Below are 122,620 nucleotides of genomic sequence, written 5' to 3'. Positions count from 1 at the left end.
AGATGAAATAAAGCGCAAAAAAGTCCAATCACCCCGAGTGAACAAAACTAGTCAGTGCAGAAAACTTCCAGCAATGACCTTTCTGTCTTCAAATACCCATATCTCAAACTAAAGAATAGATAAATACGTGAGACCTCATGGAATAGAAAGTAGACTCAGAGAGCTTTCTATCCATATAAAGTGAGCCACCTATCTCCAACTGAGAAGAAATCTATAGCTGATCAAAGTTGTCAGCTTGTAATGAAGTCTTCTGCTGACCCTCAGTCACCAATACTGCAATTTCTGAAGCTCCAGAGGTGCAAAGAGGGTGAGACCAATGAGATATGAAACTAGACTCATAAGGCTACCTGAAGGTAAAATTTCACTGAAATATAAATTTTGAGTCAAAAATCGTCGGCCTCCAAACTCACTATTCTGTTCTGCAATTTTTGCTACGCCCTGTTTCTGACCTCTGTCACTTGGAACACAATATCTGAAGCTAGGAAGGTTCAAATTAAAAACTGTTATGTCACTATATAGAATACATGTGAAGATACATCTCTGAAAATTTTTATCTCAAAATAGTTTGATATGTAGAGGCTATAGGTTCTCAAAGTCACTCTATAGTAGCTGCCTCTGTTCTGACCTTCTTGCATTAACTACTAAATAACTTGAGTTCCAGTGATTCAACAGGGCTGTAATTTTGGCAGCACATAGTAGACACACAGAGATATATCTCCAAAAAATTCAGCTGAAATTAGCATGTGGATTGGAAGCTATAGTCAACCAAATTCAACTGAACTTTCTGGACAGAAAATGCTCACTGCCGAATTCATTCTTTCTCCACATTTCAATCTCCAGACACCTCCCATCCTCCCAAAAAAAATGGCTAAATAGCCTTATTGATGCAAAATAAACAAGAAAATTTCAAAACTACCTAGGGTTGCCTCCCTAGAAGCGCTTGTTTTTAAAGACCCCAAGCTGGTCTATAGAACATGGTCTCTTCAAGGTGGCTCTTTCTTTCCACCACCACCCACACAAGCTTTAGTAGAACTAGAATCTCCACAAGATGGTGCAAGAAATTTGATGTTCACCGGAGTGTTCCACTCAAGATACCCTTTCTTCTTCTTTTTCAACCCACAAATCTCCTCTATTGTCTTAATTTGATTCTTTTGCTCCTCATTTAATGGGGGATCCGCATTCACATTTAGCTCATCAAGAGGAGAAATTGCAACCACTTGGCAAAAAGAGGAAGAATTAGAAACCAATGGCTCTTGGTTGTAGTGTGGGACTTGGTTCAATGGGCCAAATATTCTATCTCTCTTTGCTTCATTGCCCTTGACCAAGTTAATAGAAAGTACACTTTTTACCACCTCCGGAGGGTAAATGGGTTCAAGCCTCTTGAGTAATACATTTTCGCCCAATACCTTCATTTTGATAGTACCCTTTTGAACATTAATTTTTATCCCTGCGGTCGCCATTAAAGGTCTACCAAGAATGATAGGTATGTTCTTGTCACAATGAGGTACATCATCCATATCCAATACCACCAAATCCACCGGTAAGTAGAACTTGTCAACCTTGATTAACACATCTTCAATGACGCCCATAGCTCTAATAATGCTCCGGTCCGCAAGTTGCAAGTATATAGGAGTAGCTTTAATAGGCCCTAGATCAAGTTTCCGAAAAGTCTCAAAAGAAATAATGTTAACACTTGAACCAAAGTCCATCAAAGCTCTATCAAAGACTTTCTCACCAATAGTGCAAGAGATAATAAAGCTCCCCGGGTCCTTGAGTTTTGGAGGGATCCGTCCTTGCAAGATAGCACTAACCTCCTCACAAATTTCAAACCGCTCATCATTCTTTATCTTCCTCTTATGGGTGCACAAGTCCTTCAGAAATTTTGCATAAACCGGCGTTTGTTGAATGAGCTCAATCAAAGGGATGTTGACATTGACCTTCTTCAAAATATCGTGCACTTCAGACATCAAGCCAAATTTCTTCTTTTTCCCACCCTTCTTCACATTTTCCTTTCTTAGCACATTAGGGTAGGGAAGTTGAGGTTCCGGTGTGCTCAAAGCAAGAAGTTGATCAAATGCGAGACTTCCGGTGGTGCCCCTAAGGGTAGTCACGGTCCCACTAGGGTTCTTAACCTTCAAGGCCTCGCCTAGTGATGAATAGATCGGACCACTTCTATCACTAGAGCTACCATGAGCATGTAGGTCTTCCTCCTTATTCCTCCCCCTTTTTCTCTTGTAGTAGATGGCTCAAACTCATTAGGAGTGGGTCTAATGTCATTAAGAATCTTTCTAGAGGTGTCATCGGTCTTAGATGGGTCCCTAGCCTTCATGGCCTCACCATCTAATCTAGGATCCGAGACATCCTCATCCCTAGAAGTGTTCTTTCCCAATAAAGCTCTTTCTTTGCCACTATCAATCAAACAATATTTTCTCTCACCATTCTCAAAGGACAAGAAATGACTTGGATACACATTTACGCAAGCGTACGTATCATTGTCAAGATAGGGAAATATTATGCCCAAAGTTTATCGTACCATGGGGATTAGTGGCTAACCCACAATCCTTGGGTAATTGGAACTAAAGACACTTAGCAAACAAAGAAAAGAAAAAAGAAAATAAATAAAAATGTTAATCTAAGGCACCAAGCCTTAGCAATGCTCGGCTTTGATTTTCACCAAAGCCTAATCAAAACTAAGAACCTAGTGGTGGATATGCACAAATGAGTGGATGAGTTCAATATTTGGGAGTTGATTTCAACTTAACAAAAAGATAATGAATGTAAAGCAATAAAAATAAAAAAAAGAAATGTAAACAATAAAAATGAGAATGTTGGGTGTTAGGGAGGTTCCTTCACCCAAATCTCATGTGTCGGAAGCTAATCTAATATAGATGCATATTTCCTATTTTGGCGGTAGTCGTATCCAAGGCGGTTCAAGGCTCAAGGACCGAAATTCCCTTTCATGGTATTCCTACTCCGGTTCAAGGGCCGTAGGGACTCACTTGGCATGAATTAGAGCCGATTCAAGGGTCACTAATTCACATCAAGAGGCGTAGAGATCGAGGAATTAGACTACTAAGCGACCCGTCCGCGCAATCACGCAACGGGTGTAAATCACCATGCTTATAACCCCTCGAATACGAAATTGAAGGTTTCTAGCTTAGGAATTAGAGGGGGTCAAGCCTCTAACTCCATCCTAGACATGCTCAAAATACACACCCTAGAGTTGACTAGGCTCCTAGACATGCATTTTAACCCAACAAAAATAGATATAAACATCCATCATATGAAAATTGCATCATTACATTAAATTAAACATCTTTTACACAAAATTTGGGTTAGGGACACAACCCTAAAACCCAACAAAGAAATTACTCACAACCCATAACTATGAACATCAAAGATACAAAATTCAAAGAGAAAAGATTATAGAAGTGTAGGAGAACACAAAGGTAGCCACAATTAGCTAGGGAGCTAAAATGACTTCCCTTGAATTACAACTCCCACAAATACCTAAAGCTTGAATCTTGTAGCTTTTGATGAATCTTTGAAACTTGTGTGAGAAATTCTATGAATACCCCAAAGAAAACTAAAACTACTATGAAAAATAGAGGAGGAGAGAGAGAGAGAGCAGCCCAAAAGGGCTGCTTCTGTTTTTGGTGTGGCTGCGACTCCTGTTGTTGTGTGAGTGTCCCCCCCCCAGGGAATTAGGTCGTGGGTCAATATATATTGTGAAGAGAAAAGGATGTGTGGCTGTGCGGAAGAGGAGAAAGAATGGGTTGGTAGTCTGCCATGTGTTAGCCATTAATTGGCTCAATCTAATCAAACAAAATGTGCTGCACGTACGTGATAATAACAAAAGGAGGAGGATTGGTCACTAAGGATTAATTAAGCAAAGGTTTGCTTAATTAAATGGTCAACACGTGCAGCATCCATTTTCTTCTTTCATTTTCATTTTCTTTTATTATTTCATTTTTCTTCTCTTCCACCAAATACCAATACATGAACTTCACACCCTGATGACGTTGACCTTAGTCAACCCATTGATCGACCGTTAACTTTTCTCATCTTTTTGTCGGAAATTCTAAGTTGGTTCAATTTTGCACTATTTCTCTCGGTTTCCGCAACTCCGCTTGTTACCTACAAATAAATAAAAAATAGATTAATTACATAATAATTGACATGGGGATTAACTTAATTCTAGTGTTTTAGATATAATTACACGCATAAAAATGCTTGTAATCAAGAAACCATAACCACTATCAAGAATAGCTCTTCCGGAAGGTACATTTTCTTCCCTTCCGGCTACCTTATCCACCCCCTTATTTCTTCCTTTTGCATTCAAAGTCACATCACCCACTCCATATTTACCGGAAGGTACATTTTCTTCCCTTCCGGTCCCATCCTCCTTATAATAAAAAGAATCATGATATGTATGCAATTGATCATCAACAACACGGCGAAGATGTACATATTCTTCCCTCTTGACCCCATATAAATGAAAATCGTCATCATGCACAAATAAAGGATTTGTATGGAAACTAGAAGATGTGGGCATGTATACATGATTATCATATAGCTTTCCCGAACGTAAAGTGGTGACGGCATTGCATTCATGGACTTTTCCTCTTGGATTTGGCTCCGGTTGTGAAGGTAGGGCTCCTTGTGGACGTGCTCCAAGCTCTTTTTCCATTTGACCCAATTGAACCTCCAACTTTCCCACACATTGTGCAAGTGAACTTTGACCTTGAGCAAGAATACTAAGAGTTTGATCGGTCTTTGCTTGGCTTTGTGTAAGAGAAGTATGACTTTGAGCTAGGGTGGTCAATATATCATCCATATGAGACTTCTTTGGTTCCAGTAGTTGTGGTGCTTGTCTATTTTGAAATCCGGGAGGAGCATTTTGTGTAGAATTGGCAACTCCAAATGAATGGGAACTTTGACCAAACCCTTGAGTATCATGTGGGGCTCCTCCATAAGTATGTGTGGCACCAAAAGATGGCCCTTGGCCTTGAGAATTGTAACTAGATGCTTGCTGCCCATAATGTTTTTGTCCACCAAATTGCATGATCCCATGACCGTGGGGACTAAAAGATGAAGAATTAGGGCCTTAATTCCCTCCATATGAATGAGAACCAACTTGGTGTGCATTAGAGGACCCTCCACCATCTCTCCATGAGAAATTTGGGTGGTTTCGCCAACCTGGATTATATGTAGTAGAGTAAGGATCATTTCTTGGTGGCCTTTGATAAGAACTAACCGCTTTAACTTGCTCCTCAACAAATTCCAGAAATTGTGAAGCCAAGTGACAATCATGAGTAGAATGATGAGGGGACTCACAAATCAAGCAAAGATATGAAGAACTAACACTCTTGACATGTGAAGAAGAAGTAATATTACCCTTTTGTGCTTGAAGAAGCATCTCAAATTTCTTGTCAATCTTTGCTTCAAGCCTTTCAAGCGTAGAACTCATAACTCTATCATCTCTAGAAACATGAGAAACATCACATACACCTCTACCATGAGGCTCCATATCAACTCGGCCTCTAGATGTGGTGTGGTCATCTCTACCTCCTCTTCTCCTTTGATGATTATCCCATTGACCGGATTGTGTAGCCACTTCCTCACAGATATCCCAAGCGGCATTAGGACCTTTTTTTAGAAAATTTCCACCCGATGCATTATCCAATCTCCTTCTATCATCAATAATCAACCCATTGTAGAAAGATTCACAAAGAAGCCACTTGGTGAGTCCATGATGATGGCAACCTAACTCAATATCCTTGAAGCGTTCCCATGCATCATAAAAAGTCTCATTATCCTCTTGAAAGAACTTGGTCAAGCTATCCCGCATATAAGTAGTCCGATGATGTGGATAATATGCATTCAAGAAGACACTTTGCATATCAGCCCAAGAGAGAATGGATCTTGGCTTAAACTTATGAAACCTTGTGCGTGCTTGATCTTTCAAAGAAAATGGGAATAATCGAAGCTTCAAACCTTCCAAAGTTAATCCTCCCAAGTGCATAGTGGAACATATGGCATCAAACTCAATTATATGATCATATGGCCTCTCACTAGCCATGCCATGGAAAGTAGGTAGAATAGACAACATGTTAGGCTTGATCTCAAAGTTGGCATTTGTCGGAGGAAGCACAATGCAAGATGGAGCATTCACAATACTAGGACATGAATAATGGCTCAAGGGAAGCTCCTCCTCATCTTGTGGTTCTTGACGCTCGTTAGCCATATCTACTACAAAATTGACAATAAACTAGAGGGGTGAGAAGAGAATGAAAAATAAAAAGTATTATTAAAATGAGTAAATTAACAAGCAAGAAGTGAAAAAAAAAAAAAAATTAATAATAATAATAATAAAAAAAAGGTAAACAAATAAATAAAGAAACAAGAAATAAAAATAAAAGTATGCTATAAGTGACCCTAAATGCCAATTACCAAGGGATTAAGATCCAAAGACCCTAATCCCCGGCAACGGCGCCATTGACTTGATGCATATGCTCTCGCAAGCGTACGAATCGTTGTCAAGTAAGGGAAGTATTAAAACCTTGATTATCGTACCTCGGGGATTAGGTGTTGAACCTAACCGAGGTAATTAGCGCTAGAATCACTCAAATGCATACAATGAAAAATAAAAATAAAATAAAGAAAAATAAAAATAAAATAAAGTAAAATAATATTCACAAGGCACCAAGCCTCGGCAATGCTCGCCTTAGCTCACATTAAGCCTAATCAAAGCCACTAACTTGTAGCCCATTGAGTTATGCACAATGGAAGGTAGAATTTTGTTTGGGATTTTTGAATTGAGAATTAACTAAATTAAATGCAAACTAAAATAAAGGCAAACAACTAATTATCAAGCAAGAAATTAAATTCGGATTTCAAATTAATGGAAACATGGGAGTGTCGGGTGATTCACACTAACTCTCTTGCAAATATCGATGCCAATTTCACAAATGCATGCATTTCCTATATGTGTTGAGTCTCGTATCTAGTACCGGTTAAGGCTACTAAACCAATTTTCCTTTCGGTGTATTGATTATGCCGGTTAAGGCCACAATCAACTCTCTAATTTGGGCATTACGCCGGTCAAGGCCGCAATATCCAAAATTAGAGGCCTAGAGAGCAAGATAATAGAGACTCAAGCAAGCTTAGCTACAATTAAGCTAGCTAATGGTCACCACACTCAAATCCTAGATACCACAAGACTAATAAGTTGTCAATTTATCAATCTATTCATCACAATTGCCCACAACATAATTTCAAAGGGTGACAAAACCTAGAAACATGCTTCTAAGGACCAATAAATTCGGATTTAAAGCATACACAATGGAAATTGCATTTATTTCATTTAAAGCATCAATATTTACACAAGATGAGTTAGGGCTTCACAACCTATCTCCCAAAATTGAACTACTCACTACCCATACTCAAATACATCATCCAATATATAAGAAATTTAGAGAAATGATAGAGGAGAGAGGGAACACAAATTAAGCTCACAATTTGCTATAGGCAAATATGAACCAAACTTGATATTAAGTCCCCACTCTTTACCAAAGCCAAAATCCCTTGTGGTGATGAAACCTTGATGATGTGAAGTGAAAGCTCCTTGATTTTCCCTTGAAAAATGGTAGAGAATGATAAATTGGAAAGAGAAAGAATGAGAGAGTAGATGGAAAATGGAGGAGAGGTCTCTAAATTCGGCCAAAAAGCCTAGAGTGTAGAAAAATGGGTCTTAAGCTTGTGCAATGTGTGTGCAAAGGTGTTTAAATACCCCCTTGGGTTCTAGGGTCAAGATTGGACTTATACTCTAGATCCAAAGACTCAAAACAAGTAGAAAATAGGTAAAATGAAAAGACTAAAATAACCTAATAAAAATGTAGAGAATTAGAAGTGTAGAAAACATTTTGGAAAATATCAAGAAAATAGGAGGGCAAAAGTGTAAGTGAGTGTGTGCCTAGTGTGAACACAAATAAATTTCTTCATCCACATGTGTGATGTGTGCGTGTAAGGTGTGTGGTCCACTAATTATTATTATTATTACATCAATTTTGAATTTGAAATTTGAATACAATGATGTAACACTAATGAGCTTGGGTCTTCACTTGTGTGCTTCTTTGGTCTTGGGTCTCGGACTTCTTGCTATTGGGCAAAGTTGACTTGGTTGACCCGATGGTTAATCAGTTGACTTTTCGTCTTTTTGTCGAAAACCCCATTCTGCTCCAATTTTGCACAACTTCTTCCGAAATCCATAACTCCACTTATTTACTACAACATAAATAAAAATGGATTAATTACATAATAATTAGTTTGAGGATTAGCTTAATTCTAGTATTTTAGATATAATTACATGCATATAAATGCATGTAATCACATCACCTCTAATGACTACGGACATAAACGAGTATCAGGGAAACTTATTTGTCGCTCTATTGGGTTGTATGCAACCACTATTTGAGTCATTGAATCCAACCATGTCATGGGAGATGATTTATGGGATTCTGACACATATAGACTTTGGCATGACCGTTTGGGATACCCAAGTCATGACATGATGATCCATGTATTCTTCACACGGACATCCATTTTTCAGAACGAAAAGAAGTAAGAACCAAGAATTGGTTCTAGGAGCTAGACATGCGCCTCATGGCGCCATGATTGTGCAAGACTAGCCACACATGGTCGGTACCGCCTACCCCTGCGGCCAATACATGGCATTGACGCCATGTATGGAGACCTGGCTCCTCTATCTACTTCTCAAAGTAAATTGTGACATTCTGGCTCAACCAAAACCTTCATTGGTTGATTATAAGGCCAATCTTTCATTCTATAAAGCCTGTTTTTTTTAGGATCAAGATCATTCTATGCAAAGGACACTAAAAAAATAATTCCATTCTTACATAGAATCCAAGGGGATTCTGTGGATCGACTCAACCAACTTGCGGACTGCTTAGATGTTTTATGCTGTTGGTTGATATGCGGACACGCTAGTCATGTGTCGCACTATCGTCCACTCGTAATGCTGCTTAAAATGAACTCCTAACCTAAATCATATGGCTACGGGCTCACTACCCGGATTATCCCGTTCAGTCAATTCGACTTGAAAATGCTAGAGAGTTTACATCGAAAATTTTCGATGACTATTGCATATCATTGGGTATTGATATCAAGTATCATATTCCCATGCACACACCTAATTGGTCTTGCGGAAAAGCCACCATTAAACGACTACGATGGTAGCCTGGATATTGGTAATGCGCACCAATATTTCCGCTTGGGTTATGCAATATCGCATCCAACTATGTTAATTCGTCTACGACTCATAGCAGCCACTCAAGTTTTATTTGCGTTACAGCTAGTGAATGGGTTCGAGTCTAATATCTCGTACTTATGCATATTTGAGTGTGCGGTTCATGTGCTAATTGCGTCGCCACAGCGCATCAACATGAGTCATTGCAACGAATGCATATATATATATATATATATATATATTTGTGTTGGACATGAGTCTCCAACTAAAAGTCCGCTATGTAGAACCCTTGACAGACGATCTCTTTTTTCGCTAGATTTGCGGATTGTCACTTTGATGAGACAGTCTTCCTGTCATTAGGGGGAGATTAGAACGTCAACGTTCAACAGGAACAATAGGAATTGTCGTGGTATGTCCCTACTATGTCTCATCTTGATCCCCTAAAAGTGACGAGATCACATATACTTGCTGCAAACATGTCCCCACAGGAGGACATGGTGCCACCCAGAGGAGATGGATACGGCACCACTACTATGGATGGTGGTATGGTGACACCACAAGGTGGCATAATGGCTTCATAGGCCATGGGTTCCGCTAGAGAGCGTAGGAGACCCATAGGTCCAATGGATTCTCGCCCTAGGAAGAAAACGAGTTTGGCACAACTTGATCCATTGATCATTGATACTTAAAATCCATCTCATGAGAATATTCTGGATTGTGGTTATGTCTAAGAGACATTATTGGGGGACGCCTCAATGTTAGAGCCAATTCTCGAGAATATAGAGATCTCTACGAACTACACTAGTGTACATGAGGACGTAGAATTATTGAGACCAATGACATCGAACCTTACTCCATTGAAGAATGCTAACGTAGAGAAAATTGGCCTAAATGGAAAGATGTGATCCAGGTTGAATTAGATTCACTAACGAAGAAGAAGGATTTCGGGCCTGAGATGCCAACACCTCTTAACATAAAACCTATTGACATTAATAGGTCTTCGTTAGATAGCGTGATGAGAAAAAGAGATGATAATCTCGCCTTATGGCGCAAGGCTTCTCACAAAACGCCCAGGAATCGACTACGAGAAGATATATTCTCTCATAATGGATGTCATTGCACTCCACTACTTTGTCAATTTGGTAGTTTCCAAATAACTGAACATGCAGCTTACGAATGTGGTCACTACATATCTCTATGGGATCTAGATACGGAATATAATGAAGGTTCTTGTGGACTTCATTTACCCAAATCAAGTGGCTCTTGACCACGGAGCGCATTTGCAATGAGGGTGAAACGCTCACTAAAGTGACTACTTGATTGGGAAGGGATATATATGATGAACTATGCCCCTGCGTTTTCATGACAAGTTCTGGATTTGCAATTGTCACGGTTTATGTTGATAAACATAATTGGAACCCTTGAGAGTTAAGGGAAACCGTTGAACACTTGAAATCCGAGTTTGAGATGAAGGATCTTGGGAGAACACGGTTTTGTGTAGATTTAGAACTTCTATACCGTGTCAATAAATGCTTTGCATTTTGATAAAGTCAAAGATGCACTCCCATGGTCGTCCGTAGTCTTGACCCTAAGAGAGATACGTTTTGTCCTAGGGATGATGACGAAGACGTGTTAATTGGCAGAAGTGTCTTACCTAAGTGCAATAGGCGCATTATTGTACTTAACACAATACAAGACCGGACACCTCATTTGTTATGAACTTGTTGGCTAGATGTAGCCTTGTGCCAACGCAATGCCATTAGACTGATATAATGACAATCTTTCGTTACTTAAAATGTACGATAGATATGAGCTTGTTCTATTCCTGTAGAGAGAAAAGAATGACGGAAGAATGAGAACGGATCTCAGTAGCCCAAGTGGCACCGTCCAAGATGCCGTGATCAGCAAAGCCGCCGGCCACCCATCCTCCTCCCTTACATCAAAACGATAATGATGTTTTGATGGATTTTGCTGATGTAGGGTATCTCTCTGACCCTCACAAAGGTTGCTCCCAAACAGGTTATGTCTTTACCATGGGAAGCACTGCGATATCTTGGAGGTCTACAAAGCAGACCCTTGTTGCTACTTCTTCAAATCATGCAGAGATTATTGCTCTACATAAAACCGTGCGAGAATGCATATGGCTAAGGTCTGTAATTAGACATATTCGAGGAACTTGTGGTTTGAAGTCTACCACAGATGAAGCTACTTGAGCAAATGAAATTAGGTTTCATCAAGGGCGACAACACCAAGCATATATCGCCTAAGTTGTTTTACAATCAGCAACAACAAGCACTTCTAAATATTGAAGTGAATCAAATCCGACCTGAGGATAATGTAGCGGACTTATTTACTAAGTCGTTACCTAAATCCACCTTCGAGAAACATGTGAAGAACATCAGATTGAGAAAGTTATCCGAACTCCCATGATTGTAGCAATCATGGGGAGATATTGACATCAGGGGGAGGTATGATGTCTACATGTTCGATCTCGAAGAGTGAAGGACGTGTTGTGCTCTTTTTGTCCTTCGACCAGGGTTATTTTTGTCCCACAGAGTTTTTGTTAACTGGCAAGGTTTTTAGTGAGGCAACGATCAAAGCGTCATCACCAAGTTTGAGCGGCACAAGGGGGAGTGTTGAAGGAAGTCGACATCATGTGTGCTTTTTCAAACTAGGGTTTTAGTCGTAGAGTTGTAATAGGAGGAGGTTCTAGATTTCCTAGTTATGTTCGGATTCTATTACATTTCATGTATTCTATAACTCCCTATATAAAGGGCTCCTATTATCAATAATACGAGATAATTCTCCCTGCAATTCCTTTTTACTACAACAGAAAATGGTTTTTTTCTTGATTGATTACTAGTCTCTGTCTTACATTATAATAGAAGATGACCCAGCACAACTTATATGACTATTGCTGAGGATGCGTATATGACTAGTTTCAGTTTTGTACAATCATTTAAAAAAAAAAAAACAAAAACAAAGTACATGATGTCGTACAAGACTGGGCTCTCAACTGGAGCCCAAAGCCCTTAAGTTCTCTTCTAAAATTGAGAATACTCGCTTACCGTATTTGTTTTGTAAAACCTCTTCCCTTGTTTATTCATGAAAATGGAGAAAGCTTTCGGTCTGGTTCAGACAGTTGCAGTGGCAACAGTCTTCTCTGCCGTTTCCCGCTGGTACTTACTTTCTCTCTCTCACTTCCCGGAATTCCATTCCTTTCAAGTTTTAACAAATAATTTTGTGAATCAGGTACGGCTTCATGTTTGGAAGAGAATCTGCTCGCAGAGACCTCGGAAGCTTAATCGATTCCGATCCTCATTCCTGACTTCATTGGGTACTTCCATTCTCTCCCTCACTCACTCGCTACCCACATAGTTATTTGTTTACTAAAGAATTCTAATTGGGTTTGGTCGGTTGGGTTTAGTATTGTTTAGTGGCGGAGGGAGAAATGAAAATGTATGGGGGCCAAAAAAATAACCAAACACCACATGATCACAACATTACGGTTTCTAAATATTAACAATATTTTCAATTCATTTCATCCCCTGCATTTGCAATCAATGCATATACTACATAAAATTGATTCCCATTATACAAAAAAAGACTAGCTATTTCCTAGCACATAACGCAATCAATATTTCCCAACAAAATAGAGACAATATGCTGCCCAAATAATGAATTCAATAATCAATACACAACTTTCTCAATTGGATATATACGAGAACAGAGGAGAAGAAAAACAGTAAAAAAAAAAAAACAAATTAATCAACCTGAATCACAAATTCACAATAAGACTATAAGAGGACAATAGATCACCTGAACTCCTGAAGATCGAGCTCATCACACTATCGGTTGGGTACTTGTGTTTGTGTTTGACTGTGATTTGTGGAATTATGCGCGTGCTGTAGTGCTGATATGTTTAATCCAGCCACCACTTAAAAGGTTTGTGGGTTGTGGAATGTGGGAACACATATAATATGTTTACGGTTTGTGGGATGTGGGAACACATAAATATATTGTAAACATATTTTTCTAGTGGGGGCATATATTCAAAATCTCCCTCCAATTGACAAATGTCATGATCTCAATGGGGGCAATGGCCTCCACTCGTCCTTAACTGGCTCCGCCACTATACTATTGTTTACGAGTGAATGTAAAATTAATCCAAAACTAACACGGTTTCACTGTTAATGCCAAAAGCAGAGGACTTGGGTAAAATTACAAGACTTGAGTAAAATCCCAATGTTGTAACTCTAAGATGTAATTCTAATTCAGTTGAATTTTACTCATCAAGATGGTGTTCTGCTGTAAACGTAAGGACATGCTTCTTCTTTTTCCCTCATTATTGAAGTTTTGAGCTCACATTACAGGCTCAACATGAAATTGAAATCATAGTATTCTTACAGTTGATAATGATTAGTTTTAACTCTTTTTTTAATTATTTTTTCTTTTAACTTTTATTCTCTGAATCATTCTTTGGTGGAATGATGTGGTGTTTGAACTTGGACAGTAGATGCTCTACTATCCCTCCATTTGGGGGTGTGTTAATTAGTCTTTTACTGCTTTTATGTATTTGGCACTCTTCTCCACGTACTTTAAATTTTTATTTTATTTTTATCAAAAGAAGAACTTCATTAAATAATGAAACGATTACAATGGGTTATGGGACCATGAGTATCCCACACTAGACTTCACACTATAAGTCCATGCTGACACACTGATGGAGCCAATGAGGCCCCGACTCTAAACAAAGAAAAGGTTGACTAACTTTCAAAGCCTCCTTTGCTAACTGGTGAGCAATATTGTTGCCTTCCCGCTTTACAAAGTGACCACTACGAACATGAAATAATTGAGCTAAAGACTTAAATTCCTCAATAATATTACCCTCAACACTCAAATCATTAGAACTATCCTCCAGCGCATTAACCACGGAAAGGGCATCACCTTCAACTTCTAGACTCGTAAATCCCACATGCAAGGCGAAGCGTAAACCATGTAGAAGAGCTAGAGCTTCCACCGATCTTGGGGGGAGGTTTCCAACCTGTGGCACTGCCATAGCCCCTTTTAGCAAACCCACGTTATCTCTAAAGACCATACCCAGGCCACAGACATTATTTTTAGCATCGCAAGCCCCATCAAAATTCATTTTTAAACAACCCACAGAAGGAGGCCTCCAATTAACTTGCCTTTGTATCGAAGAAGTGCCATGAACCTGCCTTTCTCCCCCTTCTTCTCCCATTCCACCTGCCATTCACTAGCCATTCAAATGACAACAGCTGGCTCTAAAGCCTGTTCTCTATGTTTGTGCAATTGAAATAGTTGCATGAAATGTCAATTCAGAATGTGAATTCTTGTTCAAGTTTGAATTTTGATTCATGTATTAAGTAGGGTTCCCTTTCTAGATTGTGACTTATTCAGGTGTATGGGTGCAGGTTGATGGCATCAGGTGGGCAGTGTGGAAGTCCCTTCATTTGTTAAAGCTTGAGAAAACATTGTCTTAAGGCTTTCCTGGAAAACTCCTTTGGCCATCTTTGGCTGTTTTCAGGTCATCTTACCTATCCTTGACAGTAGAATATGTGTTCCTGAGGAGTTTAGATATTAACTTTAAAACCTTTATATGCTGACTTGCATTGGAGATACAGCTTTCTGTTGTGACGTAGTTGTTATTCAAGATGAATGAATTAGATACTGTATTTGGTGTTGATCATACTCTTTGGTGTTTCAAATTAACGGAGTGCATTCTGTGAATTAATGTGTCAATATTACTTGTTGTGGATCATAGAGGCTTTGCCCTGCCTGTCATGATGATGAAATAAAAAGTATATCTCGGATTTTCCATGCAATGTTCTCTTTATTTTTCTGAAAGGCTAGTGTTATGTTTCTGCTCTGGCCTCTAACCAACTCTCTTGTACAGAAATATGTAAACCTAGTGGCTAAGTGCATGATGATTTGTATCTGCCTATGGCCGGTTGTCATTTACTTTGGTTGTTTTATCAGTAGTCGGGAACTAATATGTTAAAACACTGAGAAAGGTATAAGTTAGTTTAATTAAGCTACATATGTATATGCATGAAGCCCTTTTTCTTCATGGTAAAAATAGAAATAATGGAGGTATATTGAACATTACTACAAGTTAGTTTCTTGTTCATCAGCAAAATCTAGAAGTATTCTAATGTCTAGAAATTAGGGAGGTTTGAGCTTAGCGTAAAGAACGGGATGAACTGGTGGCTGTTAAAACTCAATTCAAGAAAGAGATGAGTGAAGTCAAAGAAACCAGTTTGATATAGATCTTTAGTGAGTTTTTGTGTGTTTCTATGAGCTGCAAGATATTTATACATCTCCAAACTCCATCTGCCTGCACCCATTTTCATAGTCAATGATATGCTTGTGAGCTTGAAACAAAAGCCATCTTCTATTTTTGGTTCTAGCCATTGATATCCATATGCTGAAGAGTGTATTTAAGGATGGTAGAGACTGGCTTACCTCACATGGTAACTCTTTATTTCTTTGAAGACAATAATTTGTTATATACTTTGTTGAACCTTTTTTCTTGCATTGTTTGAATATGTGATATATTGAGATTTGAAATCCTCTAACGTGCTCTTGAATGAGAACTTTAAGCCGAAGCTCTCAGACTTTGGGCTTGCTAGAGAAGGGCCAAAGGGGTAGGCATAAGTTCTTTAAGGACTCCGTGTCAACTTCATTTGGAGGTTGGCATAATCTTTTTTGAAATGTAATATTGAGAGGACAAATTGGATTAGTTATTTATTAGCCTTTTTGGTTCTTTCCTTCTATTTTACTAATTCCCTGGAATAATGGTTCATATTGTATTTGCTTTTGTTATCAGGTGGTAGAGAGTAGGGACTCATGGATATGCTTCCCCAAAGTATGTTGAAACACACCACCTTTTAATCCATAGTGACTTATGAGATCCTCACTGGGAGACGTGTCATAGAAAGACACCGACCAACTGCGGAGCAGAATCTTCTTTATTGGATTAGACAGTACTTGAGACCAGTATTCAAGAGACTAGTATTCTGTCCAAAATGGGTGTACGTTAATTATTTGAAGAAGTTATTTTAGCTCGTTTTCTGCCACAAATAAATAGTTTTTGAAGGTAATCCACACCATATAGTTGAAGCAAAAAGATTTTGGAGATTAGAGGTATAAATGTGAAAATCACAATTGACTTGCTTTTAGTTCCAAGTCAAGTCTTTAGAAATTGGCCGACTTGATTGATTTTGTAAAGGTAGTCATGGCTGATCTCGTTCGGATATCTAATGATGAAGGTAGTCAGTGTTACAAGATGACCCGAATGGATTTGTGGGCTATATTGTTGGGATACTTATCAAGTAGTTTGATAGGTTGCTATTGTTTTGTGCTTTTTTTGACAGTGTGTGATACTTTTTCTTGAGGAGTGAATTCCACACTCCCTAATTTGTTCTTCACTCTCTTTTTCCTTCTTTAGACAAAATTTAAGTTACCAGAAAAGAAAACATGGACTATTTGATGCGGCTGAAATAGCCTCACAATTTAACCTTGCAAAATGTAGTTGTCAGTATAGGATAAGCAGGGATCGTTCAGTCCGTGGATTGTAGGGTACACCTACACAAAAAGGTCAATTAACAAATAAAAGAATAAAATGGGGGTTTTCAAATTTGGTTCCTAATCTACTTAAAATAAAAACAAAACAAATAAAACAATATACAATGATCGACTTCCCTAACCTAGACCAATACCACTCGAAAATTACTAAGTGTAAAAACAGAAAATTCATTTCAACATGCTACAAAAATGTGCCCATCTTAAATGCCTAGATAAGAGCCCAAATGAAAAGCCTCAGCGGATCAATCCATTTATCTGATTTGTTCTAATGTAGGCTTGGATCGGAAAAGTCCTTACCAAGCCTAATACTACTAATTTTCGAAAACACTCAGCGTAATTCTCTTAACTAGTAGTATTATCTAACCCTCGAATCAACTCACACGTGCAAATTAACCATTACACATAGAATTTAACACGTAATTTCCAGAATTGTTTAATCATTAAAGCATGATTTTTACCACTCGTTAGAACTAATTACTACTTGTTTAACTTAGCGTCTTAACAAATAACAATTACTCTTGGCAAATTAAGAAAACACACAAGAACTCTCACCGTTATTCTAGCATGCAAACTTATTAATCTAACTCTGAAAATTACCTAAACACGTAGAAGGGCACAAGATTGTAACATGCATTATAAAAGAATTCTCGAAATTAACTCAATAATAAACTGAAAATCTCAAAAATATTAATAAAAATATTCTGAAAATTTCATGTCTCCAATTACACAACTCGTAAATCCAAACACACAAAACCGAAATAAAAATTGTAAATAGAGTCATAGTTACACTTTGAAGCTTTCCTCAGCGGCTTAGCAACACGGTGATGAACTTGTCTCTGCTATGGTGGTGGAGCATCCTTGACTCAGCGCCTAAGAGCTTCGTAGATTGATGGATGGATGGTGGTCACGGTCTTGTAGGTGATGGAAGTTTAAGGAGTGAATTGGGCAGTCTTGGAATGGTTTTTGGCCAGGAAGTGATAGGCCAAGAAGTGATCGGCCAGGAAGTGATCTTGGCTGGGAAGTGATGCAAATTCTGTTCTGGACGTTGCCTATTTATAGGGGAGCATTAGTTGGCTTTTGTCGATCATACCCTTCATCATTGGACGGATGGGATTGCATCATAATTCCTTTAATTTCCCAACTGAAACATCTCCTTTATGGCCTTAACTCCTCTCATAATGGGGCAATTCCTTTAATTTCCAAGCTGAAACGTCTTTCTCTTATTTATTTTCCAGTTGAAACATCTTTCTCCTTTATTCCCCAACTGAAAACGTCTTTCTCCTTTATTCCCCAACTGAAAACGTCTTTCTCCTTTATTTCCCTTCTTCATTGCTTGGTCAAATATCTTAAATGCTTTATTTTATGACTCCATCATTGCTGTTTCCAAGAGTTCCACCAGGCAAGGTTTCCTACAACAAGCAGGAGAATATCAGAAATTTCTAGAGAAAATAAAGGGAATTAAAATGTAAAGACCGCAGAAACAGTCGACAGTGAGGAATCCTGATCCAACTAGGATTTTTCATGAATTTTACTTTTTCTGCCTATTTCAACAAGACTCTCAAAATGACTTAATGACTCAAAACACTAAACTAAGGGAGAAACAAGGCTAAAATGTGGCACATATTCAATAATATCGTCACACTTTTTGCTCCTATCAGTATCGATTATAAAATGGGGTGTAGATTTCACTCTTATTTTTCTTTGATTTGGTGTTTTGCCTGGCTTTGAGTTTTACCCCTATCCGGTTTTAGTAAGGCCGCTCTGACTCTTGTATGTTTCTCCTATTTTATGAACAAATTGTTAAAACTGTTCTGTCCACCTGCCAATCCACGATGCTCCACCATCGAAGACTTGGCATAAACAGCAGTAACAACACTACCAACCGAATCGAAAACAGTTTGAAATGAAACCAGTTGATCTGTGATTGAAAGAATTTAAGTGGAAGGATATCAGGCCTAGGCACCCCTCTGCCATTTGACAGATTAGAACCAAGTTCAAAGAACGCCAAAAAGAAACCGGAATAGAAGCCAAATCCACGAAAAGCTTATTGTTTTCCAATGATTTTAATTTGGTTCTAACTAATTAGATGAATTCAGTCTTTTCCATGAACGTCAAAGCTGAAAGAAAATACACCAAAAGCTTGATGGCTTTGATGCACATCAATTCCACTTGGTTGACCTTGACTATAACCAAAATGAGTTGGACGTTTGTGGAAATTTTGTACAAGTTAAAAGCAAACATATATAGATATTGCAAAGCCAAACTTGTAGAAAGGAACACAGCTGCCTTCAAGATCAAGATCGAGTATTAATTAGAAAGATTTTAGTCCACTAAAATTTGCGTATTCAATCAACTCAAATTAAGAACCGGTGAACTAGGGATTCAATCCATCAAAATAATTAAAACAGAGGCTCAAATAATGTAGATGTTACAATTCAAGTAGTCAAGGGCCGGTCACACCATGATGATACGACCTGTTTGGTATGTACTTAAAAAAGTTATTTCAACCTTGACAGAATGCATGGACATTCCATTTATGATATTAGACGTGATGATTTGCTTTTGAGTAAAGAGCAAGGTAAACATTCCATTTATGTTTTTATCTTGATCGACTTCCCATTTGTACAATCATACTGTTGAATTGGGATATGAAGAAAAGTGCATCGGCATGTCATTTGTAGAAGAACCAACTTGAATTTACTGACTATTTTCAGCTAAATTCTATAGCCAACAGAAGGGGTTATAAATAAAAATAAGTAAACTGAAGTGGATGAGGTACGAAAGTATGACACCAAAAACTCTCTTCGGCATTTCATCAAACGTCTTGTGGGCGTCCTTCAACAAATTATACTCTGCTAGTATAATTAACTTGAAAGACTCTAAAATATAGTTGAATAAACATAACAGAATTAGAAAAGAACTAGAACAGTATTAGCTTTACCAATCATCCATGGGGTTTGCTGTTCCTTTTTGCCATGTACACCGTCATTGTGATATAAATTCTATCTTTGTACCATCCGATAATTTTAGGTTGCCATACTAACATAATAAAATTCTAGGTTTCTGATACCATTAGTTTTCTCACTTTCTTTGTCACTGGAGAATTGGAGATACCAGGATCTTGAGACTTGAGTAGTCCCATCTTTGGGGGATTTCAGTGTTAGCAGTGGTCCGGAAAGTTCAAATTTCTATTTATGCAGAGGAACTAAAACTATGAAGTTAGAATTCTTCCTGACAATTATTTTATGATTAGTCCAACGCTTCTGCCTGTCATGATGATGAAATAATAAATTTATCTCAGATTTTCCATGCAATGTTATCTTTATTTTTCTGAAAGGCTAGTGTTATGTTTCTGCTCTGACCTACTCTATTGTACAGAAATATGCAAACCTAGTGGCTAATAAGTGGTTGATGATTTGGCCTTTTGACATTTACTTTGGTTGCTTTATCAGAAGTTGTCAACTAATTTGCTAAAACACTCAAAACGGTATTAGTTTGTTAAATTAAGCTACGTTAATATTTGCATGAAGCCCTTTTTCTTCTTCATGGAAAAGATGGTAATTTTGAAGGGACATTGAACTTTCCTACAAGAACTACTTTCTTGTTCATCAGCAAAAACAAGAAGCATTCTAAAGTCTTGAAATTAGGGAGGTTTGAGCTCAACAGGGATGAACTGGTGGCTGTTAAAACTCAATTCAAGAAAGAGATAAGTGAAGTAAAGAAACCAGTTTGATATAGATCTTTAGTTTTTGTGCATTTCTATGAGCTGCAAAATATTTATACGTCTCTAAACTCCACCTGCCTGCACCCTCTTTTTTTTTTTTTTCTTTCACATATGTAGACATGATATTGTTTGTTTCCAACATTAAGTATATCAGAAAGGGTTAGTATGAGTTTTCCATTTCCCGCAGGGTGGCTATATTAAAACAATAAGCAAAGAAAATAGAAATTAGAGCTGATATATTGGAAGTTGCAGATGCTTTCACTAAGAAGCATGAACGCATATTACTTGACACACTGGACTAGGTTGACAACTATTCTCAAGAGTCGTCTGAACATCCCCTAAACTAGAAGACAACTTGGTTTGAATGAACATCAACTGACCATTCAGGTAATGAAGAAATATACAGGGAATAGTTTAACCATCTTAAGCCTCAGCATCTGATGCCAAGTATGGCTTGCTTATAATTAATTACTCCTTTTATCCCTCACTCTTTCCCTTTGCTTTTTTCCCACTATATAATAGTAATTAACTATATACTCGGATACTCAGTTTGTACATAAAGATGCACTTAAAACAAATTTTCTACACAAGAACAGTTTCCTTTTGTTCCTGGACATTCTTCTCTTTGATAAAACGGACAAAAAGGCCGTTCCAGTGGAGTTGCACTCTGACAGTCTTTCATAGTTTCATTCCATTGAGGAACTTTAACTGTTTGGTTAATTTTTCCATTTTTTCTGTCTGTTTTATTCCACTTGGTTTTTCTCCATTACTGCTTGGCTGATTGGTTTTCTTAGTCTTGGATGTTGAATGATTGTGATGGTAGCATTGAATGGTCTTATAATCTGATCCGAAAGAGTTGTTATTATTAGATAGTGAATTATATTACCTTGTTTTTGGGGTTGAATTATTCCTAAAGAATAGTTATATATATATATATATATATATATATATATCTATATATATATATATATATATATCTTCATGTTTTGACTATACTTCTAGTAGTGGCCCTGTTCTGCATTTGCTAATAAACATATGGTTTTTAAATGATTAGTACATGTGTTCTGTTTAGTAGATTTATTGGGTCTGGGATTTTATATACATGTGGAGAGAATATCATCATTTGTAGTGTTAGCAAGAACCAAAAGGAAAGTGAATAGAATTAGGCAAATGGATTTCATGTAGTGTTTCAAAAGCATTCCTAAAGTTAATGGTAAATAGACTTGTTTCTCTCAGCTGGAAAACATATCATGCAGCGTTCTTTTGTCTGATAATGCTCTTACCTGTTACTAAAGAAAGAGATTTTTTCTCTCAAGAACTTGAATTGGAACAGATCGTCAAATTTTGTGGATGGATAAAAGTATTGATTAAGCCCTTGAGATGATATTGGGCTGTGTAAAGGATACATCTCATTACTCTTTTAAACAGTTGAGAATGACTCGCACATTCAACTGAACTCTAAGTTCAAAGTTATCCTTTTTTAAACGCCCATTTTGGAGACATTGTGACATTTTGTGCCTCTCTGTCATTTTATCTATTTAGTTGTCAAGCTTATGGTTCGTTGCTGTTTTCAACTTTTCATTTAGGGTCATAAAGAATGGCTTGCAGAGGTTCAATTTCTTGGTGTGGTAAGTCACCCAAATCTAGCAAAGCTTCTAGGATATTGCTCTATAGATGGAGAAAGAGGGATCCAACGGCTATTGGTATGTGAATATATGCCTAATAGGAGCTTAGAAGATCATCTTTTCAACAGGGTTTTGAACCCTCTTCCTTGGATCACGAGGTTACAAATAATGCTTGGTGCTGCTCAAGCTCGGATTGGCTTATCTACACGAGGGACTGGAAGTCCAGGTGAATATAGTTTTCATTTATTTGACCTATGTGTGACCTTGCATTTCCTTTGAGTTTGTTTGGAATGTAGAACTACCATATCATGTGAACATGTGACTCATCCATGTGAATTTGACCAATGGAATACCAAATCAATATAATGACCTGCTTAAGCTAGTGAAGTATTAGAAGTAGGACTAGGAATGTAGCAACTACTTATTACGTCATACATCTTTTACTTGTTTGCTGCATTTATAGTGGCATCTCTGGTTTTGGAACTTAAATTGTATCTGCTAATAATATTATTGCCTTCAGTTACATACATTGTTGGACACTGTCACTTCAGTAACTGTCCATTATCTTGATGTATTCTGTTCTCTAAAAGCTTTAGCTGTTGGGACCCTGTGGTTGTGTCACATAGTATAAGAGTTCTTGAGTTCAAAACCTTCAAATGACAATGCACTCTTCTTTGCTGTCTAGTACAAATCGAAATTGGACATAAAACTTGGGAGTAATATAAAAGAAGCATGAACTAAATTGTCATTATGTAATTTCTGCGCGTTAATTGGTACCCACTGTTTACTTCAACACACTAGTCCCCTGATCTTGTTCTTCCATTGCTGTAGCTGAAAGTCAATTAAGGGGAAAAATTTAAATTCTCGCTACTTAAAAATGCTCTCTGTGCTTTAATGTTAATGTTATAATACTACATCATAGATTTGGTTCAGCTCTGCTTGTGAGCCTGAAACAAAAGCTGTCTTCTATTTTTGCTTCTGCCCATCAATATCCAAATGCTAAAGCGTGTATTTAAGGATGGTAGATAATGGCTTACCTCGCATGGTAGCTCTTTATTTGTTTGAAGACAAGAATTTTTATGTACTTTGTTGAACCTTTTTTGTTGCATTGTTTGAATAGGTGATATATCGAGATTTCAAATCCTCCAACGTGCTCTTGGATGAGGACTTTAAGCCGAAGCACTCAGACTTTGGGCTTGCTAGATAAGGGCCAAAGGGTGACCGTACTCATGTATCGACAGCAGTAAATAGATAATAGATGACTTATTTTATTACTACCCCAAGTTCTTTTAGAAATCAATGTCAACTTCATTTGGAGGTTGGCAGAATCTTGTTTAAATTGCAATATTGAGAGGACAATTGGTATTAGTTATTATTCGCCTTTCTGATTCTTTGCTTCTATTTAACATTTTCCCTGGTTCATATTGTATTTGCTTTTGTTATCGGGTGGTAGGGACTCATGGATATGCTGCCCCAGAGTATGTTGAAACAGGCCATCTTTCCATCCATAGTGACTTATGGAGTTTTGGTGTGGTGCTATATGAGATCCTCACTGGGAGGCGTGTCTTAGAAAGACACCGGCCAACAGCGGAGCAGAAGCTTCTTTATTGGGTTAGACAGTACCCTGCAGACAGTAAGAAGTTCAGCATGATAATAGATCTGCTCCTGAGAGACCAGTATTCTATTAATGCAGCTCGGAAAATCGCCAAGCTGGCAGATAGCTGCCTGAACAAGAATGCAAAAGACCGGCCAACAATGAATCGGGTAGTAGAGATATTGAAGCAAGCTATACAAGATTCACAAAAGGGTACCAACTCTGTAAATAACAATTATTGATCTGCATAAATGAGTTCTTGATTTTATTATAAATATAACAAAAGTTTTGAAAAAGGAGAATGGTTGTTCATCCTCTGATGTGTTTGATCAAATGCAAAACATACAAAGAAGATAAGTTCATAAACAGGTTTCATATAGGGTCAAGTGCAATTGGCTCTTGCTGTATTGTATTACTTCAAAGTCTGTGATAGCACCTGCCAGATTCTTGGCTCTTTTATGCGTGAGTGATATATGGACTTCTGTATGATATGCTTCTATACTTGCTTGTTTGATTGTTTAATTAAAATTATTAAATATGTTTGGAGATTTAATTGTTTCCAATTATTGATTGAATACGTATTGTATACGGAAGATTTAAGTAAGAAACTAGGAATCTAGGATGGGACAAACTTGGCCGAAGATGTATATTCTTTTGAGTCCTTGACATGAAGATGTATATTCTCGTGTTTCTTAATCAATCCCAAAGCTCAATTAGGGGTGAAACGCAGTAAAGATGCACAAATTGTTTTCATTGAAAAAGTTTCTGTTTGAATTTTGTGTTCGTTTTCTGTGGCAGAACTTTTATTCTGATGGCAGAAACAGATTTGAAGTTCAATAGTAAAAATGCACACCAACTATTTGAGATTTTGCTTGTGCAAGCAAGCCTTGTTTAGTCTCTGCTTAGTTTTCTACAGTTACCCGTCCGAGCTTGCAGGGTCAATGATGAATCTATTTTATTGATTTTGTACATTTGCTTTAGTATTTGTAACTTTTCAGCATTCAAGTCCACAAAGCAGACAATGTAGCTATTTATAGCCAGATTATAGAGATCTTTCTTTCGCTTTATTCATTACTAAACGCACAGGCTATATTTACATTATGAGTGGTAAATGTTGGTTGGGCTTCTGTGCTTGATCGTTACCACTGCAATTGGTTGTTCAAGAGTTGGGAGCTCCAGCATAAGATCGGATTCATATCAAAACGGCCGAGTACAAGGCAAGAGCACTATAGGGGATATGTCAGTACAATCTTGTTCACCTACTCAGTTATTTTCATGATCAGTTGTACTCAACTGCCGTTAGATCTAAATCCAATGGTGGAGGATACTGATGGAAAGTAAATAAATTTCAATCACCTTATTGTTATCCAGTGATTTAGATTTTTTTTTTTTTTCTACTAGTCCCATTTTGCAATATCCAGACATGTTTTCTTTTGATTTGTACATACTTCCATACAAACGTCCAACTTATTTTGGTTAGAGTCAAGGTCAAGCAAGTCGATCGGAATTAATCCACATCAAAGTCTTGATCAAACTTTCGTGTTATTTTCATTCAGCTTTGGGATCCATTGAAAAACTGAATCCATCTAATTAGAAAAAAAAATAAAAATAAAAACATTAGAAACACTAAGAATACTTAATCAAAAGTGGTCTCATTAAACCATATGTATAAGGGTATAATCCGAGAGAGACGATACTCCTTATGAAAGAAAAAGAGTACTACACACTCTTAAAAACACAAAAAAAATTACAATATACTGTGTAGACACTAAAAATTTAATGAAAATAAATTTATTAGATAATTTGGTCAACACTCAAAATTATGACCGAACAAATTTAGTTGGCATGTGGGTCCCACAAAATGTTCACGTGGCATGTGAGTCAGCAAAATCACGCAGACTCAGAGAATGACACTTGGCGACACATGAAAGGCCCGACGGCAATAAATGAATTTGTTCCGGCTAAATCAATTGATATTAAAGCGGATCAATCAAATTAAATCAATTGATTCCAAGTCAAATCAAGTATTAAATCTCGTCTGCTGATTAGATATCAGTTTATTTAAATTGATGATCAAGACGACAATCAGTCATCCAATTAATTCGCTAAATTTCTTAATAGTCATAATTAAATCGGTTAATCAAAACTGATTGATTTAATTGTGATATTAACGAAATACAATTAAAATCAGCCATCAAATTAATTGGTTAATTCCTTAATAGTCGTGATTAAATCAGTTAATTAAGACTGATTGATTTGATTACGTAATTAAGGAAAATACAATTAATTACGTGTCATCAAGGCATTCCAAATTGAGAGACGCCAACACTATAAATACCCCCTCTCAAATCAAGAGAAAGGACTTCAGCCAGAAAAGAGAAGGAAATACTCTCAAAATTCCTGAAGCCTCCCAAGCTCGTGTGAAGAACCATCAAGCTGCCAAATAGCCGGTTCATCACCAACCTCAAGCCAAAGCACTCGTCACGTGTCGACTCTCGTGACTATCTTCCAACTCAAGATCAAGCGTCGAGCCCTTGAGTGAAATTCATCGTCGGAGATCGAATCAGAGGATTACCAAAGATTGTAACCCGCACTTGAATTAATAAATATATTATTTTTGTACACGTGTCTGTATCTTGTTTGCTTTCAGATTTTCGTGTTTACAAATTGGCACGCCCAGTGGGACCTCTTTGCCTCTCATCTCCTTCTCCGTAAGACGATTCCAAACAAATCCGTTCGAGCAATGGCTTCCAAGAACATTCAAGTCATCTCGAAGAACAAATCCAAGACAACGACCTCGAAATCGAGCAGCAGCTCATCTGGTCACGTCACTCGAAGCATGGCAAAGATTCAGCCTACAACATTTGTGGCTTTGCCATCTAAGCCTCGCCAACCAATCATCACCCTAGAAAGTCTAGGGGCAGGGAAGCATGTCCCTCGAAGTGAAGAGAGACAAGCTCCAAACACAAAACCAAGGGAACGATCATTCTCACCTGCCTCAGATGATCACTCAAGCACCGGATCATACCATGGAAGTCCTAATGCTGAAGAAAAGAACACTTCTGAGATGCAGTCAGACGGTGCGTCTCACCCCTCAGCAATGCAAGTCATGATGACTGGGGCAACCACGCTCGAAGAGCAGGTAGCTAATCTGATGGAGGCGGTTCAAAAGCTCACCAACACCGTCGAAGAAAAAGATATGCAGATTGCTCAACTTTGGAGCAGGCTTGAGAAGCAAAATGATGAGGATTCTGCTTGGATTCCGTACAAGGATGACAAAGACAAACAAGAAGAAACGTCAAAGGCAAATGACAAGGACAGTGATGGCCAACTTGGTTCTTTGTCCATTCAGCAGCTGCAAGACATGATCAACAACTCCATTAGAGCTCAATATGGAGGTACCTCTCGTGATTCCCTCACATATTCCAAGCCATACACAAAAAGGGTGGATAGCCTGAGGATGCCCTATGGGTACCAGCCGCCCAAGTTTCAGCAATTCGAGGGGAAGGGCAATCCAAAACAACATATTGCTCATTTCATCGAGACTTGCAACAATGCAGGAACGGAGGGAGATCATCTTGTTAAGCAGTTTGTACGTTCATTAAAAGGTAACGCCTTCGAATGGTACACTGATCTGGAACCTGAATCAATCGACAGTTGGGATCAGATGGAGCGTGAGTTCCTGAATCGTTTCTATAGCACGAGACGTACAGTGAGCATGATGGAACTTACTAGCGCCAAGCAATGGAAGGATGAACGCGCAATTGATTACATCAACAGGTGGCGTTCGTTGAGTCTCGATTGCAAAGATCGACTGTCAGAAATATCTGCGGTGGAAATGTGCATCCAAGGTATGCACTTTGATTTGCTATATATTTTACAGGGAATCAAGCCCCGTACGTTTGAAGAGCTGGCTACGCGAGCACACGACATGGAGTTGAGTATAGCTAGCCATAAAGGGAAGAAGGAGTCAATTGTTGACCAAAGAAAAGACAAGGTCTTCGGAAGCAAGTTTGATAAGGCACCGAAGAAACCTACAAAAGAATCAATGGCTGTCAACATTGCCCCAGTCAAAATCTCTACACGAGATAAGGAGGTTATGAAAGCAGAGCCAACTCGCACCTACGACAGAACAAAGCGTTCGTTGAAGGAATGGCAACAAAAGACATATCCTTTCCCAGATTCTGACGTGGCAGGCATGTTGGAGGATCTACTTGAGAAGAAGGTGATAGAGCTCCCAGAATGCAAGCGGCCCGAGGAAATGCATCGTGTTAAGGATCCGAAATACTGCAAGTACCATCGGCTCGTTAGTCACCCAGTGGAGAAATGCTTTGTTCTGAAAGATTTAATAATGAATCTTGCCAAGCAAGGAAGGATCGAGTTGGATGTCGACGATGTTGTTGAGGTAAACTGCACTACCATCGTCTTTGGTTCATTCGAGCCAGCCCCGTTGCCTCCTCTTCCAATGAAAGCACCATATCAGCTTTCGAGAAAGCCATGCATGAAGTCAAAGTTGGAGGAAGCCAAGCCAACCCAGCAAGCGAGCCTCGCGCCTGTTGCAACCCCTAAAATTGACTCAGTCGTTGATGACGAGGGATGGACCATATGTACCTATCACTCGAGCAAAATATAAGCAGTCACAAGAAAATCGTCAATGTCTCGAGAAAGGTAAGACAAGATTTGTCAAGGAAAGGGGCAATCCTTTTGTTCAAAGACCCCACGGTGTGGCTTCGTCAACAAGAGCCTTTCCCAAGAAAGGCAACAAACAAGAAAAGGTGAGAACTGCCCACATGACCACAAGCTACGAATCTGGTTCGAAGGATTCTGCCAAGGCTGAGTCAAGCACAGTCAATACTAACCAAACGTCAAAGGAGAATGAGGTGTTGAAGCAGCTAGAAGACCTACCACTTCACTTTAGCATCCCTGATCTACTACAACTACCAAAATCGACAAGATGTGCTTTGGTACAGGTGTTGATTGACATGGGCAAGAACTCCACAGGCATTAACAAGGTGAAACAGAAGGAATGCGTCACGTGTGTTGCAGATTGTGATGCCATTCACTTTACGGATGAAGACCTTCAGTTAGGCTCTAAGCCGCATAATAGACCTCTCTTCGTGTCAGGGTATGTGCGAGATCAAAAGATAAACCGCATGCTTGTAGACGGAGGGTCTGCTGTAAACATTATGCCTAGGTCGACCATGAAGCAGCTTGGCATCAATGTGGAGGAGTTGTCCCGAAGCCGTCTCATGATTCAAGGCTTCAACCAAGGGGGGCAAAGAGCCATAGGCATGATCAGAGTAGACATGACAATTGGAGAAATGAAGTCGAACACTTTGTTCCATGTGATCGAAGCAAAGACCTCCTACAATTTATTGTTAGGACGACCGTGGGTTCACGAAAATGGTGTCGTCCCCTCTACTCTTCATCAATGCTTCAAGTTCTACGATGGCGGAGTAAAAACAGTAGCAGGTGATACTAAACCATTCACTGAAGCAGAATCTTACTTTGCGGATTCCAAGTTCTATGTGGAGGATGAAACAATAAAAGAAGTTCTCCCAGTTGGAGTACCTTCTACAAGGAAGACTATAGAAGTGCGTAATAAAGAAGTGGAACCCAGCATGGCAAGAAATTGCAATGAGGAACCACATAAAGTTTCGTCAGAAACTAAAGTAACAGCTTCAAAGAACAAAATCAGCTCCTCTACTCCAGTTCTTCGTTACGTGCCAAGGTCTAGGAGAAAAGAAGGGGAATCCCCTTTTGTAGAGGCAAATGAGCAAGAATGTCCGCGAAAGCTAGATGAGAAGGACATAGAATTGCTAAAAGAAACATCAACCATACCGTTGACGAAGTTGAGCAACGATACACCTACCAAGCAGCCGCTAAAGGGATTTGTCAAATCGATTCAAGGCAAGACAGAACATGGTACCCTTCCTGGCAAAAGGACAAAGGAAGGATTTGACCCTAACGCTTACAAGCTGCTAGCAAAGGCTGGATATGACTTCGGTTCGTTAAGCAAGGAAGGTGGCCAAGTCATCCCTGGTAAAAAGGTGCATGAGCTTAATGAATCTCAAAGGAGGTTAAGAGAGCAAGGACGCATAGCTGACCCTGCTAAAGCAGGTCTTGGTTTTGTACCAAGCAAACCAATTAAAATTTCAGGAAGAAGAAAAGTTGCAAAGGCAAGCACGCAACACATTAGTGTTGAGGTAGTAGAAGAAGAGACTCAAGGATCTGAAACTGCCCCTCGCGTTTCTGCACTTGATCGCATTCGTCCAAATTCTCAAGTTGCGATGCCTGAACAAGTTGATGAGCTGGCACATCGAGTCTCTGTATTTGATCGTGTCGATACTTCAACAAGCCGAGTCTCAGTTTTCAACCGCATCACCCAAACGACCACTCGAGCTTCCGTGTTCAATAGGTTGTCATCTTCCGATGAAGGAAATAAGAAATCTGAGTCAGCCCCTCGAAAGTCGGCACTTGAGAGGATACAAGCACCCAAAGAGCAACAAAAGCAAAAGAGAAAGATGATCGACGACCAAGGAAACGACAAAGAGATCCGAAGTCTCATCCCGTCACGCATGAAGCGACGCTCTGTGTTAGAGGTGAGCTCAAGTGAACAACTCAAAGTGAAGGAGCACACCATCATACTCACTGGCCAAGTTGATGGCAATAGCGAAGATGAGATTGTACAATCTGCCTATCATATCACGGTAGCAGAAGCAGAGGCTTTTGAAGAAGATGACTATGATCATTTTGAGGATGAAGTAGATGAAGCTCCTCCAGAACTTGAAGACGGGGGGCAAGCTACTGTCGACGAGCTTAAAGAGCTCAATTTGGGGACTAAGGAAGATCCAAGACCTGTCTTCGTGAGTGCTTCGCTGAGTCCCGAAGAAGAAAAGAAATACTATGATCTGCTGCTTGAATATAAAGACGTCTTTGCATGGACGTACAAAGAAATGCCTGGTCTTGACCCAAAGGTAGCGGTTCATCGTCTCGCAGTTAAACCTGAGGCTCGACCGATCAAGCAAACGCAACGACGCTTTCGGACAGAACTCCTGCCTCAAATTGAAGCTGAAGTTGATAAGTTGATTGCTGCAGGTTTCATTAGAGAGGTTCAATATCCTAAGTGGATTGCAAACATTGTTCCTGTCAAGAAGAAGAACGGACAACTCCGTGTGTGCGTGGACTTCCGCGACTTAAATGATGCGTGTCCGAAAGATGACTTCCCTTTGCCCATCATTGAACTCATGGTGGATGCAACAACAGGGCATGAAGCTTTTTCCTTCATGGATGGGTCATCTGGGTACAATCAAATCAGGATGGCCTTAGAGGATGAAGAGCTTACTGCGTTCCGTACTCCCAAAGGCATTTATTGCTACAAAGTCATGCCATTCGGGTTGAAAAATGCTGGTGCAACATATCAACGTGCTATGCAAAACATCTTCGGAGACATGCTTCACAAGTACGTGGAATGTTATGTCGACGATTTAGTGGTCAAGTCAAAAAGGAGGACGGATCACTTCCAAGACCTAAGAAGGGTGTTTGACAGACTACGCAAGTACCAGCTCAAGATGAACCCCCTCAAATGTGCTTTTGGAGTTAGTTCAGGCAAGTTTCTTGGATTCATTGTGAAACATCGTGGCATTGAAGTGGACCAGTCAAAGATTAAGGCCATTCAAGACATGCCTGAGCCAAGAAATCTACGCGAGTTAAAAAGTCTCCAAGGTCGGCTTGCCTTTATTAGACGGTTTATATCAAACCTTGCAGGCCGGTGTCAGCCATTTAGTCGACTTCTGAAGAAGGATGTGCCTTTTGTATGGGATGAAGCTTGCCATAACGCCTTTGAAAGCATAAAGAAGTACTTGGCAAACCCTCCAGTGTTAGGTGCACCCATTCCTGGGAAGCCGCTTATACTCTACATTGCTGCTCAAGAGCGATCACTCGGGGCACTTCTAGCTCAAGAAAATGAAGCAAAGAAGGAGAGGGCGTTGTATTACTTGAGTCGAACTCTCACAGGACCGGAACTGAACTATCCACCGATAGAGAAAATCTGTCTCGCACTCGTCTTCGCCATCCAAAAGTTAAGACATTACATGCAAGCTTACACAGTGCATCTAGTGGCGCGAGCTGACCCAGTCAAGTTTGTTATGTCACAACCCGTCTTGACAGGGCGAATGGCAAAATGGGCACTACTCCTCAATCAGTATGAGATCATCTATATATCGGCCAAAGCGGTTAAAGGACAAGCATTGGCTGACTTCCTAGCGGATCATCCTATTCCTGCGGATTGGGAGATTTCAGATGCGTTGCCAGATGAAGAAGTCTTTAATACAGAGGTCCTCCCTGCTTGGCAAATGTTCTTCGATGGGTCTTCACGAGCAGATGGGGCAGGAGCTGGTGTGGTCTTCATTTCTCCGTACAAACAGATATTGCCTTACGCCTTTACTCTTGGTGAACTATGTTCCAATAATGTTGCTGAGTACCAAGCGCTAATTATGGGACTACAAACCGCAGCTGAAATGAAAATCTCAAATCTAGAGGTGTATGGAGACTCGAAGTTAGTAGTTGATCAATTATTAACTGTCTATGAAGTGAAGAAAGAGGATTTAGTTCCTTACTTTCGGCTCGCCACACAACTCTTAAAGGGTTTTGATGTTGTTACACTAACGCATGTGCCAAGGAAAGAAAATCAAGTGGCAGACTCTTTGGCCAACTTAGCAGCAACTTTGGCATTATCAGAGGATGAAATCATACACCTTCCAATCTGCCAACGGTGGGTCGTACCTACAATCTCTGAGTTTTGGCATGAATACTCCAATGTTGTCTCTGTTTACGTGATTGATGCGGATGACTGGAGGTACCCGTTGATTGATTACCTTGAGCGAAATAAGTTGTTTGATGACCCAAAGCAACGCTTGGACATAAGACGAAGAGTATCACGCTTCTTCTACTATAAGGAGACTCTTTATCGACGATCATTTGATGGATTGCTTCTTAGATGTCTGGGGAAAGAAGAAGCTGCTAAGGCTATGGAGGAAGCTCATTCAGGAGTATGCGGAGCTCACCAGTCAGGTCCTAAACTCCATTTTCAAGTGAAGAGGATGGGTTACTATTGGCCCACTATGGTTAAAGATTGCATGGAGTATGCACAAAGGTGTCAGGCTTGCCAGTTTCATGCAAACTTCATCCATCAACCACCAGAGCCACTGCATCCAACGATTGCTTCCTACCCCTTCGATGTGTGGGGACTTGATGCTGTTGGGCCCATAACTCCGAAATCCTCCTCCAGTCACTCATACATTCTAGCGGCTACGGATTCCTTTTCAAAATGGGCAGAGGCGGTACCGCTTAAAGAAATAAAGAAAGAAAATGTTGTAGACTTCATCAAAGGGAATATCATTCAACGATATGGTGTTCCCTGCTGCATCATCACAGACAATGCCAAGTACTTTTCCAATAGTGCCATGGAGAAACTCTGTGAGAAATTTCACTTCAAGTTACACTTTTCTTCTATGTACAACGCCCCGGCAAATGGGTTGGCTGAAGCATTCAACAAGACATTGTGCAACATTTTGAAGAAAGTTGTCAGCAAAACAAAAAGGGATTGGCATGAGAGAATGGGCGAGGCGCTCTGGGCCTATAGAACGACATATCGAACTCCCACGAAAGCTACACCTTACTCCCTTGTATATGGTGTTGAAGCTGTCTTACCCTTGGAGAAACAGATTCCATCTCTGAGGATTGCTTTGCAAGAGGGACTGACTGATGAAGAGAACGTTAAGTTACGCCTTCAGGAGTTGGAAGCCTTAGATGAAAAAAGACTTGACGCGCAACAGCACTTGGAATGCTATCAAGCTCGAATGTCACGAGCTTTCAACAAAGGGGTTCGACCCAGATCCTTTCAAGTTGGTGATCTAGTGCTTGCCGTGCGCAGACCTATCATTATGACACACAAGACTGGTCCAAAGTTTCAGTCAAAGTGGGATGGACCTTATGTAGTCCGCGAAGTCTACACCAATGGAGCCTACAAAATTGTGCCTGAAGATGGCCTGAGGATTGGCCCTATAAATGGAAAGTTTTTGAAGAGGTACTATGCTTGAAACGCATAAGAAGACGCTCCTAGCCAGCATGAGCCTAAACTGCACATGGCACCAAAGTTTCAGTCAAAGTGGGATGGACCTTATGTAGTCCGCGAAGTCTACACCAATGGAGCCTACAAAATTGTGGCTGAAGATGGCCTGAGGATTGGCCCCATAAATGGAAAGTTTTTGAAGAGGTACTATGCTTGAAACGCATAAGAAGACGCTCCTAGCCAGCATGAGCCTAAACTGCACATGGCACCAAAAAAAAAAAAAAAAAGGTAGAGTCCGTTGAGTTGAAAACCCAAAAGGGCGGCTCAAGCAAAAAAAAAAGGACCAAAAAAAAACTCACTTCATCCATAAACCCTTGAACTACGTGATGACTTGATTCCTTCATTGGAAGGATACGTAGGCAGCTTGGGAATAACAATCTCGAGTTCAGTCAAATCAAATAAAAATAAAGGGTTTGTTTACTATTCAAGAAGTAAATAAGTAGAAAAGTACTTATTTTTTATAATAAGTTATGACTGTCAAAGTTTGACTTATTACAAATGATAAAGGAAAATGAAAAAAAAAATCATCAGAAGTTACAAATGGAGAACAGCTCTTCACACCCAAGTCAAACCCTTGAAGCTATTGCGGTGGTTCTCAAAAGTATCTCGCAATGATTTTGTCGTCTCAAGCTCTGCAGTGGTCACCTCGGGGGTCTCTTGGATTTGAGTCTCCTCTTTTTTTAGGTCGACAAGCTTCTTCTCCTGTAGTAGAAGTCTCTCGTCTAGTAAAGTCACTGTTTGCTCCAATTTTTGTTGCTCCTCCTTTAATTTCTCCAAAGACTTGAGTGTAGATTGACGATGATCAGAGTCAGCTTGACGAATTGAAGTGACCTTCGCAATTTCTGACTTTGTGTCAGCCAGACGTTGAATACGTGTGCCTGGAGTAGCCTTGCGTGAACAAGAAAGTCTTGCCAAGTTGTATTGGTCAGCACTATTCAACAATCCTTCAACTTTTCCCCTTACGGATGAAGGATCAATCCCATAATGGCTAAGCTCAGCTATCAGCTTGTCAAGTTCCCCCTTGCTGGAAAGAATGGTCTTGGAGGAGTGCTTCATTATCATATCTTCAATTTGTTCACAAACTGCAGTAGCAGCTTGTTGACGAATATCACGAAGTCTTTGGCTGGCATCTATAATAGCAGCTCCACCAAGAGAGGCCTCAGAAAAGGCTATGGTGTTCAGAGGCTTAGGAGGACGCACCATGGTAAGTGGACCTGTACATATATCATTAGTTAAAAAAAAAAGGGGGCTTAAAGTGCAATGAAAATACACAAGAGTTAAGAATTGTACCTGTAGGGTCAACTTGCTGTGAGTCATTCTTTGCATTGGATTTTCCTTTCGTGGGTAAAGCGTAAGCCTCAAGTTCCGCTGCAGAAGGAACACGTATAGGGTCTAAAGAGGCGTCATCGTTTCCCCAAAGTGAATGACCATCAATCTCTGCACCCTAAAAAGATGGGAAAAGAACAATTCAAGTTCCAAGAAAACCACAAAAAAGAAAAAAAAAAAATCTCTGACGCAAGTCTAAAAAAGTTACCTCATTTCGTTGCAGCATCGGTTGCGAAGAAGTTGAAATGTCACCAAGAAAGTCAGTATTCAGAGTGAACTCAGCATTAGGGTCACAATAAATAGGGCCAAGACTGGTGTCAGTTTTTCGACGCTTAAAGTGCACTTCACTATCATTGCTACCGCTGCTTCCACTACGCCTTCTTTCTTTGATGACAGGTCTTTTCAGCTTAAATGGACGGATGAAAGCGATGTGAGAATCTAAAGAGTCTCCATCATCTTCTAGAATGTCGACTGGATGAGCCTGACGGTCCTTATCTGGGAGCGAAGCCCTATCAGGAAGCGCAGGGACGTTGGTGCTACATTCGACTTCACAAGCAATCACATTCTGGCGACGAGGCGCAGCGCGGTTGACGTCCTTGTCTTCTTTTGCTTTTAGAGGCTTGTGCAGGGTTCTACTAGGAGGCGCTACTCTCGTTGTCTTCACTGGTGTAGAATGATACACTTTAGACCACCAATCAACATAGTCTCGGGTAACCATATACTCCGTGATAGCACTCTGGATCGGCAACGTTACCTCACAGTTAGTGTCCATTCTAGTGCAAGAATCCCAATGCAAATAAATCAGAGCTAGTACGCTGGTGCGAATGTCATTCTTAAGGCTGCCAGGAATGTCTTGGACATAACCAAACTGTCGACTAAACCGATGTGGACTGTATGGCTGAACGACTCGTCGGTTATCCTGCCTTAGAGAAAGGTACCCGGATCGAAGGCTGATAAGATATATCAAGTCTAAATGGGAGATGTTACTGCGGTTGATAATCACTCTGCTCTCTGAAAATACCCTGGCAAATACACCCATCTTCACATTATCACATGTGTCGAACAAAGAAAGAGCCTGTGAGTCTCCAAAATGCCTAGCTGAAAGTTCTCCGGAGAAGCGAACCATACGGGGCCTTAGGTCGTTGGGAAGTGGAGACTGAAAGTGGGTGCCGAAGTACTCTGCTAGCCATGCATAAATATAATGAAAAGGAAGAGCAGCCGAGCAATTACCTGGATCGCTGGAAACAGAAAGCTCGTTCAAACCCTGATAGATGCTGGCCAGCACTGGTACCGCTAGGCAAAACTGTACACCCTGTGACATTTTGCTGGCGACTTTGAATACTCCTGGACGAATCAAACCAGTGTCGTCTATGGGTAAAACAAACAGACACAACCAACAAGCAAGAAAGGCAGCCAAATAGGTGGACTCTACATCTTCACCCTCAATGCCTAAGTCATCAAATACTGCAAGGTCTGCAGAAGTACGCTGTCGGATCTCATGGATCCTGCCAGATGGATTAAACACATTCTGGGGCGGATCTCTTTTGTTCCTGGTGCTTTTGTTTGGAGGCCTCTTATAGCGCAAAGCTCCTCTATACCAATATCGTATCCATGAAGTTATCTTCACTTTCTGCCCTTGGCCTTCTTTGCAAAGCTTATGGTAGGCGAGAAACAAATAGCGGCAGCTTTGTTGACTCCCTTTGCTTGCTACAGTAAGCTCTTCAGCAGCTGGAACCACCTCATCATAAAACCGTCCAGTAATGGGCAAACCTCCGAGTTGGTCCAAATCCCAGAGAGAGATGGACATTTCTCCGCTAGATGTGTGGAGAGTATTCGTCGCGGGGCACCAGTACTCGCAGAAAGCCCGTATGACAGAAGCAACACGGTCACAGCTGAATAGTGAGGCGAATATCGCTCGATAGAGACCGGCCTCCCGAGTAAGCTTGCCATTCCTGCTTAAGATATCTTCTACCCATTCCCAGTAGAATTCTGTGTAAGAGAAGCCCCCGTTTGCACGAAATGCATTGCTCCACTTCACTGAACCGTTGCGTACACGATCGCTGAGAAGCTTGAATGGTGTCTGAGGAGTGTTCTGATCATGATGCGAAGACTTCAGCAACAGTACATGCGAGTTTTGTTGGTCTCTTCCGGATCTCGGTTGTCGGAACATAGCTAGCTGGCGAGGTACCACATGAGTCCACTGAAGGATGTGAGCAGAAGGGTCATAAGGAGGGACATCGATTGCTTGAGGCCCAGTCAACGATGGATACACCTGCAGAGTAGTGCCATCACTCTGAGCGTCCTCTGGATCGTCGAGGATGGTGATTGTTCCTTTCTTGAAGCACTTGAAGAAAGCCATGGCCGCAAATGGTTGAGAAGCGCGATCGCGAGTGTCTGAAGGTGTACGCAAAGCCTAACCGCTTTCGATGGACCCTACCACGCACAAAAGTGGAGGAATCCAAGCGTTTAGGACGTCCGCGTTCTTCTCTCCGTGAGCCGCCAAATACGCGAAGCCTAACCGCTTTTGATGGACCCTACCACGCACAAAAGTGGAGGAATCCAAGCGTTTAGGACGTCCGCGTTCTTCTCTCCGTGAGCCGCCAAATACGCGAAGCCTAACCGCTTTTGATGGACCCTACCACGTACAAAAGTGGAGGAATCCAAGCGTTTAGGACGTCCGCGTTCTTCTCTCCGTGAGCCGCCAAATACGCGAAGCCTAACCGCCTTTGGTGGACCCTACCACGCACAAAGGTGGAGGAATCCAAGCGTTTAGGACGTCCACGTTCTTCTCCTTGATGTCGATAAACACGCAAAGCCTAATTGCTTTTGGCGGACCCTGCCACGCACAAAAGTGGAGGAATCCAAGCGCTTAGGTCGTTTGCGTTCTTCAATGATCACCAAAACCCTGAAAAAGAAAAAAAATATATATATATATATATGTTGAAATATACATAAAACTGTGCGACGTTAAAAAAGGGTGACGTCATGAAAAAAAAGGGCAGAAAGTCATACCTCAGCTTGATGATTTGTTTGCGACGTACAAGGAAGGAATTAGCAGCAAAAGGCAGTAAATAAATAAAGCAGAGCAGGGGTTCATTGTCACCACAGTTCTGAACAAAGGAAACAATATTTAAAGCAATTGTTAGAGTACACATATATTGTACGATGTGAGGAGAAATTCCAGGAGCTGCAGTGCTGCACATGCATACATATGTGATTAAGTGCAGAAATGAATCATCATGCTTTCACTTTGGATCTGTACGTGCATGTTTATATATATATATATATACATATATATATTGTCAGATTGAGAGCCATACCTTAATCTCCTTTATGTGGTAGCGACACACGAAGCCAGAGGGTGGAACGGATAAAATCAAGATCTCCTTTTCTTTGCTACTGTCAAAGTTTTTAAAAAAAAAAAAATTATGATTGGGTTGCACGTGTACGTAGCCATATATATATGTTCATGAAAAAAAAATATATATATATATATAAAAAATAATAATAAAAAGAATTGGCCATGTTGTGAACGTCATCATCAGAAAAGCAGCGCTGCACATGCATATATATGAGTATGATTAAGGGAAAACAGAGGATCATGCTTTGAACAAGAGTGATGTCATGAGAAAAGAGGATGAGGGGTTCATGTGAACAGGAGTGATTAAAGAATGGATCATGCTTCTGGTTGTTATCAAAAAAAAAAAAAAATCATGCTTTGGGTAGTTGAGTCAGCCCGTGCATATCTATTTGTATATCGTCAGAACATGTACAAAATATATAAAATATGTGGACAATTGAACAAAGATGATCGAGGCAGATTATGAAAATATATAAAATAAAAAAGCATCAGAAGAGGACAGAGAAACGTACCTCAGTTTCCTCAATGCTTTAATAATTCGCGAGTCTTTAAGGCAATGAATCAGTGGTAAGCACTCCCTATCTGTCAGTAAAAAAAACAGAGTAGTCAGCACAGGCCATTGGTCATCTCAATGATTAATGAAGAAATGCGTGAAGACAAATAACCTTAATCGTTTGTCAGATGGTCTTCTGCAACACCAAAGACAAAAGGCAATGAAGCAAGCAAGGAAGTTGAGAGGCGGCCGAGTCTAGAGTGAGGAGACCGTCCTTTTATATTAAAAGGCTAGGGTTTCTCACTTCATTAACTTCCTAGTTGAGACCAGAAGATATGGCAGGGATCTTAAATTTTCTGCTATATATATGGCACCAATATATTGTTGCTGAAATTTTGTGAATAAATATTTTATTCAGGAAAAATCAAGGGATTTATTCCGTAAATATTTAAACAAAAAAAATACTCTTATATTATGGGCTTTGTCACCTGCTCATTTGGAGTCATTGCCATATTTACAAAATTAAATCAACACTTCGGGAAAATCTCTACAAAATTAAATCAAGATTCCAGGGGAATCTCTACAACTGTGGAGTTCCACAAGCTAGCTCCGTTAAAGTAAAGCATTGCGACAAGCTAAAATGGAAAAGCCGTCAAAGTCAAAAAAAAAAAAAAAAAAAAAAAATCAAAACTTCAAGTCACACTTCCAACACGTGATAACATGTTTACAGCGCACCTTGAAGTGGGGGCATTTGTAGACACTAAAAATTTAATGAAAATAAATTTATTAGATAATTCGGTCAACACTCAAAATTATGACCGAACAAATTTAGTTGGCATGTGGGTCCCACAAAATGTTCACGTGGCATGTGAGTCAGCAAAATCACGCAGACTCAGAGAATGACACTTGGCGACACATGAAAGGCCTGACGACAATAAATGAATTTGTTCCGGCTAAATCAATTGATATTAAAGCGGATCAATCAAATTAAATCAATTGATTCCAAGTCAAATCAAGTATTAAATCTCGTCTGCTGATTAGATATCAGTTTATTTAAATTGATGATCAAGACGACAATCAGTCATCCAATTAATTCGCTAAATTTCTTAATAGTCATAATTAAATCGGTTAATCAAAACTGATTGATTTAATTGTGATATTAACGAAATACAATTAAAATCAGCCATCAAATTAATTGGTTAATTCCTTAATAGTTGTGATTAAATCAGTTAATTAAGACTGATTGATTTGATTACGTAATTAAGGAAAATACAATTAATTACGTGTCATCAAGGCATTCCAAATTGAGAGACGCCGACACTATAAATACCCCCTCTCAAATCAAGAGAAAGGACTTCAGCCAGAAAAGAGAAGGAAATACTCTCAAAATTCCTGAAGCCTCCCAAGCTCGTGTGAAGAACCATCAAGCTGCCAAATAGCCGGTTCATCACCAACCTCAAGCCAAAGCACTCGTCACGTGTCGACTCTCGTGACTATCTTCCAACTCAAGATCAAGCGTCGAGCCCTTGAGTGAAATTCATCGTCGGAGATCGAATAAGAGGATTACCAAAGATTGTAACCCGCACTTGAATTAATAAATATATTATTTTTGTACACGTGTCTGTATCTTGTTTGCTTTCAGATTTTCGTGTTTACATACTGCACTGCAAATTAATTGTTCCAACAATACAGTCCATATATATACAAGTCCATTTGGGATTTTGGGTCATCTTGTAACTTTTATATAGGTTTGATTGTGACACGACCATCTTTGTCTATGAAGAACTTGTGAATATGGACAAGATCAGCCATAACTACTTGTATATCTTAGTCAAGTCGAACAATTTCCAAAGACTTACCCAAAAGCAAGTCAATTGCAATTTTAACACACACGTATAGTCTCCAAAATCTGGTGTCACAAAACGAGCTGAATCAATTTTCTTGCAATAGTTTAACAATTAATTATCGAGCTATTTAAGTTGAGCTGAATTCACTTTCACAAACTGAAAATGATTTGACTGAGATTGGGGCTGTTTTGGAGGGAGTTCGTCTACTGCTGCAGGAGTTTGAGTTAGTGAATTGGAAGCATGTTCGTAAAAAAGCCAATCAAGTAGCCCATGAATTGGCTAGATCAGCTTTGAAGAGTGTCCAGTCCATGTTTTGATGGGAGCGTGGTCCTCCTTGGCTTAGTGAGTTAGTTGAGGCAACAAATGATGTTAGGGGCTGATCTCAGTTTCTGAGATTGTATTAGCTTTCCCTGTATTACTTGTTTGAGTTTAATAGAGAACTTTCCTTGAATAAAAAAAAAAAAACTATCTATGGTTAGTCGGCAGTACCCTCTAACCATCACCTCCTCGTCCAGTCGGCAGTACCCTCTGATGCGTCCTTGGTCGGCAGTACCCTCCAGGTGGCATGAGATGACTAGTTGGCAGTTCCTTCTAGTCATCGCCTATTTTTGAGATATGAGTATTTATAACGAGATTTATGGGACTATGAGATTTCTGAAAGGTGTTCGAAAATGGTGACCAAATTGCATCCACTATTGAACTACGAAATTAGACCTTGATTTAAATTTCTCTTAATTTTCTTGGATAAAATTGAAATTAATAAGCCTCGATTTAATAGGAGCCATTGATATTTTTTTTCCCTCAAATATGAGCAGTCAGATTCAAAATATATCTATTGCTGTTTAAAAAAAAACCGACATTAGAACCGTCCATATAAAATGGATGGATCATAGCCGTCCAAAACATAACCATTGTAAACTCACTCTGGTCAGCTGGGGACATGTATGTCAGGAGAGGCCCACCATAGCAGTCCAAATTCATGGATGTCTTCTCTCTCTAGCGCATTATGGCGCGTGCACGTCGTCCTCTTCATCCAGCCCAACGCGTCCTTTTCAACCTCTCCATCGGGGTGTTTCGTTTGGAGTTGGCCTGACCCAGCCCACATGTGTGGCCCCAATCACTATAGCCAAGTCTTGGTTTTGAAAAAGTCTCATATATATATATATATATATATAGGACTTGGTTTGAGTCCAAATTATATAATTCCAAGACCAAGTCCCCCTAAAACCCATTGTTGGAGAACCCAAAACATGTTTGAGTCTCAAGTCTGGTATGGCACCCTTATTGTTGGAGTTGCCCATAGTAGAAAATTTAGTCATGGATCCGGCTTCTCTAAAGTGCATAGTCAGTGAAGTTCGTAAAATTCGTAAAATCTCAATCTTCCAAATAATTCAACCATTAGATTTAGAACCACATCACTTAATTAATACTAGTTTATTGGTGTTTTTCTTTTTATACGAGTTACACTGCCGTTAACTCCAAAAACAAAAAAAAAAATTTCCGTTCAGAACCTCGTACAGCCGTTCACGATAATACTAGTTACCAGATATAGGATCCTCTCCTTGCAACAAATTAAAAGAAGAAAAGGAATGCTAACTTTTTCTTCCGTTTTGCTTTCATTTAGTCTCTGTCAGTTGATCTCTCACAAACATACTAAAGGGCTTAAGGCTATCAGATTTGTATATATTTCCAATAAATTGTTTTAGGTAATTATTACAGGGCCTTTAAAATTCAAATATACCTGCAAGGTTTTTCGTTTATAAAATTGGTCATGGGTGCTTCCCATGTTTTGGAAGTTGTTTCTTGTCATCTATGTTATGGTTGAGGTGAAGAATTGCTTGTTCAGGGGCGTTTCATCAGGTCCTGATTGCCCTATAGCATTTTTAGTTGGTTTTGTATGCGTATGCTCAGATCCTAGTCTTTTTATAACTTTGAAGAAGAGAGGATTTCTTTTTTTGATGTAGTTAACAGCAAACAAGTCTCAGTTTGAGCAAAAAGCCTCAACATAGATATTAGGTGATGTGGTTCTAAATCTAACCGTTAAATGAAATGGAAGATGGAGATTTCACGAACTTCAGGAACTTCACAGTCTTTGAACTTTAGAGTAGTCGGATCATATATTAATGGGAAAGGATCCTCTCCTAAGCAATGAAGTTGCCTAACCTACCTAAGCTTTTATCTATATGTTGACACGTGGATATAATGAATCCAACGGTCTACAACTTCTCTCTTTATTAGTCTCTTCCTTCACTCCTCTCTCCCTCTCCTCTCTGTTCTTCTTTACGAGTCTGTCTACAGTGGAGACTAAACAAGTAGAGGAGAGTAGCCTGAGGCAAGCTCCAACAGATTGGAATATGATTTCGACACCATTTTCTCTTTGAGAAAAATTCAGTCACCGTCCCCAAACTATGCTGCCAAGGCCAATTTGATACCCGAACTCTCAAAAGTATCAATGTGATACCCAAAGACCTATTTTGACATCAACGTGATACTTCCATCCAAAATCTCTGACTGTGCCGTCAACTATGTGGCAAGGGTAAAATTGTCTTTCTTTACTAATTAATTATAAAAAAAAGGAAAAAAAAAAACAAAGCAAAACAGATCGAGCTCTCTCTCTCTCTCTCTCTCTCTCTCTCTCTCTCTCTCTCTCTCTCTTCTATTCCCAATCTGATCCTCTCTCCTTTCTATCATTGGGAATGGATTTTTGGATTTATGAAGAACAGCGGAAATGGAGAAATTTTTTTTGATCAAAAGTGTTTGTGGCTTATGAAGAACAATCAGAGTAGCGAGAATCGCTGCCGATGTCGGTGACAAGGAGGAGACTCTAGTCCAGAGAGCTCAGGTGGAGGTGGACGAACTACTGGTCAGAGCCGGTGGAGGTGGACGAACTACTGGTCAGAGCCGGTGGAGGAGAGAGTAGCGGTGATGATCCAGGTATTGAATTAGAATCTGGGAAAGAAACAGCATCTCTTAAAAGCAAAACACGCAAATCCTTCTTGGTTCCAAAATCAAACTCCCAACTGCTCAAATCCACCCATCACAGAAATCAAGCTCCATTCTAGAAACCTTAGCAGCATAGTCTCATAGAAGTACCACAAAAACCTCGATCTGTCAAATAATTCTCTCAAAGGCTCTGTCCCAGGTTGGTTCTTGTCTCATCCAACCTTAGTCGAAGTCAATCTCTCAAAAAAAAAGTTCGGCAGCAGCTTCGGGTTTGATAACGGTTCGGTTTCCTCAGTCCAGAAGCTATCTCTCCAGCAACAGGTTCACCAACTCTATTCTGCTTTCTGGTTTCCCACACCTCAAAATCCTCAACCTTTCTCACAACAATTTGGGTGCTCTCCCTTCTGATCTTGCCAACCTCACTAATGTCCAACACCTAGACATTTCGAGCTGCAAAATCTCCGGCAGCTTGAAGCCAATCTCTGTTCTTTGCGCATTGACCTACTTAGATGTCTCAAACAACTCCATGAACGGTTCTTTCCCTTCAGATTTTCCCCCAATTAGTCCCCTCAAAACATTTCGTTCAATAATTTCAGAGGTATAGTCGGCTTAGAAGAGTACCAAAAATTTGGGAAAACAGCTTTCTACAAGACTCAACCTTTACATAAGAATAACAACTACCCAAACCAAAATAAACCCATAAGTGAGTCCAACGATCATAATCTGAGTGACCCATTACATTTTGCCTCTTCCAACCGTTTGTTGCCTGTGGTTTTTGTTGTTTCAATGTACAGTAACTATGTTGTTGTGTTGTCCAATTGGATTTATATAGTTAACAGTTGAACCCAAGAACCCATCCCTTCTTATTGATTCTCGAAACGAGCTGCTGTAATTTCCTTATGGATTTGAAGATCGAATTGCAGTGGATTTGGTTGAGGTGGAGATGTAGAGGTGTTCATCAATGGCAAAATTGGATGAGAAAGAAGGAAGAAGAGATAGAAATTGGAGAGGATCTTAGCAGCGTTGGTGATGGTTTGGGCGAAGGAGAAGGAGAGGAGAGAGAAGAAGAAGGAGACTGAGGTTGAAGAAGAAACATAAGCCGTTTTCTTTGATTTCTTGAGCGGAGGAAAAGGAGTGAAGCTTGCGGCGGTTTGGCTAGAACAAAATCCCAAAAGAAGAAGAACAAGAAGAACAAGAAGAAAAAGAAATGAAAAGAAGAAGAAAAAAAATTAACAAAAAATTGGATAAATTGGTCATTTCATTTTTTTGAGGGACCTACATGCTTGCCACATCATCAAGTTGACAGCACCGTCAGAGATTTTAGACGGAAGTATCATGTTGATGTCAAAATAGGTCTTTGGATATCACATTGATACTTTGAAGAGTTCGGGTATCAAATTGACCTTAGCAGCATAATTTGGGGACGGTGACTGAATTTTTCTCTTTCTCTTTACCTAAAACTCTAATCCATCAAAATACTCCATATCATTCCCTGCCCCCAATAAATGATACATCCCAATTAAAGCAAAACCTTTCAAGAATCTTCCCAACAGAAAAATGTAGGGAAAATGCTCATTTACCCAATTTACTTTAAAATTTGCCCACTTGCTCCACTAACTGTTTTTTAACCCCGTTTACCCAAAACACTCTAAGGGATTATTTCCCCTTTACCCAATTAATGTTAAAGGAAAAACATATTGTGTGCCTTCGTCAAAGTGATTGATGGAGAGGGAATCAAGCAATTACCGATTAACATCAATCAGCATGAATTATGAACCAATCAGTAGTTAATGTCATCATTGTAATTGTTCTTTCCATTGTAATTCTCTCCCTATATAAAGGGGTTATGAAATGAAATGAGTAGACCAATTCCAATTCCCATTTTACTTTTACACGTTATCAACACGCTCAGAGCAAATAGCCAAGAGAAAAAAAACCAAACCTTAGTTTTTTTTCTTTCTGCCGCACCAATTGAAAAAAAAAAAAAAAAAAAAACCGTGCAGATCGGTGACCGCCAGCCCACGTCACCGGCCTCCATCTCAATCCAACGGCTTTCCCCCCTCGATCCCAGCCCTCCAGGCCGCTCGCTGCAGTCTCCGGCCTACAGCACCACCTGCAGCCCACACCCACGCCTTCGACCAGATCGGGGACCGCCCCCTGAGACTGCAACACCGACTGACCAGCCATTCCAGCCGGCCTCAATCAAATCCCATCACTGCACTGATCCATACCGGCCAGCAGCACCGATCTCAACCTGCAGCCCTGCTCCAGCCTACTCCGTCCTCCTACCCATGCGGCCAGCCCACAGCGCCGATCCCAGCACAGAATCCGCCAGCCCATCTGCAGCAGCGCCTCCGCCAACGCTCGGATTGGCCAGCCGGGATCCGCTCGTCTCTTGCTCCGCCCCGGCGCCCCTGCCTAGCCTAGCCCCAGCGCCCCCGCGCCCTCGTCCAGACCGGCTTCTGCAAGAAGTTTCTTCTTCCTGCAAACAGCAAAACAAACAGAGAGAACCAGAAAGACGAAGACACGAAGGAGGAGGAAGAGAGAAAAAAAAAAGAAGAGAAACAGAAAAAAAAAGTGGTGACCGGGCTCAAAGATCAGACCCGGCCCAAAGAAAAAAAAAAAAAAAAACAGGGTGACCCGGCCCAAATTTAAAAAAAAAAAAAAAAAAAAAGAGAGCAAAAGTGACCTTGGCCGAAGTAAAGACCCGGCCCAAGAAAAAAGAGCAGGCCTCTGCAACCCAAAAAAAAAAAAAAGAAAAAGCAAAAGCAAAGAAAAAAAAGAAACAGGCCCTGCGCCCAGAAAAGAAAGAAAAAAGAAAAAAAAAAACAGGCTAATAAAAAGAAAAAAAAAAACAAAGCCCACTGCTGAAAAGGGAGAGGAAGCGGCCTAGTTTCATAAGCCCAAAAACATCGCTACGCACGCCTACATCAACACGCGCGTGCGCTAGGATTGTTTTCTTTTTCGAAACCAAGTATGTTCTTTTTAATTTATTTTCATACTATGGTAAATTCTCATTATTTATTTTCTTGAGCATGCTATATATTTTATTGTTTATGCTTTTATTATAAATTTTTCGAGCAAGCTTAGTTAGATTATATTAATTATTTTACGCATGCTTTGTCATTTATGCTTTATATAATTATCTTTAAGCCATGATTATATATTTGATTTTTGAGCATGCCATATATATCTATATATATTGTTATATATTATTTATGAAATTTTGAGCATGTTTTTATTTTATTTACGCTTATATAAATTATGTCTACACATGCTTTGTATTTTACTAATTGTTTACATTTTATTTTACGCATGCTATATTATTGCTATTATTATGTGTAATATATAATTTGTTGTATATTTGTGCAATTTGAGCATGTCATGTAGTTTATTTTTATATGCTATATTTAAATGTGCTATGATTATTTTTAATGCAACATATCAATACCGTTTGGCCATGATAATGAAAATTCATGCGCATTATACACACACTTACTGTGATAAAGTATTTTCACATAGCATCAAAAAAAAAAAATGTGACCATTACGAATCTTGGTCTTGAAATCTAATTCATATATTTGGAAAATAATTTACGTGGATGTCTTTATGACTGCGTAATTTATATCTTCTCTCTTGTTTTATGTAGATGGCTGATCCAACTCAACCTGAGTTTGACATCTTGGACTCAGAAGGACTTGAGTACCATCGTTGGGTTTCCGATATGGAAACTGCCTTTGTGGCAAAAGACTACACTGCCACCATTACTGATCCCAAAGATGATGAACTATCTAATAAGGTGAAAGCAGATGCCTTAATTTTTTTGAGGCGACATATTGATCCTAGCCTACGCTGGGAGTACCTTCAGTTGAAGACACCCAAAGCACTGTGGGATGCCCTTAAAGGACGTTTTGGGAACATTCACGATACTTTGCTCCCAGGACTGGCTGTTCAGTGGAATGGAATCCGCTTGCTTGACTATAAAAAGGTCAATGACTTCAACAAGGACATGTTGCGCTTAAAGGCACGTCTCAATTTCTGTGGAAGGGAAATCACAGAAGATGATATGATCTACAAGACTCTTACCACCTTTCCTAATTCAGCTTTTATACTAGCGAACCAGTATCAGTTGGATTATGACAACAAAAGAATCACAACATTCAATAAGTTGATAAGCCTACTGCAAGTGGCTGAGAGACAAAATAAGATTCTCTTGAATAACAATGCCAGGCCCACTGGGACAAAGAAAATTCCCGAGGCTAATTATGGAAAAATGAAAGGTGGAAATAACTCCAATGCAAGGGGGTTTAGACGTGTTGATCCCTACCCACGTGGCAACCATGCACCACGTGGAAAGGGACATGGGGATCATGGCAACAAGATGCAAACGGAAAGAGTTGACAATGAACCATGCTATAGGTGTGGATTCATTGGGCATTGGTACAAGAACTGCCAAGCAAAAAACAGAGTAGCAGCGAATTACAAGAGGTATAGAGAGTCTAAAGAACAAGTGGCTCACTATATGGAAGAAGGAGGTCATGACCTAGACGTCAACCTTACAGTTGCAGACTCTAATGGCAAAGAGGAACTTGCTAAGTCAATGGATGCTCTCAATCTTGACTGATCTGCTTTATTCATTTTATTTTCCAAAGACAGTTGTGAAGGCATAATGCCTCATTTTTAATTAGACTATTGTTTGGTCTTAAAATTTATTTTCAATCATGGATTGATGAATTAGATTTCTGAACAAAGACCTTTGATTTGCTTATCGTTGGCTTATTAATAAATTTTGAATTTTATTCTGAAGCACTGAAACTATTCAAATTTATTTCTATACACATATTTACATGGTTCGAAATAGCACTATCAAGATGTAAAGCAATACATCCAGAAAAAAGAAAAATTATTAGAATGAAAAGAATACCATTCTACGCAAATAGAAATACTCTAAAGAATATGAGTTATATTTTCTAAATACCTCCCATTTATTTGTAGGAATGAATGGAGGAGAACTTGAGTGCTTAGATGATAGTGGGACTACCCACACAATATTAAGAAATTGGAAATTATTCATTGAACTAATAGCCTATAAATTCCTCTGTGACTACGATGATTGGATTATCACAACTAATAAAATGGCAAGGAACTGCCAAATTTTTGCTGCCTAATGGCGCAACATTTCAAGTCACAGACGCTCTATATGCACCAAGAGCTAATCGAACCTTGTTAATGTTTCAAAGCAATTTGTGCCAACGGTTATCATGTAAAAACACACTGTGAGAATGGAACTGAATACCTTGATATTAACTCTAATGAATGTGGAAGGAAACGCATTTTAGAGAAATTTATGAGTCAATCTAGTGGACTGTACCCCACTACGATTTGGATCATTGAATCCTATATTGTCACCAACAATGAAATGTGGGACCCTGACTCATACAGGCTTTTGCATGACTGCCTATGGCACCGAGGTCATGACATGATGATCCGTATTTTTAAAAAGCACTCACACGGACATCCCTTCTTTCGAGTGAAAAATGGGAGAAAAATCCGCCACACTGCAAGGTGTCAGTTCTAGTATTGCTCAAATGCAGTCATTGCTTTATGAAGTACCAGAAGCACTACCTCCCTCCCATTATGCCTCATTAACTATTTCAAAGGCACATCACTCGTTTTGCAAAGCCTGCTTTTTAGCAAAAACATGATCGAGACCTTCCTATGCTAAAGATACAAAACAAAACATTCCATTCTTACAAAGGATACAAAGAAATGTCTGTGGACCTATCCATCCAGAATGCGGACCATTCAAGTACTTTATGGTTCTGGTGGATACTTCGACAATCTGGTCACATGTCGTTTTATTGTCCACCAGAAATGCTGCAATACTCCTAGCACAGATTATACGTTTAAGGGCTCACCACCCTGATCACCCTATAAAGTCTATAAAGGCTTGATAATGCTAGAGAGTTTACATCAAAAGCATTTGATGATTATTGCATATCTATTTGGATCGATGTAGAGCATCCTGTACCCCATGTGAATACACAAAATGGTCTCGCAGAAGCCACCACCAAAAGGCCACAGATGGTGGCTAGGGCATCGGTTATGCGCACCAACCTGCCTATATCTGCATGGGGTTATGCAATATTGCACGCAGCTTTACTTATTTGTTTAAGACCCACAGATAGCCAACCATTTTCTGCGTACCAGTTGGTAACTGGATATGAGCCTGACACTTCACACTTACGCATATTTGGTTGAGCAGTATATGTGCCTATTGCGCCCCCATAGCGCACCAAAATGGGTCCTCAGAGACGATTAAGTATTTATGTTGGATACGAATCCCCAACAATTATTCTCTATTTGGAACCCTTGACAGGCGATCTCTCTACCGCTAGATTTGCGGATTGTTACTTTGATGAGACAGTCTTCCCGTCGTTAGGGGGAGATAGGAAAAAGGATTTTCCAAGGAAACGACAGGAATTGTTGTGGTTTGTCCCCACTCTGTCTCATCTTGATCCCCGCACTTCACAAAGTGAAAGTGAAGTGAAAAGAATAATCGATCTTCAGAACGTAGCAGATTCGATGCCTGATGCGTTTACTGATATCGTAAAAGTGACGAGATCACATATACCAGCTGCAAATGTGCCTGCAAGGTTAGAAGTCCCCAACAAGGGGCACGGTGCCGCAGATAGAGGCACTGCAACGGCACTTAGTGGAGGTGTGGTTGAGGCCGTGGCTCCCCAAGGAAGAGGGGGAGGTCACTTGGTTCGATTGACACTCACCCAAGGAAGAAGAGGGTGAGTAAGGCACAAACCAATCATCAATGTATAGAATCCCTCTCATGAGATTGTCTCTGATTATAGTTATATCCATGAATCAATACTGGAGGACGCTCCGATGTTTGAAATGATTCCAGAGAACAAAGAATCTCAAAGGATTACGAGAGTATGTATGAGTTGATAGAAAGATCTTCCATACACATTGATGATAGATACTGTTGCTCAAGGAATCATAGAGCACGATGATATCGAACCACGCTCTATTGAAAAATGTCAACAAAGAGCATATTGGCCTAAATGGAAAGAATCAGTCCAGGTAGAATTAGATTCTCTGACAAAGAGACAGGTATTTGGTCAGGTAGTGCTAACCCCACCAAGTGTAAAGCCTGTAGGACATAAATGAGTCTTTGTCAGAAAGCGTAATGAGAAGAATGAAGTCCTGAGGTACAAGGCTCGCCTTGTGGCGCAAGGTTCCTCACAACGCCCTGGAACTGACTACGAGGAGACATACTCTCCCGTAATGGACGTTATAACGTTCCGCTACTTAGTTAGCTTAGTAATTTCCGAAGGACTGGAAATGCAGCTCATGGATGTGGTTACTGCATATCTCTATGGGGATCTAGATTCAGAGATATATATGAAAAGTGCCTAATGGCCTTACATTACCCAAGTCAAGTGACTCTAAACCACAGAGTGCGTTTGCAATTAAGTTGAAACGCTCACTTTACGGATTGAAACAATTCAGACGGATGTGGTATACCCGTCTAAGTGACTACTTGATTGGGAAGGGATATAAGAACTATGAATTATGCCCCTGCGTATTCATAAAGAAAACAAGTTCCGAATTTGCAAATTGTAGTAGTATATGTCATAACTGGTACTTTTGATGAAATAAGAGAAACCGCGAGCTACTTGAAATCCGAATTTGAGATGAAGGATCTTGGAAAATCTCGATTCTATCTAGGTCTTGAACTAGAACACCGAGTTTGTGGAATATTAATCCACCAGTCTGCATATGTCACTACTACAAAAATTGAATCAGACGACGGCTAAAAACTGTCGTCTGATGCGGAGCTGACTGTCGTATATCTCGCTGCCGTCTGATGAAACATGATTTAGAGAACTGTCATCTGAAGAACTCGGCATCCATGTCGACAGCATGTCGACAGACTGTCGATAGCTTGTCGACATCATTAACTGTCGTGTGAACGTCACTCAGACAACGGGCAACTGAAGAACCCGTTGTGTGATGGTGATTCAGAAGTCATTTTTTTTGTTAAAACTGTTGTGTGACTGTTATTCACACAACTAAAACATTGATTGCATCCATGATCTATATTACTCTCACACAACAGTTTTTATTGTATGCATGGCTGTTGTGAACATTGTGTACGTACAGCAGAAAATGAAATCAAAAATCACCAAATGAACAGTAATTACCAATATATATCTAATATTGTTATAATCCACATAATTGTACTGAAACGTATTAGACAATATTGCCAAAAAGGAGCACTATACTACTCCAACACCAAAATATGGAGCACATCTATACTACTCCACTAGCAAAATAAGTGAATAAATGTACTTTAAATTCACTTTGGAGCACAAAAACACATTTCTAGCCTATTTCTTCAACACATAACTTGCGAGCTCATTACGCACTTCATCAATTTCCACTTGACCATAAACATGGTTGGCTCTCCTAGCCCACTGTAATAGTTTGAAAATAACAATGAAAGAAATGTTAGAGAAGAAGCACATAGCACATATATAGAGCATAGAGTATGCAAACAGATAAAAGCCTCAAGGATACATTAAAATACCTATAGACTGCGCAGACTCAAGTCCGGTCTACAACAATCATGCAAAACAAAATGTTATAAATTAAATGGTATGCATGTTAATAGTCTTTTTTGAATATGGTACATAACTACATTGTCCAACCACTGGAAAATAGGGTATTGACTTCAACAGTTCAGCCTTCTAGGTTACTAAAATTTTCACTAGCCAATTCAAAAAAAAAAAAAAAGTACAAGCTATTTTTTTTCAGTGTTCGTGTATTAAATCTGATGCAATGAGTGTAGCTACTTCTTATAAAGCCTAAATAAAGTCATTTCTAGCAGCAGAACAATTCTTAAAACCTTCCATATATAGTATATTAAGTAGTTACCTTTGATGGCTAAAAGTAAAATGTTTTTGTTAAGACTAAGACTCCAGAACTTATGTTAATTATTTGCAGTCCCAACTCTATCCAGGAAGGTCCAAATAATTTCTGGAAACACATAGGTACTTCATTTACCTCAATTACAACGGAATCAAACCCCTGGGAAAACAGAACAATTGGAACATATGACCTTTTGCCTTAACATCTATACTGGATTCTCAATTCCCATACAATTAACACCAATATGCAACCAGGAGAAGAACAATTAACAACAAGAACAGCAAACATATGGCAACTGATTAACAAAATTATGTTTAAAGTTTGTGAGGTAGAAGATAAATTATCAAGTTACATTATATGGAAGAATACCTCTGCCTTTGATTCTACTAGAGCGGTCTCTGAAGACTCATAACACTTGCTGTATCTTGCAATAGTTCACTTCATACTGTAAAAAATTGGCACAGATAAACATCAGCAGCTATAATTTGTATAAAACAGGGTACAATTAATTTCATGTGGCTATAGCACTTGCATTGCAGCATCATTTCTAAGTTATTATATATGAAATCAGTATTAGATCGGCAACCGAATTAATGCTTCGTCTCAAGCTTAATGCAATCATACAAGAGATGCTCTAACCGAAAATATATGGTAGAAAGATACCAATGGAACCAACTAATTAACTAAAGACATTACTTTGTTTCACTAATCCTTGGAGAAAAGAAAGTATGGTTGCCAATGAAATGTCCCATAAAGACTGGGGACTGGAGAAAGCACCTTTACCTAAAGAGGAGACAGCATCTTCAGAGAAAGACTAATAGCTTAAGAGAGTAGGGATATTCAAATATTGTAATATCAGTGAGGACTAAGGACATATGAACTCTCACTCAAGTGCTAATTGATCTTCTATAACAGGTGGCTACACACAAGTCAAGACACTCAAACAGAGATTGTAGACTTATTTACGCAAGGTGAATAGGTTAGCAGAGATTTGAGACTTGGTTAATAGGTCATTAGAGAGCTCAACAACAAAATTCACAGTCTGGATATAAAATACAAGAACCAGCCAGACCGGCATTGCATCAGCATAAGGCGAAGACTTAAAGTCATGTAAGAATCCTCAAAATCAACCCATGTCCAACTTCACCAAAGGCACAAACGAGGAACAACCAAACAAGGGAGTTCTCACGAAACAAAAATCTCCTTTAAAGTCTAGTAGAGTAGATTATTTTTCTGCTATAGGTTTCAACGCTAGAGTGACCAGATTACCAGTAATGGAAACTGAAACTGAACCTTCCAGAGTAAACAAAACCTTTTACAGATACGCATCAACATTAGCTTACCAAGGTCCACTTCAGACTCAATTAAGATAGAAAAGAGGTAGCCATTGATTTAACAACAACAAGGTGACCAGATTTCAATTCTGGACTCGCATCCAACTTGTCACAAATAACACATTGTTTTGCAGAATACATAGCTTCAAATTGCTCATTAATCATCACTACCCACAGAGGAAAACCCCCAAACTCAACAACTATTAGTACTAAACAACTATTGAGCAACAATGTAGGATTGACATTCACACGAACCCAAAAGAAAACATGGGAAACAGAAGCACCCACTAGTCCATCTAATAGAATAAAAACAATAAAATATAAACAAATTATAGATGTGATGCAGACATTGAAAAATTTAAATCAAAGCCCCAGATAATTTCAACCAAAGACAAAAGGAAAATTATAATAAATAGAGTAAACATGATCAGAAACACATGCATGAACCTCAAAAAATTCAGAAAACTTAGCCCAAAATTAAAAAAAAGTAGAAAAATTGACCCAGCACTGGAAAACTCAAAAAGCTTGCCAGTGTTAGAGAAGACGATGACAACAACCTCAGCATCGCAGAGAATAGCCAATTCCTGAGCTTTCTTGAGTAATCCAGCACGCCTTTTTGAGAATGTGACTTGTCTGCTGTTGGTGTTCTCAATCTTCCCCCTACCCATTTTTTTCTTCATAACCCCAAAAAAACCCAGAAAGCCAAAACCAATTAATAACCCCCCCCCCCCCCCCCCCCCAAAAAAAAAAGCCTAAAGGCCAGAGCTTTAGACTACCCAATTCATAAGAAATGAAGAATCTTTCTGGGTTGTGTCTCTGCCTCCCTCTCCCTCTCTCTAAAATCAAGAAAAGGAGTGGTCTTTCTGGGCCTCCAACTCTTGCTGCACCTGAGAAAATCTACAAATAGAACAACAATAAAGTATCTTAGTTAGAATTTCAAATAGGAGATCAAAACGAGACCTAAAGATGAACTACATGTGTCTTGGGTTGGCTTTACCTTCTCCATCACTTATCAAACCCCACCACAACACACAAACAACAGAATGAAGAATACCCTTTCCTAATCCCCAACAACCAAACAAAGAACATGAAGAAACAAACCCAGAAACCCATCCATAAGTTTGGGTCCTCATGATAAAATACTAGGCGCAGTTGACCCCATGATAATTACAAGAAAAAGATCAGAACTTGAGAGAACCCAACGGAAAACAGGACGTAATAATCAAAACTCATTTACAGAATCGGAGAGAATCAACAGAAAGAAAGTTTTAATACCTGAAATCGCATCCAATGTGGGAAAAAAATGGAGGCGCGCGAACAATTCGGTCTTGCATATGTGTATTCGCTTCACCAACACGCTCGGCTGGCTTAGTCAGCTCCGAGTTCTGAGTTTTCGCTCCAGGTTCTGAGTCTTACCAGATTTCTCCAACAGCTTCGCTCCAAGGGAATCAGGTCGAGCTGAATAAAATCGATCTCAGTTCAACGCCTCAAATCCCGTTCGCAGTCTACCATCGCACTCGAAGAGATGAGATTGGTTTGGGAGAGTGACATTTTGGCGAGAGAGTGAGCTAGCTAGGGTTTTGGTTTTGGGTCGTCTGTTGAGAGTGAAGCGAGTCGAGAAAGGGCTTTGGCCTGTTTCGATCGGGTCTGTCGAGAGAGAGAGAGAGAGAGAGAGAGAGAGAGAGAGAGAGAGAGAGAGAGAGAGAGAGAGAGAGAGAGAGAGAGAGAGAGAAGGTTTCGGTATTTGTGTCAGTCTAGTTACTTTAGTTCTTTTTTTTGCTGAAGTGTAGGGTTTCAACCGGGTTTGTGATGAGACCCTATCAATTTAGACAAGGACTCACACAACAGATTTATCTAAGAGTGTGGTATGAATGCAGCCATCTAAATTTGGGATTAGTCTCCTATTAATTTGGCTTCCCTCTTTGGGGAGCTGGAGGAAACATCATGGTGGGAAATCTCCCTCCTTTCTGTTAATCGTATAAATCATACCACAGTTTTATTGTTTCTCATTGTATGATTAGCACCTGTTGGGCAAAATTTTAGACTTTGAGATGGGATTTGGCACCACTGACATGGTGGGAAAGTTGCCGCTCAATTTTTTTAGGGTCATACAACAGTTCTGTCCTGAAACGTTGTCTGAATTTGATTCATAATTTCATATCAGACGACAGGTTTTACAAAAACGACGTCCAAAAAAAAAAAATCAATCAGACGGCAGAAAACTGTAATGTGTCGTCTGATTCAATTTTTGTAGTAGTGTGTCCAAAAGTCAGGCGATATAACATGGACAAAGCACATTATGTTAGCACTCCCATGATCGGTCGAAGTTTGGATGCAAGGAAAGATCCATTTCGTCCAAAGGAAGATGACGAACAAGTATTGGGAGCTGAAATTCCCTATCTAAGTGCAATAGGCGCATTATTGTACTTAGTCCAATTTACTCGACCAGACATTGCATTCTCAGTGAACTTGTTAGCTAGATTTAGCTCAGCGCCAACGCAGCGTCACTGGAATGGTATCAAGAACATTTTCGATACCTAAAAGGAACCATTGACTTGAGACTGTTCTTTCCCTATAGAGAGACAAGAGGGACTGCACATGGAACTGCAATCCCTAAAGGAAATGTTGATGGCGAAAACGCCACTCACTACACTAAAATGCCAAATGACGTTTTGGTCGGTTTTTGTTGACGCTGGATACATATCTGACCCACATATCGTTCCCAAACTGGTTATGTATTTACCAATGGGAACACAGCGATATTTTGGAGATCAACCAAGCAAACCTTTGTGGCGACCTCCTCGAACCACTCAGAGATCATTGTTCTACATGAGGCGGTTCTTGAGTGTGTATGGTTAAGAACTATCATTGCACATATTCGAGGGACTAGTGGTTTGAGTTCTATCACTGAAGAGCCTACTTGCATTTACGAACACAATGCAGCTTGCATCGAACAGATGAAGCTAGGTTATATTAAGGGTGATAACACAAAACACATATCGCCAAAGTTGTCCTACAATCAGCAACAACAGACTCTCCTCAAGATTCAAATGAATCAAGTAAGGTCTGAGGAGAATGTGGCAGATTTGTTCACCAAATCATTACCTAAGGATACATTTGAGAAACATGTGAAAAGCATAGGAATGTGAAGACTTTCCAAGCTCCCTAGATTAATGTAAGTATCAGGGGGAGGTGTAGACGTCAGGGGGAGTCTAACACACACATGTCATACTCAAATGTAAAAGGTGCGTTGTGCTCTTTTCCTTCGACCAAGGTGTATTTTTGTCCCACAGGGTTTTTATTGTTACTTGGCAAGGTTTTTAGTGAGGCAACAACTCATGCACCATTTCGTCTTTGACTTGGCACAAGGGGGAATGTTAAAGGAAAAACATATTATGTGCCTTCGTCAAAGTGATTGACGGAGAGGGAATCAAGCAATTACCGATTAACATCAATCAGCATGAATTATGAACCAATCAGTAGTTAATGTCATCATTGTAATTGTTCTTTCCATTGTAATTCTCTCCCTATATAAAGGGGTTATGAAATGAAATGAGTAGACCAATTCCAATTCCCATTTTACTTTTACAATTAATTCTTTTTTTCTTCTTTTTATTTATTTTTGGGACTTTTTGCCCTCTTCCCCCTCACCGATTTCTCTCTCCTCCCCCCTCACCTATCTCTCTCTCTCTCTCTCTCTCTCTCTCTCTCTCTCTCTCTCTCTCTCTCCAGACGACGTCGGATTTCTCTCTCCCTCCCTCCATCCCTCCAGCAGGTCGCCCACGACACCTGCTCTCGCCATCGCGGCGCCGAAACTCGTCGTCGTGCTCTCCATGGCCAAGCTCGACGCTAAGCCAACGGTCCTCGTCGCTTAGAAGCTCGGCGAGGCCGGGGTTGACCTTCTGAAGGAATCGACGACGGACTGAAAACTGCTATCTGGGACTGAAAACTGCTATCTGCTATTGTGCAGTCATAACCATAAAAGTTGTTACATTAGTGCCTCCCAGTAGACTTTGTATTGGGGGCCAATGATGACTGCTTTATTTATTGACGGACTGAAAACTGCTATTCCAAAGTAAATGTAGTGTTAAATTGCAGTAGTCGATAAATGAAAAAATTGTGTGGTTTGTGTCAATCTAGTGGGGGTAGTAGACAGAATATTGACCCTCAAAATCTGGGTTTTTAGACATTATCTGTTGTTTTGAGTGTGAATAACTTCTATAATCTGTGAAACATAGGAAGCGGTGTAATGTTTGATGGTCTATTGGGGGCAGTAGACACATTAGTGCCACCCAGTAATGTCTTTCTTAGGAGACAGTAATCATCTCTTGTTGATTTGTTTGTGATAAAGTGCAATACACTGTGAATCCTTGAAACTGGTGCAAGTTTTAATGGTTTAGTGGGGGGCAGTAGACACATTACTGCCCCCAAATAATGTCTTCATACGAAGTCAGAACCCTTCACTTAACTGGTGCAAGTTTAAATGGTTTAGTGGGGGGCAGTAGACACATTACTGCCCCCAAATAATGTCTTCGTTTTAAGTCAGAACCCTTCACTTAACTATCATTGACAGATTATTGTACTTTAATAAACTCAAAACAACATAAGACTTATCAAAACTCTAATTTCAGTGATTAATTAACCACAATTAAGAAATTAGTGGGGGCAATCATCTGTCTATTACCCCCAATAGACCACAGTTTTGACGTCATCCGAGACCTGCAAGGGAAGCCCACACCAGATTCCGGCGTGGAGCTTCGGAGCTTCCCGGACATCTGATGAACAAAACCGGTGAAGCCCATACCCGATTCCAGCGTGGAGAGCTTCCCGGACATCTGACGAACAAAACCGGCGAAGCCCAGAGGGGTTGGGATCGTGGAGTTAGATGGCGTCATCCTCTGGTGGTCCGACGGTGGGACGGAGTGGCGACGGTGGAGGCCGACATCGACGGTGGAGTGGTAGGCGTGGTGGCTCAGAGAGAGAGAGAGAGAGAGAGAGAGAGAGAGAGAGAGAGATAGAAATAGATGAGGGGGAGGAGAGAGAGATATGAGTTTAATTTGTTAATTAAAATGAGGGCAATACTGTCAAACACTGTTAGATTGGGTAAATGGGGTTAAAAAACTCTTGGTGGAGTAAGTGGGCAATTTTTAGCCAAAAATTGGGTAAGTGGTCACAGCCCCAAAAATGTAATCCTAAGCAACAACATATTATGTTTGAAGATAAGTTCAACAACATATTAATCTAGTGCTAAAGAATAGTTATATATATGTTCATGTTTTGACTATAAAGAATAGTTATATATATGTTCATGTTTTGACTATACTTCTAGTAGTGGCCCTGTACTGCATTTGTTAATTAACATATGGTTTTTAATTGATTAGTACGTGTGGTTTGTTTAGTAGATTTATTGGGTCTCTGTGATTTTATTTACATGTTAATAACTTAATATAGCTTGTCAGTTGAACTTGTTGTAAATCAGAAAAATTTATGAGAGAGAGAGAGAGAGAGAGAGTTTGGACACAGATAATCAGATTGTGTGTGTATTCATCTCACCATGAGGGGGTTTATATAGGAGTACCTGATGTATACAAATAGGCAATGTTTAATAGCAACGTCAATTACTCTTATTCACAATCCTATCAATCACTAATCTATAGTGAAAGGAAAGGCATATATGACTCTCCATCTATTTACATGATATTAGCCATAATTATTTACAACACTCCCCCTTGGATATTTCATGTCAATAGTGTTTCCTAGGCTTAGCGCTTCTAAGTTGCCTCGTCAAAAACCTTGCCAAGTAATAAAAACCCTGTGGGAGAAAAACAACCTTGGTCGAAGGAGAAAAAGAGCACAACGCGCGTGAATGTGGAGTAGTCGTATCACAATGAGATAGGTGAAGTCTTCTTATCATCATCATAAGTAGATAGTATGTCTACGAGAGGGATGCATTAGAGTTGCTACACCAAACCTTGCCCGGTAAACCCAGTGGGAGAAACCCGTGGTCGAAGGGAAAAGATGAGCAAATGCAGATATGTCAAATCAAAGCATCTTCAGGATGTACTATAATTGGGTGACCATGCTAAAGATGTGCCTCGTTAAAACCTTGCCAGGTAACAAAACCCAGTGGGACAAAATAACCCTGGACGAAGGACAAAAAGAGTACACGATGGTCAAGTGGGTATGCTTCAGGATACTCCCCTGATTTCGACTCCCCCTGAAAATTACATGTTAGGTAATTCAGATAGTTTACATAGACCAATATCTTGAACATGCTTCTGGAATTGTACTTGGTAGTGACTTGGTAAAGAGGTCTGCATGATTGTCTTCAAATCAAATATGCTTAACTTCAATCTTCTGATGCTCCTGTTGTTGCTAATTGAAGGAGAACATCTGTACAATATGTTTGGTGTTGTCTCCTTTGATAAAACTCGTCTTTATCTGCTCTATGTAAGTAGCATTATCCTCGTAGATATGGTTGGTTCATCAGTGGTGGAATGCAGTCCACATGTGCTTTGAACATGCTTTGTAACGACTTTTAGCCATGTACATTCACATACTGCTTCGTGAAGAGCTAGTATCTCATCATGATTCGAAGAGGTAGCAACAAGTGTCTATTTTGTAGACCTCTAAGAAATTGCAGTATTCCCAATGGTAAAGACATAACCAGTCTGGGAACATGCCTTGTGCGGGTCTGATAGATATTCTATATCAGCATATCCAACAAGGCAAGCATCATTCTGAGGATCAAGGGGGTTTGATCCATTCCTTGATGCATAGGGGTAGAATAAGCCCATATCCGCCTTACCTTTAAGGTAGCGAAAAATGTCTTTTATGCCATTCCGGTGGCGGCGTGTTGGCGCAGAGCTATATCTAGCTAACAAGTTCACATTGAATGAGATGTCCTGTCTAGGGCATTGAGCCAAGTACAATAATGCGCCCATTGCACTTAGATATGGGACTTCTAGCACCAATATCTCTTCGTTATCATCTGCAGGATGATACGGTTCTCTCTAGACTTCAGACGACCATGGCTGTGCTTGCTTTTATCCTCATTAAAGCATCTTACATCTTCTGGATATAATTTGGTTAATGGACCAAAATTTCATCTGCACTGTGCTCGGGCTCCAGTCAAGACAATAATTTGTTCTCCCAAGGCCTTTCATCTCAAATTCCAACTTAGGTGCTTTGCGGTTTCCTTGATTTCTTTAGGAGTATCGATCAAATTCATGTCATTGACATAGACCACCACAATACCAAACTAGGAACTTGTTTCCTTAATAAACATGCATGGGCATAGTTTATTATTCACCTATCACATCCCGATTAAATATTCACTTAGACGGTTATACCACCTCCGTCTGGATTGTTTCAATCCATAAAGTGAACGCCTCAAAACTAATGAAGAGCGTGTTCCGTGGTCTAGAACTATTTGCATCGGGTATATTAAGTCCTTCAAGAACTTTTTTGTATATCTCTGTATCGTGATCCCCATAGAGATAAGTTACGACCACATTCATAAGCTGCATATTCTGTTTTTGGAAACTACCAAACTGAAAAGTAGTGGAACGTTATGACTTCCATTACGGGAGAATACGTCTCCTCGTAATCAACCACAGGGCGTTGAGAAAATTATTGCGCCACTAGACGAGTCTTGTGTATCACAATCTCTTTTTCTCATTACGCTTCCTTACAAATACCCATTTAAATTCTACGGGTTTAACATGGGGAGGTGTAGGAACAACAGGTTCAAACACCTTTCTCTTTATCAAGGAATCTAATTCGACCTGGATTGCTTATTTCCTTTTTGGCCAGTCGTCTCTTCGTTGAATTTGATCAACAAAGCAAGGTTCGAGGTCATCGCATATTATAGTTTCGGTGGCCACCGCAAATACTAATATATCATCGATGATGATCTCATTCCAATTCCAAATCTCACTAAATTTACCGAGATCTCTATTCCGGGAGTGGGTTCAAATGTTGGAGCGTCCCCCAACATCGTCTCTTCTAGGACAGACCCATAATCCGGATTTATCTCATGAGATGGATCAGTTTGTGATTGCGATGTTAAGAGGATTCATTTGTGCCAAGTTTACCCTCTTCTAGGGATAAGAATCCTTCGAACCTAATGGTCTACCTCACTTCAGGGCAGGGACATATGACTGGTTAGCCGCCATGGTCGTACCTCGTCCATCTGGGACGATACATCCTACAGGGACGTCTATCCTTGCAGGCACATTTGCAGCAGGTATATATGATCTCGTCACTTTAGCTAGATCAGAGAAAGCGTCTGGAATATTTTGGGCTACACTCTGTAGATCTAGAATTCTCCGCACTTCATTATCACATTGTGCGGTTCGGGGATCAAGATGAGACATAGTGGGGACATTCCACGTCAATTCACGTCGTTCATCAGGAACGGTAACGTTCTTATCTCCCCCTAACGGCGGGAAGACTGTCTCATCAAAGTGACACTCCGCAAATCTAGCGGTAAAGAGATCGCCTGTCAAGGGCTCAAAAGAGCACATAATGGATGAGATTCATAATCGACATGTATGCCCATCCTTTGTTGAGGACCCAATTTTGTACGTTGTGACGGCACAATTGGCACGAGGACTGCATACCCAAATGCCGTAAGTGCGAAACATCAGGTTCGTACCAGTCACCAACTGTAATGCGGAGTAAGGTTGGGTAGTAGTGGGCCTCAACGGGACCAACATAGCTGCATGCAAGATTGCATAGCCCCACACAAAAACTAGGAGCTTGGTGCGCATTACCAAGATTCTATTTGCGAGACCATCTTGGGTGTGAACATAGGGAACTATATGTTCAGCATCAATCTCAGGGGATATGCAATAATCATCGAAAGACTTCGATGTAAACTCTCCGGTATTATCAAGTCTTATAGACTTTATGGGATAATCCGAGTGGTGAACCCTCAATTTCATGATTTGGGTGAGAGTTTAGCAAAAGCAACGTTTTCTTATGGACAATAGTGTAACATGTGATCACTTTGTCGATACATCAACCAAAACCATTAATATTTAACTGGTCCACATGGTGGTTGGATATGTCCACAAATTTCCCTTGCATTCTGTGCAGAAAAATGGTGGTGTATGTACTAGTCTTTGCATATGATGGTCTAGTATGGCATAGCGTGTCATTATATACAAGACCCTTATTCAGAAGGGGGTGCACCTACGATGAATTGAGGATACGGTGCATCATACTTTGACCTGGGTGTCCCAAAAGGTCATGCCATAGCAAGTAGTTGCTTGAATTAGTTAGCTTCTAGCTAACAGATTTCAATTTCTCCAATGTACGCACCTTCTGGCCGCACACTCAAAGGTTATGCAAAGATATTCCACGCATTTTCTCAGTGGTTTCAACGTGGTAACTGTTGGTTCGAATGTCCTTAATACTCAATAACGTTCTTTGGAACGTGGAGATTATAAGGCCTCATTAATGGTAGGTTCAGTACCATTGGACAACATATGGTGGGTTTTGCCATAGCCCACTATCAGGTTGGATTGCCCTGATACGGTTGTCACAGAGGTATGAATAGACAATAAGTTTGAAAAACATCTCCAATCTGGGAGTATGGTGTGTGTAATAACACTTTTAACCAGACAACAAACTTCCCCACAGAATATGTCTATTCATTTATTTAATTCAATGGATCACACGTATAAATAAGTTTATTGAATTAAATACATTCGAACATAACCACATTTTCATAATCCAAAATGATTGAAAACATAAATCACCAAAAATAATCCGAAGATGTTTCATTCATTAAGATGAAATAGATATGACACAAGGGACCAATTATACCCATGTCTTCGCGTTCAATCCTCGGTATGTTCAGTAACTGCCTGAAAATCCATGATCTCTAGTGTGGAATCGATAGAAAATTACTCTTCAATAAAGTTGGTATTTCGAGTTCCGCGACCGGCGTAATACTCATCTACTGCTTCGGCTATCGCACAACAGGTGCGGGACCAGCAGTCAATTCCTCCACATCGATAACAAAGATCATGCTGATTCTGATGGCAGCGGGCCGGACCAGTGTTCCTTTGAACTCGGGCTTGCTGAGTTATGGCATCATGGTTCCTACCACATGGGCCTTGGCCACATGGAGCTTGATTACATGGCCTCTTGGACTTTGGCCAAGTGGCAGACGGTTATATGGGCTAATTTCGTTCTGCCAATCATGTCTTGCTTCAAGCAAGAAATGGTCATCTGATGGTGAAAGTGCTCTTCCAGAGCTACCCAAAGAGTCTGTATATCCTCTTCATCGGAGACTCAACTTGGAGTGTTTACTCCATATGTTTCCTTTTTGAAAATTATGGCACTCATATTAAAAACCTCAATGATGACATTGTTAGCATTGATTGTCGATCTTATCTTCTTTGCAGTCAGATGAATTTTCACATCTTGAGTTCACTTTAGATAGTTTCTTCTGGAGACCTCCAAAGCAACAAAGTCAAACATGTTGAGATTTGGCATTTCTTACAGGAAAGGAACAAATAATATTAGTGCTTTGGGTAATATCATCCATAAGCAAGTAATAAGAACTTCAGGTTCTATAACATGCGGATTAGACATGTAAAATCTACTGGTTTATCATGTGTGGTGAATTTATGAAGGAAACTTCAAGTTTCTTAAATGGCATTATCGAAACTACAAGTTCGATTTATGTATGAACTACTGGTTCATCAGATACCTGCATTTTCTACACATATATTCTAATGCGAAAATTTGGACAAGTAACACAATAATATTGAATTGAGCAAATTGAAACAATCTCACAAATTTGGATAAATAAAAATCACAAATCAATTGAGATATTAATTGCATGCTACTAATTTAACAGATTAATTATCACACAATTATGTGAATAAATGCTTCTGGCAATTAATTACACATATTAAATATGGTGAATCTATTTACAATATGAAATCATTTTTCCTTTATTTTTGATTCTGCTGGACCAAAGAAGGAGTGGGCTTGATAGTGAAGCCTATCGAGCTTAGTCTGCGGGCTCGTGACCTACGCTTTCATGCGCTTAGTCAAAAAGTATGTGAGGCCTGCTGGGCTGCTAGGTCCTGCAGAGGGAGAGTGGGCCTGCTGGGCTCAGGCTAGTCTGCCAAGGAATGAAAAGTTATTACTCAACCATTTCGGTAACTCCAATTGAATACGACCAGGTAAGGAAAGATGAGGTTTAGGTGGAGCGAGGCTCGCTTAAGTACACAGCCTCATCTGAGCCTTTCCTAGACATCGCATCCAACTGGATGAGCCTAGTTTGAGAAGATTCATAACTTTTGTCATGATAACATGTAGTGAGCTTCTATTCTGGCCTTGCAACTTGGGCCTGAGCTTCTGGCTCAAATTTGTTGCTATGACTTTGGGCTTGATTTGAGCTTCTGACTCAGCCTCATTTAATATTCACAATTATAACATAACCAAATTCAATATATGTTATTAAATCGTAACATAAATATATTAATGCAGCGGTTATATACCTAGGGAAATGGGTTCAAATCCCATTAAAGCTTCTGGCATTATGTACAGGTAATAAATTTGGCAAATGCTTCTGGCACAATGTTTATGTAATAATCACGTAATAATTTAGCCCATAATGCTTCTAGCATAAAGAATTATAATGGCAGATTCAAATTTGTGTAACCAAAAATTAAGCCCATAATTCTTCTATCATAATTCACGCAATAATTCAGAATTGTCTCAATGTGATAATGAAGTGATTGTGGTAATGAGCATAAATTACAGTGGTAATGAGCATAAATTACAATGGTAATTGCTTTAGATAAAATCAATCAAAATCAAATCACGGGTTGATCAATCACCAATTAATTTGCCTCAAATCTGCTTCTGGCAGAATTAATACTAAATAATGTTAACACATATTAACTTGCCATAGTGGTACAGTGGACAACATGTTGAGTTGGTACCTATTTTAGCTGGGTTCGAATCCCAGCAACTGCATAATCTGTTTTTTTTTCTTTCTTGTTGAATTGATGTTACTGATATTGATTTGGTACTACTGGACCAAGTACTACAGATATATAGTTGCAGTCCATAAATTTTTCTCTTTTCTTTTCCAATCAAACAATCCCAAACACATGAACAAATATATACAAATACGTATACCAAATAAATAAATCATGTAGGATTTGCTAGGGTTCATGCATTATGGTGATTTTTCATATTCAATCAATAGGTCAATCAATAGGTTTTGGAAAACGTTACTTGATGAAGGACGGATAAATCTTCAGCTTATGTGTGCAGAACTGAGAAGGTTGTCTTCTCAGCCAATCCAAGAACTATTCGCCTCTTCTGGTAGGAAATCCCGAATCTCAAAGCTATTCGATCCAAATCTTAGAGCTAGTTGTGAACACGGAGCAGATTCTCTTCTGAACAGCTGCCACTTCAAATGGTGTACAGGTCTCAAAACGACTCCAATATGGCTGAAATTTGGAGGTCAGAGAGAAGAGGCAGAGACGAACAACTTTGATGAAGGAAAGATTTTGATCTGAGGTCCCGATCAAGAGGTTTCGGGGCGTGCAAACAGGCTGCAGCAGGGGTTTTTTTTTTCTGGTTAGGGTTTGGGTTAGAGCTTCGTGCTGATAACTTGTTGTAAAACAGAAAAATTTCTGAGAGAGAGAGAGAGAGAGAGAGAGAGAGAGAGAGAGAGAGAGTTTGGACACAGATAATCAGATTGTGTGTGTATTCATCTCACCATGAGGGGGTTTATATAGGAGTACATGATGTATACAAATAGGCAATGTTTAATAGCAACGTCAATTACTCTTATTCACAATCCTATCAATCACTAATCTATAGTGAAAGGAAAGGCATATATGACTCTCCATCTATTTACATGATATTAGCCATAATTATTTACAACAGAACTTAGATTTCATTGGATTTATAAGAAACACTATGCAATTCCTCCTGTATACTGCTTCAATATAATCCCAAAATACATGGTAGGCACTAGGCATAGTAAAGTGGGCGGAAAAAAGGGCATGAGCTTACCAACCCATCTGTCATTCCTAATTCTTGGCCAATTGGAGTGGGAATGAAATGGAAGTTAATAATCAATAGAGAATGTGCTAAAGTGAGTAGGGAATAAAAAGGCTAAATGCGACCGAATTAATGATTTTCTATCGAGGTTGAAAGAAATCTGAATGTCTTCTATTGATCAAGTCACTGAAGTTCTGTGGCATACATTAGTTTATTTAGTTAACGACCCTACATGTAGTTCTGTGGTATATGACAATTGTGGACCTTGGAATCCATCTGGTGCTGGAACTCTAGGAATGTGGAGAGTATATCATCAATTGTAGTGTTAGCAAGAACCAAAAGGAAAGTGAATACTAATATAAGGCAAATGGATTTCATGCAGTGTTTGAAAACCATTCCTAAAGTGAATGGTAAATAGACTTGTTTCTCTCAGCTGGAAAACATATTATGCAGCGTTCTTCGTCTGACAATGCTCTTACCAGTTACTAAAGAGAGAGATTTTTGCTCTCAAGAACTTGAATTGGAACAGATTGTCAAATTTTGTGGAAATAGTACTTTATATTTGAGAATGGATAAAAGTAATGATTAAGCCCTTGAGATGATATTGGCCTGTGTAAAAGATACATCTCATTACTCTTTTAAACAGTTGAGAGAGACCCGCACATTCAACTGAACTCTGAGTTCAAAGTTATCCTTTCCTAAACACTCATTTTGGAGACATTGTGTGTCTCTCTATTATTTTTATCTATTTAGTTTTCAAGCTTATGGTTCTTTGCTGTTTTCATATAGGGTCATAAAGAATGGCTTGCAGAGGTTCAATTTCTTGGTGGTAAATCACCCAAATCTTGTAAAGCTTCTAGGATATTGCTCTGTAGATGGAGAAAGAGGGATCCAATTACCGGCTATTGGTATATGAATATATGCCTAATAGGAGCTTAGAGGATTATCTTTCAACAGGGCTTTGAACCCTCTTCCTTGGATCACGAGGTTACAAATAATGCTTGGTGCTGCTCAAGGATTGGCTTATTTACACGAGGGACTGGAAGTCCAGGTGAATATAGTTTCATTTATTTGACCTATGTTTGACCCTGTATTCCTTTCAGTTTGTTTGGAATGTAGAACTACCATATCATGTGAACATGCGACTCATATATGTTATTTTGACCATTGGAATACCAAATCAGTGTGACCTGCTTAAGATAGTGTAGTATTAGAACCACGACTAATGATTGGAATGTATCGACTACGTATTACGTTATCCATCTTTTACTGTTTGCTGCATTTATAGTGGCATCTCTAGTTTTGGAACTTAAATTGTATCTGCTACAATATAATTGCCTTCAGTTACATAGATTGGTGGAAACTGTCACTCAGTAACTGTCCATTATCTTGATGTATTCTGTTCGTAAAAGCTTTAGCTGTTGGGACCCTGTGGTTGTGTCACATGGCATAAGAGTTCTTGAGTTCAAAACCTTCGAATGACATTGCACTCTTGTTGCTGTCTAGTACAAATTGAATTTGGACATAAAACTGGGAGTAATATAAAGAAGCATGAACTAAATTATCATTCTGTAATTGCTGCGCGTAATAGGTGCCCCCTGTTTACTTCAACACGCTAGTCCCCTGATCTTGTTCTTCCATTGCTGTAGCTGAAAGTCAATTAAGGGAAAAATTTAAATTCTCGCTACTTAAAAATGGCTTTCTGTGCTTTAATGTAATGTTATAATACTACATCATAGATTTGTTCAGCTCTGCTTGGGAGCTTGAAACAAGTCATCTTCTATTTTGCTTCTGGCCATCAATATCCAAATGCTGAAGAGTGTATTTCAGGATGGTAGATAATGGCTACCTCGCATGGTAACTCTTTATTTGTTTGAAGACAAGAGTTTTATATACTTTGTTGAACCTTGTTGTTGCATTGTTCCAATAGGTGATATATCAAGATTTCAAATCCTCCAACGTGCTCTTGGATGAGGACTTTAAGCCGAAGCTCTCAGACTTCGGGCTTGCTAGAGAAGGGCCAAAGGGTGACCGTACTCATGTATCGACAGCAGTAAGTATATAATAAATGACTTATTTACTACTAGCCCAAGATCTTTAGAACTCGATGTCAACTTCATTTGGAGGTGGCAGAATCTTGTTGAATTGCAATATTGAGAGGAAAATTGGTATTAGTTATTATCGCCTTTCTGATTCTTTGCTTCTATTTAACATTTTCCCTGGTTCATATGTATTTGCTTTGTTATCAAGTGGTAGGGACTTATGGATATGCTGCCCAGAGTATGTTGAAACAGGCCATCTTCCATCCATAGTGACTGTGGAGTTTGGTGTGTGCTGTATGAGATCCTCACTGGGAGGCGTGTCTTAGAAAGACACCGGCCAACAGCGGAGCAGAAGCTTCTTATTGGTTAGACAGTACCTGCAGACAGTAAAAGTTTAGCATGATAATAGATCCACTCCAGAGAGACCAATATTCTATTAATGCAGCTCGGAAAATTGCCAAGTTGGCAGATAGCTGCCTGAACAGAATGCAAAAGACCGGCCAACAATGAATCAGGTAGTAAGATCTTGAAGCAAGCTATACAGATTCACAAAAGGGTACTAACTCTGTAAATAACAATTTTGGGGCATCTGGGTCTAAATGGGTAGAAAGAACCCCAAGTTGAGGTGATATAAGAGAGAACCCTGTGATCAAACGAAAGCATTATTAATAGTGTCTGTTGTGACTGTTCTATTTAAATTTTTTAACAGGTTGAGATGGATGGATAAGTGGAAATGGGAAGTTTGTAAAGTTTCAATTTGCAGACTTCAAATATTTTAGCCTCCTCTTTTTTACACCCTTCATATAATCGAAGTTAGGGCTCTGGTCCAACATAGGGTGGTTGATCACTACTCGGTGTACTACTGAGGGGTTCAAGTACAATTGGAAGGTCATTATTTCTACTTTTGTTTCCTGAGATTGAGCTATGAAAGTTGAGCAAAGAATGCAGAAAAAGAGGAGTGAAAAGAATGACAAAAGAATCGATCACTCATTAGAAAGGTAGTGATTTTATAAGCTTTGATAATTCACCACCTCACTGTCAAATGATCTCTTGAGCTACAATGTGCACTTTCTTGTTGCTGGTAGTGATGTATAAACCTTGAAGAAACTACTGTACAATATACATCCGTTTTGGTTGCTTGTCTTAGAATTAAGCGAAATTGTTATATCCTGTCACATTCTCATATTTGTTATCTACATTAGAAGTTGTGCATTGTGAAAAGGAAAAAAAGAAAGAGCGAAATGCAGCTACAAACGAAGAAACAGAAGGCAAAGAGATCTCAAATCGAAAAAGCTCCCATATCCTGGTTACTGCATTGGAGTAGGCTACTAATTCCTTCCTCCACATAACAGTAGGCTGCAACTTATAAGATCATTTTCTAAAGAAAAAAAACCACACTACAAACATTATGTAAGTTCAAAACAATAAATGATGATCTGCTAGTATATAGATAAATCCTATCTTTGTACTATACATGAATTTGAAATAGGCGCATCCCATGAAGACTTAGCAGTGAAGTGTCACAGACTCCCAAATCTCTGAAGAATCCAAGCAAGCACTATCGTAATAAAATCCTTGGTTTCTATACCATCAGTTTTCTCACTTCCATTGCCACTAGAGATAACAGGATCTTGAGTAGTCCCATATCTGGGGACTTAAGTGTTACTTGTCTGCAAAGTCAAAAATTCCCAATAGATGCAGAGTAAAAATCTCTGAAGTTGAATTCTTCCTGACAAGTTATTGTATGTAAGTCCGAGGCACTAAGAAATTTCAAGCTCGAAAATCTGTAGGATTCTACCGGATAGCTTTTTTGAAGAATCAAGAAACGCCATCATCTTCAAGTGACCAAAGCTGTTAGCACCCTTGCCTGTCAAGTAATTATGTGAGAGCTGGAGAAGCACATTCCTTTTGTTGGAGGAAATGGTTGTAGTAAGTTGTTAGATTTCAATTGAATGTAATCAGGGTGCAGTTTTTTTTTTATGATAGGTTGGAAATTTCTCGGGATTTGATTCACAGAGCGCTAAATAAACTTTCCAATATTTTAGGCACTGAAGCGGATATTCCAAAAATTGCAGAGATGAAGATAATGATGCTCCTCTGCTCTAAATCCAATATAAAAAAGAAAAGAAAGGAAAAGAAAAGAAAAGAATGTATGCGTAATATTGAAATGTTGGATTCTCATCTGGACTCAGGCTGAAACACCAAGACACATGGATGATTATATAGTGATCAAGTTAGATTGACATAAATGAAACTTCTGGAAAACAAGTTGAATAACACAAACATGATCAAGTTAGATTGGAATAGATACATTGAAATGCTCTGGAATGGAACAATATTAATTGCAGCTAATTACTTGAAATCAATTGAGAAATCTAGGTTTAAATTACAGCCAGAAAGATTAGGAAGCTAAATAGAGGTCTTGTTGCATGAATCAAAAGTTATAGCAGCTCATACTACATACAATCCATTATTCATACACATATCTCAAAGAAACAAGCATAATATTATTTCTGCCGAAGAGAAAGCAACACATCTGAAAACCTTTAACATAAGCCTTGAATTGTTGGAGAGGAAGATCCCACATTGGAAAAGTGACAAATAAAATATAACTTATAAGTGGGTGATCTCACCCAATTGTACCGAGGCCTTTGTGATTAAACCCAACACCTAACTGTGGTAAGTGGACAGTATCGGTACAATGGTGACCACGCCACGCTTGTCGCTGTTAACATGGTATCAAAGCGGTCCTTCTCCAATGCGTCTCCATGTAGGCACGTATCATGAGCCCAAATTGGGTTCCCTGTATTGCCATCAAAATACTAAGTGTCCAATGTGGCCTTGGATTGTATCGACCAAGTCTCCGATATGAGACTTGTGTCCCAATTTCTAATGTGGAAATTGGATTAATTAATTTCACGTGCAGACCTAGAGTTAGGTTGCACTGAGGGGCTGTTAGTATCGGTACAATGGTGACCACGGCCACGCTTTCATTGTTAACAGAATTGTCCACTTCTGGGAAATTAGGGTCATCAACAAATCTTTTGGTTTCCAAACAATTGTTATACTATAAATTGAAGAGTTTTAAGTATATCTAGCCAGAAATATAAACACTAGAAAAAAATAAGATTATGTAGCTAGTTTACCATTTATCTTTGAAGTGTCCTCCGCACTTTGCCTGTACACAACAGTTTGACATAAATCCAATCTTTGCATTGTCCAGGAATCTGAAATAAGCATATCTCCAAAAGTCTAACTGTAAACTGCCGCAGACCATCCAAAATCCAGTGACAAATCCCAGCACTGCACTAATAAAGAATCCAAGGTTTATGAGACCATCACTAACCTTCTTGTATCAATTTCAGTTCCTCTCGCGATTCCATCATCTTGAACTGTCCTTCTCCTGACAACTTTGTGTCAGCGGTGTCCACAAATCCACGATTCCCATATATTGAGAAGCATAAAGCCTGAAGTTGGTGCCTGATGAATTCTTCCTGACAAGTTGTGTGACAAGTCCAAGACACTAGAAAGTTAAGCTCGCAAAACTTGTAGGAATTTGACCAGATATCCGGTTCTTGACAATCAAAGATTCCAACATCTCATGTTACCAAAGTCTTCAGGAAGCTTTCCCGTCAATTGTTTCCAGACAAGTCAGAATTTCAACTCTGTCATACTGCTATACTAGCGGAATTCCCCAATCAAATAGTGCTTGAAATGTCAATGCTTCTCATACCTCAAGATTTTCCCCAAACTCAATTCTATCCTTCCACACAAGTTCCACAGTAAAACTTCTACTCTCCAGTATCATGAGCCAAAGCGGTAATGTTATTCAAGCAATGCGGCAAGCTCCTAAATATTGTTGTGAGAGAGTCAAAACATAAGGCAGCTAGACTGCACAGGAGAAGGTATGATTCCATAAACTCATTGACCGTAAGCGTAGAATCACCAAGTTGGTAGGCTTGGCCAATCCATGTTGTATTTCCCGACAATTTATTGTTCCGAGTCAACCATCAATAATGGGTAGATTCCTAAAGAAGGCAATTCTCCTGAAAGTGTTATCATGTAAACGCAATATCCCAATTGACTGTAGATGCCTAACCAGCTTGGTATTTTCCAATAATTATTCTTCCCAAATTCAACAGTTGCAATTCTGACATTGCATCCAACAATTAGGAAGCTCCCCAGACAATAGGTTCTTAGAAATGTCAACATACCAAATACCTGGAGCACAGAAGGAAGACAAAGGTCCTGAAAAACTGTTATTCGCGCGCGAATACAAATACCTGAGCATAGGAGGAAATGATGGCAACGCGATATAAAATAGATTAGAAACAAGCCAACTTCACTTAAACTGTCAATGACAGATCGGTAGTTCCCATGGATTTGGTTCATAGAGAATCTAACCACTCAAGCCAGAAAAAATCCCAAAACTATGAGTAATGACCTGATATCCACATTAGAGAGAGAAAGCCTAAAAAGATTGTCTGCGTTAGAATCCACTTGGGAAAGCTGGCCACCTTGCAAGAGACATATCTAACTCACCAGTAAGCTGAAATGGTGGATTCCAATCAGAGCTAGTGATAGAGAAACGATTACCAGAAATATCCAAAGTCTTAAACGAGAGAGTTCAAAAAGTGGACCTCTGTATGACACCACTCAAAGAATTCCCGAAAGAATAATGTTCAAGCTAGAGAGTTGCCCGACACTCTCGGTACAACCCATTTACTTGATTAGCGCCAAGAACAACCTCTTAACTTGAGAAACGTGTGAAATCCGCAACGATCCCCAAAACTGGTTCCCTCCAAGCCAAGTCTCAAGTGTTCCAGCACAAGACAAGGTTTAACAGATCCTCAATGTTTCAGACAATTGGTCAACGACTCTAAGCTGCATAAGTTTGAAAGCCTTTTGTATCCCACCTTCAAGTTGATTGGAAGAGATCAATATGGACAAATTGCTGCTGACATTGGCTATCCAATTAAATATTGAAGAATTCAGAGAGTATAAGAGAGTCAAGGAGTTGAAGAGGTGGAAGAATTAATAAAGCAAGTGATCTGGATTGACATCAGGAAGGTTACACTCGGATAACTCGAGCTCTCTCAGTAAGTGAGCTTGCTCAAAGATTCTGGCCAATTCACAGCCTCAGACAAATTCAGCCATGACATGTCAGGTATCTCAAGGAAGAAAGATGAGATAACCACTCAAGATTTCTGAACTAACAACTTGGTTACCGTAAGATCAAGAGTGTGCAAATTAGAGAGTTTCCAAGTTGGGAGGAACAGGTCCACTGAAATTAGCTTCTGCAAGTTTGAGTTCTTTCAATTGACCCAGAAACCAATGAATTTGGGAATCATCATTCCTTCAAAATCATTGGAGAAAGATCAAGAGTGTGCAAATTAGAGAGGTTTTCAAGTTGGGAGAACAGTCCACTGAAATTAGCTTCTGCAAGTTTGATTCTTTCAATTGACTCAGAAAGCCAATGAATTGGGAATCATCATTCCTTCAAAATCATTGGAGGGAAGATCAAGAGTGTGCAAATTAGAGAGGTTTCCAAGTTGGGAGGAACAGGTCCACTGAATTAGCATATGCAAGATTGAGTCTTTCAATGACTCAGAGAGCCAATGAATTTGGGAATCATCTTTCCTTCAAAATCATTGGAGGAAAGATCAAGAGTGTGCAAATTAGAGAGGTTTCTAAGTTGGGGAGGAACAGGTCCACTGAAATTAGCATCTGCAAGATTGAGTTCTTTCAATTGACTCAGAGAGCCAATGAATTTGGGAATCATCATTCCTTCAAAATCATTGGAGGAAAGATCAAGAGTGTGCAAATTAGAGAGGTTTCCAAGTTGGGGAGGAACAGGTCCACTGAAATTAGCATCTGCAAGTTGAGTTTTTCAATTGACTCAGAGAGCCAATGAATTGGGAATCATCATTCCTTCAAAATCATTGGAGGAAAGATCAAGAGTGTGCAAATTAGAGAGGTTTCCAAGTTGGGAGGAACAGGTCCACTGAAATTAGCATCTGCAAGTTGAGCTCTTTCAATTGACTCAAAGAACCAATGAACTTCAGAATGATCATTCCTCCAAAATCATTATAACTGAGGTCCAAGTAATTTAGATATGGCAATTCAAGTAGTGAAGGACTAATTTCACCTCTCCATTTAGTGGAATCGTAATAACTATAAGAGAGATCTAGAATGATGACATGACCTGTTTGGTTGTTGCATGCTATTCCTCTCCACTTGCAGCAAGCTTTCTCACTTTCCAAGAGGCAAGAGCATTGGAGTCATCCACAAGGCCTTGTTTGAACTGGAGAAGAGCATGCCTTCACTCTCCTAGCACATGATGTTGTTAGAGCTTCCAACATTTGAACAACAAATAGCAGAGGCAATGGCCAGGCACACAAGCCCAACCAAACCAGAATGCATAGACCCACCACTCATTATACTGAAAAACATGATTATGAAGATGATATGCAACCTGCAAAGTGAAGTATATATAGTTGAAGCAAAAGGATTTTGGAAACTACATATGTATAATCGTGGAAACAGCAATGGAGTTGCTTCATTGACTGACTTGATCGGCATAATTTGGAAATTGGTTTTTCTTCATTGATTTCTAAGATGTAATTCAGTTAAACTCTAAGATGTAATTCAGTTAAACTTTGCTCATCAAGATGGTGTTTTCCCTCGTTGTTTAAGTTTTGAGGTCGCATTATAGGCTCAACATGAATTGGAATTATAGTATTCTTATAGCTGACAGATTAGTTTGAATCAGTTTTTGGGGGAATGATGTGGTGTCTGAACCTGGACAGTAGATGCTCTACTCCCTCCATTTGGTGCATGTTAATTAGTCTTTTACTGCTTTTATATATTTGGCACTCTTCTCCGCGTACTTGAAATTAAATGTGAATTGAAATAGCTGCATGAAATGTCATTCACAATGTGAATTCTTGTTTAAGTTGAATTTTGATTCATGTATCAAGTAGGATCTCTGTTTAGATTGTGACTTATTCAGGTTTTGGGTGCAGGTTGATGGCATCAGGTGGGCAGTGTGGAAATCCCTTCATTTGTTAAAGCTTGAGAAAACATTGTCTTAAGGCCTTACTGGAAAACTCCTTCGCCATCTTCGGCTGTTTTCAGGTCATCTTACCTATCCTTGACAGCAGAATGTGTGTTCCTGAGGAGTTCAGATATTAACTTTAAAACCTTTATATGCTGACTTGCATTGAAGATACAGCTTTCTGCTGTGACATAGTTGTTATTCATAGTTGCTGTGCATGAATTAGATAATGTAGTTGCATGCTTAATCTGTTTTGGAGTGCCAAAGTTGATCTGAGATGATTGATGGATAAATATCTTGACTTATATATTACAATGACTGGATTTTGCTGTTTGGAAATTCTTTGGTTGTTCACCCCAAAATGAAAACTAGCTGATTTCAGTTAGTAAGTGCCAGTGCATACATTACCCTTTTCTTTCTTCAAAAAGAGAAGTATTTTGTAGTTAAGGAACAATCAAGTCAATTTATGGTCACATAGATATATGTGCTGATCTTCTTACCATTCTGAAATAGATAGGATGATATGACAACTATGAGTTTTACTGATAACTAAAGGCTGGGGAGGAAATTTCTGTAATTGATTTGATTCACAAACTTGTTGAGATTGCTTCTTTGTAATTCTGTAATCTTATTACCATTCTGGAATAGAAAGGATCATATTGTACTTGGGCATTTGGCGGTTGTTTGCAGTGTATTGGTACACAGCGGTGGGGTGCATGGTGGACATTACTAGGCCTTTATCAGGCCGATGCTTTCCAATCATTGGTATCTGGTTCTTATTTTTCTGTCATGCATCCGCTAAAATGTGCAGACAATTTTTGCATTTGTGGACAACTTAAATTTGATTGTCATGATTTTACTACATCAATCTTAGTTGTGGTTTTTCATTCAGAAAGTTTCAGAAGCATGTAGGACACAAAGTGGGTAACTTAGGTTGTTAATCATCGCTGAGCATTATTCTGTTACCATGCCATTAAGATTTGTGTTTCTCATGAACAAATTTGATGATGAGAGGGTAACCAGAGAAGATATAAAGAGGGCGCTAGAAGAGCAGTGTGGTGGTGAGGAAGATGTATTTCTTATTCTGCATGCACTATTGCATCTGTTTTTCCTGCTTAAATATATTCAGTAAAATGTTAATCCTCAAGTTCTAGTCCTTTCTCTTAATTTTCTCATGCTTCGACAGCTACCCTAGACAGACCCTGGGTTTAACACTCCTTTCAAATTTACAAAATATTCACACGCTTACATGCTGGTGTACGTAAGTGAAACTGACAAGGACAAAATACTCTTTATATATGTCTATGTATAATCTGGTGTACATGGGTTTAATAACACTCCTTTCAAATGAACTGAATGTATCCATAATCTGGTGTACATACACGTGCTTGCTGCATATGTTCATTGGCATTATAGACTTTAAGGGTGTATTATAGGGGAGGGAGGGAGCGAAAATAACTACTTTTGTTGTGCTGGTACATTCTATATCCTGAATAATGTTCATACTAGCATTGCTGGGTGGGTGGAATGTGAAGTGAACAGAGTCAGACCCAAAACTTATAATGCTATAGTTTCCGTTCATTCATTTGACTTCTAGTTGAGATCATCCTTGCTTTTGCAGTATGGAAAAGTTGTGCAAGCTCTAAGAAGAGGCGACCTCCGACTTCTTCGGCATGCTTTTCAAGAGCATGAAGACAGGTATGAATTGCTTTCATTGTGAAAAGCTGGAGATTGTACTGCATTCTCTATGAGATACTAATTTATTTGAAATATATCAGGTTCTTTAGGTTTGCTGTATATCTTGTCCTAGAGAAGCTAGAACTTCAGGTCTATCAGAGATTGTTGAAAAAAAGATGTAAGTTCCCAAGCAACTATAAATCCGCCCTCTGACAGTATAATTTCTCTGAAGATTCAATTCATGATGATGCTTTCTTCATTGTGCAGTTATATTATCCAAAAGCAGAAGGACCCAAGAAAAGCTCACCAGCTGAAGTTGGAAGTAATTGTCAAAGCATTGAAATGGTCATTGATGTGGATGAGGTACTTGCTCTGCTGTCCCTTTCAATCTTGTTTTATTTCCAGTTTCTGTTGTTGATAGGCTATTTAATCAAATATCTGGTCAAATTTGTAGGTGGAGGGCATAATGGCGATACTAATACACAAAGTCTGGTAAAGGGATACTTTGCACACAAGAGTAAAGTTGTGGTTTTAAGCAAGCACTGATATCCAACTCTTATGCAAGTCCATAACAATAAATTTTACTCTGCTAGTATTATACTATTATTAACTTGAAAGACTCTAAAATATAGTTGAATAAACATAACAGAATTAGAAAAGAACTAGAACAGTATTAGCTTTACCATTCATCCATGGGGTTTGCTGTTCCTTTTTGCCATGTACACCGTCATTGTGATATAAATTCTATCCTTGTACCATCCGATAATTTTAGGTTGCCATACTAATATAATAAAATTCTAGGTTTCTGATACCATTAGTTTTCTCACTTTCTTTGTCACAGGAGAATTGGAGATACCAGGATCTTGAGACTTGAGTAGTCCCATCTTTGGGGGATTTCAGTGTTAGCAGTGGTCCGGAAAGTTCAAATTTCTATTTATGCAGAGGAATTAAAACTATGAAGTTAGAATTCTTCCTGACAATTATTTTATGATTAGTCCAACGCTTCTGCCTGTCATGATGATGAAATAATAAATTTATCTCAGATTTTCCATGCAATGTTATCTTTATTTTTCAGAACGGCTAGTGTTATGTTTCTGCTCTGACCTACTCTATTGTACAGAAATATGCAAACCTAGTGGCTAATAAGTGGTTGATGATTTGGCCTTTTGACATTTACTTTGGTTGCTTTATCAGAAGTTGTCAACTAATTTGCTAAAACACTCAAAACGGTATTAGTTTGTTAAATTAAGCTACGTTAATATTTGCATGAAGCCCTTTTTCTTCTTCATGGTAAAGATGGTAATTTGAAGGGACATTGAACTTTCCTACAAGAACTAGTTTCTTGTTCATCAGCAAAAACAAGAAGCATTCTAAAGTCTTGAAATTAGGGAGGTTTGAGCTCAACAGGGATGAACTGGTGGCTGTTAAAACTCAATTCAAGAAAGAGATAAGTGAAGTAAAGAAACCAGTTTGATATAGATCTTTAGTTTTTGTGCATTTCTATGAGCTGCAAAATATTTATACATCTCTAAACTCCACCTGCCTGCACCCTCTTTTTTTTTTTTCTTTCACATATGTAGACATGATATTGTTTGTTTCCAACATTAAGTATATCAGAAAGGGTTAGTATGAGTCTTCCATTTCCCGCAGGGTAGCTATATTGAAACAATAAGCAAAGAAAATAGAAATTAGAGCTGATATATTGGAAGTTGTAGATGCTTTCACTAAGGAGCATGAACGCATATTACTTGACACACTGGACTAGGTTGACATCTATTCTCAAGAGTTGTCTGAACATCCCCTAAACTAGATGACAACTTGGTTTGAATGAACATCAACTGACCATTCAAGTAATGAAGAAATATACAGGGAATAGTTTAATCATCTTAAGCCTCAGCATCTGATGCCAAGTATGCCTTGCTTATAATTAATTACTCCTTTTATCCCTCACTCTTTCCCTTTGTTTTTTTCCCACTATATAATAGTAATTAACTATATACTCGGATACTCAGTTTGTACATAAAGATGCACTTAAAACAAATTTTCTACACAAGAACAGTTTCCTTTTCTTCCTGGACATTCTTCTCTTTGATAAAACGGACAAAAAGGCCGGTGCCAGTGGAGTTGCACTCTGACAGTCTTTCATAGTTTCATTCCATTGAGGAACTTTAACTGTTTGGTTAATTTTTCCATTTTTTCTGTCTGTTTTATTCCACTTGGTTTTTCTCCATTACTGCTTGGCTGATTGGTTTTCTTAGTCTTGGATGTTGAATGATTGTGATGGTAGCATTGAATGGTCTTATAATCTGATCCGAAAGAGTTGTTATTATTAGATAGTGAATTATATTACCTTGTTATTTTTGGGTTTGAATTATTCCTAAAGAATTATATATATATATATATATATATATATATATCTCTATATATATCTTCATGTTTTGACTATACTTCTAGTAGTGGCCCTGTTCTGCATTTGTTAATAAACATATGGTTTTTAAATGATTAGTACATGTGTTCTTTTTAGTAGATTTATTGGGTCTGGGATTTTATATACATGTGGAGAGAATATCATTATTTGTTGTGTTAGCAAGAACCAAAAGGAAAGTGAATAGAATTAGGCAAATGGATTCATGTAGTGTTTCAAAAGCATTCCTAAAGTTAATGGTAAATAGACTTGTTTCTCTCAGCTGGAAAACATATCATGCAGCGTTCTTTTGTCTGACAATGCTCTTACCTGTTACTAAACAAAGAGATTTTTTCTCTCAAGAACTTGAATTGGAACAGATCGTCAAATTTTGTGGATGGATAAAAGTAATGATTAAGCCCTTGAGATGATATTGGCCTGTGTAAAGGATACATCTCATTACTCTTTTAAACAGTTGAGAATGACTCGCACATTCAACTGAACTCTAAGTTCAAAGTTATCCTTTTTTAAACGCCCATTTTGGAGACATTGTGACATTTTGTGCCTCTCTATCATTTTATCTATTTAGTTGTCAAGCTTATGGTTCGTTGCTGTTTTCAACTTTTCATTTAGGGTCATAAAGAATGGCTTGCAGAGGTTCAATTTCTTGGTGTGTTAAATCACCCAAATCTAGCAAAGCTTCTAGGATATTGCTCTATAGATGGAGAAAGAGGATCCAACGGCTGTTGGTATGTGAATATATGCCTAATAGGAGCTTAGAAGATCATCTTTTCAACAGGGTTTTGAACCCTCTTCCTTGGATCACGAGGTTACAAATAATGTTTGGTGCTGCTCAAGCTCAGATTGGCTTATCTACACGAGGGACTGGAAGTCCAGGTGAATATAGTTTTCATTTATTTGACCTATGTGTGACCATGCATTTCCTTTGAGTTTGTTTGGAATGTAGAACTACTATATCATGTGAACATGTGACTCATCTATGTGAATTTGACCAATGGAATAGCAAATCAATATAATGACCTGCTTAAGCTAGTGAAGTATTAGAAGTAGGACTAGGAATGCAGCAACTACTTATTACGTCATACATCTTTTACTTGTTTGCTGCATTTATAGTGGCATCTCTGGTTTTGGAACTTAAATTGTATCTGCTTAAAAAATAATTGCCTTCAGTTACATACATTGTTGGACACTGTCACTTCAGTAACTGTCCATAATCTTGATGTATTCTGTTCTCTAAAAGCTTTAGCTGTTGGGACCCTGTGGTTGTGTCACATAGTATAAGAGTTCTTGAGTTCAAAACCTTCAAATGACAATGCACTCTTCTTTGCTGTCTAGTACAAATCAAAATTGGACATAAAACTTGGGAGTAATATAAAGAAGCATGAACTAAATTATCGTTGTGTAATTTCTGCGCGTTAATAGGTACCCACTGTTTACTTCAACACACTAGTCCCCTGATCTTGTTCTTCCATTGCTGTAGCTGAAAGTCAATTAAGGGGAAAAATTTAAATTCTCGCTACTTAAAAATGCTTTCTGTGCTTTAATGTTAATGTTATAATACTACATCATAGATTTGGTTCAGCTCTGCTTGTGAGCCTGAAACAAAAGCTGTCTTCTATTTTTGCTTCTGCCCATCAATATCCAAATGCTAAAGAGTGTATTTAAGGATGGCAGATAATGGCTTACCTCGCATGGTAGCTCTTTATTTGTTTGAAGACAAGAATTTTTATGTGTTATAAAGTAGGGAGAAGATAGGGAGAGGATAGTAGGGAGGAAGTAGAAGTATATCATTCAGTCTCATTAGCCTCCTTTATATAGAGGTAGGGTTTACATCAAAGTATACAACTAATGAGTATTTACATGGACATCCACATAGATAATAATATTTACAACACTCCCCCTTGGATGTCCACCAATGAATGATGGTATTGGACGCGCTTATTGTTGCCTCGTTAAAAACCTTGCCAGGTAACAAAAACCCAGTGGGACAAAAAATAACCCTGGTCGAAGGACAAAAAGAGCACAACGCGCATATGTCCTAGGTAACATGCTTCTGGATGCTCCCCCTGATGAGAATCTCCCCCTGATTGTTGCAAGCCTCATTTATATATGCGATAAGCTACATGTACCATGTATAGTAGTTTGACGTGTCTATCACCGAAGTGAGACCACGTGTGCTTTGCATATAGGGGCTCATCACAAATTTTCATACCTGCAAAGTTTAACCAATACTAACAAAGCTAGACGATTTTCAATAAGTCTTACCTCATATAATAAGGTTAGAAACAATCTCATATGCTCAAATTTATTCACTAAGTAATAGCTAAACAATATAAAGAAATTGATACATTTAACTTTGTATAGCTTAAAACATTGAAAATCATTATGGCATGCCTAGCCATACACATCAATATCTTTGTGTATTGATATGTCTCATATAAGCTCTTCAAGAGCTCTAAATAATTCATAACTTTGCGAAAGTTAGAATATGCTGCAACATTATAATCATAATTCGAATTTGATAGTAGTCTCGTCATTGTACTCATTAAGGCAATTTAGATCTCGTTGACTAGAACGAAATGAGTACATATGAGCTAGCTTTAGACTCTTTGATTCCATGAGTGAGCTTCAGACTCTTTCAACCTTTCATGGACTTGCATTTGAATCATTCATGTATTTGAATCCCTTGAGGATTTGATAAGAAATACACTTATTATGACACTTTGCTTTTGAGATTTTGCTTTTAGCAATGTGTCTTCACAATATACGATGACAAAGTGTCATAAATCTCTCGTCAATATAACAGCTATATGTAACACTGTATTTATAGAAAATTGTCATTCATAGAAGGGAAGATATTCATAATCTCATGTCTCTATAAATAGACATTGTGTCATAGTGATTTATCTTCACTTTTGATAAATACCCTTTTGTAACTTGTAGGGTTAGAGGTCCAAGTATTTCATCACGTTTCAAATATTGAATTTCATTGGAATTGCCTCTTTCCAATTTGGCCAATAATATACTTTGTCGACATTTATGGTGAAACGTGGTATAGCGTCCATACAGCCCTTAAAGATTTTGGTAGCTACCAAATGTAAATTATCATCGATGATCAACAATCATAGATCCCACACATTCTATATGCATGCATTAGCTATAATAAGCTTATTGATATTGGGTACCCATGCCACTTCTGGGGCATACATTGTCGCTTCTAGGACAATCATCTCTCATAGATGAATTATGTAGCGAATGTGGATCTTTTTACTTATAATCTCATATAGAGCATTATAGGGCTTGTATAATCTTCCCTGTTTTGGGAATTTAAAACTTTAGACCTGGTGGATACAATCCACACAAATTCACGCCGTTATTCAAATGACAGTAGTCTTTCCTCCCCTAACGGCGGGAAGACTGTCTTATTATGACCATGCTCAAAAGATGCATTCAAAAATCTATCACTTTCTTTGGAGTGAAGGTGTTCATTGGCTGGTGGCGAACCCAAACCAAGTTTTAGGTCAAAAATGTTTTGTCCATTAGCATCAACCATATTGATTTATTATTGTATCACTAAGACATCATTTCCGAATGGCGTACTTACACCCTCTGTATGTGTAGCCATCTTAGGAGCTGTGATATTGTTTAATGACATTCTCTTCAGGAGAACCATGTCAATTGGATACATTTGCATCCTACAAATCAAATGGAGTCTACATTGTTTGTATTAATATGGTTGGTCTCAAGGACTTTAACCCAAGCAGATGCCTTTGCATTGAGCATATAATTTTGTCACTTTCTTTTATCAATTCACTAGTTTTGATATTTCTCAAAGTCAAAATGAGACGGTGGATAAATATCTCACACCAATTCATATTGTTCTTCAGGAACAATATTTCTCCCCTCATTGTAGGAGGATTGTCTTATTAAAGTGACAACTCGCAAATATGTAAATAAACAATTTGCTTGTGAGTAAGATTAGCAATCATCAAACTTGTAAGTGATTCCATGCAACATGGTAGACAAAGATGAAGTAACCGGTCATGCCAAAATAGTGTATTTGGTTCAAGGAACTTCAGGTTCATGACATCATATGCCTTAATTTACTGCAGAAAATTCAATACAGTATATATCCGATGGCATAAAGTCTTCTCCAACCATATAATAAGCAAATAATGCAACAATATTTTAAATTCGGTAACATGATAGTAGCTCATTTGGAGCCATAGATCAAGATCTACAACTCTTGATATGGTTGTTACCTTAGCTTCAGTAAACATTAATTATGAAATACTGATAATTGGAATGGACCAACTTCATTTGAACTACTGGCCAAAATGATATACTCGAAAATTTCGAGTTAAAGACTACATCCATAATAAAAGAGTAACTTTATTATGTGAAGAACCTCAAGTTCACTGTCACGTATATATTAATTTGTGTAGTCATAAAGAGGAGGGACTTCAAGCCCTCATATAATTGGAGATCCAAGAAACTTCAGGTTTCAATTTTTTTTTCAATTTATAACAACCTCTTAAGGAACATCAGGTTCCTAGATAATCGGATTAAGAAACATTAGTTTCAATGGGGACTTTAGAGGTTACAATAAATCTAAGGAATAACACAATAGTGCTTTCAACTTTGCTTATTGTAAGCAAAAGACATCAGAGATGTGAGATGAATCTCAATGTTCTTACTAGTCAATGCAATTTAATTTGACCAGTGCCCTTTCGAAGTGGCTTGATAATCATCCACCATATAGTGTACCATAGGTGACACACACCCAATTTACAATTTCCTCACATATGTGGATGTTAGGACAATATTTACATTGACTCCTGATTTTCTCTTGCCATGATCCACTTCTGGTGGCATTTCATGGTATAGCCATGTCAATCGGCTTTCTTACTATACAATGAGATCTATGAGACGGGGAGATTACACATCTCTAGTAATATTGGAGGCATAGAATGCAAAGGGACAATAATGTGTGCTCTTCTGGAGCCATCAATCAGATATGTAAGATCTGAGATGATTGTTATATTAAGCTCATAAGCATAAACCTTAATAATGTTTTCTGGACACCATGGATAAAATTGCATTGCCTAGAAGTGACTCAAACATAAGTTTGAAGATGACAAAAATCAATTGGTAAGAATTGAACAGTAGATCTCATAGGATATACACGAAGCTTCTGGTCCGTGTTATACAGGTAAAACATGACGTTTAATTATTGTATTGTTGTTTGATGTAGATTAACATCAAATGCATTTTGAACTTCTGGCCAAAATAATATACTCGAAATGTCGAGTTTAAACTTCATGACCATGACTTATGAGTGAAGGACTTTAGATGGTCATCTAGTTAGTATGATCATTGAGGAGCTTCAGGTCCTCATGTAATTAAGGATCAAGGAACTACAGTTATGATCTCTTTTAATTACAAAAGTCACGATCACAAATTTGGAGTATATTCATACTCATTCGTCATAAACCAACGGTCAAATATCTGCTTACTTTTAAATTGGTGTCAATAAAATCCCTCAAAACTTCAGGTTTGGGGTTGACCGAGATTAAAACTCTTCGATAAATTGTCCACATATCCACTCGAAACTTATGGCTCGAGTTTGCACAATTAGAACTTCAGGTTCTAAGGTGGAATGCTTTAAGCAGGCATAAAGAAAAATGTATCAATCGACATATGAAAATTTACTCGAAACTTCTAGTTTGAGTTGACATAAGGTCATATAAACTATGAATGAATTGTATGTGTAATCGAAGCTTCAGGTTCGAATATTTTTTTTTCTATGAACTGCAAGTTCTAAAATTCGTATTTGAACTTCGGGTTCAAATAAATTTGATGCTCGAAACTTCGGGCTCGAGGTGACTAAAGTGAAGTTTCAAGTTCACTTTAACTAATTTATATTTGGGTTAATACTGTTTACTCCCTGAACTTTCAGGGAAAACACAGTTCAGTCCCTCCCTTTTTAATTTCACACGTTTACTCCCTCATCTCTCAATTTTGACCAATAGGTCCATTCCGTTAACTTACCCGTTAAATTGTCATTAAGTGGCTGACGTGGCATCTCTTTCGCAATAAAATGTCTATTATACCCTCTCATACCCTTTTTTTGTTTGGTACTGTTTACCTCTTCTTCTTGTTCCAGCTCTCTCTCCATCTTTCTGTTTCCCAATCTTCCTCAGAAAATCAGATTGCCCAATCTTCCAGTTCTCTCTTCATCTTTTTTCCCCCTCTGTAACGCCCAAACCGCACCTCACCAGCTTGGGCACGTCACAGTGCCGCGGGGCTCTAAATATAAACCGAAAGCTCGATTCATATTCTAGAGGACCGCTAGGCTTTTATTTGTAAACTTTTCGTATAAACACAGCGGAAACTACAAATATTTTTTTAGGTGAAAACTTGAATTGCTAGCAACTATTGTGTTGTTCAGAACTTGGATAAAGACGTACACGGGGTACGGATTTCAATGAAAGAGAATCCAACTGAGTTTAACCTGGGGCTAGATAACAACAAGCTCCGAAGCACGAAGTTTGAGAAATATAAGTTAACACAACTCCAGACAAGGGTTTACCGAACTTGTTATGCACACCCGGCTCCATCCGCTATTGTCCCATCACCAATGCACAGTACCTGCATTCATACTGTTGTAGGGGTGAGCTTTCGTCCTCGCTGCTCAACAGGAACTCTAACTCGACTAGGCATGAAACCAATAAATAAATTTTGGAGCTCCAGTATGAAAATAGGCTTAAACCAAGTACTTGAAAATGAACGACAAACTTTAATATTTCAACGTGAAACTGATGCATGATGCTTAAATAATACGGCGCCAATCCAAGTGTTACCTGATGGCCGGTCCCATAGACCCCTACACGACCTTACCTCAAATTAATTTATCACCAGGTAAGCGTAGCGAGAACGTCCACTACCTAGCTACACACACGTACCGAGTCTGTGATTGCAGATACTCGGACGACCGGTATAGCTAACCCTCCGGAGGTTTAGGGGATCGAACCCAAGGAAGTCAATGCCCTTTCGCTCTCAAGCCATCACATCTCTCACAATTGGTTAGTATGCATTGCATTTTAACATAACCAAACCGTACTACCATCTTGCATCATTTTAACACAAGATATAAGAAAATAACTAACCGAGGAGAGTCCTGAATCCCTACCTGGATTCCGATGCTTTCTTCACGTACTCCAAGAGTCGCGAACCTTCCGTTCCTCGGTAACTGGAATCCTAAATTCCGACATTTCGATAGTTAATATCTTATTGAACAAGTATATGAAATCACGACGATTAATAAATCGTCCAAACCAACCTTTCCTGGTTTGACCAGGATTGACCATTTAACCATTGTTTGACCACGTTGACCATCTGAGACTTGTTCGATAATTAACCCAAATTACCGAACCTTTACTTATTTCCTTTCTTTGCTTATTACCATTTCATATAATGCTCATACAACGGAAATTATAATAAATTTCCAATCTCGTCAACGAATAAGTTCGACTTCACTTAACGATTGTGTCGCGTAGTAATTCGACGGAATTACTAAGGACACCCAATATTTTCCAACATAATTTCGACTCAATATGGATGTACCTAGTTACTCTGGACACCCAATACTAGAAATTGATCTTTTCCAAACTTTTCTCAATCATCTAAGTCTCATCAACACAACCATTTCAATATACCAACAGATCCATCAGTTCACTCCAAATTAATCCATAATTCACAAACTACCAAAACTGCACAACTCGATTAAACTAGGAAAAACACCACAGTTCATCCAATATGCCAAACGTGCCAAAGGTGCAGAACTTCGATTTACCTTCGATAGCACAAATTGCAGGTGAAAAACCCAGGCTCCCTTTCCCGGAACCCGGCTAAAAACACACTGCCAAATCGATGTCCACCAATGCACAGCTTCTGAAATTTCAACTTCACCAAAGCAACAACCCATCAACAACGTCACAACAATCACAACACACCAAAGCCGAGAGTAACTCAACTAACCTTATTTTGATCCTCAACGTTTCTGGAAAACTCGACGAGGCTCACTCGTGAAGAAGTACGGTCTGGCGTCACCAACTCGAAATTTCCAGACTTTAACCTCAATCAAGGTCAGTCCTCGCCTATAGATGCAGTCGAGGTGGAAGACAAACCCAGAGGTGCCAGAGAGCGAATGCGCCCTGAATGGTGGCCGGAAACTTGCAGAAACTGGCCAGAGCAGTCACTGCACTCACCGCCACATCTCCCTCCTCGTTCCGTGCATGGACGATCAGAAGCTACTGGGATGTAGGCGATGCAGAGGCGAAGGAATGGTGGGTATGCGCCGTCGTGCGGTGGCCGGAGGACGGAGTTCCGGCCGGGTTTCTTTCTCGGGTCGGTGGCGTCCGGTTCTGGTTCTATTCTCTCTCTCTCTCGATCCTTCTGGCTCTCCACAGAACACATGGATATATAGACTGATCCAATTAAGGATGAAAGGCTAGGATCAAGAGGTGGAGTCGGTGGATGGCTAGGATCACGCCATCTGTTCCTAATTTCTTAATTTAATTTCTCAAATTCCTCAACTTCAGAAAATAGTTAAAAATAGCTCGGTATCCGGAAAATTCCCGAAAATTTCCACGAACTCGCTGTGCCGTATACTTTACCATCCACCTCCTAAATTGAGGATTTCACCCCACGAAATTTCTGAAATTTTTCCCGAGTACTTAACTTTTATCGAAATCGATAAGTCAATTAGCGAACTATTTCATTTAAGCTCGAGAACTTTCCGGGGCTCACACCCTTCTCTTCTTTCTTCTCTTCCTCAGCAAGAGAGCTAGAAACTTTGGCTTCAAATAGTAGCGCTTTTGATTTCCACTTCTGCAAACCAATTTCTCCTCCACTAGTACTGCAGGCTCTCCTAGAAAAACCAGAGTCAGGAAGAGTAGTATGTGTCCGACAAAGCAGAAGCTCCGGTAAATTTTAACTAATCAAGTACCATAAGCTTTCTAATCATATAAGTTTGTATTAGCTTTTATGCAAAACAGCAAAGATTCCATTACCTTAAAAGTTGAAACTTCAAATTGATCATTATCGATCACAAAAGTCTCAACAACATGAATGAATCAAGAATTCAAAACCAAAGCTGGGTTCTTTCTGAGAAATCTAACAAACACGTATAAATGCGATTCAAACCATTCAAGTCGGAGAAAAAATATATATACAAGCTCCACGTATATGTAAAATTTCAGTTTATTATCAATATTCTCAGTAACAAATTGACGAACACAAAACAATGAAATGGAAAATGAATGAGCAGACCAACCTGTGTTAATGTTCCTCCGCCATCTCTCCAATTCAATCCAGAACAAGGATCAATAACCCCTCGAACGAATCTCGACCACCCTCATCTTCTTCGATCAAACGATCAAATTAAGCAGCTTTCTCGATGTGGGTAGACCTGGGAGGATCTAGAGGGAGGGAGGTGGAGTTTCCGGAGGATATGGCGGTGGAATTGGCTTCGAAGACGGTGGCCATTTAAGATAAAATTTGGAGGAGAGGAAACTGAAATCAAAGCCGAGGAAGACGATGATGGCGAGTGGTGCCCCAACCAAGAGCCGATGAAGATGAAGAAGAAAACGAATCTCCGCCTGAGGGGAACAGGCTTCGCGCCTTCTCGATTCCAGTGCTCGAAGTCCCCATAGCCGCCGTCGACGATGACAATGAGGAGTTCTTCGATGTGCGCGGCTCCGGATTTGACTATTTCGAGGTCTTCGGAGGCTTCGAAGGCTGGATTGGCAGTCGCGTACGACGACCTAGTCAAGCAACCCTACGGCGGAGACGGTGGTTCCTCTGACGAAGCTTGGACTCTCAGCAGAATCTGGGTCTCTCTTAGGAGAGTCGAATCATTCTGTGAAGAACCAAAGCTTTACAGATGGAGATCCTTACTATTCATTTGATGGCAGCTCTGAGTTTGGCATCTCATATAACAAAGCTCTTAAAAAAGACATAAGGAAGAAGAAGTGGGAAGGTGCAGAGGAGAGGTTTCTAGAGAAGAGAGAGCTGAAAGAAGAAAGAAGAAGAAGAGATAAAAGGCCAAAAAAAAAAAAGTGAGGGTATAATGGACTTTTGACGCGGAAGGATTGCCATGTCAGCAATTAACGAGTTTTTGAACGAGAGTAACGGAATGACCTATTGGTCTAAAATTGAGAGATGAGGAGTAAACGTGTGAAATTAAAAGGGAGGGACTGAACTGTTTTTTCCCATAAAGTTCAGGGAGTAAACAGTATTTAACCCTTTATATTTTATACTCAAAGCTTCGGGTTTGAGTTTTACTTTAGAACTTCAGGTTCTACTATGAAATTTGAACTTCTGGTTCAAAAATATTACACTCAAAATTCATATGTTCGAGGTATAGGACTGCTGGTCCGTATGAGTAACAAAAAAAATTAATTTAAAAGATAAGTACTGTAATGAAAGTACATAACAAATAGAAAATTGCAGGGAAGAAAAATAATAGATAAACTATGCAATAAAATAATTGTGGAAACTTCTGGTTCCATTAATGAAGAAAATACACAAACTTCTGTTCTGCTTCACTTCACAAATGATAACTTTTTTTTTTTTCCTCTAATCACACAAGAACATAATTTTATCTTGTGGAGAATGTAGCTTCTAGCTTTACATTCAAAATTGAACTTCAAATTCACATTGTCGTGCGGAGGAGGGAACCCCAATACCCAAACATTTGAGGAACTTCCGGCCCTCTTATAATTATTGGGGATAAAAAAATATGTGAGTTCATATACCCAATTATATAACTCTAAGGATCTTCTGGTCCTCGTAATTGTATAAATTTATGAGACTTCATATCGCAATTTTCCACTTTAGGAACTTCAGGCCCTCGTGTAATCATATAAAGAAAATATTTTGATCGCATTGAATTTACAATGGTCATTGAATCCGTCTATGAGCAATAAAATCATATCATAGTCCTTACCTTTGAGCATACTTATGCACATAATCGTAGGATTGTATAACCTGGATATGAAAAAAATATTGATCCGCCTTGGATTATTGATCCTGCCATAAATTGAATCAACATAGATAGTGGTCATCACTCTCATCACGTCAAGATGCTTCTCATATTAATCAATTCATAAATACATGTGCAGATGACAACATAAGGCATATACTAATACTGTAATCATGAAATATATGACGAATCAGGATTGATGCCTAACGACAATTGAGGGAAACACACAAAAAATCTTATGAGTGTATACTGACAAAAAAAACCCCCAGAAATGCTATTAAATAGACAAGTAAAAACTAATGCCTCTATTGCACCTTATGGATAATACGTGGGTTTTGGTTGCAAAACCAAAATAAAGGAGAGGCATGATATGACAAAAAAAATTGAGATTGTTAGAAAGGAAAACGGGTATGATTCTATTTGCTGATCAACCAAAACTTTCAGCAATTATACTCATATATGAGAAAAAGAACATGTATATCAGTATATAAGCAGGAATTGATGGCACCGTAATGATTATATATAAGATTAAAGCATATATCATGGATCATGAAATAAACTCATGAAATAAAGCAGGAATCGATGGCACCTTAAGAAATAAACTGATATGCATAAATGACATAGATCATGAATAAACTCATAGATCAAAGTTATAGTTAATAGCAACAACGTTGCACCATAAACTCGTAGATCATCATAGAGTTTCAAAAAATAATAGCAGAGCGTGCTGATAACGTGTTATAAAGTAGGGAGAAGATAGGGAGAGGATAGTAGGGAGGAAGTAGAAGTATATCATTCAGTCTCATTAGCCTCCTTTATATAGAGGTAGGGTTTACATCAAAGTATACAACTAATGAGTATTACATGGACATCCACATAGATAATAATATTTACAACATTATGTACTTTGTTGAACCTTTTTTTTGCATGTTTGAATAGTGATATATCGAGATTCAAATCCTCCAATGTGCTCTTAGATGAGGACTTAAGCCGAAGCACTCAGACTTTGGGCTTGCTAGATAAGGGCCAAAGGTGACCGTACTCATGTATCGACAGCAGTAAGTGGATAATAGATGACTTATTTATTACTAACCCAAGTTCTTTAGAAATCAATGTCAACTTCATTTGGAAGTTGGCAGAATCTTGTTAAATGCAATATTGAGATTTGAGAGGACAATTGGTATTAGTTATTATTCGCCTTTCTGATTCTTTGCTTCTATTTAACATTTTCCCTGGTTCATATTGTATTGCTTTTGTTATCGGGTGGTAGGGACTCATGGATATGCTGCCCAGAGTATGTTGAAACAGGCCATCTTTATTGGGTTAGACAGTACCCTGCAGACCGTAAAAAGTTCAGCATGATAATAGATCCGCTCCTGAGAGACCAGTAATCGCCAAGCTGGCAGATAGCTGCCAAAACAAGAATGCAAAAGACCGGCCAACAATGAATCAGGTAGTAGAGATCTTGAAGCAAACTATACAAGATTCACAAAAGGTACCAACTCTGTAAATAACAATTATTGATCTGCATAAATGAGTTCTGATTTATTATAAATATAACAAAAGTTTGGAAAAAGGAGAATGGTTGTTCATCCTCTGATGTGTTTGATCAAATGCAAAACATACAAAGAAGATAAGTTCATAACAGGTTTCATATAGGTCAAGTGCAATTGGCTCTTGCTGTATTGTATTACTACATATCATAACATAGTGATCGTATATGTTAAAGGCTATGAAACCTTCAAAGTCTGTGATAGCACCTGCCAGATCTTGTTTCTTTATGCGTGAGTCATATATGGACTTCTGTATGATATGCTTCTATACTGCTTGTTTGATTGTTTAATTAAAATTATTAAATATGTTTGGAGATTTAATTGTTTCCAATTATTGATTGAATACTATTGTATACGGAAGATTTAAGTAGAAAAACTAGGATGGACAAACTTGGCCGAAGATGTATATTCTCGGGTATATGTTTGAGTCCTTGACATGAAGATGTATATTCTCGTGTTTCTTAATCAATCCCAAAGCTCAATTAGGGGTGAAACGCAGTAAAGATGCACAAATTGTTTCATTGAAAAAGTTTCTGTTGAATTTTGTGTTCATTTCTGTGGCAGAACTTATATTCTGATGGCAGAAACAGATTTGAAGTTCAATAGTAAAAATGCACACCAACTATTTGAGATTTGCTTGTGTAAGCAAGCCTTGTTAGTATCTGCTGAGTTTTCTACAGTTACCCATCCGAGCTTGCTGGGTCAATGATGAATCTATTTATTGATTTCGTACATTTGCTTTAGTATTTGTAACTTTCAGCATTCAGTCCACAAAGCAGACAATGTAGCTATTTATAGCCAGATTATAGAGATCTTTCTTTCGCTTTATTCATTACTAAACCACAGGCTATATTACATTAGAGTGGTAAATGTTGGTTGGGCTCTGTGCTTGCTCGTTACCACTGAAATTGGTTGTTCAAGAGTTTGGGAGCTCCAGCATAAGATCGGATTCATATCAAAACGGCCGAGTACAAGGCAAGAGCACTATAGGGATACGTCAGTACAATCTTGTTCACCTACTCGGTTATTTCATGATTTGTACTCAACTGCGTTAGATCTAAATCTAATAGTGGAGGATACTGATGGAAAGTAAATAAATTCAATCACTTATTGTTACCAGTGATTTAGATTTTTTTTTTTCCTACTAGTCCCATTTTGCAATATCCAGACATGTTTCTTTTGATTTGTACATACTTCCATACAAACGTCCAACTTATTTTGGTTAGAGCAAGGTCAAGCAAGTGATCGGAATTAATCCAATAAAGTCGTGATCAAACTTTCGTGTTATTTCATTCAGCTTGAGATCCATTGAAAAACTGAATCCACTAATTAGAAAAAAAAAAACATTAGAAACACTTAAATACTAATCAAAAGTGGTCTCATTAAACCATATGTATAAGGTATAATCCGAGAGAACGATACCCTATGAAAGAAAAGAGTACACACACTCTTAAAAACACAAAAAAATTACAATATACTGCACTGCAAATTAATTATTCCAATAATACAGTCATTTGGGATTTTGGGTCATCTTGTAACTTATATATAGTTTGATTGTGACACGACCATCTTGTCTACGAAGAACTTGTGAATATGGACAAGATCAGCCATACTACTTGTATATTTAGTCAAGTCGAACAATTCCAAAGACTTTCACAAAGCAAGTCAATTCAATTTTAACACACACGTATGTCTCCAAAATCTGGTGTCACAAAACGAGCTGAATCAATTTTCTTGCAATAGTTTAACAATTAATTATCGAGCTACTTAAGTGAGCTATGATTTATGAGAAGTGGTTTCGGAAAGTCATTGATTTATGGGAGTGGTTTCGGAAAGTCATTGATTGAGGAAATATTAAGAGAATTAAGAATTTCGAGTATTTGAGTATGATCATTTTCGAGATGGAGTTCAGTTATTCGAGGAGGCAATTATGTTAGCACATGCATGCATACATAGTCGGCAGTTCCTTCCAGGTAATAGTCTGGTCGGCAGTATCCTCCAGAAATTTCGGTCGGCAATCCCCTCTAGATGACATGAGATAGTTAGTCGGCAGTACCCTCTAACTATCTATGGTTAGTCGCAGTACCTCTAACTATCTATGGTAGTCGGCAATACCCTCTAACCATCACCTCCGGTCGGCAGTACCCTCTGATGCGTCATTGGTCGGCAGTACCCTCCAGGTGGCATGAGATGACTAGTCGGCAGTTCCCTCTAGTCATCGCCTATTTTTGAATATGAGTATTTATAACGAGATTTATGGGACTACGAGATTTCTTAAAGGTGTTCGAAAATGGTGACCAAATTGCATCCACTATTGAACTACGAAAATGTGACCAAATCGCCTATTTTTGAGATATGAGTATTTATAACGAGATTATGGAACTACGAGATTCTGAAAGGTGTTCGAAATGGTGACCAAATTGCATCCACTATTGAACTATGAAATTAAACCTTGATTTAAATTTCTCTTAATTTTCTTGGATAAAATTGAAATTAATAAGCCTCTATTTAATAGGAGCCATTAGTATTTTTTCCCTCAAAATGAGTCGTCAGATTCAAATATATCTATTGCTGTTTTAAAAAAAAAAAAAACCGACATTAGAACGTCCATATAAAATGGATGGATCATAGCCGTCCAAACATAACCGTTGTAAACTCAATTAATACTAGTTTATTGTGTTTTCCTTTTAACGGTTAGATTTAGAACCACATCACTTAATTAATACTAGTTTATTGGTGTTTTCCTTTTTATACGAGTTACACTGCCGTTAACTCCAAAAACAAAAAAAAAATTCCGTTCAAAACCTCGTACAGCCGTTCACGATCCTTCATGGAATACTAGTTACCAGATATAGGATCCTCTCCTCGCAACAAATTAAAAGAAGAAAAGGAATGCTAACTTTTTCTTCTGTTTGCTTTCATTTAGCCTCCGTCAGTTGATCTCTCACAAACATACTAAAGGGCTTAAGGCTATCAGATTTGTATATATTTCCAATAAATTGTTCAGGTAATTATTACAGGCCTTTGAAATTCAAATATACTGCAAGGTTTTGTTAGAACAGTATGCTTAAGCAATCACAAACATATAATTAGAACCTATACTAGATCAAATCATGTATATTCAAAAACTGAATTCTGTTCCAACAGTGTTTGGAAATCTCCTTGAGTTAAATTCAAGTGAGAAGAAATCTCCTTGAGGAAATTCAAGTGAGGTGAAATCTCCTCTAGACAGATCTTGGAGAGTAATATCCCTTGAGATGGATCCGAGTGAGGAAGAAAATCATTAACGGATCCCTTTGAGACAGATCTAATCCTCTCAATGGAAACTGATTTCCATTCAAACTCTAACACTGAATGTAAGTATGAAATAGGGATTGAAAACAACATATCAATCCTGAAGCTGCAGAAAACAAGAACACAAGATTATGAACCCAGAAAACTTACTCGATGCACTCCCACTGTCCATGATAGCCTTCTCTTGATTTCACCTTATGTTCTTTTAGTATATGGGACTAACAACAAGAACAACTCGTGCATCAGAAGGGACCAATCTGACATATACATATAGCAATGCAGCAAATCAGTTTCATCCTAAAGTAACTATTTCATTGCTTAACTGCCTATTTAACTGCTCTGCAACTGTATTTCTATTTTGAATTCAAAATAATATATATAAGCTTATCCATAAGTCAAGATTAATTGACAGCTTATACACCTATTGTTTAAACTCTGATCAAATTACATATTTATATGAATATATGTACACTCCATATCAGTGTATGAACTCTAAGCAATGTCCAGTTCCATATGTAAGCCATGTCATAACTTACAATCTCCCACTGAACTTGACATTGCCTCAAAATCATATATGACAATGATACATTATATACATATAAATTGATCTACTAAAGTGTGCACTGTGAGTTTAAACACTTAAGTGATTCAAATTCAATTGATTAATAATTCTGTCAATTATGCCTGCTTCAAGAAACCTAAGAACAACATGGTGAATGAGGATAGACACCAGTTTCCAAGATCACCTTGTAACAGACTATAATCACATGAATTTCACCCATAGCAGTATAAGCAATACTTGTGTTATAAATGCATTTAATCACATGTATGCTTGAAGTCCTATCAAAATTTCTAAATTATAGAATTGGCAACCAAATTATATTTCACACTACTTAATATTGTCAATCTGCAAGATTTGCTATTCATTGATAGCCAACTGAATTTGTACAACTTGAGTATGCAGAAGACAATAAGGTGAAATTGCATAATGTAGATGAACTTTACTGACCAATTTACTGCAAACAATGAAAACCATCTATACCATGATAAGTAAGAATGACGAACATCCAACTAATCTTGTATATGACATATTTTCCATGCTTTCTTCGGTAATGCATTCTGGGGTACTAATCTTTATGAGACTCATCTCCCTTGGAAATTGTTGACTCTCCTTTTGTTTCCTTCAACAAACAAATATTTCTGCTAGAAGATAACATATGATCATCAACATATAGATCAGAAAAATGAAGTTCTCCCACTGGTCTTATGATCATCTTCTACAAAACCTTCAAGCTGCAGCATTTAAATTTCTGCACTTTTCATTATTCATAGAATGAATTGCTTCTAAAACTGAAATGGATCATTCTTTTCTTCTAAATCAGTCACCATGATGATCGGATACATGTAATTATCATCTGATGTGCTGTTTCTTGCTCTTAAGGATTTTCTCAAGATTATAGCTTGTGATGCTTCTGCAATTTCATGGTTTGTATTGACCACCTGCAATCTGCTCATTTGAGCATTGTTCCAGTAATAACATTATCCATAATTGAATCACGTCGTGCTGCGACACTTAGATTTTTCTCCATTGTCTAGGATTGATATATTGCTGCAATCCTAATCTAGTATTCTGGGAGTGATATGTACGTTGCTGCAATCCTGATCTGAAGCCAACTAATATGTTGCTGTCTTGATGGATAAATCATTTCTCTATTCATTAGCTATTTGTGTTGAGTTTGCATCCATTTATGAACCATTTGTTGCTGTAGCATCCTCCACCAAACTTTCATCAGCCCAAGAGTAAAGATTTTGATCTCTTTATGGAAAATCTATTGTAGAATTCCATTTAATAAGGATCATTTACCATTCTTGTTCTCTGCCAAAAATACACATGTACAGAAAAGAGGAATATAGATGAGAAGGTTTGCTCAGAACCTCATTATTCTTCAGTACATTCACCTTCTAGTTCTTGTTTTTCGACTTCCCTGTATCCAATCTAATCTCTTCAAAGTAATTTATTTTTTTCCACCAAGCGTTTCTCCCGCACAAATTTCACATTGGATAGAATCTTGATGACAAGTCAATAGCTTGATCGAAACCATTCTCTCCTCCACAGCGAACACTCACCACATTAGTATTTAGCCTGCAAACATTGATCGAACTTTTCTGACCCACCAAGCACAGTTTTGAAGTTCGCTGATCCTGTCGTATTAATCCTGCAACATTGACATTTTTTGCTGCCTAGCAATATAGTTGTGGCGTGCCTCCTCTCCAAGATGATCAAAACAAAGAGATGATTGCCCCTTCTTCATATTTCTTTGGGAGGTCAACATAAGAACCTTATAGAATATCTGTTGATATATTTATCTTTTTCTCATCACTGTTCCACCACTCCCACGTGAATCAAGGGTGATCAATTATCAATTTCAATTACAACTCTGACTATCAATATGTCATCTTTAGTTCACATGTTGTTTACCTTACCATCATGGCCAGGATATAGCAACTTTCTTACTACTTTGAATAGCTTCCTGAGTCAGCTTCCACAATGAGTCTCTTGAATGGTTTATCACATCTTGAGTCAGTGAACTTTGTTGAACAAGAAGGCTTTCAGGCAGGGCCCTTTACTAATGCCAATGGAATCATAAACATACTTAACAAGAGCACCACAAGAAGATTTATGTCTAGGAAATTATCAACGCGTGATTAATGCCTGAAGAAAAGGAGTCAGAAACCGAAATCCAGAACTCTTAACCTCCAAATTTCCCACAAAATAAGGTTCATAAGTCCTCCATCATCCTTTTAGTTACTGTAGACCTCTAATGCTCTTCTTACTCAAACTTTGGACCCTTCCAAACGTGTACCTTTTCTTTTCTGATGAACTCCCCAAATATTGCCTTGTCCGTTGAAGCTATACATAAACATTGATATTTCTATGCAAATATAACTAGATAGATACTGCATTTGCAATCCCAGAATTCCAGAAAACAAAAACTTAAGAACAACAAACTTACTTGAAGAACTAGATTCGTTCATTTTAATGCATCTCCTTGCTGTTATTAGCTGCTCTCAGATGGATTCCTTCAATGCATGATCATAATCTTGTACTCCCAAGTTCAGTTCAATGTCACTTTACCATTTTCCCCAAATTTGAGCCATCCTGTAGTTCAACCTGATTGATGCTCAAAGGAAAATGCCTAGATGTATATGAAGTTGATCAGTAAAATCATTCTAGTTTATCATAATACTAGAATTGTCTGTATGTCCCAATAAAATGAAAATTCATGATTTGACCATTCATTTCACACTAAATGCATATGTTCAGAAAATAGAACTCAACCATTTTCAAGATTTGACATCCTTTGGGGTGTACTAATCTCTAATGATATCTGAATGTTCAATTTTCATCATATACAAATCAAGAACCAAATGTTTGATACCAGACTTCTTTGGAATAAGGATCAAATTAAATTTTAAGTTGCTTGATTTTTATTGTTGAAAACCAAACAAGATAATTAATCTCCTTACACTAAGCCATTTTGACAGCATTTAGCATCTAAGAAGATTAATTGACTTTATATCAACAATGTGATCATGACCAATCTGAAAGCCATTTACTGAAATATGTATGTATATATGCAGAAAATGAACTCTTCTATTTCGAGATTTGACGTCCTTTGTGGAGTACTATTCTCTAATAGTTCTGAATGCTCGTTCACCAATATATACAAGAGTATGAAACCAAATGATTGATGTAAATTTCTTTGGAAATTATACTCAATTAATTTTAAGTCTCATAATCTCATTCTGATGAAACTGAATACAGTGTAATTGCTATATATTGGCCACTTTGACAGCACTTTATTATGTAACATATAACTGAATTCATACTATATATTTCACCAGCATATTTGATCCTTTAGAATCTTCATATATGAGACCACGCAACACACCACATATGAAGTTTCAAGATCAATATCAGAAACTTTAAACATGCATATCCATTATTTAGCATTTCAAAATAATATGGATAATATAAATATGCATTGAGATGAATACAATGTAATCTACATATGAGATAGAGGTCCTGTATGAAACTAAGGTGTTATAGGAGTCTGCTTTTGCCTAAAGTAAGCTGATATCAGAATTCTGTGACTGACTCCTGACTTTGGAAATTCATAACTAATCCCAGAAAATCTGTTGTGGGTGATTCCAGTTCCAATGACTCTTTAAGATGTCTACTAAAACTCTTTAGAAGAAACTGACCTCAAATTCCCAGTAGATCAGTACAGTTTTGCAAATGTAAGTGATTGGCTTGAAATTGCAGAAATCTGAAAATGGCTAAAATCTCTTTCTTTGGCCAAAAAACTTTTCATCACCAATTTTTCAACCAAGGAAAGCATTGTGATTTCTAAGCAATGCTCTAAGGCTATTGCTCGGATTGAAAGGACATCAATTAAACATGATACAATGCTCAATAATTAATGTATGAAGACAAAGACAAATTTGTTCTTGTTGCTGACCATTAAAACAACATTATCTCTAACCATGTAAACACTTGGACATATATAACAACTAAGATAATTAAAATAGCAACAACATTTGTCAAGATCTGTCATGCAAATCATGCAGTATAACTGACTATGAATTTTAGTTAATCCTGAGTATGCTATTATACAGATCAACACATGCTAGATAATTAAGATGACTATGCCAAATATGAGATTGTAAATCAACATAACATGAATCAAGGCCAAAATACAATCTGCAGCAAATTAAATATTAAAACCAGAAAACAAAACTGATAAGTGTATGTGATACTAACACGATGTAGTTCCAGAATCCGTTGATGCTTCTCCAAGATCCACTCATCAATTATAATCCAAGTAATTAATACATCAACACTACTAATTAATTTAGCCACACACTAACAATGTAAGCAGCATACATTAATATCAATAACCAAATAAAATTAAAGTTCACTATAATGCCTCAAGGGAACTCACCAAATCAAAGACTGATATTTGTATACATATCTCATCTGCTTACAAAGCAAGACCTGGATCGACACCAACTTGGTAGAAGCTGCACTATTTGGTGATCAACAAAGTGATAGAATTTGTAATTGCCTTAATTGCTCTTTGGTCGTTTTCTTCTCTCTCAATGAATGAGGGTAAAGGATAATAAATTTGGGAGAATCCAATTTCATTTACATCAATCCAGAGCAAAATGGATTTGCAAAGGTGAGAGCGTACATATGTGGATAGATGCATCAGATATGCAATATACATGTAGATAACTGTATGCGGATTATACGAACAAAAAATTCCCAGAATTCACAATTGTAATGCAGTTGGTTTCTTCAACATGTAATTGATCTATGTATGGTTGCTCTGATACCAATGTTAGAAACAGTATGCTTAAGCAATCACAACAATAATTTAGAACCTATACTAGATCAAATCATGTATATTCAAAACTGAATTCTGTTCCAACAGTGTTTGGAAATCTCCTAGAGTTAAATTCAAGTGAGAAGAAATCTCCTTGAGAAGATTCAAGTGAGGTGAAATCTCCTCTAGACAGATCTTGGAGAGGTAATATCCCCTTGAGATGGATCCGAGTGAGAAGAAAATCATTAACGGATCCCTTTGAGACAGATCTAATCCTCTTCAATGGAAACTGATTTCCATTCAAACTCTAACACTGAATGTAAGTAATGAAATAGGGATTGAAAACAACATATCAATCCTGAAGCTGCAGAAAACAAGAACACAAGATTATGAACCCAAAAAACTTACTCGATGCACTCCCACTGTCCATGATAGCCTTCTCTTGATTTCACCCTTATGTTCTTTTAGTATATGGGACTAACAACAAGAACAACTCGTGCATCAGAAGGACCAATCTGACATATACATATAGCAATGCAGCAAATCAGTTCATCCATAAAGAAACTAATTTCATTGCTTAACTGCCTATTTAACTGCTCTGCAACTGTATTTATTTTGAATTCAAAATAATATATATAGCTTATCCATAAGTCAAGATTAATGACAGCTTATACACCTATTGTTAAACTCTGATCAAATTACATATTTATATGAATATATGTACACTCGCATATCAGTGTATGAACTCTAAGCAATGTCCAGTTCCATATGTAAGTGACTTGATACACATTTACGCAAGCGTACGTATCATTGTCAAGATAGGGAAATATTATGCCCAAAGTTTATCGTACCACGGGATTAGTGGCTAACCCACAATCCTTGGGTAATCGGAAATAAAGACACTTAGCAAACAAAGAAAAGAAAAGAAAATAAATAAAAATGTTAATCTAAGGCACCAAGTCTTAGCAATGCTCGGCTTTGATTTTCACCAAAGCCTAATCAAAACTAAGAACCTAGTGGTGGATATTCACAAATGAGTGGAAGAGTTCAATATTTGGGAGTTGATTTCAACTTAACAAAAGATAATGAATGTAAAGCAATAAAAATAAAAATGAAATGTAAACAATAAAAATGGGAATGTCGGGTGCTAGGGAGGATCCTTCACCAAATCCCATGTGTCGGAAGCTAATCTAATGTAGATGCATATTTCCTATTTTGGCGGTAGTCGTATCCAAGGCGGTTCAAGGCTCAAGGACCAAAATTCCCTTTCATGGTATCCTACTCCGGTTCAAGGGTCGTAGGAACTCACTTGACATGAACTAGAGCCGGTTCAAGGTCACTAATTCACATCAAGAGGCGTAGAGATCGAGGAATTAGACTACTAAGCGACCACCCCGCGCAATCACGCAACGGGTGTAAATCACCATGCTTATAACCCCTCGAATACGAAATTGAAGGTTTCTAGCTTAGGAATTAGAGGGGGTCAAGCCTCTAACTCCATCCTAGACATGCTCAAAATACACACCATAGAGTGACTATGATTCACACGGATTTACGGTGTTCTAGCCCTAATTACCTTGAAATTAGCGAATACTCAAGCATTATTTCGTATTATTACTTTGTTTCTTCATTGTAGGAAATTATGGTCAAGAGAGGAAAAAGACGATAGAAGTAGCGAATTCAAGCAAAAAGTCAACTGGTTGACCATCGGGTCAACCAACTGATTTTAGTGCTTGAATGCAACTTACGCGCAATAAGGGCACGGTCATCAAAGAAGTGGGAAATATTTAGACCCGAAATTATCGTACCACGGGGATTGAAAAGCTAACTTCAATCCTTGGTTATGCCGATTACTAAGTCACTAACAATTAACAAAGAACCTAGAAAATAGCACCAAACTATTTACATGCCCGGCTCGGAACAACCAAGCCTAAAATTGGTCAAGAGAACCACAAATAAATGCGGAAACCCACAACCAAGTGGTATTGACAATGAAAGTGGTTTATGAAATTTGATTTTGATTGTGAAAAATAAAATTGACAATTGAAAATTAATATTGGAACTAAAGATAAAGATAATAGAAACTTATCAAGAAATGAAAATTAGGTCACTAGGGTATCCTCCTAGCCAAATTCAATGCATAAATATGCTCCGATATGGTCATTTAATTCATAATGGCATCAAGAACCGTACCCAAGGCTTTTCAAGGCTCATGGGTCAATAGATTCCTTAAAGGGTATTCCTACTCCGGATCAAGGGTCGTAGAAACTCAATTGGGACAATCTAGAGCCTTGTTAGGGCCTCTAGTTGCACCAAAAGGCGAAGAGTCCTAGAATCAAGGTTCCCAAGCTAGCCAATACGGCAATCGAAATTGGTATTGTAACTAACCATGTTCTAAACAAGTGTCCTAGCCATAAATTAGAGAAGTGATTAGGTCCCCTAATTTTTCTAGACATGCTCATCTACATATTCAAGAGTTAATCACGCTCCTAAGCATGCATCTAAGCCAAATATTATAGAATAGAACATATGCCAAACACGAAATTGAAAACCATTAAATCAAAACATATTTATTACATTAAATCCATGCTAGGGCTCAAACCCTAGCTTCCTAAATAGACTACTCACAACCATCCACAAATCAACAACAAAATACATCAAATAAAGAGATAAAAGTGAAGAGGAGTGAGAATCACAAGAACAAGTCACAAATTGCTATGGAGCAATTATGACAAGCCTTGATTTATGATTTTCACTTTTACCCAATCTCAAATATTGATGCTCCTTGAAATCTCTGAAATTGATGAAATTGATGTGGAGTAGTGAAGATTAAAAGAAAATATAAAGTGGGTATGGTGGTGTGGTGTTTGGAGAAGAGGGGAGGATGGAGAGGTGGTGTGCGGCCGTTTGTGTTGATGAAGGAGAGGATATATATATGCAATTAAAATGTAGGGTTCTCGGTGGTGCATGGCTAGAAGGAGAGATAATGACACGTGGCAGCTCATGATAGGAACAAAGGAAAAGAAAGAAAATAAAAAGAAATGGAAGAAAAGATGGAGAGTGCACGTGGGAGGGGAAAGAGGAAAAACATATGCTGATGCTGACGTCATCATGACGTCAGCAAAGGGTTTTTTTTCTTTTCTTTTTCCTTTTTCTTTTCCTTCTTTCTTCTCCTTTCTTCTTTTCTTCATCTTTCTTTCTTTTCCCCATTTTTTCTTTCTTCTCTTCTTCCTCAATGCACTTCCACACATTATCAGAGATGGTTTGATTCCACTCCCTTGATGGTGTTGACTACGGTTGACCCGCGTTGACTTTTTCGTCCTTTTGTCGGAAACTCCAATTTGCTCCAATTTCGCACCATTTTCTCTCGTTTCCGCAATTTCGCTTATTTTCTACAAAGTAAATAAAAATAGATTAATTACATATTAATTGACATGAGGATTAGCTTAATTCTAGTGTTTTAGATATAATTACACGCATATAAATGCGTATAATCAATAATCAGTAAGCCATGTCATAGCTTACAGTTTTTCGTTTATAAAATGGTCATGGTGCTTCCCATGTTTTGGAAGTTGTTTCTTGTCATCTATGTTATGGCTGAGGTGAAGAATTGCTTGTTCAGGGGTGTTTCATCGGTCCTGATTGCCCTATAGCATTTTCAATTGTTTTGTATGCGTATGCTCAGATCCTAGTCTTTTATAACTTTGAAGAAGAGAGGATTTCTTTTTTGATGTAGTTAACGGCAAACAAGTCTCAGTTTGAGCAAAAAGCCTCAACATAGATATTAGGTGATGTGGTTCTAAATCTAACCGTTAAATGAAATGGAAGATGGAGATTTCATGAACTTCAGGAACTTCATGGTATTTGAACTTTAGAGTAGTCGATCATATATTAATGGGAAAGGATCCTCTCCTAAGCAATGAAGTTGCCTAACCTACCTAAGCTTTTATCTATATGTTGACACGTGGATATAATGAATCCAACGGTCTACAACTTCTCTCTTTATTAGTCTCTTCCTTCACTCCTCTCTCCCTCTCCTCTCTGTTCTCTTTACGAGTCTGTCTACAGTGGAGACTAAACAAGTAGAGGAGAGTAGCCTAAGGCAAGCTCCAACAGATTGGAATACGATTCGACACCATTTCTCTTTGAGAAAATCAGTCACCGTCCCCAAACTATGCTGCCAAGGCCAATTTGATACCTGAACTCTCAAAAGTATCAATGTGATATCCAAAGACCTATTTTGACATCAACGTGATATTTCCGTCCAAAATCTCTGACTGTGCCGTCAACTATGTGGCAAGGGTAAAATTGTCTTTCTTTACTAATTAATTATAAAAAAAGGAAAAAAAAAAACAAGCAAAACAGATCGAGCTCTCTCTCTCTCTCTCTCTTCCTTTCCCAATCTGATCCTCTCTCCTTTCTATCACTGGGAATGGATTTTTGGATTTATGAGAACAGCCGAAATGGAGAAATTTTTTTTGATCAAAGTGTTTGTGGCTTATGAAGAACAGTCGGAGTAGCGAGAATCGCTGCCGATGTCAATGACAAGGAGGAGACTCTGGCCGGAGAGCTCAGGTGGAGGTGGACGAAGTACTGGTCAGAGTGTGGAGGAGAGAGGAGCGGTGATGATCCGGGTATTGAATTAGAATCTGGGAAAGAAACAGCATCTCTTGAAAGCAAAACACGCAAATCCTTCTTGGTTCCAAAATCAAACTCCCAATGCTCAAATCCACCCATCACAGAAATCAAGCTCTATTCTAGAAACCTTAGCAGCATAGTCTCATGGAAGTACCACAGAAACCTCGATCTGTCAAATAATTCTCTCAAAGCTCTGTCCCAGGTTGGTTCTTGTCTCATCCAACCTTAGTCGAAGTCATTCTCTCCAAAAACAAGTTCGGTGGCAGCTTCGGGTTTGATAACGGTTCGGTTTCCTCAGTCCATAAGCTGTCTCTCCAGCAACAGGTTCACCAACTCTATTATGCTTCTGGTTTCCCACACCTCAAAATCCTCAACCTTTCTCACAACAATTTGGGTGCTCTCCCTTCTGATCTTGCCAACCTCACTAATGTCCAACACCTAGACATTTCGAGCTGCAAAATCTCCGGCAGCTCGAAGCCAATCTCTGTTCTTCGCGCATTGACCTACTTAGATGTCTCAAACAACTCCATGAACGGTTCTTTCCCTTCGGATTTTCCCCCAATTAGTCCCCTAAAATCCTTGAACCTTTCGTTCAATAATTTCAGAGGTATAGTCGGCTTAGAAGAGTACCAAAAATTTGGGAAAACAGCTTTCTACAAGACTCAACCTTACATAAGAACAACAACTACCCAAACCAAAATAAACCCATAAGTGAGTCCAACGATCAAAATCTGAGTGACCCATTACATTTTGATCTTCCCACCGTTTGTTGCCTGTGGTTTTTGTTGTTTCAATGTACAGTAACTATGTTGTTGTGTTGTCCAATTGGATTTATATAGTTAACAGTTGAACACAAGAACCCATCCCTTCTTATTGATTCTCGAAACGAGCTGCTGTAATTTCCTTATGGATTTGAAGATTGAATTTCAGTGGATTTGGTTGAGGTGAGCTGTAGAGGTGTTCATCAATAGAAAAATTGGATGAGAAAGAAGGAAGAAGAGATAGAAATTGGAGAGGATCTTGGCAGCGTTGGTGATGGTTTGGGCGAAGGAGAAGGAGAGGAGAGAGAAGAAGAAGGAGACTGTGGTTGAAGAAGAAACATAAGCCATTCTCTTTGATTTCTTGAGCGGAGGAAAAGGAGCAAGCTTGCGGCGGTTTGGCTAGAACAAAATCCAAAAAAAAAGAAGAAGAACAAGAAGAAGAAGAAAAAAATAGAAGAAAAAGAAATGAAAAGAAGAAAAAAAAAATTAACAAAAAAAAAGGTAAATTGGTCATTTCATTTTTTTGAGGGACCCACATGCTTGCCACATTATCAAGTTGATGGCACCGTCAGAGATTTTGGACGAAAGTATAATGTTGATGTCAAAATAGATCTTTAGATATCACATTGATACTTTTAAGAGTTCGGGTATCAAATTGACCTTAGCAGCATAATTTGGGGACGGTGACTGAATTTTTCTCTTTCTCTTTACCTAAAACTCTAATCCATCAAAATACTCCATATCTATTCCTGCCCCGAATAAATGATACATCCCAATTAAAGCAAAACCCTTCAAGAATCTTCCCAACAGAAAAATGTAATCCTAAGCAACAACATATTATGTTTGAAGATAAGCTCTAATAAGTAGGAGTAAACAGTAAAGGAATGGAATAAGATTCAGATCACAACAAACATTCAACTAGACAACATCACACATGAACTGCTGATCGGCAAGACCAGAAACTTCAAAATTCAAACTTGAAGAAATTCAAACAGACTTGAGATGTTACTTTGAAATTTGCAAGAACCCAACTATGAAATTGAAAATTGGGAAAACATGGAAAAGAAGCAAAAATTTTGGGTGAATAAAAACCTGATGCTTGTTCTTTTCCATTGTACAGAGAAATTGGTTTTCCAATATCATATTCCATTAGTTATTGAAATTTTTACAGGGAAGAAACACATCAGTGGAAAACCCAGCCCCAAAAATCGAACCCATCAATCCCAACCAATTCCAGGAGAAATTTATCAACCACCAAAACCCATAAGGACGAGTCAAGATTCAAGAACTTAATAGAGAGTTAAAGTCTTCCCTGGGGAGATCTGGTGTTGGAGAGAGAGAGAGACAGAGAGGAGATAGTTGAGGTTTCTGGCCTTCTGGAATTGGTTTTTGATGTCAGTCACTACGTGGCACTATTATAGCCACTAGATGTTGTTTCTACACGTGTCATTACTTGATTAAAATCTTAGCAAGCTTAGGCAATTTTATTGCTTAGGAGAGGATCCGGACCCTATATTAATCTCTTAACCTATTTTAAAAAAGAAAAATAATCTCTTAAACCTATTTTCGACTAGTATAGAGAACTGTGACAGGCAGGCATGCATCTTTCCCTTCAAATTCAAATCCAAGAAGAAACGAAAGGAGTCAAAATCAGCTCCGGATTTGAGAAACAAAAGCGACTCCTTAACTCCGGTATTAGACCGTGCCTCGAAATCTCTACCTTCACCAAGAAGCATACCAGAATTGTACAAAGAGAAGGAGCAGAATTTGAAGGTTTTCTCACTCCAAGAGCTCAGTGATTCAACCAATGGCTTTAGCAGGTTGCAAAAGCTTAGGGAAGGGGGATTTGGGAGTGTGTATAAAGGAATAATCAAGCCCAAAAATGGCAAGGGTAGTCCAATTTTGGTTGCCATGAAGAAGTTGAATCCACATAGCTAGGGGTCGTCAAAGGGCAGGCAGGCCGCCCTGCCCAAAATTAATGGGCTCGGGCCGGGCCAAAACATTTTTTTTTATTTTTCGGGCCGGGCAGGGCCGGGCTTCTTTAAAAATCAAGGCCCAGGCCGCCATGGCCCAGGGCCTTACGGGCTTTTTAGGGCCGGGCCAAGCCGGGCTTTTTTGGATGGGCAGGGCCGAGCCCATTATATTTATATGTCATATTATTTTGTTAAAAAAATACAAAAACCTATGAAAAAATGATGATATGTTAATTATTGAACAAAATAAAATTCAAAATTAAAAAAACATATGGCCTAATGCAATAATTAGTTCAATATAACAACATAAAAATATATTAATACAAAAATTGAATGGGCTTTCGGGCGGGCTTATAAGGCCGGGCCGGGCGGGCTTTAATGGGCATATAACGGGCCGGGCCGCGGGCCGGGCCTGGGCTTTGAACCCTCCGCCCTAGCCCTGCCTCGTGCCCAATGGGCAGGGTCGAGATGGGCTTTTCTGCGGGCCGGGCCGGGCTTTTGCCCACTGGGCCGGGCGGGCGCCCATGGGCTTTTAGGCCCGCGGGCCAAATGATGACCCCTACACATAGCTTACAGGTTCCAATTCTTATCTTCATTAAGGAATTTTAACTGTTTGGTTAATTTTTACATTTTTTCTGTCTGTTTTTCTTCCACTTGGTTTTTCTCCATTACTACTTGGTTGGTTGGTTGGTTTTCTTAGTCTTGGATGTTGAATGATTGTGATGGTAGCATTGAATGCTATTGTATTCTGATCTGAAAGAATTGTCATATTGGATAGGGAATTAAAGTAGTTTGTTTTTGGGTGGAATTAAAGTAGTTTGTTTTTGGGTTGAATTATTCCTAAAGAATAGTTATATATATGTTCATGTTTTGACTATACTTCTAGTAGTGGCCCTGTTCTGCATTTGTTAATAAACATATGGTTTTTAATTGATTAGTACATGTGGTTTGTTTAGTAGATTTATTGGGTCTTTGTGATTTTATATCCATGTTAATATAGCTTGTTGGATTTATTAGAAACACTATTCAATTCTTCCTGTATACTGCTTCAATATAATCCCAAAATACATGTTAGGCACTAGGCGTAGTAGAGTGGGGAGGAAAAAGGGGCATGGGGTTACCAACCCATCCTATCATTCCTAATTCCTGGCCAATTGGAGTGGGAATGATATGGAAGTAAATAATCAAATAGAGAATGTGCTCAAGTGAGTAGGGCATGAAAAAGACTAAATGTGACATAATGATTTTTCTATTGAGGTTGAAAGAAATCTGAATGTCTTCTATTGATCAAGTCACGGTAGTTCTGTGGTATACATTTAGTTAACGACCCTACATGTAGTTTTGTGTATGAAAAATTTGGACCTTGGAATTAATCTGGTGCTCGAACTCTAGGAGTGTGGAGATAATATCATCATTTGTAGTGTTAGCAAGAACCAATAGGAAAGTGAGTACTAAACTTAGGCGAATGGATTTCATATAGTGTTTCAAAACCATTACTAAAGTGAATTGTAAATAGACTTGTTTCTATTATGCAGCTATCTGTTGTATGACAAGGCTCTTACTAGTTACGAAAGAGAGGGGTTTGCTCTCAAGAACATGAATTGGAACAGATTCTCAAATTTTGTGGAAATAGCATTTTAACTTTGAGAATGGATAAATGTAATGATTTAGCCCTTGAAATGATATTGGTCTGTGTAAAAGATACATCCCATTACTCTTTTAAACTGTTGAGAAAGACTCGCACATTCAACTGAACTCTAAGTTCAAGTTATCCTTTCCTAAACACCCATTTTGGAGGCATTGTGTGCCTCTCTATTATTTTTATCTATTTAGTTGTCAAGCTTATGGTTCTTTGCTGTTTTAATATAGGGTCATAAAGAATGGCTTGCAGAGGTTCAATTTCTTGGTGTGGTAAATCACCCAAATCTGGTAAAGCTTCTAGGATATTGCTCTGTAGATGGAGAAAGAGGGATCCAACGGCTATTGGTATATGAATATATGCCTAATAGGAGCTTAGAGGATCATCTTTTCAGCAGGGCTTTGAACCCTCTTCCTTGGATCACGAGGTTACAAATAATGCTTGTTGCTGCTCAAGGATTGGCTTATCTACACGAGGGACTGGAAGTCCAGGTGAATATAGTTTTCATTTATTTGACCTATGTTTGACCATGTATTTCCTTTCAGTTTGTTTGGAATGTAGAACTACCATATCATGTGAGCATGCAACTCATATATGTTATTTTGACCCATGGAATACCAAATCAGTGTGGCCTGCTTAAGATAGTGTAGTATTAGAACCACGACTAATGATTGGAATGTACTAACTATGTATTATACATCTTTTACTTGTCTGCTGCATTTATAGTGGCATCTCTGGTTTTGGAACTTAAATTGTATCTGCTGCTAATATAATTGCCTCCAGTTACATATATTGGTGGACACTGTCACTTCAGCAACTGTCCATTATCTTGATGTATTTTGTTCTCTAAAAGCTTAAGCTGTTGGGACCCTGTGGTTGTGTCACATGGTATAAGAGTTCTTGAGTTCAAAACCATCGAATGAAATTGCACTCTTCTTTGTTGTCTTGTACAATTTGAAATTGAATATAAAACTTGAGAGTAATATAAAAGAAGCATGAATTAAATTATCACTCTCTAATTCCTGCGCGTTAATAGGTATCCCCTGTTTACTTCAACACACTAGTCCCCTGATCTTATTCTTCCATTTTTGTAGCTGGAAGTCAATTACAGGGAACAATTTAAATTCTCGCTACTTAAATATATGCTTTAATGTTAATGTTATAATACTACATCATAGATTTGGTTCGGCTCTGCTTGTGAGCTTAAAACAAAAGTCATCTTCTATGAATATCCAAATGCTGAAGAGTGTATTTAAGGATGGTAGATACTGGATTACCTCACATGGTAACTCTTTATTTGTTTGAAGACAAGAATTTTTATATACTTTGTTGAACCTTTTTTGTTGCATTGTTTGAATAGGTGATATATCAAGATTTCAAATCCTCCAACGTGCTCTTGGATGAGGACTTTAAGCCGAAGCTCTCAGACTTCAGGCTTGCTAGAGAAGGGCCAAAGGGTGACCGTACTCATGTATCGACAGCAGTAAGTAGATAATAGATGACTTATTTTACTACTAGCCCAAGTTCTTTTAGAACTCGATGTCAACTTCATTTGGAGGTTGGCAGAATCTTGTTTGAATTGCAATATTGAGAGGGCAATTGGTATCCGTTATTATTTACCTTTCTGGTTCTTTGCTTCTATTTAACATTTTCCCTGGTTCATATTGTATTTGCTTTTGTTATCAGGTGGTAGGGACTTATGGATATGCTGCGCTAGAGTATGTCGAAACAGGCCATCTTTCCATCCATAGTGACTTATGGAGTTTTGGTGTGGTGCTGTATGAGATCCTCACTGGGAGGCGTGTCTTAGAAAGGCACCGGCCAATAGCGGAGTAGACTACTTTATTGGGTTAGACAGTACCCTGCAGACAGTAAAAAGTTCAGCATGATAATAGATGCACTCCTAAGAGATCAGTATTCTATTAATGCAGCTCGGAAAATTGCCAAGTTGGCAGATAGCTGCCTGAACAAGAATGCAAGAGACCGACCAACAATGAATCAGGTAGTAGAGATCTTGAAGCAAGCTATACAAGATTCACAAAAGGGTACCAACTCTGTAAATAACAATTTTGGGGCATCTGGGTCTAAATTGGGTAAAAAAACCCCAAGTTGAGGTGATATAAGAGAGAAGCCTGTGATCAAACGAAAGCATTATTAATAGTGTCTGCTGTGACTATGTTCTATTTACATTTTTTAACAGGTTGAAAAGGTTGGATAAGTGGAAATGGGAAGTTTTGTGTAAGTTACAATTTTGCAGACCTCAAATATTTTTAGCCTACTCTGTTTTTACACCCTTTTTAACCGAAGTTAGGGGTTGTGGTCCAACATGAGGGTGGTTTGATCACTACTGAGAGAGGGGTGTGCGTACTACTTGAGGGGGTTCGAGTACAATTGGATGGTTATCATTTCTACCTTCTGTTTTCCTGAGACTGAAGCTATGAAAGTTGAAGCAAAGAATGTAGATAAAGAGGGAGTGAAAAGAATGACAGACACGATCACTCATTAGAAAGGGTAGTTGATTTTATAAGATTTCACTGATCTCTTGGAGCTACAATTTGAGCTTTCTAGTTTACTGGTCAGCGACATATGAAACCTTGAAGAAACTACTGTACAATATACATCCGTTTTCAATTGCTTGTCTTAGAAAGCAAAATTACTATATTCTGTCACATTGACATATCCATGGTTATCTTACATTAGACGTCGTGCATTCTAAACTGAAAGAAGGTAAAAAGAAAACAAAGAGCGAAATGCAGCTACAAAATGAAGAAAGAGGAGGCAAAGACATCTCAAATCGAAAAACCTCCCATATCCTGGTTATTCTGGAGTAGGAAACTAATTCCTTCCTCCACATAACAGTAGGCTGCAACTTCTAAGATCATCTTATAAAAAGAAAATAAAGACCACACTACAAACATTTATGTAAGTACAAAACAATAAATGATGATCTGCTAGTATTATTAGATAAATCATATCTTTTGTACCATACACGAATTTGAAATAGGTGCATCTCATGAAGACTTTAGTAGTGAAGTGTCAGAGACTCCCAAAATCCTCTGAAGAATCCAAGCTATGCACTATCGTAATAAAATCCTAGGTTTCTGATACCATCAGTTTTTCCTCTGCCACTAGAGATACGAGGATCTTGAGCAGTCGCATATTTCAGGGACTTAAGTGTTAGCTGTGGTCTGCAAAGTCCAAAATTCCCCATAGATGCAGAGTAATAAAATCTCTGAAGTTTGATTGGAATAGATCAGATTAATTGAAATGCTCTGGAATGGAACAATATATAATTGCAGGTAATTATTTTGAAATCAATCGAGAAAGCTAGGTTTAAATTACAGCCAGAAAGATGCAATAAAAGTGATACCAGCTCATACAACATACAATCCATTATTCACACACATTTCTCAAGAGATAAATCGAGAAAGCTAGGTTTAAATTACAGCCAGAAAGATGGAATAAAAGTGATACCAGCTCATACTACATACAATCCATTATTCACACACATTTCTCAAGAGATAAAAGCATAATAATTATTTCTTGCTGAAAGAGAAAGCAACGACATCTGAAAACCTTCAACATTAAACCTTGAATCTTTCCACTTCCGGGATCATTAGGCTCATTTCCTCGAATGCCAGAATCTCCTAACATCATGTCAAAACAAATGACAGTCAAAAAACAATATTTCTAAAAGATTGGACAAATATTTTGCGTTTCCAAACGATTGTAATACTATAAATTTGAAAGAGTTTCTACAAGTATATCTAGCCAGAAAACATAAACACTATAAAAACTAAGTATTATGTAGTTTAGTTTACCATTTATCTTTGAAGTCTCCTTTGCACTTTTGCCTTGTACACAGCGGTTTTGACATAAATCCAATCTTTTGCATTGTCCAGGAATATGAAATAAGCATATCTCCAAGAAGTCTTAAGCAGTAGACTGCCGCAGACCATCCAAAATCCAATGACGAATCCTAGCACAGCACTGATAAAAAATCCCAGGCTTATGAGACCATCATTATCATATTCTTTGTTATCATCAGCTTGAGTTGCTCCATCTGGTGGGCAATTTGGTGTCAGCGGTGGTCCACAAAGTCCAAGATTTCCCATATATGCAGAAGCATTAAAACCCTGAAGTTGGGTGCCTGACGGAATTCTTCCTGACAAGTTGTTGTGTGATAAGTCCAAGACACTAAGAAAGTTTAAGCTCGCAAGACTTGTAGGAATTTTACCAGATATCTGGTTTCTTGACAAATCAAGAGATTCCAACATCTTCATGTTACCAAAGTTTTCGGGAAGCTTTCCTGTCAAATAGTTTCTTGACAGATTCAGTGATTTCAACTCTGTCATATTTGCTATACTTTGAGGAATTTCCCCCATCAAACAGTTGCTTGACATGTCAATGCTTCTCATACCAGCAAGATTTTTCCCAAACTCTCTTTCTATTCCCTTCCACATGAGTTCTGAATTAACTAACACATTAGTGAAAGAAGGATAATGGATATGATGATTATTAGCGCTTTGGCTGATGTTATTGAAGCAATGCGGCAAGCCTCCGGAAATGTTGTTGTGAGAGAGGTCCAATACATGAATGGCAGCTAGAGTGCACAAGGACAAGGGTATGATTCCACTGAACTCATTAGACCGTAAGCGTAGAATCACCAACTTTGGTAGGCTTTGGCCAATCCATGTTGGAATCTTTCCCGACAAGTTATTGTTGCCAAGGTCAACTATCGATAATCTGGTACAGTTCTCTAAAGAAGGCAATTCACCTGAAAAGTTGTTATCACGTAAACGCAATATCACAATTCCCTGTAGATTACCTAACGAGCTTGGTATTTTTCCAGATAATTTATTCTTTCCCAAATTCAACACTTGCAATTCTTGAAATTGCATCCAACAATTAGGAAGCTCCCCAGACAATAGGTTCTTAGAAATGTCAGCAGACCTTAAATTTGGAGACTGCGTTGCACATAAGGAAGACAAAGGTCCTGAAAACCTATTATTCGAGAGATACATCTCTCCTAGCATAGGAGAAAATGATGGCACTGCGCCAGAAAATAGATTAGAAGACAAGTTAACATAACTCAAGCTTGTCAATGACAGATTCAGCAGTTTTCCATGGATTTGGTTCATAGAGAGATCTAAATCAGATAAGCCGGAAAATAGATCCCAAAACTTATTAGGTAATGATCCTGATAGTCCAGCATTAGAGAGATAAAGCAGAGTAAGATTTGTCTGCGTTAGAATCCACTTGGGAAAAGCTGGGCCCACCTTGCAAGAGGACATGCCTAACAAACCAAGTTGAAATGGTGGATTCCAATCAGAGCTCAGGTTGATAGAGAAACGATTACCAGAAAGCTCCAAAATCTGTAAACGAGAGAGGTTCAGAAAGTGGGATTCTGTTATGACACCAGTGAAAGAATTACCCCCGAGAGATAAAAATTCAAGGCTAGAGAGTTGCCCGACACTCTCGGGTACAGAGCCATTTAGTTGATTAATGGAAAGATCTAACTCTCTTAACTTTGAAAAACGTTTCAAATCTGGCCAGGACCCCCAAAGTTGGTTCAAACACAAGTGCAAGGTCTCAAGTGTGTTCTCAGCACAAGACAAGGTTTTAACAGAGTCCTCAATGTTTTCAGACAATTGGTTTGACCATAAGGTCAACGATTCTAAGCTGCATAAGTTTTGAAAGCTTTTTGGTATCCCACCTTCAAGTTGATTCCGTGACAGATCTAGTGTTACTAGAGAAAGCATGCTTGTGAAGACATCTGGGATGAGACCTTCAAGTTGATTCGAAGACAGATATAGTGTTACTAGAGAAAGCATGCTTGTGAAGACATCTGGGATGGGACTTTCGAGATTGTTGAAAGAGAGATCAATATGGACAAAGTTGCTACTGACATTGGCTATCCAATAAAATATTGAAGAATTAAGAGAGTTCCAAGAGAGGTCAAGGAGTTGAAGAGAGGTGGAAGAATTAATAAAGGAAAGTGATCTTAGATTGACATCAGGAAGGTTACACTGGGATAACTGAAGCTCTGTCAGTAAAGTGAGCTTGCTTAAAGATTGTGGCCAATTCACAGCCTCAGACAAATTCAGCCGTGCCATGTTCAGGTATCTCAAGGAAGAAAGATGAGATAACCACTCAAGGTTTCAGAACTAGCATCATGGTTCACGGAAAGATCGAGAGTGTGCAAATTAGAGAGGTTTCCAAGTTGGGGAGGAACAGGTCCACTGAAATCAGCAGCTGCAAGTTTGAGTTCCTTCAATTGACTCAAAAAGCCAATGAATTTGGGAACCATCATTCCTTCAAAATCATTGAAGGAAAGATCAAGAGTATGCAAATTAGAGAGGTTTCCAAGTTGGGGAGGAACAGGTCCACTGAAATCAGCAGCTGCAAGTTTGAGTTCTTTCAATTGACTCAAAGAGCCAATGAATTTGGGAACCATCATTCCTTCAAAATCATTGAAGGAAAGATCAAGAGTATGCAAATTAGAGAGGTTTCCAAGTTGGGGAGGAACAGGTCCACTGAAATCAGCAGCTGCAAGTTTGAGTTCTTTCAATTGACTCAAAGAGCCAATGAACTTGGGAATGATCATTCCTCCAAAATCATTATAACTGAGGTCCAAGTAATTTAGATATGGCAATTCAAGTAGTGAATGACTAATTTCACCTCTTAAAGGAACTTCAGTATAATTGAAAGATATAAAGGGCAAATCAAGTCTTGTGACATGACCTGTTTGGTTGTTGCACGCTATTCCTCTCCACTTGCAGCAATCTTTCTTGTTTTCCCAAGAAGCAAGAGCATTGGACTCATCCACAAGGCCTTGTTTGAACTGGAGAAGAGCATGTCTTTCACTCTCCAAGCACATAATGTTGTTGGAGCTTCCAACACTTGAACAACAAATAGCAGAGGCAAGGGCCAGGCACACAAGCCCAACCAAAACAGAATGCACAGATCTACCACTCATTATACTGTAAAACATGATTACGAAGATGATATGCAAACTGCAGAGTGGAAGCATATATAGTTGAAGCAAAAGAATTTTGGAAACTACATATATATAATCGTGGAAACAGCAATGGAGTTGCTTCAGTCCATTCCAAAGCAAGACTCTGGCAAAATTTGGAAAATGGTTCTTTCTTCATTGAATACTAGTCTCTATCTTACATTATGATAGAAGATGACCCAGCACAACTTATATGACTATTGCTGGGGATGCTTATCAATGACTATTCCAAAGCAATGGAGTTGCTTCATTGACTGACTTGATCGGCATAATTTGGAAATTTGTTCATTCCTTCATTGATTTTCTTTAGTCTCAGTCTCATATCATGTGGTTCGAATATGTTGTAGTTTTGTACGATAATCATTCTATGCTTCTCTCCTTTCTGAATGAATACTAGTTTTTGTGATATTAAAAAAAAAAAAAATACATGACGTAGCTAGTACTGGGCCCTCAAGTATAGCCCAATGCTCTCTTCTCTTGTAAAATTGAGAAAACTCCTTTTAGAAATGGAGAAAGCTTTCACTCTGGTTCAGACAGTTGCAGTGGCAACAGTCTTCTCTGCCGTTTCAGGCTAGTACTTCCTTTCCTCTTCCCGGAATTCCATTCTTTTCAGGTACGGCTTCATGTTTGGAAGAGAATCTGCTCACACACTCGCTACCCATATAGTTATTTGTTTACCGAAGAATTCTAATTGGGTGTGCTCTTGAATAAAATCCCAATGCTGTAACTCTAACATGTAATTCAGTTAAAGTTAACTCATTCCTGATGATGTTCTGCTATAAACCTAAGGACATGCTTCTTCTTTTTCCCTCATTGGTGAAGTTTTCATGTCACATTACAGGCTCAACATGAATCGGAATCATAGTATTTTTACAGCTGATAAAGATAGAGTTTGAACTTTTTTTTTTAAAAATTTCTTTCTTTGAATCATTTTTCGGCTCAATGATGTGGTGTTTGAACCGAGACAGTAGATGCTCTACTATCCCTCCATTTGGGTGCATGTTAATTAGTCTTTTACTGCTTTTATTATTTGGCTCTCTTCTCCGCTTACTTGAAATTAAATGTGAATTGAAATAGCTGCCTGAAATGTCATTCACATTGTGAATTCTTGTTTAAGTTTGAATTTTGATTCATGTCTCAAGTAGGGATTCCTGTTTGGATTGTGACTTATTCAGTTGTTTGGGTGCAAGTTCATGGCATCAGGTGGGCAGTGTGGAAATCCCTTCATTTGTTAAAGCTTGAGAAAACATTGTCTTAAAGCCTTACTGGAAAACTCCTTCGGTCATCTTCGGCTGTTTTCAGGTCATCTTACCTATCCTTGAGAGCAGAATGTGTCAATATTACTTGTTGTGGATCATAGATGCTTTGTGTTCAAATTTTAACAAATAATTTTGGGAACCAGGTACGGCTTTATGTTTGGAAGAGAATCTGCTCGCAAAGAGCTCGGAAGCTTAATCGAAGACCTTCGCCGCCAGAATCCCAATTCCTGACTTCATTGGGTACTTCCATTCTCTCACTCACTACCCACACTGGCTTAGATTGACAACTATTCTCAAGAGTCATCTGAACATCCCCTAAACTAGATGAAAACCTGGTTTGAATGAACATCAACTGACCATTCAGGTAATGGAGACATATACAGGGAATTGTTTAACCATCTTAGGCCTCAGCATCTGATGCCAAGTATGGTTTGCTTATAATTAATTACTCCTTTTATCCCTCACTCCCTCCCTATATTTTTTCTCACTATATTACAGATATTAACTATAGACTTGGATACTCTGTTTGTACATAAAGATGCACTTATAAATTTTTCTACACAAGAACAGTTTCCTTTTCTTCCTGGACATTCTTCTCCTTGATAAACCCGACAAAAAGGTCGGTTCCAGTGGAGTCACACTCTAACAGTCTTTTATTCCGGGCACCTTCAGCCATGCCTTTCACAAATTCAACCATGTTCCGCCAGTTGTCCCCTTCGAACAATCGTTTATTCAATCTTAGGTATGTGAAAGCACTCAACGCATTGCCGGAATCTGATCTGCTTGTGGCCAAAACTTGTCCATATGCACCAGAATCATACCTCTCCAGTGCACTCTCTCCTGCAAGTTCAATTCCAGCACTCTTGGTTGCCATCTTTACTTGCTGGACTAACCCCTCAGGTGAGCAATTTGCATTGTCAGGCTGTTCTCCATCTTTCATTTCCATGCAGGTGAAGTTTAATACAACCCCATGTTTGCTGAACATTTTTGCTGTTGGTATGTAACCATCTCTACGTCTAGTATTATAGTAGCCGGCAGTTAATTCAGCAGCATGGGATCTTGTTCTGTAGTGCCAATGAATCCCAGCTACCTTTCCAGATAGTTTAGCTCCAGTTCCTTGGAATACTCCTTTGCAGCTGCCAGGAGTCTATTTCCATTCCTTAATAGCTTCTCTGAGTACCATTCGAGGAAGAACTGTCCATACTCGGTATTCCAGGTTCCATCTCTTTTGAAAAATCCGGTGTCTTCAGGAAACTGATTGTGCTGGCCGGAATCATGGGGTCCAGTCCTTCCCCAATCTCTCTTTCCTTGTGCCTCTCCTGATGCTTCCAGGGAAGCTTTCATGGACTATAACAATAAACCTTGTTTAGAAATAACATGTATACCAATGTTCTCTACAATCTTTTAGGTGCCTTTCTGATCGATTTTTGGTAGCATGAAATAAAATTAAAATAAAACTCCTTTTGTTTACAATGGTTACCTTGTCATAGCATTCAAATTCTCCAATTCCAGGAAACTTCCATGTTCCATTGCTCTCTGGATAAGCAGGATATCTGAGTTCACCACAAGGACCCATACCGACTTGAATTTCCTGGAGAAATAGTTGAAATTGAGTCTCAAACCTTTTAAAAACAAGTTCCTTATAAACTCAACTTTATATTAAGAGGAACAAATTAATATTGATTGATTTACTACCAAGTTGTCTTAATTAGTTTGCTCTGTTCAATAGTTTCTTTCTGGGAACACTTGCAAATATATATCTGTGTTTTTTTTTTTTTTTTTTTTGGAGAATACAAATATATCTTTGTGTTTAATTGTTTAGCACATCAATTGAAGTTAACATGTATATTGCAAGTATCTTACCACAATAACGCCTCCCATGAGTAATCTCTGAATCTGTCATGGAAGGTCTTCATGTAGTCGGTGTAAACCTGGATGGGCGTTATTCCTCCAAGAACAGGCAATGAATCACACCCCAAGGATATGTACTCAGGATTCCTGGCCTCCTGCCAGATTTGTCTGTGTACACAAGGTCAGGGTTCTTGCTGATCTCTTCAAGCACCCAAGGAGGTAGTGGAATACTGAAAATTCACAAAAATGATTGTTTTGTGGGTAAATTAGCTCTTAAAACTACACATAATTTCTTTCTAGTCCTACTAATTATTTCGAGATCTATATCCCGACATTAAGTTTAAACATGTCATAACTGCATGAGTCTCCAACATTTCCTCCACATTGATGGAAAGACATGACAACTTGAATCTTCAAGCCATGCTTCTGGACAAAGTTCACATGCTCTGCATACCCTTCCCAATTGTACTTGGAAGGTCCGTCTTTCTCAACCAATCCCCACCAAGCATCCACTGTAAGAAGTAATTAACATGAACATGTATATATTGCACTCAATTTAAGAACACACCAATACAAGTAATGCCTAAAAAGTAAAGCACATAACACTAACCTGAAAAAGACATGTTTGATCTTCTCCTCTGAACAATCTGATGAAGGCAATCTCACTAATGGGGCAGAGAACTTGAATGCTTGTATGTAATTGTTAGAGCAGAGATCAAGGTCTATAAATAGGCATTGAGGATTAGGTGCCTCCCATAAAGGTTTCCTAATCCTTTTACATTTAGGCCAACCTTATTCTTGTTCCATATGCAATTAGGTATACCTCATTAGCAAAGTAACCTCTTAAATCAGTACTGATATCAATAGGAAATCTAACATGAACCGATTAACACTAGGAATGTCTATTTGCTTGCTCTATAAGTATGCAGCTTATTTATTGTAATACTTGACGAATATTGATAGTCCACATTAAGTCTTACAATCTCCCACTTGGACTATCAATGTTCAAACAATAATAAAAGCTGCTGCATCAGTTATAGCAAAAATGAAGTGTGCACAGAGACATACTTAGCATCATCAAATGCATTCCAACACTCAGTCATTTTGTAATTCATTATATTGAACCACAGGAAACCTAATGATTAACCAAGCATTAGCACCCTGCAATCACAATGTAATATTTCACAGAACACAGGAGCACAATTGCATATGAAACTCAGATTTTCTTACAAAATGCAGTGCAAGAAAATGATCCAGAACATAGGTTCTGAAAATTAAGGAATCTGTAAATTTAGCGCTTTCAATCAAGCTCAACACAAATTTCATCAGTATATTGAACATTTCTGCAAATAAGGCTAATGAAAGAATCAATCATACTCGAGTAAAACATCACAAATGTAGAACTTTCAATAATACTTCTTGAGTCAGAAATCTGCAGATTTAAAATACTGAAACAGGAACTCAAAATCAATGTTCTAAATAAATTTGAATGAAGTCTCCAGCAATAAAATCAAATAATGCAGAAAAATAAATTCTAAATCCTCCCACTAATGTAAAGCACCAAAAACTTAATAAAATTCCCATATGAGTTTGAAACAAACTAACTGCCTTAACTCCTAGCCTCCTTGTTTGGGATCCTCTTCCTTAGAAATCCCTTTCTTCATAAGCCAGTCTTTGAAACCCTTGCAATCCTTTTTGACATGTCCAGGCTTTCGGCAGAAAAAGCATTTTACAGAACTATTCTT

General features: G+C 38.5%; 2 protein-coding genes, 1 long non-coding RNA gene and 5 pseudogenes across 4 annotated transcripts; 5 read left to right on the top strand and 3 right to left on the bottom strand.

Annotated features, from left to right (window-relative positions):
- Positions 1-5,747: 5,747 nt before the first annotated feature.
- LOC112181310 lies at positions 5,748-5,860 on the top strand (annotated as a pseudogene).
- Positions 5,861-21,646: 15,786 nt separating this feature from the next.
- LOC112181295 lies at positions 21,647-24,115 on the top strand (annotated as a pseudogene).
- Positions 24,116-68,156: 44,041 nt separating this feature from the next.
- On the top strand, positions 68,157-93,009 carry LOC112181307 (annotated as a pseudogene).
- On the top strand, positions 76,443-78,391 carry LOC112181302. Its single transcript, XR_002928764.2, has 4 exons — positions 76,443-77,115; positions 77,972-78,048; positions 78,129-78,205; positions 78,295-78,391. It is a non-coding gene; the product is annotated as an uncharacterized LOC112181302 (long non-coding RNA).
- Positions 93,010-106,027: 13,018 nt separating the features above from the next.
- On the top strand, positions 106,028-112,965 carry LOC112181306 (annotated as a pseudogene).
- Positions 112,966-114,183: 1,218 nt separating this feature from the next.
- Positions 114,184-116,869, bottom strand: LOC112181301 (receptor-like protein EIX2). 2 transcript variants are annotated; one of them, XM_040512309.1, is made up of 3 exons: positions 114,985-116,869; positions 114,569-114,912; positions 114,184-114,394 (listed from the first exon to the last, which is right to left on the bottom strand). In XM_040512309.1, the coding sequence occupies exons 1-2, from the start codon at positions 116,861-116,863 to the stop codon at positions 114,572-114,574; spliced, it is 2,220 nt and encodes a 739-aa protein (XP_040368243.1). In that variant the 5' UTR covers positions 116,864-116,869; the 3' UTR covers positions 114,184-114,394; positions 114,569-114,571. The 2 variants fall into 2 exon arrangements, with proteins under 2 accessions (XP_040368243.1, XP_024175477.2); XM_024319709.2 differs by having other exon boundaries at positions 114,569-116,869.
- A 5-nt stretch (positions 116,870-116,874) lies between these two features.
- On the bottom strand, positions 116,875-117,844 carry LOC112181305 (receptor-like protein EIX1). Its single transcript, XM_024319712.2, has one exon. It carries the CDS (start codon positions 117,778-117,780, stop codon positions 116,875-116,877), a length of 906 nt encoding a protein of 301 aa, XP_024175480.2. The 5' UTR covers positions 117,781-117,844.
- A 1,455-nt stretch (positions 117,845-119,299) lies between these two features.
- LOC112181304 lies at positions 119,300-121,498 on the bottom strand (annotated as a pseudogene).
- Positions 121,499-122,620: the final 1,122 nt, after the last annotated feature.

This window comes from Rosa chinensis, unplaced genomic scaffold (genome assembly GCF_002994745.2).
Source record: "Rosa chinensis cultivar Old Blush unplaced genomic scaffold, RchiOBHm-V2 RchiOBHmChr0c22, whole genome shotgun sequence".
NCBI classification, from domain to species: Eukaryota; Viridiplantae; Streptophyta; class Magnoliopsida; order Rosales; family Rosaceae; genus Rosa; species Rosa chinensis.
Note: the sequence above shows the minus strand (reverse complement) of the source record. Positions and strands in the feature narration are given on the sequence as shown.

Bases quoted from the DNA above. Each gene is read 5' to 3' on its own strand.
- LOC112181305 (XM_024319712.2), bottom strand. From the start codon at position 117,780: ATGCTTCCACTCTGCAGTTTGCATATCATCTTCGTAATCATGTTTTAC.
- LOC112181301 (XM_024319709.2), bottom strand. From the start codon at position 116,863: ATGGCACGGCTGAATTTGTCTGAGGCTGTGAATTGGCCACAATCTTTA.